A 144179-nucleotide genomic window follows, 5' to 3' on the forward strand; every position below is an offset into this window, starting at 1 on the left:
TGAGGGCGGTGGTCGTGGAACAAACGTGTTGTGTACGTCGCTATGAACAGACGCGGCGCGTAGACCACCACTCTTTAAGCCTATATGAATCGAGGCGAGAAAACTAAATTTATTTTGATAATGAATGGAAATGACATAATTTCTGAAAAAGCTAAATATATTAAATGCAACTTTTCTTCAAGGCAGCAATATCAAATCGTTATATAAAGAGAGCAAGTTATTTCTTTAACTTTTATTATGTGTTATATTATAATTATGTATTATTTCGTGTGTTCGTTTTTTATCCTTATTATGTTCTTGTTATGTAACTTTAATGACTTACTGCTGATCTCTCCCGACGACAGTGTTGTCACAAATAAACTCTCGTCTTTCAAACTTTAGCAGCTGTTTAATGAACGTTGTGCGAACATTCTGATAGGAAAATCATCAAGTCAATATTGTATTTTCCAAAAGAGGACCCGGACCTCTGGGACCCTCTTTACCCCATAGATCAGCCACTGGGAACGCTGGTACGCCAATCTATTCCAACTTGTGAGGGCGTCCTATCGTGCATCGGAAGTACCCTCACAAAACACATATAATACGAAACACTGAATTTGAACCTGTTAAACCATACATGAAATGGTTTATACAAATCTTCATCAAAATATTATTACTTTGAATTACACAAGGTAAGTGTGTCTCTTTGTGCACACGATCTCCGACGTACAGTGCAATCGTTTTCAATCCGCCATTGATTTCGAGATTATTCACGGCAACGAAACGTCGACATCATTCCAATACAAATACCGGTTTATATAATTATTCATGCCACATGCCTGTGCAATGTCTTCCTCGTGACAACTGGAATGAAATAAAAGATCTATTCTTTTCAGACAGTTATATTTGATATTGGTTGTACAGATGCAGATCTCACAGTGCATTTGGTTTTATCATTTCAGGTAAAAACCACTATTCACGATTTGTCACTATGATGTTACTGATGTTGATCTGCGCCTTGTTGCCAGTGGTAGCCATGGCAGCGGTTTCTGACGAGGGCTGTGGTACAAACAAGGCATGTTTCAAATCACCAGAAGGATGTACGTTGGGCACGGATTGTACATTTTTCCTATCATACGTTAATAACGCTGACATGTCTGCAGTAGATTTTGGGATTATGGCTGATAGATCTGGTACCAGTGGCAGTGGATGGGTCGCTGTGGGATTCTCGACTGACACATCTATGGTAAATATCAACTGCTACAATCGTTTTAACTGAGATATAACTTTCAAGTGTTATTTTTCCAATTCTTTTTGAAATCAGACTTTAAAGGGCGGTGGTCTTCGCGCTGCGCATATGCGACATTTGTGTTGATGAACATTGATTTTCCCATAATCCAGTGCGCTCTTCTAATGGAAATCACAAGTACTAGTATATGAGGTTTGACCCGGGCGCGACGTGCACTAATTACCGCCGGTGACACCTTCGATACCTTCCAATCACCTCAAAATACCTCATTAAAGCTTGGTAGCGTCCCAGTTTATACTCGTTGATTTCCGCAACAGACGAAGTCGCCATGTTTGTTTATATGGGACCCATATATATCGCGCATGCGTGGCGCGACGACCACTGCCCTTTACATGTAACTGCGATATAGCTCGGCGAACTGTGTTGATCTCCTTGTTTATCAGAACATGTGTGTAGACATAGTCAAGGCCCTTTCTCGTCATATCGAGTAACGTGCTAAATGTTATTCCAACAGGGAGACGACAGTGTTGTGATGTGTGTAAAACCAGCTAGCGGAGAGGGCGCTGTTAAAACCGCCTTCAATACTGGTCATTCCAATTCTCTGACTGGCACAGTGAGTATTCTGGTAATCACTCGAATATTTTCACAGCAACTGGAATATGTAAATTTGAATTACTCTAATACTGCTTTATTGCTTCATATTTCAGGATGGCCTTAGTAACGGCGTAGTAACAGTTACTAACAACATTTTGGAGTGTAGCTTCACACGTGACTACTCCATTGACGGCAATGTCAACTTCTATGACATAGAAAGTACATCGTATTACTTTTTAATTGGAACAGGTCCAATGGCGTCAGGTAAAATAAAGTTATGAATGTCTGTAGTAAACTATTCGTTTCCGAAAAACTCAACGGCTGCTTAAAAGATCAAGTGCCTCCTTGTCCAGTTCTGGCAGGGTATGAGCCAATCAACCATGCACCATATATATGTTTTCTCCCGTATACAAGAGCGTCTAGTGTTGACATTAATTATATAATTAAATTGCCTTCAGTGTACTGATGCATAGGAGGACGGATGTACATACACAATTACTGTATGATCGCTCATTCTTAGTAACAGTGATTTAGTGCATTTACTCACGGTTACTAGTTGAACTTCTTATAGTAACCGTGTTTTACTGTATGATTATGGGAATGCGTACATGGAACGATAAAACTAAAGATATCATGTATACCATTAATAATGAATCATAACTTACTTAACTTGAAAATGAACAAGTTCATCCAAAGTTTACCACACCTTCAACACAAGCATCATTGATTTGACGCATACCAAACATTAACTTTTAAAGCGGAGGAGTCGTCACCTGCGCATGCGTCAGATGACCATAGCGTGCCATGAGCCTTTGAGTTTTTAGCCTGTGTTGTTATCGTCGTTTGGGACTAAATTCCAGCGCGTGCGCAGGTGACGACCCTCCCGCTTTAACATTTTAGTTTTAACCATGCCATTATTCCGCCAATGACCGCGTGCAAAAATCAACAGGGCATATTCATCAACGTTCTTTTAATCGCTGGGCCCTGGACTGGTGAAAAAACACATACCTACCACCACATGAAAAAAAACAAAAAAAAAACACACGATATGTCTTATATGCCTCATGCAGTTTATGAAATATCGAACTATTTCGATTTGTTCTTGTTCTTATTTGTTAAATTACATTAACAGATACTCCATCATATCACGAGAACAAGCCATTCGTCAGTAACGTCAAACTGGACATTACAAGTAAAGATGAAATCTTGAGCAGTGATGATGGTTCTAACTCAGAGAACAACAGCGTCGCTAAAATGTCAGGTATAGTATGAGTCGTGGTATCAATGTGTACGCTTGATTCCCGATCGGAGGATTGACTTTTCTTTTTGTCACCCATCCAAATGTCGCTCGAATACAAGAATTGAATGACTCGTATTTCTTTTTTTATTTCAGCTGCTGACCTGGTAATTTCTCTTTGTGGGCTGTTGGTGGCGCTGTTCCATTGAGACGTTCCGTTGTATATACTAGTATCCTGATAAGACTGGTTGGGGGGGGGGGGGGTCACGTCTACGATGTTTACGTAAACTGCATTACCTGAATGTCACGTGATCAATATACTTCATGCATTAATTATTTCAATTTCAGAAATATTTTTTTGACGATGTTAATATTCATAATTTAAATATGCGATCACTTCGGCATTTTACCTTATTATATATGAGTGCAGTTAGTTAGTTTATTCGTTTTTTGTCATGATAGATTTCGATTAGTTGGTTATATGTAAATAATTTATGTAATCACCACACGATCATTATCAAGCTGGTACCAAGAAAAAATATTAATGTGATGCCCTTAAATAATCGATATCGGAACTGAATCATTATAATGACGTTTACTTTGCTGTGTTAACATTTTTACTACCTTATACTAAAATATGTTAGAGCATATTTAGAGCAGTAACATTTCCCACTTAAAATACTTCACGAATATTCCCTTTTGGGATATATTTTTGGTATATGTTGGTTCTTAGATATTTCAGCTTCGTCGTCATGTACTTCATTTAGTAATTCGAACTTCCCAGATTGCGTAAAAACGGAGAGTTTACTCATTTCGACACCGAGGAGCGGCCGCTTAGGTATGTGCTCTGTAACTCGCAGCACATGAACCTAAAAACGTTAGGTAATTAAACAAAATGACATTGTACTAAAAAAGTAGCTATCGCCGGGAAAATTCAATTTTTTTTCAGTAACATACCGTAAATCAACAATAACATAACCATGCTTTTAACTTTCGGCGTTATTTTGAATTTTCCCCGATACCACCGTGGACGTACGTCCACGATACCACAGACAACTAGAACATGTAAACCTTATTATAGAAATTCGTTCGCCATGCAAGACAATAAAAACAAATTTATTTGCACTGAAGTACGTTCAAGGTCTTCACTTTCTCATTGCATAAACACTGTTTTGACCCTCGCTTACTAAAAGTAAAATATTTTGGGGTCTCAGTCACCGTAGCTATCGCCGCGGTGAGTAGTCTCTCACCTCTTGATTAAATTATTATTATTAAATTTAAATTCACATGCCTAATTTTGGTTTCCGGGCGCCTCTAATAAATAAGCTATATTACCGCTGGGTCGAATTAATGAAATATCACCCCAAAAATGGATAATTCGGCGAAAATCTGTTTTTTCTTCTATTTTTTTACCTCGACCTTTTCCGCTCGGAAGCCATTCACGCCATTGGTTGGTTGTTTTCTAAGCGCTGTACGAGGCGCGGAATGTAAATTTATTATTTTGTGTATACTAGAAGAAAACGTGCTAATAATTCAAAATTACGTACGTATTGGAGGCCGTGGCGTGTGTGTTTTAAAATGATGTGTGCATTTTAAAAAATCATGTGTGTATATTAAATGGCGTGGGTGTTTTAAAAAACGTGTGTTTTAAAAATGACGCCTGAATTAAAAATGATGTGTGTCTTAAAATGACGTGTGTGTTTTACAATTACGTGTATTTAAAAAAACGTGTATAAAAGGACATGTGTATTTTAAAAATAATGTGTGTTTAAAAACATAACGTGTGTGTAAAAACGATGCGTGTGTTTAAAAACGACGTGTGTGTTTTTAAAAATGGCGTGTGTTTAAAAACAACGTGCGTGTTAAAAAAATGACGTGTGTGTTTTTAAAAATGGCGTGTGTTTAAAAATGACGTGTGTGTTTAAAAATGACGTGTGTGTTTTTAAAAATGGCGTGTGTGAGGTCGAATGAAAATTTCGTGTGTGTAAAAGGAAAAAAAACGCGTGCATTAACTTATTTACGCCTGTGGGGGCGCTGTTTTGAATAGATTTTTTTTCGTGTGTGTGTGCAAAAAAACGCGTGCGTTAACTCTTTTACGCCTGTGGGGGCGCTATTTGAGAGATTTAATTCGTTTGTGTGTTAAAAAAATCGCGTGCATTAACTAACATATTCACGCCTGTGGAGGCGTCCTCTCAAGTGGTAGCCATTTTCGTTTGTGAATTTCTATAACGTCAATAAGGAAAATAAAATTTCTATAACGTCAATAAGGAAATAAAAAGGAACTTGTCCAGCACGAACGTTTTATTCATTTTGCCCTATAAATTTACCGACACTGTGTATACCTCAGAGACCTGGTGATTTATTCGTGTGGTTGGTTGCTGAAGACAATGCGTGGGCGTCTGGTACAATGGGGCAGAACAAAGTACTCATACTGGTCTCACAGGCGCTCGGAACGTTTCTTGGATGACCTAAAGTAGGGTCGGCATAGTTAATCAGTCGCCGGTACATTCGCCTACTACTCATATGATAACACAATGTAGGAAAGCGTTCACACCATGACACCGAAATTGTCCGAAAATAACACGATTTTCAAAATTGTATTTCGAAACTTCACACAACTAAAGCATGATATCGGTAGAAACAATCGATCGACTGTTTTTATATGAGTGGTAGGTTATTAGTACGTTTTCTTCTAGTATACAAAAAATAATAAATTTACATTCCGCGCCTCGTATGCTGGGGTGAATCATTAATATCACCAAATAAACATGGAAGATCGGGCGAACATTTGAAACGTTCGTTGTGATATTGTATTATATTGCGTTTTTGTTGTGATATTAATTGCGTCCCTCAATTTTGTTTCAAAGACTGCAGTTGCACAGAGATAACAATAACGTTGAAAAGTTCGTCGTAGAATTCGCGTGCAGTAAGTTACGTTTTCAGAGTCCCTCAAATTTGTTTTGGACCTATATTGCCACACAGGAGTGATTTGCAGCACTTGTTCCCGGGAATCTTTAAATCAAATACTAGTAATACAAAAAACGGTGTCGCTATCCAATTTTCAAACTGCATTTATTTTCGCTGTAACTTTACATTTACGAGACATTTATTTATCTCCCCCAAGAAAGTTTCCCATTTTCTGCCTAAGGATGTTTTAACAAAAGAAATAAATAGATACATTGTAGGTAACAAAAATTACAACATATTTCACTAGCATGAATTTTATATGGACCCGAAAACTAGCACCAGAGTGAAATAGTCTCTGACCTCCTTGGTTATTATCACCGATTTTTTTCGCCGGAGTGATTCGCATCGCAAATTTTGGTTTCCCGGGCGACTCTAAATAAAAATACATGTAGTCTATCTAACCGCTGGAAAGAAAAGCGGTTTTTGGCCTCGACCTTTTTTCGCACGAAAGTACAAGAGCGATAAGACTCGATTTTCAAAGACAATTGGACGACTTCTTTGTATGCCTAGAAACATAGGAACGTTGTTATTTTGGTGGATATAGAACATGCTCTGTTCCAATATAGGATTTTGATATACCAATCGAACAATTTTAATGGTTTCCTACTAGAACATCTTCTGTATAAATAAGCCTCTACTCCCCAAAATTTGACAGTAGCAGTAGCCCAATATGGACTTCCTATTCAGTCTTTGATTGTGTCAATAATGATTTTCACGTTGACGTATGTAAAGACACACTCGAACTTGACAATATTCACTCTCAGACCACTAAGCAAATATATGGAAATACCAGTTACATCATTAATGAAGACTGGTGACTCTTATTCTGGCCGGGATAGCTGTATTTAGTGTTCATTTCTATGCAATTGTGATTCTCAATTTCTACGTGTAAAATCATACCACTGGTGTGGACGGCGACAGATTGATTTGATTCTGTAGCTCTCTGACGTTTTTTTGGTCGCATTTCGTATATACCAGTCAGACACTGATAAGTACACGGTCCGGGACATATTCAACATGGAACTGAATGCCGGTCGTTTCGGCCCGGACGTTTCGGTCAAGCGTTTCGACATGCGCGGACGTTTCGGCCTGTGGCTTTCTTCTGTAAAATAAACGATCTTCAGTATTTGAAATTAGCGTTACAAGTAATGTTGTCGACATAAGTAAAGCCATACAGAAATATATCCCAATCAGATCAAGCAACGTGTTGCCACATGTATTGTTAATATACGTAATGGGCATAATAGGACATAATGATTTCTTTCATTGTGAAATTTACATCTAGCGTTATATGTTTTGACATCAGTTATTTCATAAAAATAAGTGTTGGCATTATAGGTGTGTTTGAAGATATTCGGTTTATTCTGGAGTGGAAAAAAATGATTTGTTGGCCAGTGGAAGAAACACATTGAGTGACATGCCATTTTACATCGGCATTTAGATATCCATTGTTTTTTTAATTGTATATATATATACTTGGTTTTAAATTTTCATTGCGCGTCGGTCGATACTCCCGCTGTATTGTCTTTGTGCATACTTTGAGGTATCCTTGTAATAACCTCTTATTATTATCGGAAATATTTACAGAAATATTTACTATAACACATAGTCTATTGCGTGATATCGGCATTCAGTTGTTTGCATTAAATACATAGTCACTCTGTGGCTAAGATCATTGGCCGAAACATCCTGAGCCGAAACGTCCATCCACCGTCAACATGGAACTCTCAATAGCAGATAGGACCTGAAGATGGCGTCACCTTACAGCATTAAATTCACATTATGATTTTATGTTTCCGAATAATCAGATATTCATCCTGGAGAACGCAGTATACAAGGACTGGAAACTGCACAGTGTAGTCAACCCAGTAAGCAAAAGATACTATACTATGTATACTATGTATACATGAAAATGTAAAAAACAAAAAAACACGAAAAAACCTGTAACTGCCACGGGCAAGATGACAATCCCAAATATTGCTAAACCGTCAGTTTTAAAACATTCTCAACAAGTTTCTGCCACCTACCGCGAAAGCCACTCATCGCGAAGCTACTAGTTATAATGTCATTAAAACCTACTCAACTCATTGATTCGGTTAGTCATTCAATCTTTTAGTCACGCACCCGGCACCCTCCCACCCGCGGCCGTTCAATCAAACCCACTCTTCCACGTTTTTCTTCTTGATTAATCCATGGAGGTATAAATAGTTTGTTTATATCTCTACGATTAATCTAACCGTTCATCCTATTCACTCACCCCTCTAAACAAGCAACCTTTCCGAGAAGGAAATATACGACCACTCTAGTTTCACGAGTCACGGCTCTAGTTCCTTGTACGTCTAAGTATCATGCCGATCACGACATGGTAAATATCGCCAATGACGACTATTGCGGAAATATAGCCTTAAAATCAAAGATATGGGATAATACTAGGATACTATATGGGCGTCACGATACCAACAATTATGTTTGCAATATGAAGCTCTGAATTACCGTAATTTCATCGTCTCGTGACTAAGGTGAAACACATTTTCACTATTTTTGCGAGTAAATAGATATAGAATATGAAGTAGCCACAAACGTTACGACATAAACTCGCTAGAGTATTATTTTTTTCAATGTAAAACATTTTTTTGGCAAGACATGCGAGATGAACATAATTTCGAATAAATCAGCATCGCTTCTTTAAAAATCGTATTCACAAACGTACGGACGTATTATATATGACAAAATGTACTTATTGTTACGGACTATGATATAAAATTAAGGTACAAATTTGTTAAAATGACAATATAAGGCCGCATATATGGTGTAATATTTTAGAGAGACGGCGTAGACCAAACTGAAATTTGCACATGCGCACTAGTCATGTCTACTTCCATGGTCTATTTATAGACAGCGCGAATCTACCCATTTAGACCAAACCTTCTGTATATGTATATATATGTTATGGTTACGATAGTAACCAATGACAACCAAAACAAAACAAAACAAAACAAAATAAAGATTGTTTAAAGACTGAAACAAATGCTGTTAATATTAATATATTGAATCATTGAAGAACTGTATAATAATAGCCCTTCATTCATGTTTACGCGGTGAGGTTGAACAAGGCACGAACTTCACAATTTACAACTTGTGAGACTGTTATACGTCATCAATGGATCAGGGCCAAGTATACACTGACATATACTATGCATTGCCACCATGAACGTTGTATTGCTTATAAATAGTATATGCAAGGACACGGTGAAGGTGAATGTAACCGTGGCAACTGGTCAATGGATGTATACAATGCCGACAGCAATGTTTCATAGCGAGCTACAATTGACCTCTCAGACATAAAACACGTTCTATTGTCCACAGCAAGCATCAAGGCCTTGGCACGGTTGCTGCAATTGTAACCCCAAACCATTGTTATAATCACTTTAATAAAGCATAAATAGTTTGTGGAATGAAACTGTACGGGAACGCTATCCTTTTTAATTGAAACGTGAATTCCAGGTCAACCTTGGAGGTCCATGCTTTAACAGATATAGTATAAATCGCCAGTGCCTAAATAAATAGAAACTAAACAATCTCATTTACGCAGAAGTATTAAAATAATTTATTTAATTGAAATAATAGATGTTCGCAATGAGTCAGCATGTGCGAAATACGCGTGACGATATATGCAAATTCGATATATGCAAATGAATTATGAGTCACAGAATCAATGTCAGTGACGCCATGTTGCCACACCCAGCATTAACCGTCAAAGCGGCGAAAGAAAATAACCTCACATGACATGCATGGTCTTACCGGTGGGTGCCACACCTATTCAAACAAACAGTTCAGATTTTCCTGATATACACACACTATACAGTGGATAATAATTACGATCGATACTAAATAACTTTCAGGTAACGCGAGATGTTTTAACAATAACACTTAGGCTGTATCACCCGTTATAACACGAAGTCCGGCTATCTTGTGAAACCGACTGTTGTCCCCCGTGTCCGTATAGTAACTAACACAAGCGTGACTGTACAATCAAATAAATACGTACAATCAGGTGATACAATCCAAAGGACTCCCGAATCAGGCAGAAGATACGCACGAAAGTTAAGGTGAGTTCTAGACTTCTAAGTTTGCTTGGATTTATAGTTTGAGCTGCATGTCTCTCTCGGGAGATACCGTGGTGTAAATCCCATATTTGCGTGACAGGCATTTTTTTCTGGAGGATGAGGCGGAGAGCGAGCTTTTGAAGCAGTTAAGTCTCACCAAGATTTCTTAACTGCATAAAATGTGAAGTAACAGCGATTATCATGAACAACTGTCCTGGCGAAATCCGTTAAACACATGGCGAGACATACTGAAGTAGTTCTATTTGTGATCAAATCGCATTTTCTCATTTAGTCTGGTTACTATATTAAACGCCATAAAACCCTTCACTTTTTATCTTTAATTGATATTGAAAAAAAGACGAACAAACGAGGCTGTGGTGTGGCCTTAAAACCAAAATGAAACTTTGCTTTACTAATGATCTTTTTCGCCCACGGCAAAGTACATACATATAGAGCTCTTTTTTAGTTTCTTACAGGGAATGTACGTAATGTGTTGTGAGTGTCTGCAAATCACGTTGTTAGTACAACCATGGAGCTAACAAAATATTTTAGCTCCATGGTACAACCCCTTGCTCGGGCCATGGTGAATCTATGTATTAGGGTTGCGACCAGACAGGGCCACGAGCACGCTCTATGGATATTATGAGGCGCTAGGCCAATACAAACGTTCAATTTAATGACGCCACGGAAAGGGCGTACATACTAACGTTTTGTCTTACACCGGGAATGACTCAAGGCAACAAATTCAAAGTATATTTAAAATACTTTCACCGGATCAATGTAAGACTAGCCTGTTTGTTTCATTGTAGTAAAGCATTGTCAACACGAACGCGTGTCAATATTTGAACAAAACAACACCAATTTACACATGATAGGACGCATGGCAAAAAATAACGCTTAGGGATTGGTCAGTTACTTCGGCCTAGGGGGGGTCGGCAGATTCCATTTTGCCAGCTGTAAATCTCAGTTGACCCACCCCCTATCAAATAAAAAAAAGTGGGTGACCCCCCCCCCCCACATTATATTTTAAAACTTAAAACATGCTGACCCCCCTAAAAAACAAAGAAACATTAACAGTTTTGGCTCTGACATGATTACAAAATGTATTATATGTGCATTGAAAATATCATGGTTTGCCATAATTTTGACATAATTTTTTAGCGTTTGCATTTAATAGACCTTAGGTGGGGAGGGGAAGCATAAAGCCAAAAAATGACTACAGAAAAGGCTGCAGGAAGGAGGGAAATCTATTCTGCTAAAGATAGTAAATAAAAGCAAAGCTGTGGAGTACTTACTCGATAATCGCCCTTATAAGATAGGAAAAGAGGATTTGAATCTAGGCGGTTTGAACTCTTTGAAAACTAAGTTGGATTTAAAATATCTTTCATATCTTATAGACCAGGAAAGCTTTACACCCGAAGCACAGTCTGTGCTTATGAAAACAAAGGAAACTTTGATTTTTGCTTAAATTTGTGTTGGATTTTGGTATTTTACAGAGCAAAATATGCATATTTAAAAGTTAAAAAAACAAAAAAACTATTTATTTATTTTTTCATCATTTATTTTAATTTAGATATCAGCATTTTCACAAATTTAACTTTTTTGATTTGCTGAACAAAAACTGTCACTGCTCTTTGTACTAATTGCTGTGTTGTCTTTCCGTCTCCTGTTATAATTGGATAAATCCAGTAAATATCTTATACAATAGTGACTTCAGACTTTAAATAAAATAATCTGATATCAGCAGCACATGGACTTGGGATGTGTTTAAAACTTAACTGTATAATTGGGGTTCTAGCCGCATTGCATAATCTGTTAGTTATTTGGCAACTTTAACCTCAAAATATTTAGCCTATAACATTTCTTGCATCAAAAAATTTATAGGCAATATAGGTAATAGTTATTATTAAGAACACATTTGTACGATTAACTTTTTTATCGTTTGTTCTGAAATAAAAATTTTAAAAATATATGCATGAGCGCGTGTGTGAATTCTGGAAAACATGATATCAAAAACAGGGTGACCCCCCCTATTCGCACAATCAAAAACAGGGTAACCCCCCTACTGATCCACCGACCCCCCCTAGGCCGAAGTAACTGACCAATCCCTTACTAGTATATAAATTCAAAACACACTACAGTACAGTGTCTGTTTATTATCACAAGTTTACTGGTGTAGTACGAAATTAGAGACGACTAAGAATACGTAGGGCTTAGGTGGTCTGTACAATTTATAAAACTTTATAAACACTTTTCCTGCTCGATCAGGTGACATTTCATTTCGTTTGACCCGACGAAAGATGTGTCATATGTTGCCTGACAACCAAATAACATCTGCTAAACAAATAAAACGACTTAAATCCGGGTCTTTCACATACTAGTATGACAATTTCATGTGCGAGACACCAGTAGGTGGGTAGACAACGTGTATTACATTTTTATGACAACGATGAACCCCCAAACATTCAACAATGTAACATAATATACATTCGAACAAGTAGCCACGAATTTGTAAGTAAGTAAATAACTTTATTGATTTCGTATCCTTATTGGGATCTTGAAAATAATACAATAAAGAATGTTGTTTAAATAAACAACAGCTAGCTAAAAAAAAGTATTTTAGCACGAAGCCGAGTAAAAAATTACATGATAACTAATATGTAATCGCTACTATGAATACGATTAGGCAGAACAGAACGAAGGCTATGATGGGCACACTTAGTAAGTACACTGTCCCATAAAGCACAAAGGCAATGTGCTGTGTAACGCCATATATATACAATTGTGTAAATCTGTCTGATAAAAAAAAATCAAAACGGGATTATGTGTGTGCTTTGCCTGCTCAATGGTTTCTCAGCTAGTGCTTCGATACACAGTTAGCTAACATTTGACCACTCTAAGGTCACAGAACACATATAATGTACATAATCGCAATTCTACAACAGAGAGAGAGAGACGACCTCTATGACTGCTATGAGGACACATGATACACACATTGGCATAATTACAGCTCCACAAAGAGGGACGACCTCTAAGAGGACACACGACCCATACATTGGCATAATTACAGCTCCACAAAGAGCCTGAGAGAGACGACCTCTATGAGGACACACGATATATATTCACACATTCACAGTTCCACAAAGAGAGCGACGACCTCTACCAGTACACAAATACATATATTGACATAATAATAGCTCCAGAGAGAGGTGACCTCTACCAGGACACACGATACACACATTGGCATAATAACAGCTCCACAAAGAGAGAGAAGACCTCTACCAGGACACAAATACATATATTGACATAATAACAGCTCCAGAAAGAGAGAGACGACCTCTACCAGGTCACACGCTACACACATTGTCGTAATTGCAGCTCCAAGGAGAGAGAGAGAGAGAACCTCAACCAGGACACAAATACATTTTATTACATGCCTTCATCCGCCCGCCAAACAAACACACACTTAAGAATATGAACATCCGGGGATTTTGTGTGGCGCCGCAATTCTCCGGTATTCTGAGTTAGCCACTCGGTACAGCGACGGACATCACGTTCGGTGGTTTTAACGGTACTTTGCCTTTGATGTGCTTTTATAAAACCGTCCACTTCGTCTGGTGCTTCATTTTCTGGTGCTGGTCCAAGAATTTCATCAAGTTGGCCCTGTCCTATCGACCGCAACCACTGCATAATATCCGTTTCGTCTGCTGCAGCCATTATCGTCTGCAGGTTGTTAAGGAAGCCGGTTAACAGGATGCGTAAACATATCCATCCGCAGTGCCAAACTTATCGATTAACGCGATTGTATGCAGAACTTTGTTACTACTGCTTATGAAAAATGTACATTTTTTATTTTTTTTGATCCCGAATATGGGCGTTAGTGCGCAGGGGGGTCATTTGCCCTCCTAACGTCGGGCAAATGATCACCTGCACTCGGGTACAAACGCCCATATTCGGGCAGTAATATATAATATTGGCATAGCAGCCCCACAGAGAGAGATAGGTCCTCTATCAGAACACACGATACATACATTGACATAATCACAGCTCCACAGAGAGAGAGAGAGGACCTCTACCAGGACACACGATACATACATTGACATAATCCAGGCCCGTAGTTTGGGGGGGGGGGTTCGGTCGAACCCCCTAAATTTTAAAAGTGAATAGATATATGATCGTAGATTAGAACATAATAAAACAAACAGTATTAATTAAAATAATTATCATTGTTTAAATCACTTGACTCCGTGAGGTAACTATCAGAGTAATTTAATGAGTAATGCATAGTAATGAGCATTTAGGTGGCAACGAGCTTTAAATGTCAATCGTGAAGTTATGCCGTCTCAGCTCAACAGCAGCCAACCAAAACAGGTTGTTATAAATAGGCAAGCTTTTATTCGGTTTTTCCGCGATGGTGTAATGAAGATCGCGTTCAAGCACCTGATGTTAAATATTAAAACAACATTGAAACAATAATGTAATGGTAGTCACTCTCTGAATGATGTGGTGGTCCTGAATAGGGCAGTTTGTCTTGTGCTAATGTTCGCTCAGTTAGTAAGTGCGGGGATCGAACGGGATTGACACGACAACACCACACTGTACTTTCCTAGTTTGGTTCATTAGTTTTGTATTCTTCAAGTTAATGATGGCATATATACTGTTTTGTTCCAAGTGTATCAGCCAAATGTAGTCAAATTATTGTATTAGTACGTGTGGCCTCTGTTATTGGACAATAGTGTACAGCTACGGGTTGAACAGATCATTAAAAAAAATGCCGAAGATTTATCATCACGAGTTGTATAGGTCGAAGAGCTTCTTGCAGCCAACAATTTACGCAACAGTGTTGCTTCAGCACTGAAACTATGCGATGAATCATAAATTGCAAACATATTTTTTTACACGTTTTTTTGATGTCTCAGAAAATTTACTATATTTTTAGTGGGTTCATAAAAGGAGTTGTAGTCATTGAAGTCTATTGAGACCGCTGCTAAACTGCCACTGTAAGCATATTTTTTACCGCCCTCTAAAACAGATTTAGCACTTAGCATTAATAGTTGTACAAACAATGTAGCGATGTTAGACGAATGTGGAAGGCTGCCATTGGTTATTTCAAGCGTTGTATCTCATATTGGTTAAAATTACTGAAACCCTGAAACATGTTATATCATGCTTAAACGATTAGACAAGACCGGCAGACTTGCTTGGGAAACCCACATAAAAATCTCTTGTTCAAATGTGGTTTTGGCACTGTCTGGTTTGAAAAACAAGTTGGAGATACTGCAAATTTCTAAGGGATATTTACTCAAAGAATAAAAAAAATAGTGGCATGCCTCAATTTCACAATCATCCAGGCTGTGTACTTTTGGAAAAATCAAAGTAGTATTATAACCTGGGAGATTTATTGGCAAGCATTTATAGACTAAAATATATACTGACGAGTTTTCGCTGTTTTGGCCATAAACATAATGTTGAATTAGGCAGACACACAACAATACAGTTAGATCAATAATTTTTTAGTTTTTGCAGTGATACGTTCGAATTTAGCATGGTAGAAAATGAAATTCACTTTGTTTTTATATGTCCATTTTATAATGATCTAAGGGCTGATCTTTTGTCAATAATATTATGCAATTATGCAAATACTGACAGCCTGGGCTTACTTCGTCGCTACACAAACTGCCACACCATATATCAACTAGCTCTATATCTTTTAAAAGTTTTCAAGCGACGAGATGAATATGAATTCAGCTTAACTTAGTACCATATGTTTACATGAATGTTGTATTGTGTTTAAAACGAGCTATACACTTTTGTACCCTTTAATTGTTGTACGATAGGCTGAGGTCCTTTACAGAAATAAAATCACATAATACATAATTGACTAATACTAAAATAAATAATTGTAGACAGATTTCGACATGAATTCGTGTCACTTTTATGTGCGCTAACATCTGTAAAATAGTTCAAAGATGTTATGTGAAGTATCTTACCAACGTAACACAAAGTAAACCAATTGAATTTAAAACCGATAATATAAAAATGTCTGTATCAGAGCTCAAAAACACTTTTTGAATATTATAAAATTCACACATTTCACATCAAATATATAATTGTTGTTTTCGAACCCTCTATTCAAAAGTGCTGACTACGGGCCTGTAATCACAGCTCCACACAGAGAGAGAGGACCTCTACCAGGACACACGATGCATACATTGGCATAATAACAGCTCCACAAAGAGAGAGACGACCTCTACCAGGACACACGCTACATATATTGACATAATAACAGCTCCAAAAAGACAGAGACGACCTCTACCAGGACACACAATACATATATTGACATAATAAGAGCTTCAAAAAGAGAGAGACGACCTCTACCAGGACACACGCTACATATATTGACATAATAACAGCTCCAAAAAGAGAGAGACGACCTCTACCAGGACACACAATACATATATTGACATAATAACAGCTCCAAAAAGAGAGAGACGACCTTTACCAGGACACACACTGCATATATTGACATAATAACAGCTCCAAAAAGAGAGAGACGACCTTTACCAGGGCACACAATACATATATTGACATAATAACAGTTCCAAAAAGAGAGAGACGACCTTTACCAGGACACACAATACATATATTGACATAATAACAGTTCCAAAAAGAGAGAGACGACCTCTACCAGGACACACAATACATATATTGACATAATAACAGCTCCAAAAAGAGAGAGACGACCTCTACCAGGACACACAATACATATATTGACATAATAACAGCTCCAAAAAGAGAGAGACGACCTCTACCAGGACACACAATACATATATTGACATAATAACAGCTCCAAAAAGAGAGAGACGACCTTTACCAAGACACACAATACATATATTGACATAATAACAGCTCCAAAAAGAGAGAGACGACCTCTACCAGGTCACACAATACATATATTGACATAATAACAGCTCCAAAAAGAGAGAGACGACCTTTACCAAGACACACAATACATATATTGACATAATAAGAGCTCCAAAAAGAGAGAGACGACCTCTACCAGGACACACAATACATATATTGACATAATAAGAGCTCCAAAAAGAGAGAGACGACCTCTACCAGGACACACAATACATATATTGACATAATAACAGCTCCACAAAGAGAGAGACGACCTCTACCAGGACACACACTACATATATTGACATAATAACAGCTCCAAAAAGAGAGAGACGACCTTTACCAGGACACACACTACATATTGCTATAATTACAGCTCTATGACAAGAGAGAAAACCTCTATGGAAGTATGTGTAGGTACCTCAAAAGCGCATCTGAGGGTGAGTTGGAGGCCACGCAGATGCCGCACGTGACAAGTCTGCGTGTAATACCGATTCTATTGTTTTACATATAATATGATAAAACAATCCATTAATCTAGCAGTAAATCGTACACAGTTTAAATTTGCTTATGACAAGTGCATTTATTAACAACAAATGAATAAATATAGAATTCGATACAAATCTTGCAACAGTTTTGAATTACTCTTTATAATACTCATGGTGAACTTTATTGGCCACTTAACCGTGAGCGGTAGATATCACTTTAATTTGCACTTCGAAGTGGTACAAAATTCAATAAAGGGATAAAATAGGTTTAGTCAGAAAAATACGACACCTATGAGGACGTACGAAACACATATTCACATAATCACTGCTCCACAAAAGACGACTTTTATGAGGTAACACAAAACAAATGTTCATATGCCCAAAAGAGAGACCTCCGCTATGAAGACACAAAATACATATATTCATATAATCACAACTCTTCAACAAGCAAAATAACCTGTACGAGAACACAGAATACAATCGCTAAGAAAAGACGCAATATGGGTATTCAATAATCACAGATCCTTTTTTTTATTTGTAGCATAATAAATCGTCCATAAAGTGTGACTATGAAGTTGATGTTGATCTTTATCCTGCTGCCAATGGCTGCCATGGCAGAGATCATGGACACGGGTTGCGAAAGTTCGAAGGCATGTTTCATGAAACCAGACGGGTGCACATTAGGCACTGATTGTACATATTTTATGTCATACGCCGACAATGGTGTAGATGGTGTAGACTTCGAAATATGGGCTGATTTGTCTTCTACTGGCGGTGTTGGATGGGCTGCTGTGGGAATCTCGACTGACACAGTTATGGTAAGACAATACTTATTACCAGAATTCTACTACCCGTATGCGCCTCTCTTTAAAATAATAGTCAAACCCATTCCTACCCATTATGTAAACCTCTCCTCATTACAACCAAACAAACAATTTTCCGCCTTAGACGTAGAGATTCCACTACCCAATAATTTCTTAAATTACCAGTATCTGCTTATATGTAACTCTCTATATCACTCTGTCCAATAGCTTCTAAAGTTACCGGTACCTGGTTGTATATATACCTCTACCTGATTACCAGCACCTATCTTTTCTAGATGAAACGTGCCAATACCTATTTTGAAATTTTCTGTTGAAAATTATCGCTCTATTTCATTGTTGCCATTTTGTTCGAGAATATCTGCCTGTTATTTTGCATTATTTCATATAATCATATCAGCCCCCATTTCACTGACGCTCAACATAGATCCTGCAGCACGAATCTACCAGTTTACACCATTTTCCTATCACCTTATTGTATTTTTTATGTAAAATCTATTCTTGAGTAGAGCTCTGTGTTTTGGGCGTCACATCAAATAAAGCTTTCTGGCAAGATCGAACGTGTGTAATTTAAATTTGAAAGCTGCACGTTCATTGTTGTGCAACTTATGTGATTTACTGCACACCTTTCAATATACCTCTTTAATCTAACAAAAGAATCATCTTTGATATGAGCTTCCTGCTTATTTACATGGACGACAATTCATATTTTTGTCAATACACAATATGAAGCAAACTAGCGTGTGTTTATGGTTACCCAGGGTAATGAGTGAATGAGTAACCCTGGTGAGCATTTAAATATTTAAATATATGTTGTCAATTTCATACAAAGGTTTCTATCTTCACAGGGAGACGATGGTGTTCTTATGTGTCGTAACCCTGACAATGACAATGCAGCGGATGTCACTAATTCCGTCAACGTTGGAGAATTGAACTCAATAACAGATACGGTGAGCACTACATAGGGCTGCATTTAAGTATTTCATCTAGTTGTGAGTGAGCAGTTAACAAACTTTGTCTTTCCTAAATTAAAATCATTTCAATGTAACGACTTAGATTCTATCTTCTTATAATGCATATCACACACACTTATTGATAAATTCCACTAAAGAAAAAAATCCCATCATTTTAAACTAAAGTAATACACTTATATGACAGCAGAACATTTTCTCAATATTTATGAGAAAAACTGTTGAACACAGAATGACGATTAAATATTTTGACTTTTAGTTTTAATACTTAGTCTTCAACTTGTTCTGAAGACAATTTAAACACAATTCCTGACATTTTAATTCATGAGTAGGATTCTACCGTACGTTGTTTGATAGAAAAAATAATTTATGCATCTTTTATTTATTTTAACTGTTTACAACTGACTAAGTGTTCTTAATCTCTACATGTCTGCTCGTTTCAAAATGTTCGCCGTTCAATGTGATTAGATTACTAAATCATAAAGCTAGGACTCTACATGTCATGGAACAGTTCTAAACAGAAAAGCGGAATAGGAAATACTTGATTTGATAAGTTGTGAGATCAATGTTGGATTAAATGTAAAAACAATTATATTATATCGCTATTACACATATTTGTATCTTTTTTTGTCAAGTTATAAATAACTGTAATTTCAATATGGGAACAGTACGGAATGACCCCCCCCTCAATAAAAAAAACGTCGTCAATGATACGTCGTACAGCGATGATTAGTTTAATTGTTTTGTTGTAGAGCGGCATAAGCAACGCATCTGTTAGCGTAGTGAGCCAAATGATGGAGTGCACCTTCACAAGTGTCTATACTATAGATGGAGAGACTACGAACTTTGATCTAGGAGGCGCTACATCATATTACCTCTTTATGGGTACCGGTGATATTACTTCAGGTAAGAAAAAGCCAAGCCAATAATTTGTATCATGACAACCAAACCACTTTCAATTTATCAGAAGCGATTATCTAATTGTTTTTTAACTTTCGATGTTGTACCTAAAACGAGATCACTGTAAACGCAATTAAATGTATATATTCAAGTTGTACGCTCGCTACTATTTTGAGCCTTACAGACTTGTCAAGTGGTAAAAAATGAAGCAGTTACTACGTTTGAAAGATATCCGTGTCAACGTTCTCTCGCCGATAAGAGCCGAAAATTGCCGAGCATTTCCGTACTTTGAACATCTTAGGGTGTCAAAGCGCACGCATGATTGTCTGATCAGCGATTTAGAAAATTAACTACACCATACATCATTATTACATTTAAGGAAACATTGAATTGTGTGGTTAGTTGAGTTCGGTGTCATAGAAACAGCAAAATATGAGAGATGTATTGTAGTTAAAGATGTCAGGTTTCGATCAGTGAGACTTATAAAACATCGTTTTTTTATCAAGTTACTTTAAAATTGACATGGCACTCGACAACATCACGCCGACAATGCAACTTTGATAAGTTAAACAATTTCCAGATTATATAAATGATAACATGGGAGGAAATCTTCCTCTTCGAATACAGTTTAATTTGGTACTTTGAAACAATTTATGTGTGAAAAATGTCACATGTAAGTTATTATCGAATACAGTTTTTCTATGTCTGAACCCAACTGAATTACTGTTTGGTACATCAACGATGTTCAGTAGTGTCTGGTACATCAAAGATCATGCTCATTACCGTCTAGCTTTATTATTAAAATATACACCACGCATTATTTAGCACAGAATTAGTAGTCATCGACATAAAATGTTGCAAAAGATTGAATTATACTTGATTAATTGTGAAAATTGCGGAATACGTTACGTAACATTCTGGATGCATTATTATTTGCTACTCGAATTCGATGAAAATCACATGAAATCTGACTATAAATGAAAAATTGGCCAATAATTTCAATCTTTATACATGTAAAACACAAACCCTAACAAGATTTTCTCGACATGGATGTATCATAGTCAGAAATCGGGTCGCTTGTTTAACCGTCAACGTATTTATCAACAACTAAATAATGCAATGCAAAGATTCAATCCACGCCGATGGCATTTGGTTTTAATAACAATAGGTTCATTGTATTATTATTGATTGGAAATGAATACGACCTTTCTACTCATATCCAGGCGTGGAGCTCGAACACAGTGTCATTCCCTGGGTATCCAGTGAGGTAGTTGACATCGGCAGTGTAAACAATTTGATTGCTACCGAGGGCGAATCTGATTCCCATGTCGATGATGGCGCCACAACTTCGATACCAGGTAAGTAACACATTCATTCATCATAATGCCATGAAATGTTTCATCGACAAAACGTCATATTATTTACTGTCACACAAAACTTTTAGCGTGAATGAGACTGGGCTTCAAGTCAGCATTATTATAATGGGAAGCAAGTAGAAAATTAAATCTAATTTGATATATAAATTGTCTTGTAATTATTAACATATGTACTTTATTTCATTCACAGCTGTAACATTGGTTCTTGCTGTATGCAGTCTTGTGATGGCGCTGTTTCACTAATTCCTCAAAGGAGACCACATACTGGCTACTCGTTCCGAACACAATAGTATACCATTCTCTGCACGAATGCTGTCTTTAGATTGCCTACTCTGTCTTTGTTAACTGTTACCACATGATACAATATAGTAATTCGACATACAACTCATATAAGTGCTCGTCGCTGACAAAAAACTTATAATGTACTTGTCTTAGAATAATGTGTCGGTCATATAACCATAAACAAACTCTTTTTTATGAGCTGTTCAATAATTCCATATGCGAACGCTTTTCGGATAACACAGGGAGTTGGAGTAAATTATGTGAATTGTTAGTAGTAAATCTGAAAAATTAAATTGTACCAGTCTTATCTTTTCTACTCATGGATATATTTCACGATTGTTTAATTGGGATTAGAAGTTGCGTAATGTCAACAATTGTAAACCGATGACGTAATGAATGTACCACCGCAAAGATCGCTTACATGAGTTCAGTTACATGAAATGAAGTAAAAAGTATGATTTTTTTTATTCCAACTCCCTGTGCATTTTCCGTACTTTCTATGTGTATATAATCATTAGCAAAATATTTTACAATCTTTTTATTTTCATAAAAAGATAATATGACCCATAATGCACCACGAGATATGGTCATCTTGGCGAAGACATTGCGTCAGACATTTGAAGATTGTCAGATTTGAATATTTGTCTAATGTGTAAATATTTGGGTTAATATTTTGTATAACACGTATTTTTGAAGGCATCGCCAGGAAAAACAGGGTATTCGTTGAAATATAAGTACGTGATATAATTTTCACGCTATAGGTAGATATTGTCGATATTTACGATATTGTTTTCATCACATCCATCATGTCGGAACAGTCATGTTCATGCATATCCTTAAATTTCATTATTACAGTATACTATGATGCGATAGCTCGATATGTGAATATATTACAATAACAGCTGTAAATTCTTCTGCATTTTGTATCAGTTTTTCGTCATTTTCTACAATAAATCAACATTTTTTAGGGAAAAAAAAACAATCAATGTGTCGTTTTTATAAATAACATCAGAAGTTTGTTACGATCAAGGAAGTCCATGTTGAAGAGGCACTACTAGTGTATGGTAATACGCATGAATTCAGTACGTATAATGAGTAGTGATACACGCATATCTTTGTGAGTGAAGCATCTGACTATTGGATAAATGATGTGAGAAAACCGAGCATCACGATATACCACGACGATGTGCCGAATACTGCCGACGACACTTCTTCCTTTGTGAAATGAAATGTTCCAAGAACAGCGTAATGATCTGATAAATCAGTTATGGTTTTATTTTCACCACATTCGTCATCATAAGGAAAGCGATATCCTGCGAAAAGATCAGTTCCATCCATGCATACAGGAAAAGCGTCACTGTCGGTGTACTTCACAGCTTCTTGTGACGACTTCGTTGGAATGAGATGCGCAAAGCTATATAAAACGTAGTCATTCCATTTCGACGTGCCAGTGCTAGGGGCGTTTATGTCATTGTTCACTCTGTCTATAGTAAACTTAATTTCTCCATGTATATCCGGAACCTCTGCTTCTAAAATAGCCAGAAGATCTGTCAACTCGTCTTCCCTCTCGTACAAATCAGTGCTAAAGTCTCCAGTATAAATTACTGGTTCGGAAAATGGGATACTTTGATTGATCATTAAGTTATGCATTTGCTGGACTTGCTTTCGTCTTACTTCGATGCCGCCATCATCTCGCTTCCCGGACTGTAGTTGAGTACCTAGCACGTGGTAGATCGCTGTCACACCGTCTACCGATTTCTCAATCTTTGCATAGATGGCCCCTTTAGCAGATAACATATCTTCTGAGGCGAACACGCGATCCTCGTATACCGTTTCTTCCCATTTTACAATCGGCCACCGCGAGGCAATAAAGACTCCACCATTTTCTGGCTGCGGGATAATAGGGGTGAAGTCACCCACCGTATCTGTGAAATACTTAAACCCATAGGAATCGAGAATTTGTCGAAAAGAAGCCCCATTTGTTGGAAAGCAGCCTCCAATAAATGCTTCATTGAACGAAATCACATCGACATCAGCGTGCTCACGGAATACTTCAGTCAGCATTCTACAAGTTCGTTCTCGCTGTCCGCTTTGGTAATACAAATACGCCAGTTCCCATACGTTATACGTTAATACCTTGAATTCATCAACTGGTGTTGACGATGATATACTTAATTGGGGTACAGCACATCGCACGTTTTTACCAGTATCAGTTTTGAAATGGCAATGGTCCCATATTTCGTAGTCCGCAGAACAAAGGTATTCCAAACCAAACATGTCACAGTACGCAGGAGTCAGTTCGCACTCGAGGGTGGCTCGACCTGAGAGCAATAATAACGCAAATAAATAAACGAAAATAATTACACAATTTATATCGCGACACACAGTATAAGTGTACTGTATGATGCACATTATATACACAAAATGATTTCTTACAGAAACAACGCCACTCATTCGTGAATATTCTATGGTAGATACACTTACCCAACCATACACTTGGTCTATCGTCATAGCACGCGTCTGTAAGATAACAAGAACATTTCAATGACGCATAAGGTGACATGCCTGCCACAGACATGCATTGGATGTTAATTGGCTGGTTCACGTGACTGAATGAACAAATGAAAGCCAAATTGTGTCTCTCCATCAACGCAAATATTTCCATCACTTTAAGAAGCATATTGAACTGTACAGGTATGATATAGAAAGGGCCACTGCGTTGCATACTTTTCAACAGCATCTAATGACATGTTAAAAGTTAAATGTCGCGTAATTGTGATCTTTAAAGTAACCGGGGTAGAGTTGTTAGAATAGTTGTGGTTTTTTTACGATTGCTCTCAGTTTCTAACAATAATGACGTAACTATAAACATCATTCATAGATTGTGTGATAATGATTTGGCACGTGAAGAAATTAACTTATCTAATCTGAGCATAACATTTATTAAACAATCACGGTATTTAGAGTACTTCATTTACCTGGTAAAGGTGATGGTGTCGGGTTCAATGTTGGTTGTCCAGGGTCTGTAAAATCGAAACGTCCTAATACGGCATAGTGATCTGACAGGTCAGTTATTGGCCACGACTCTCTGCAGAGTAATTCGTAGGGATACACGTGTCTAGACGTCAACACTGGGATACTACTCATGCATACTTCAAACGGTTCACTGTCTGTGTACTTAATAGACTGCTGACTGGCGTTGTTAGGGAGGAGATGCTGGTTGCTATAAATGACGTAATCAATCCACTTAGACCAGCTTGTCGAATTAAGATGGATGACATCATTGTTCTGATTATCATCAGTGATGTTTAAAGGCCCTACGGTGGGAGGCATATCGGCCTCTAGAATTTGTAGGACCTGATCCCATTGGTCAGGTGAAGTGTACATATCAGTATTGAGATCACCGCCATAAATGACAGGCTCGTTCAAGGGTATATTTTGTTTTACCATAAATGAATGCATTTCTTTGGCCTGTAAGGCACGTGCTTCTGCATATTTATCCCCCTCGTGTGCTTGTAAGTGAGTACCAAGGATATGATAGTCCATTGTCTCATCATCAACACTCTTTCGAATTTTTGCATAAGCAGCCCCTCTAGAAGAAAGTGTGTCTGGTGATGAACGCGTTCGATGTTTGTAGATCCACTCTTCTTCTTCAAGGATAGGCCACCGAGAAGAAATGAAGATGCCGCCATTTTCTGGCTGTTTAGAAATGTCTCTTGTATACTCGCCTATTCTCGTCGTGTGGTGGTTGAAGCCATACTGATTTAACATCTGAACTATTGAAATCCCGTCATCGGGGAAGCATCCACCCATGAAAATCTCATTCCAGATTATGACATCAATATCGCCATGGTGACGAAATATCTCTTGGGGGATACGACAGGTGCGCTCTCTTTGACCACTCTGATAATAAAGATAACGTAATTCCCAAATATTATATGCCAAGACATTGAGTGTAGTTGCTGGGGTAGGTTCCCAGATGTTCATGTGTGGTGACGCGCATAGCACATTTCTCGGGTCATCGGAGCCAGGTAAACCTGGACCAGACAAACAATCATCACCATCGTTGTAGTCAGCTTGACAGACAAAATCCAATCCAAACATGGCACAGTAGTCTGGTGTTAAATCACACTCAGATGTCGCATAACCTGAATGTATGTGATACATAACATAATATTAATATAACATACATAGAGGATATCACAATCGTGACGTCATTTTCATTTAGCAAGGAACAAATATAAACGACTACACGTGCTTAAGAAATCTGAATTTATGTAGGTTTACTAATTTGTGTATACCATTTGCAGCTTTCAGAGGTTAAAACACCAAGTACATTAGTTTTTTTTTTAATTAGGAAACATGGTTTTCTCTTGGAGTCATCTCTTTGTTTACATTTTCGGGGATATATTATAAACATAATTGCTAATTTTGAAGTCAAGACCGTCGTCAAAATATAATAAATACAAATACATTGTTTAGGGTTGCGGGTCCCAACGAGCCTCTATCTATTCCACAATTTCAGTTGCCCCTACGTTTATTATAACATGGATCCCTGTGTTTCGTCACCAGGACAACCACAGACAAAAAGGCATACTCAGCTGCAGACTGTCTGTGTACTAATACTATTATGTCTTGGAATATCTACTTACCTAACCATACCTGAGGTCTGTCATCCGTGCAGTTGTCTGAATGATAATACGTAATAATAAATAGGATATTAGAATTGCTATGTAGTTTTAATGCGACAATTTTATTTGTAAATACGTGTTTGAGATAAATCACCATGGACATCCCATTTTCATTTTCCTTTTACTGCGAGATCCCGCGTGATGAGTGACATAGAACGTAAAAATAGGACAAAAAGGTGAAAAGATAAATGCCAGTTTAACATACATCAACTTTACTACAGTGACCTACATACAAACTCTAAAATATAAGATAGTGAGTTAACATAAGATAGCAATGTTTCGAGACGAGATAGGAGCCTATTTCACCTGTAACGTATCATGCTACATACACACCCCACCACCATAGACGAAGACATACATACATACACGTATCAAGAAAATGTGAATTGATATCTCACTGACATTCTGTCAGTGTAAGGCCTGCTTATCGCAATTGAGATACAAACGGTTGAAAAGAGCTGGCTGGACTTTTTTGCTTTTGCAACAGAAACGAACAGTAGCACGCGACCCATAATTAAATGATCTATACCTAAGTACTCTTGTTCTCGTTAGTATGCGTTAGGGGACGCAGTTGGTTTGTGTATATGTCGGTTAAATACATACCTGCCAAACTCGCGTAAACTCGTAGAACAAGATGCCAGAATAGAACCGTGCTATATCTCTTCATTGTGTATTTCAGTGGAATAGGTATAAGTGTGGTGGGGGTCACAGAGACAGGTTGATTGCATTCAATGCGTTAACCAGATACCTAATGTGACATGACTAAGTTAATCATTATAGGTAGATAAGATACACATTTTCACTACAACACAGGAGTTGTACTGACAACACGTTTTGGCGATCGATCGACATATTAACTGTGTATTAACCGTTGTTTAATATTACAGAGAAGGAGCGGGAGAAGGAATGTTTTGTAAACGTGGTGGAATACTTTTATTGGGTGTTATCATTACAAACTTTCAAAGGATTTTATGTTCACATTAAACATATACGAACTTCGACTTTATCAATTTTTAACGATAAATTACATAAAAATAATCCTCATATTATCAACAAACAATGAAAGCATATATAAGTGAAAAATCTGCAGTTAGTGTCATGATGAATAATAAGTTGATTTTTGAAATTGTTGAAGAGATATTATTTACTGTATCTTTCAAACAATTTGGCAAAGGATTTTCCAGACTACTAGTATATTGAAAAATGTCATTGTTACAAATATGTCACTAAGTAACTTTTCTAATGTTCCTTTAAATCCGTCACTGTACTGTGTCCATGGTTATCGTCTGTTCATGATGCTATTTATATTTTTTCAAACATGTTCAAAACTCCCAATTAATGTCAAAAAAACTGTGAAAACCATACTACAGGTACTGCAACGATGATTCATTGTCGTTCCGTGGAGATACACACTAAAACACATATTTGATCATGATTAACTTATATTTAACCGCTTTGTGAAACGCCTTCATCAGATAATGAATGGTACTTACAATGGGTTCTAAATCGCAACCTTCCACAACCTCATGTATTTGTTATGACAGTTATGGTTAACCACAATTGCATGTGCACTACTGTGAAAGACACCAGTCGCCTTCTGACAAGTGAAATGTAACGAGAATAGTGCATATTGATATGGAAAATCAGTTATGTTTTATTTTCACCACATTCGTCATCATAAGTGAAACGACAAGTTCCATCCATAAATACGGAAACAGAATCACTGTCGGTGTACTTTACATTTTCATGTGATGACTTTGTTGGAATGAGATGCGCGTAGCGTAGCTGACACGCTCGATGCCGGATTTTTTTTTTGCTCTCTTTGTCGCCATCATCTCGCTATTGAGATTATAAGCACAGATAACAGGCCCGCACAGAGGCACATTTTGTGTTTTAATGAATGAACGAACGAACAAATGAATGAATGAATGGATTAATGAATGAATATATGAAGGAATGAATGTATGAATGTGTGTGAATCCCCTCTTTTTCGTCTCTGATAAACCACAGTTGAGATGATGTGTCGACGTCGCCATTTCCTGGTTGCATAATTGATAATTCTAAGAATTCAGTTGCTCTCGTACTTTTGGATCTTTCAGCCGCTTTTGATACTGTGAATCACAGGATTCTCATCGATAGGTTGAGATCAAATTTTGGTTTAAATGGTCTCATCATCAAATGGTTTGAGTCGTATTTGAGTAACCGCATTCAAAAAGTGAAAATTGGAAATGTATTTTCTGATATGACGTCTATATTAGTAACCGGTGTTCCACAAGGCTCCGTCTTAGGGCCATTATTGTTCTCAATGTACATGCGTCCATTGGGCGAGTTATTGCGACGTCACGGCGTAAAATATCATTTTTACGCCGATGACACACAGATTTATTTATCGGTTTCTGATGATGATCAAATTCGCGCCCGGGTGATACTTCAGACATGTATTCAAGATGTTAGCGATTGGATGTCTTGTAATTTCCTACTTTTGAATGTGTCGAAAACTGAATTTGTGTGCATGTCGTCTCGGAGATTCTCACAAGACTCGTGTCCTTTGTCTAGTATCGCAATTGGTGAAGAATTGGTTAGTGCTTCGTCAAGTGCTAGAAACTTAGGTGTCTTGTTTGATTCGCAGCTATCTATGGAAACACACATTTCTACTATTTGTAGATCTGGATATTCCCATCTAAGAAATATTAATCGTATTCGTAAATCATTATCCCAATCTGATACTGAAAAGTTGGTACATGCTTTCATATCTTCTCGCTTAGACAGCTGTAATTCATTATTGTCTGGTCTTCCTGTAACTAAGATAAAACCTCTTATTCGTGTACAAAATGCAGCAGCCCGCCTTGTCACTCGTGCTCGAAAATATGACCACATTTCAGACATTTTTATTAAACTTCATTGGTTACCAGTTGTACAAAGAATCAATTTCAAATTACTTTTACTAGTGTATAAATCTTTGTATGGTTTTGCCCCAAATTATCTATGTGAATTAATCGAATTTTATGTACCGAGTCGTAGTTTAAGATCTGAATCGAAGTTTCTTATTAAAACTCGTCAGATGTGTAGTAAAAAGTCCAAGGTGTTATACAAAGACCGTGCTTTTGAAAATTTAGGTCCTAAACTTTTTAATGAATTACCTCTGTCTGTTCGTTCTAGTCCTTCAGTAGACATTTTTAAATCCAGACTGAAAACGCACTTATTTAAATGTGCTTTTAATATTTGACTGATTGTTTATTGTATCAGCGCCTTTGATCTTCATATGTTGGAATTGTTGCGCTTAATTAAATAGAGCTATTATTATTATTATTATTATTATTATTATTATTGCATAGATGTATCCCTTGTTTACTCGCTTCTCCCCATCTGAATTATTGATATCCCGTCACCAAGAAAGCATTCACCCATGACAATCTCATTCCAAAATATAACATCACTATTGCCATAGTGACGAAAACTCTCTTTCAGAATATGATGAATCTACAAAAATAGCTCCGAGTAATTCATCATGTTTATTTACTAAATACTTGGTTAGTTACTAATCAGCATTTATTATTAGCTACTCACAAGATTGTCCCTGATTGGCTACACAACCCTAACGTCTAACAATCAGACCAATCAGAGAACAGCTAGTTTGTTGCCAAGTTTGTTTGACCTATAAAATTCTCTATTGTATATATGCTTAGACTCAAGTGGGTAGCGCAGGCGTCAAAATAATAAGGTCAAAAGGAAAAGACATGGATGTCGGTCTTTTTGAAAGGAAGCACGGTGTCATGTCCTTAAAAAATACTGCATGACGCGTTGCGACGATCAAAATATGGCGATAAACGAGAGAGCATGGATTTGTACTAGCTTCTGTATTGGATATAATTGCACAAGCCGATGTTATAACAGGACGCCGTGGTCGCCTCCGGGGTGACGTCACGGCGATCTTTCTGATTGGTTAGTAGTTCTCAAATTTATTTCCAGCACTATATTCATCATACATACTTTAGTTTCCATTGATGATGTGATCGTGTAAAGCATGCATACACATAGACAGCCAACAACAAGAAACCCTGCGATCCTACCTTTGTTAACAACTATTCGAGTACACCCTTAAACAATCCTAATATTTGCAATGAATCGTATCATCGAGTGTTCCACATTTTTTCAGCTGCTAGTTCAGTTTGAATGAACTTTAATAGTGACCCTCTGACCAGCTATAATAAGAGCCATCCATGATATCATAGATGTTGCTATTAACGATGAGATAAAGGTCTCAATTGTCGATGTACAACATAAAATGGCAATAACACTAAACTAATACCTAGTAGCATTTGACCCTATGCTGGGACTTAATATCCTCTACTCAAGTTCGTTTTAAATAAGTGTACCAAGCGGCATAAATGGCACACGATCGAAACAAACATTTTTTTATAAAATTACATGCTCGTCACCTAATAAATTTGTGATTTTGAATTAAACTGATAACCGATATAAAAAATGCGATCAAATTAAACCATAATAAACTGCAATCCTATATAGGGTTGTGTTTTTAGTGAATTGAATTCAAGGTACCGTATTACCTCCCTGGGCAAGCGCCCACCCCCTGTTTTCACAAAACTTACATGTTGGGGACATCCTCGGTTAAACGCCCAGGGTGATTTTTAGCCAAGAACGGGGTCAACAATAAAGTTTTATTTGTCAAAAACGAACGCGTTCGATTTATTTAAATAGTGTGTTTGTTACGGTAGTTCTCTTTTTGGAGTGTGTGGTGGCCCTGAAAAGGGCCGTTTTGTTTGTGTTTTTACGTAAAAACTCATTGGAACTTAACGACGTAAGATGAACCATGCAGCATGTGGCGCACACGTCCTAATTTCTCTTCATTCACGATGAATCCAATATTGCAATAATCCATACCTTGGTGAGTGGTTTGAAGCACTTAGCTTTGGTCTCAAAACGTAGTACTTCGCTGACTGTGAATCCCTAACGGGAGCACAGTCAGCTGGCATCGGTGTCGGTGGGTGTATATGATAAAGGGAAGTTGTGCAACTAAATTTGCCGAGTTCACAGTTTTTCGCCAATAAAAAAATAACTAAGGCAAAAACTCACGGTTTTTCAGCATTTTTGGAATAAAGAAATTATTCTCTATCAATAATCCGCCCAAAACAGGAACATTTCTACTAATTCTTGTGTTTTTTCGACGTTTTTTGAAAAACCTGCGATTAGGCTGCAAAAGTAGAACATTCCGGAGGGGGTGAAACGGAAGAGCCAAACTTAACGCGTAAAAATAGAACGCGTATTTTGACCTCTACGTGGTCAATGGCTGGACACGGATACGTTTGCGATCGTTGCCAACAAGCCCCAGCTATGGCATTACGGTCATGTGGATTATTTTTCTGTCGTTGAAGAAAAAAGCTCAAGTCCATTACGATAACCATAATGAGGCATGCCGACGATGGAAACTTGTTGCATCATAATTTTTTCATGCGTGTGGGTGCGTGAATAAGTCATATTAATGAGGACGACCAGAGTTTATTTTCAGTCTGTTTTTTATGTATCGCCATTTGGTAATAAATAAATCAGTAATAAAAGGTTTATTTGTTTCATAACCCTGTCTGCTATTCTTCAGAGAGAGAGAGAGAGAGAGAGAGAGAGAGAGAGAGAGAGAGAGAGAGAGAGAGAGAGAGAGAGAGAGAGAGAGAGAGAGAGAGAGAGAGTAAACATGTATATTTAGCGTAAAGTGAATAAAAAATAATGTTTAACAGATTAAATTACTTATGAATAGTTTGTGTTATTTGTTATCACGTTGGACAATTTCAGAAAAAAAAAACATACTAATAATTATTAATAATAAAATATTTGTAATGTCTGGTTACCCCAACATTCCTAATTATAAGTATGCTCGTATAATTTGTTTCAGTGTTCCAGCTTCAAAATTGTTTTTCCAATCATGTATACAATAGAAACCCGGGCCTATTTTGGCTTGCCAACGCTCACGCTGGCGAACAATGTAAAAAGAGAGACACTTGTTAAATGTGGTGACCAGTTTAGTATGATAGAAATCGTGTACAGTTTTCAAATAACCACAGTAGACAAAGTGAAGGGTCAAGACCGAATAAACAGTATTCCGGCGTTTCATAATAAATGCTTTCTATTAATAGTTGCACTTTAAAATAATGAGATATGTCTACGTCATAACCTCGTTAAAGTTATTAGCATATTATATATTGTGTACGCTGTGCGCATGCTTCGAGCCTTTTTGCGTAATTCCCAACGCATACGTCATCACAGTAAGGTTAATTGAAGTTACCTTTTCATGCAATGTAACGTTCAGCACTATCAACTAGGTTTGTCAATCAAACGTTACGTTCGTATTCGAAGCCCACACATAAGCGACGCTACCATACATATACACAAGCTAACAAGCCACACCACACTGCCGACATTGCAAAGGATTTGTATACACTCCCACCATGTCATACGCTGTACTATTCAATTACAATTCTGGTCCCCCATAACTATAGTTAGACACGTAACGTATTTTCTCTGCTTTAAACCGCGGGTCATGATATATAAAAGGAAAGATGGCCGCCAGTTTTCAGTATGCAAATAACACTCAAGCATGAAACATCGCTTCGGGTGCTCCGCAAAATTGATTTAACAGGCAATTGGCGTCTGACTGACGATTGATTTGGACAGATACAAAAAACAACAACCTTCGATACATATTGTGGGTGGTACAATCACTTTATAACACCATATACAAACATACACAACATTATTTGAAACACATCAAGCACGAATGTGTTTCGTCTGCCAACAGAGGTAGTTTGGGAAAACGAAAATGTTCCGATAACAGCGTAATGATTAGAGAGATCTGTTATTGTTTTATTCTCTCCACATCTTTCGTCATAAGGATATAAATGGCGGGAGAATAACGCAAATTCATCCATGCACACCGTGTATGGATCGTCGGTGTAATTGAAAGCTTGCATACTCGAATCGTCTGGATTTAAGTGCGCGTAACTGTACATGACATAGTCAATCCACTTTGATGTTTCGTTACTGGGACCTATGATATCATTATGCTGTTTGTCATTTGTGTATTTGAGAGGGCCGACTACAGGGGGTACGGTTGCCTCTAATACTTCCAGTATCTTAACCAGTTCATCTTGTTCTGTGTACATGTCTGTGTTGTAGTCCCCAGCATAGATGACTGGCTCGTTTTGGGGGATATCCTGAGACAGCATCAAATCATGCATTTGTTCAACTTGTGCGAGTCGTACTTCCGATCCGCCGTTACTTCTCTGGCCTGCCTGGAGATGGGTCCCCAGAACGTGATATTGCACCGTCTGTCCATCCACCGTTTTCTCAATCGCGGCATACATGGCACCTTTAGACGATAACATATCACTAGATATTATGACATAGTCCTCGTAAATGGTTTCTTCCCACGCTGTGATTGGCCAACGTGAGGCGATGAAGACACCGCCATTTTCTGGCTGTGGCAGCAACGAAGTGTTCTCACCAACTGTGCCAGTGAAATAACGAAAGCCGTAATATTTGAGAATATCGCGGAATGACGCGCCGTGCATGTGGAAGCATCCGCCCATGAACGCTTCATTGAAGACTATCACGTCGACGTCCCCGTTGTGTGTCATTATATTTGGCAGCATTCTGCACGTGCGTTCATATTGTCCAGTTTGGTAAATCAGATAACGCAGTCCCCATATATTGTAGTTCATGACCTTGAAGGTCAATAGCGGAGTGGGTTGTGTGACTGCTACCTCAGAGATGGCACACAACACATTTTGTCCAGTTCCCGATAACGAATAACATCTGTCCCAGACTTCAAAATCAGATGAGCATATAAACTCCATACCGAACATACGGCAATAATCAGGGGTAAGGTTGCATTCTGCTGTGACACGACCTGCAAATCGAACAGTCTCTATATATTTACGCCTGTACTATCAGCGCGTGCTATGAAATTCACTTCTAGCTAATTACACAAATAACTTATGCAAATATCGTCATTTGTAATATCCTATAGCTCCCTCTAGTGATAGAACGCTTCTGTGACGTAACCGATTGCCAATTTGGTTGTGTCGTCGATTGTCATTTAGAATAAAGTAAAATGTCTCAAAAACATAATTGATGAACCACTGCATAGAAGAGGTTTAGGGGCGCGATTTCTATTAGTATTAATATATATATAGTGTAACAGCGCATGTTCAAAACGCAAAGACTCATGGGTAGACGCTTGTTTGTAAACAATGACACGCTATGGCCATCTTACGCATGCGCAGGTGACGACTCCCCCGCTTTAATAATAGCTGCACAATCAAAAACATAATAGTACTCACCTAACCAAACACTTGGTCTATCACCAACAATGCATTCAGCTGAAAGAAGTGATGGAATTAATATTTGTAATCAATACATTACAAAGTTATAACATGTTTATGACAGACTTGTTTTCGGAAAAAATCACTATTTTTGTTACATCTTAAGGCTAAATAACGATTTATAGTGAAATGAAAATATGAATATATAGTACTCGAGAACTTTAAAATTGTTAGTAATTACTTTCATTGTACCTGGCAGCGTTGGAAATCCTGAGTCAGATGTCGGCATTACACTAGATGAGAAGTCTAATCTTCCTAATACAGCGTAGTGATCTGAAAAGTCGGTGATATTCTTAGAGCTCCTACACGAAGACTGGTATGGGTACGCATGCCCAGGCTGGAGTATCCTTCCATCCATGCATACCCAAAACGGTTGCTCGTCAACAAATTTGATGGCCTCCTGACTGGCGTTACTTGGCATAAGGTGGTCCTCACTATACAAGACATAATCGATCCACAAAGAAGGCGTGGTCAACCCTTCATCGAAGACGTCATTATGTTGATAATCGTAGGTAACATTTATAGGGCCGGTGATTTGAGGCATGCGGGCACGTAATATCTCCAGTATCTGTTCCCATCTGTCACCATAATAATCAGAGTTGAAATCACCAGCGTAAATAACAGGGTCGCTTTTCAGTATATTCTGCTCAAGCATAAATGCATGGATTTCTTTTGCTTGTAGGGCTCGAATCTCGTCGCCATCTTCGTTTTCTGTTGACTGCATGTGGGTTCCGAACACATGGTAGTACTTCGTTTCATCGTTTACAGATTTTTCTATTTTAGCGTACATGACACCCTTGGCGTTTAGAGCATCGGATGTTAATCGTAGGGCATTCCTGAACACGTGTTCCTGTTCTGCGACAATTGGCCACCGGGAAGCTATAAATACACCTCCATTCTCGAACCTTCCCATTGACGGGAGTTTTCCTACACCCAGTGTTTTGGTGTAGTACGGAAAACCATATTGCTCTAATATCTGGCGCATAGAGATGCCGTCCTGAGAAAAACAGCCACCCATGTGACCCTCGTTGAAAACTATTGCATCAACATCGCCATAATAACGAAATATATGTTGTGGGATGCGACAAGTGCGTTCAATCTGACCGTTCTGTTGTCCGATGAAGAGACGCAGTTCCCATATATTATAAGTTATAACATTTATTGTAGTAGCGGGAGTTGCTTGCCAAGTAGAACCACTCGGCGATGCACACAGAACATTCTGAAGTTCCGACAGAGGGAGTGGGCCAGGACGCCCGCCAGGTTCTTCCAAACACGAATCGCCATCTTTGTAAACATCGCTACAGACGTAATCTAGTGAAAACAGGTCGCAATACTCCTCAGACAGATCACACTCTGATGTCGCATATCCTAACAAGAAAATAATGATAACGTTAATTGATATTGAATATATATATATATTCAATCTCACACTTCTACACACACGCCGTTTTACTAGCAAACATAGAAGAAGCTTATCTTGAATATATAACGAAAATAGTACTGAGAGTTATATTTAGCCGTCATCAAAGAAAACCAACCGAGCCATACTTGTGGACGACTGTCTTCACAATCATCTGCAAATTAAAAATATCAACAAGTTAATGTTAATATTCGCAAGATGTACTAACTTGTATTTATAGTACATCGAACATCTATCATAATTTAAAACAGTAGCCCACCATATCACACATCTTATCAGATTACAAATTACAGGGTGAAATATAGCTGCTCCATACATGTCTAGGGTGGTCGAAATTGATCACATTTATATTTAAATCCAGTTGCTAAGAAACCGAGTATAACTATCAATGTACCGTACCTGAATGTGAGGCGTGAATGATGAACGCGGCGACAACGAAGATGGCGGTCTGGACACCGATGTTAGCCATGTTGACAGTCTTACATATCGTCCGTATCAATAATATAAATACGTATCTACACCAGGGGTCGGACTCAGTCTGTCGTACTATGCCCCTTCTGGGAGAAAGTTCGATAAACTTTTCCAAAGGTCACCACATTAATGATTATTGGATACAGTGACTGTACACATTTAAAGTTTACTTTTGAAACAAAAGGTCAATCAATGCATCTATAATAAGAGGTAGGAATATCATGCCCTGTCCATGCATTGAATATGTGATATATACTCATTTAACTCAAGGTCTAAGGGCATGTATATGTTATTCTTATCAAGATATCAGTAAAACTTTTCTACTAGGACGGGCTTTATAACTCACAAGTGTTAATGTCAATTAAGTTTGTTAACAACGTGATTAAACCACTTTCAAAAAAATGGCTTTCAATAAACGCGGTCATCTGTGATTAATAACATTAACATTTATATGTCATCTATTATTATCAAGTAATGAACCAAAAACACGATGATATCACCGACAAATACAGTCATGAGAAGTGCGGAGTTTCGTAGTTCACGTTTAATGCCGCAGAATGTTGAACAATTTAATATTCACACCGTGATATGCACGAGAAGAAAGAATTCAACCGAGTTGTTAGCGTGTAAAAAACACTTATATTTCAGTTACGTGTAAACCATTTTTTTTTTCAAAAGACACATGTAAATAGTTGAAAAAATGGCCTGAATTGTTCAACTTGAGATAAAACATTAGTTTGAATGTTGAATAAACAATCTGTGCAAACATAAGGAAATAATGTATACTACTATTAATACAATTCTGCTCGTCTATTCATCATTGACCGCAGTACATTCTGGCCATTTAAAGAATTAGGACGACGCCGATTATTTTGTGTTACAAATAAACACTATCATAATTGGAAGTGCATTATACACGTACTTATAGAACATTTACGAGTAATCGGTATTTGAAAACAAGTTGATGGAAAATTTTCTATTTAAAAAAAAAACGGTTTTCTTAACGTGAAAATCACGGATGGTTTGTTGTTAAAACGAATGGTATTTTAGGGAACATTGGACAGGGCTAGGTCACACACATTCTCATTGTATGTGTGTGCATTGACCTTGATCAATAACTTGTTATCGTTTATAACAGGACTGCACGTGGTAACGATCAACCAATGAGAACACGGCGTTTCAATAATGGCAGCGCATGGTAGCAAAATGCCCTACATAATACATGTAGTACATAACTGCTCAATAACAATGTCACCCTTTGCAAGTGTATGGTATTATAATTGCGATATGAAAAAAAAATGCTACTGGGATTGGACTAAACTGCATATATATTTACACAGTGCGTTGCCAAGGAGATTATCAATGCTGTCATACATTACAGATAGAGCACATCAATGTGTCAATCATCATTCGAAAAATAGTCATACATCGAAGACGGTAAACATAATTTGGATTTACCAGACAAACGTTGAGGAAATAATTCCAAAAATGCTTTTCATGTGATTCAGACGTTCTCTAAAAGCACGCTACTACACAAATCATACAACACCATCTGAAAGTTTTGATATAGACGATTACGGTAAGTGCATTTGCCGTATTAATGTGTCTAAGAAATTATTTTACGGCAAATTTCGTAAGTTAAAGAAACCTAAAGATGCGTTTACGTTTTGCAAAGCTTTCGGTTTCACACTCATCCCAGAGTGTTGTTTTTTTGTGAGCAGTGTACATTTCCTTCTTATGTCGTAGTTTCCAAATAACAGCCTTCAAACCTACACAGCAAAATCTCGACAGCACGTCCTTAGTTGTTCATCGCAGCAAAAACCAAAGGCAGATAAAGAAAAAAAAACAAAACAAAACACGAGACATCTGATACGAACGACTCGTGCAATTCACAGACCATTTGTGTGACTGAAAGTGCCACCCTATACGCCTATATCTAAGCTTTAGGATGCTATATAGTTTGTTAGCAGCATGCTTAGTAACTTTCAGAGAATGTTTAAAAACATAATTAATGTTTGGTGAGGTTACCATGCGACGTAGACAGCTTGTGTAAAGTACATAAATCATTGCTAACATGTTACATGATATAATGTGTACAACGAATGTTTTGGAGTATCTAGCCATACGATAAATTGATATATATGTTAATCATGTGTAATGTTCTTGAACTTGTAAAACATATTGAAAAGCAAAAAGTTATAATGTTTCCTCCAAATGAGTAGTAACTTTTATAAAATGCTAGTTGATTTATTGATTTTAGGTCAAAAATGCGTAAAGGAATATTAGGATCAAAATGTGGAATTTCGTAGCACCGTATATTGATGTTGATGACACGCCTTCTAAATAATCGAATCGACCCAAAACTGCGTAGTGATCTGACAGATCGGTAATTGTCTGGGTAATTTCACAATTACTTTGATATGGGTACACGTGAGAACCAAATAATCTGAGTTCGTGAATACAAACGGTAAACGGTTCTTCATCTACATATTTGATAGCTTCCTGAGTGGCAGCAACTGGCTCGCGATGGGAGATGCTGTACATCACGTAATCAAGCCAGTAACCCGGGACCCAATACTCGCTAACACCGCCAACATAGTCAACTGTGTGTATATCGTTGTAAACGCTGTCCGATGTGACGTTGATATACCCAATTCTGTCTGGTAATCGCGATTCGAGTACCTTGAGGGATGCTTCCAACCACTCGGACTCTGTGTAGAAATCGATGTTGAAGTCCCCACCATAGATAACAGGTTCCTCTGCTGGAATGTCTTGCTTCAACTTCAGTTGATGCATCTCGATTGTTTGGTTCAGTCTCACCTCGTCGCCATCATGGGAGGAACCCGACTGTAGATGTGTACCGAACACATGATAGATCATAGTTTCGCCATTCACGGTCTTTTCAATTTTAGCATAGACTGCACCTTTAGCTGCTATCGCATCAGCAGTAGGCCTAGCTTTGTTCTCGTACACTGTATCATCCCACTGAATTATCGGCCACCTCGAGGCTATAAAAACACCACCGTTTTCCATCGGCCAGGATAAATTAACCCCGACAGTGCCAGTGTAGTAAGGGAATCCATAATACTCCATAATTTGTCTGAAAGAAGCACCATGTCTTGGAAAGCAACCACCCATGAACGCTTCATTGAAGATTATCACGTCGATATCCCCGTGTTGAGAGAATATATGTGTTAACATTCTGCAAGTGCGTTCTATTTGTCCACACTGGTATACAAGATACCTTAACTCATAAATGTTGTAAGACATAACCTTGAACGTGGTGGCAGGTGTTGGGGCATAGACAGTCACACGCGGCACAGCACATAGTACGTTCTTCTCGGTGCTTATTTGCTTGTAGCATACATCCGAAACTTGGTAGTCGGCACTACAAACGTATTCCAGACCAAACATACTACAGTGTTCGGGCGTAAGATCACACTCACTCGTCGCAATCCCTGTGAAAAGAGCAGCGAAGCATTACTCAGCCTAGCACGGCTTTCTGAGCACAAATGAGTCAATCATATGTAGTTACGTAGTGACATTGCATCCATGAATATACAATATTGAACCAATCAGTACACACCTTCACTTTGCAGCATTGTTGTTTTGGTACACTGTTAGAAAATGCATACAACGTAAAGACCGAATATACGTGCACATATATAGTATCACTTACCTAGCCATACTTGTGGTCTGTCGTCTTTACACTCATCTGCAAAAAATAACTAAGAGAATAAATGACCATATCGACTCGGAGGAAATTCACGTCAGGAGGGTGTCGGAGGTTATCGTTCTAGTACTGATTTCACGTGTTTCAGATATGTATTGCCATGTATACATGTACAACTGACTCATTGCTCAGTCCATTTCTAGACACAGATACATATACACTATACCTCAGATTGTTTTATAGCTACGTTGTAAGAATCTGCGAGTTAGTGTCGATATGAATCTTTATGGGATGCTCAGTATCATTAAGGTCACAGTGGATGCAACTCATAATGCATTACGACATACGAAATAACTTTTGAATACATTTTTTTGTATTAAGTTATTAAATTCGAAATGCAAACCGCGTATTTTATGCATTATCTTGTTACACGCTGGTGTGTTTTTTCAATAGAAAACTAAACCTACCTGGAGGATTATAAGTCGGATTCGGGATTGGTTCAATAGGTGATGAGAAATCAAACGTTCCTAGCACTGCATAATGATCAGACATAATGATCTAGTACTGATTTCACGTGTTTCAGATATGTATTGCCATGTATACATGTACAACTGACTCATTGCTCAGTCCATTTCTAGACACAGATACATATACACTATATCTCAGATTGTTTTATAGCTACGTTGTAAGAATCTGCGAGTTAGTGTCGATATGAATCTTTATGGGATGCTCAGTATCATTAAGGTCACAGTGGATGCAACTCATAATGCATTACGACATACGAAATAACTTTTGAATACATTTTTTTGTATTAAGTTATTAAATTCGAAATGCAAACCGCGTATTTTATGCATTATCGTGTTACACGCTGGTGTGTTTTTTCAATAGAAAACTAAACCTACCTGGAGGATTATAAGTCGGATTCGGGATTGGTTCAATAGGTGATGAGAAATCAAACGTTCCTAGCACTGCATAATGATCAGACAGATCATTGATGTTCCAAGCATCGAGACATTCATCTTGGTAGGGATATCTATGTTGTCCTAGCGTGATTGGTAACACATTGTCAGAGGGTTGTATTGGCAAAGCTGCCATGCACACGGGAAACTTTTCATCCGCAAGAAACTTGACCGCCTCCTGGGTTGCATTACCGGGCATCAAATGTTGATTACTATATAAGACGTAATCTATCCATGTTCCACCAGTTGTTCTATCACTTTCCTTAATCACGTCATTGTTTTCGAAGTCTAACGTGACATTAATATCACCCACAATCTTTGGATCATCAGCTTCAATTATCGCCAAAATCTGATTCCACCGACCACCGGGGTCGTTCATTGGTGTATTCAGATCACCTGCGTATATAACAGGCTCGTCCCAGGGAATCTGCTGATCCTGCATAAACAGCTGCAGCTCTTTGGCCTGTAATATTCTTGTACTTTGGGCTTCATCAATGTCCGTGTATGTGGCTTGGAGATGAGTCCCAAAGACATGATATCTTTGACTTATCCCGTCTACATTTTTCTCAATTTCAGCGTAACTTACTCCTTTTGCTGAGAGCATGTCCACAGATGGGAGAAGCGTGTTTTTGTATATCCATTCAGATTCTCTTAAGATGGGCCATCGTGACGCCACAAAAACTCCCCCATTTTCCGCTTTCCTCGGAAAGGAACGCGTATCAACACCGACTGTTTTGGTGAAATATTTAAAACCATACTGATTCAACATGTTGCGAAATGAACAGTGCCTCCCACTCGGCACAGGGAGGGGGACCGGAACAGGAAGTTCAATCGGTAATTCAATCTCCGCAAAACAGCCTCCCATGAAAACTTCATTAAACACGATGATATCAACGTCACCATGCAGGTCGAAGATCGCCTGCGGGATGCGGCATGTTCTTTCATGTTGGCCCTTTTGATTAAATAGATAATGTAATTCCCACACATTATACGTCATCACTTTCAATGTCGATGCTTTGGTTGGTGTCCACATGGTTTTATTAGGAGAATGACAAAGAACATTCACACCTTTTCCAAAACAGCTGTGTAACCGACCGTAGTCTTTAGAGCATCCGAAAAGAAGACCAAACCTATGGCAGTAAGTTTCATCTAAGTCACATTCAGTAGTAGCATCACCTTAAGAGATAGATATTAAATTTCAATAAACCAGGAGAACTAACGATATTCCCAAATTCAGTCAGAACATTCATGTGTCAAAAAACTGAAAGGAAAGTATTTTGACTGATATTTAAGTGAACTAACTGACAAGGCGAACGCGCGCCTAGACGTTCACTGATTGGTGCATTATGCGTAAATTCAACAGTAGGCGTTTTCATATGATTAAAAATCAGACGGCATAGATCGGCGGGTACATTTCGGCGAAACGACCAAAATTTGATGTAGATATCCTGAACTTTTAGCCTTTATGTCATGTACAGTAAGCAGTGACAAGTTGGTGTCCATCTATTTGAACTGAGAGCAAACCGATGAACTTGTCACGTCTATACAATCTCTAAACATTGGATTTAACTTCGCGTTGCACTGTCTATGGGGTTGCCTTGACGCCAGGTAATCAGTAAAATCTTCCTGGTGCAGATAAGATAACGGTTCAAAAAAGATCGTGCAACACGATAAACATTATGACGCTCAAATAATGTTGACATGTGTTTTAACCTGAGTATTGCTTGCAAACGCCATTATATAGCGAGCACATACATACACTTCATACAATGAATCGACTCGTTAACGTTAACGAATACGACTGAACTTATTGACGAATGTTCCGTTACTCACCTAACCACACGTGTAGGATGTCTTCATTACACTCGTCTAAAACAAATCACATATCTTGTTAGTATATAAATGAATTGATAGTTAACCAGAGGTCAAGAGATCCACAGAGGCACGTTAAAGATTGATATACACTCAATAGTGTGTTTGTATCTCAATGTATCTAGGCGTAATGCAGTCAAGAAAAGCATATCCCCATTTCTCTCCGAAACCCGGCCGAGTATGTCAAATCAGTGTTTTCTCAAATCGAACCCACCTACACCCGTATTGGTGCCCTCAAATACGAAAACAACCATTGAGGGAGAAGAGACAGAAAAAAATGTCATTTATCAAATTACAGTTTCTTCAGTTTCGATCAATTTCCCGAGCACCACATGGCATTAGTTCAATTTCATGCCTGTATTGCGCAATAAGTACTCACCACATGTATGCATTCCCAGCGCACATACCACAACAAGACACGCGAGAACATTTGATAAATTAGCTTCCATTGTCATCGGATGTCCGTTGGCACTACTGTTGTCGAAGCATGTGTACAATGGTGAGGTTAACTTGAACGTCAACTTGAGATATGTTTATCTTGTGCAAACAAAACATGTGCTGCCGTCACGTGGTACTCATGAATAATCCAAATTATTATACATCTGTCACCGTAACGCCATAAGTTACAGCGTGCCGTAAATTTGTGATATTGTACCGGGTATTTTCATTCTACCACATTAGGAAACGCGAATACCAAATATGGAAGGATTACGCGCATAAGCGTCCTCTAATAATAATAAAAAAAAACATAGCTACCCCCTAGGTTTGACCACTGCGAGTCGGTCGATACTCCTCCTGTCTTTGCGCATACTTTGCAGTATCCTCGCAATAACGTCACAGCATGCAACCGAGTTAGGAAATGGCTACATTTCGTTCTCTCAACGATGTGTTCAATACTAAGAATATATTTTTTTTTTAAATATGGTTATTAATTGGTAAATAATTATCAGGGAAGTAATATGCCATTCAAGATTGTAAGTTTCTCGTGTAGAACCATTGTCATATTGTTATGGTCTAACTATGGCTAACAGCGACAATTCTGCCACATCAGGATACTAGTAGATTTTTTTTTAATATGAACCCTGATATATGTTGTGGATTTTCGTTTCTTTCTTTTAGGTATTTTATCGTCTTTGAATGTAACAGGTAATACGCACGTGTTTTGAATTTCTTTAATATGAGTCCCAATAATAATTTTATCGATTCAGTTTTTAAAACGGAATCTGTTCAACATATGAACTTATTCAAAATTCTGGAACTCGTAATAATATAAATTTTCACATCGAGTCACAGTTTGGTAAATTAGATGCCTAATAAGTGAAGTGTGAGTAATTGCATCGAAAATTACTTCGTCTACGAAACGCAGCATGAACATGTTCGAAAGAGTTACACAAAGTATTCTCTATTTTGAAAATGTGTGACAAAATTAGGTCATAAGAATTCTGTTTTGTTCACATCGGATGCACTGACATTGTAGTGCCTGATTCAAATAAAGTCAAAAGGAAAACAGTAGCGGCATGAATAATGTTTTCTGACTTTTTAGGATGTTACATTATGACTACAAGCGAAAAAAAGACGTATACAACGGAAATCCCGCAAAGTATGTTATTTGGGAAGTACGAGATCGAACCGTACTGTTTTTGTGCATATTCTAAAATAATATTTCAGTAAACTAGTACATTACAGGTGTTTGTTTGATGGATAGTTTTATATCTTAATAAATTAATGATGTCATACCATATTATCTATTTCAAAGAACAAGAATATGCAAGATTGAAAGATTTTATAAAGCGAAAATCACATATCAACGAAATGAATGACAATATTAAATTAAAATAAGATTAACATTATTTGTTGATTAATTAAAATTAGTTGACCAATAAGATTAACTTAATTAGATAATTAGGAATTTAATGTAGCTAGGAGTAGGTATGTATAGGGTAGAAATGAAAACGTCTAAATTATTGTGCAACTAACAAATGAAACATTAGGAATCAAAATAACATGGTCGACATTTTGCAAAACATCAGTATTTTGCTAATATTAATCATCATTAGGATTTAATTCAGTACGAATGTGAGTTTTCTTATCTTTATATGTCATGATATACATGTACATTGAAATTGACATCTAAAAATGTAAGGTTTCCATATATATGTACATTATGTTTTTACAAATCTAAAATTTCGAGCAACTCTACTACTGTAACAATGAATTTACTCACAGAGCTATGCAAACAATTATGAAAATAATAATGTTTGTGCATTGTATTAATACACTCCGCCCGTTTTGGGTAATTTGGTTGAAACACTATAACAGAAAAGGGGTAACCATGTTCGTTTAGATGTAGTACATTTTTGAACAAATATTTCTAAAATATAATGAATTTAAAAAATGTACATCTTTTTTTCTTCCACTATCAGATTACCAGATTTTTCATAGCAGAACAATTTGCATACTTGGCACAAATTTTCTGATAATATGTCCCAATGAATTATTTACTAGCACCAAAGTATCTTTAAATTTTAATTAAAAAACTAATGTGAATTAAACATTATGGGCTTTATTGAGTGAACCATGGGTATATGTACTCCCATTAAAAATAATTATTTAAAGACAACATTAAATACATTTTCATCACGGGCAAAATATACAGTTTCAAACAACAGTACTGAAAATTACATGGCATGTTTCATATTCTAATTTTGAACATTACTTATGTTTGTATTATGAAGAATAATATAACTCAACTAGACTCTATTCAGTCAGGTAGACGTGCGTGTGTACTTATTTGGTGCGGTGTTAGAACTCGTCATCTTGACATTGTAACATGTTGCACTAAGGTCAAACACAAGTTCAATACAATTCAATACCTGGTATGAACGATCATATGCCCATGGTGAGCGGTTCAAGGTCAATCAGGTTTATTTATAGAAAGCATCAGTCGTGTACACAGAGATAGAAGTATGTACACAGATTGCAGACGAGTATATTATCTTATTTACATACCTTGTATACAATACGGTATTTTGAATTCGGTTGACCTTGAACATGTTCAAGGTTAAGCACAATTAAGTTACGCTTTAAGAATGTAAAGGAAGCATCAGTTTTGTCAAAATCTCGTTTTGACATTGTGGTTCAATGTATATGCTCTCATTGATGGCCTGTGGGGTCGCTGTTGTGAGATAAAGGATAAGATGTTAGACTGAATTTGTATTTCACGCATACGGCACGCTGTAATTGCGTTACGATGACAGATGTATGATAATGTTTATTATGTACATAACATTTATTGCTTCCTACTATTATGAGTACAGGCACGTTAACAAACAACTCATCTCATTACTGTAATCAGATATTTCCCTCACGATGTCACATTAGCTAAGGGACGACGTCAAAAGATCGATGTCGGATAAAAAAACTTAATCCCTTTAGTTTTTTTCCAAACCCCCCTACCCCCCACTGAAACTTAATTGATAAATATTGGTCATGGCGTCAGACTACATTCACCATTAAATACAAATTGATAATCGGACAGTAGTATTGCATAGCAGTTGGTTGTCGGGTGGGTGTAAAAAATTTTACATTTGACGCACAGATGTACACTCGAACCAAACCATTTTTCTGTTTTTTTTTTCTTTTTCGGTTATTTCTGTCCATGATTGGATAGAAAAAAACGAACTACAAATATTCAAGATTTTTTTGACTTCATTAAAAAATAAAATCGTTTTTGTAAGATGGAAACTTTTTGAGGTCAAAACCCCACCCCCAAACTAAAGGAAATAAGTTTTTTATCCGACATCGATCTTTTGACGTCGTCCCTAACAGTTTAAAAAATTGCATGCAATTGGACATTGCCAAGCTGAACTTCTGAGGTGAAGCCTACCATAGACAGATAACTATATACGTTTTTGTCAGAATAAGATTTGTAAGGTATGGCTATGTTGTAAGGTAAAGTATGCCCTATTTGTTTGTATGCTGCCCTCTATATCTTGTCAGTGTATATGCTATGTACTTTCGTTTTGTGATTAAATCATGCAAGTAACACATTATAGGTAACACATTATCCAAATGGTAACACTTCTGATAAGTGTAGCAAAGTGTTTGCTGGAGAATGGCTAGATATAATGTGAGGATTTACTGCATTGTAATATCAAGAGCTGGTTTATTATTATTTACATGGGTCTAGGCGGGTTGGTACAATTCGGTTAATAAAATGTTTATCAAAACATGGCTGTCTCCTGGGTATGTATGTATGTATGGGTGTGTGCGCGTGTGTTGGTTCAAATAATTGTTTTCACTGGGAGACATAGATTACACAAATTATTTATTTGTTAGATTTTCAAGCCATGCAAGCAAGTACATGGAGTTATAATCTTCAGTCAAACCAGTTTTTTATTTTCATTGATACATTTGTTTTATTCATTGCATACCGACTGCGTATTTCTGCTCACTTTACCTAATGTTAAAGCGGGGGTGTCGTCACCTGCGCATGCGTCAGATGGCCACAGCGTGTCTTTGTTTACAAACAAGTTTCTACCCATGAGCCTTTGCGTTTTTAGCGTGTGTCGTTATCGTCATTTGGGACTCAATTTCTGCGCGTGCGCTGGTGACGACCCTCCCGCTTTAATACTGATATAATGATGCTGTTCTGTGTCTTCATTGGAAGATGTCAATTTCGTGATACCAAATTCATCAGACAGTGCTTTGAAAATTTAGTTATCTGACGTATTGCGAATATTATACCATTATCATATAATCTTACAAAAGACAAGACTAATTGTTTACGTGGGTCAGTGTGAGGAAAGTGACCTACATTTCTGATACAGCAAAGAGACAAACTAACATCGTAGCTGCCAGAACATCTTTTCTACGGTTAAAGTAAAACATTGTAATTATAAACCTATTGTTAGGCATGTGTATACAAAGCTTTAAAACTAATTCTTTCTTGCGAAAATCAAAAGATCAATAAAATCAACAGACGAAAAAAGAAATCTTAATTTTTTCTGGTAAAATATGTTTATCACCCAAGACAAGTTCAACATTCCGAGATTAAATTCCTTTTATAAATTATAAACTTATTGAATTTGCAATATATGTATTTATTTAATATTTGGCATAACAAATTATCAGTCAAAGAATAAACAAGTCGCTACTAATTAAGATGCAAACTAATATACATTCAATATAGAAAACACAGAAAATATAAGAGTAATCATAATGTTTGGCATAGTAAATGACATGGCTTCAACTAGAGGTGGGTCATCTACTGCGTATTCGAAACGACCAAGAACAGCGTAGTGATCCGAGAGGTCGGTAATTGTTTGATTTTGTCTGCATTTACTGCTGTACGGGTAAAAATGTACACCGAATGGTCTTACGTCGTCCATACACACGGTGAACGGGGTATCGGCGACGTATTTAACGGATTCCTGACTTGAAGTCACTGGAACGAGATGTGAATAACTGTAGACGACGTAGTCAATCCATGAACCGGGAACCCAGTCAGGGTCATCACCAACTTCAATGTCTCGAGGATCCGTCTTGATGTTGTTGTACTCATCATCGCTTGTTACGTTTATATATCCTACAGGTTCAGGCACAATTGACTCGAGGGCATCCAGCATACGCTTCAACCAATCTTGATCAGTATAGTAATCTGTATTGAAGTCACCCCCGTAGATCACAGCTTCGTCCGTCGGGACATTCTGTCTCAACATGAGTTCGTGCATTTCGATACTTTGGTTTAATCTCACTTCATCCCCACCTCGTGCACCGTCACCTGCATGCAGATGAGTCCCAAGTACGTGGTATTTTCTTGTTTTCCCATCTACAGTCTTCTCAATTTCTGCATAAATTGCCCCTTTCGCAGACATCCAGTCATCTGTAAGTACAATGGTGTTTTCATAAACTCTTTTATCCCAATGAAGAATGGGCCATCGGGACGCAATAAAAACGCCTCCATTCTCAGGTGGTTTAGAAAGGGTTTCCCCCACTGTACCAGTATAATAGCTAAATCCATAGTATTCCATGATCTGACGGAAAGAAGCGCCATGCTGTGGAAAGCAGCCTCCCATGAAAGCTTCATTAAATATGATAGCATCAACGTCGCCATGTCGAGTGAATATCTGAGTGAGTATTCTACACGTACGTTCCCGTTGTCCACTCTGATAATACAGTAATCTTAGTTCATAAACGTTGTATGCCAGGGTTTTAAATGTGGTGGCTGGAGTTGGTTCAGACAATGTAATTTCGGGGACAGCACACAAGACATTCTTAGCAGTACTGAAGTAACACTTGTCCCATACTTGGAAGTCAGCACTACACACATACTCTAGACCAAACATTCCACAGTAATCCGGTGTAAGTAGGTCACATTCGAAGGTTGCTCTACCTAAAAAAAAATAAACAAAGAAATAGAAAAGTATTTACAACTTTGTTGATATAATATGATATTGAATGCTATTAACAATAATTTAATTTCAGTGACTGGCACACGAAGCTTAGGGTAAAACAAGGAATGTCCTTACCAAGCCAAACCTGTGGTCTATCATCGATGCATTCATCTGTGAAGATAATACATATTATATATTAAAAGAATTTTGTTTTATACGCACAAGAGTGATATGATGCACATTTCAAATTTTTGTAAATGATGATGATGATGATCGTAAACCACAATTTAAAGGAATTATTCATGAATTGAGAATAAGTGTGTACATTTATCACGAAAAACGAAACACGCATACTTTGTACGTCTATTTTGAATTGTATAATATACATGATGACCATATATATCATAGGCACCAGAAAACAATCCTAATATTAAAAAAGAAAAGTTTTACAATAGTGTTGTAAATGCAAGGTAATCACCTGGAAGAGGGGCAGCTGTTGCAATTGTATCTGGTTGGATCGGAGATGAGAAGTCGAATGTTCCCAGTACGGCGTAATGATCTGACAAGTCCGTTATGTTCCACCAGTCAAGACACTCGTCTTGGTACGGATATCTATGTTGGCCTCCTTCAATTGGAATGATTCCATCCGGGTCCTCCACTCGTTGTATTGGCAAGGCACGCATACAGACAGGGAATGGTTCATCTGCAACGAACTTGATAGCTTCTTGAGTTGCAGAGTTAGGCATGATGTGTTGATTACTGTAGAGAACATAATCGATCCATTTACCGCCGGTTTGAGTTTCATCTTCTCCCCTGACGTCATTATTCTCATAGTCGTATGTTATATTGAGATCACCCACAATTTCTGGCATATCTGCTTCCAGGATTCTCAGCATTTGATCCCAGCGAATATTTGCATCATTTAATTCCGTATTCAAGTCACCGGCATAGATGACTGGCTCGTCTTTGGGGATGTTTTGTCTTTCCATTAAGAGATGCATTTCCTTGGCTTGAGATGCCCGTACAACATCTCCAGAATTCCCGAACCCCGCTTGAAGATGGGTACCAAGGATATGGTATGTGCGAGTGTCTGATTCAATGGTCTTCTCGATTTTAGCATAAACAGCTCCTTTTGCTGATAGCATGTCTGGAGACGGCATCCTTGTGTGTTTATAAATGGTTTCATCTGCAATAATAATCGGCCACCGAGATGCGATGAAAACACCACCATTTTCAAGTCTTGGAATGACTCGTCTAGACTCTTGACCCAAAATATCGGTAAAGTATTCAAATCCATACTGGGTTAACATTTGTTGAAATGAACATTGCCCTCCATCGCGTTGAAATAGAGGAGGTCCAGGTAGAGATATTTCCAATGGGAAATAATTTTGCGTGAAGCAACCACCCATAAAAGCCTCGTTGAATACAATTACGTCCACGTCACCATAAAGTTCGAATATCTTCTGAGGAATACGGCAAGTTCGCTCATATTGTCCACTTTGATAATACAGATAACGGAGCTCCCATATATTATAAGCAAGAACCTTCAGTGTAGTGACAGGTGTTGGATCCCATAGGCTCATTTGAGGTGATACACAAAGCACGTTGTTCCCCGCATCACATGTGTGCAAACGACCATACTCGGCCTCACATTCAAAGTCTAACCCAAACAAATCACAGTATGACGCAGTGAGATCGCACTCGGAAGTAGTATCACCTAATAACAGAGAAGGCTTTAATCTTATTAAGAGTTCTGAAATATATCATTATAGTTTGTATAGATTAAATTGTAATATGTTCTTAAAAAACAAGGACATAACAGAGTAATGTATTAACTGCCAAAATAAACACTACTCACCCAACCAAACGTACGGTGTTTCAGTAGGAGTTTCACAGTCATCTGTGAATAAATAATGATACTTGACTGCAATATAAATAACTATGATAGAGTACCACCAGCTGCCTATGATGCAGTGGTCCTTATGACTGTATTTACTTGGCATGTATTACTGTCATTGGATGGTACGTCTGATTGTCACTGCATGGTACGTCTGATTGTCACTGCATGGTACGTCTGACTGTCATTGAATGGTACGTCTGACTGTCACTGCATGGTACGTCTGACTGCCATTGAATGGTACGTCTGACTGTCACTGCATGGTACGTCTGACTATCATTGAATGGTACGTCTGACTGTCACTGCATGGTACTCACGAATTTCTTCTTAGCATGTATTCCTGTCATAGGATGGTATTTCTGACTGTCATTGCATAGTAATTATGACTATTCCGCTCGGCTTGATTCACCGTCAGTAATTGGCATGACTGCATGTCGTTGCATGGCACATATGTCTGACACTGCTTAGCATGTCTTACTGTCTTTGAATGGCACGTCATACTGTCATTGACTCATATTCACGAATGTCATTGCTTAGCATGTGTTACTGACGTTGCATGGTACTCGTGAATGACTTTGCTTGGCATTTACTGGTGTCGTTGCTTGGTATTTGTAAGTAGAACTGCTTAGCATATAGTACTGTCATTGAATGGTTCGTCTGACTCATGAAAATCTTTGACTGGCATATATTACTACAAGTGTGACTGTCATAGCATAGTATATTTGACTGTCAATATATGATAATTGTGACTGTATTGGCATCTATCACTGTCATTGTCTAATATAATTATCTATTATAATAATCTATCTTTGCTCAGCATGTCGGTTGAATAGCAAGTAGGAACGATCGAACGAAAGCCCCCGACACACCTGCCGCTAATTTCACCTGTGTTCCAACTACTCAGCAAAAAGCATATAACTTTGTTCATTCTAAATCAGTCCGCCCTCTAAACGTTCAGTACCCAATTAAAGTTATTAATAGAACATTATGTCACTTCAGGGGTTGGCTTGCACGGTGACCCCGAGAGGTCACATACCGAATTCTATATGTCAAGATAACAGTTACACGTTACATTTGGTTACACACTCGCTTTAAACTACCATTTACATAAAATCTGCTGACGCGATATACTAGTTTATAAAACGATGCCCCTGACTCTCGACAGCACAGGTATTGTCGGTAACCATCAAAATAATCTGTCATACTACTATCAAATGTGTATATTCAACAACTTCAAAGCAAGACCTCTTTCTAATATTTTTGCTGTCAAAAAGTTAATATGTTAACGTGTTTATAGAGGTTGTTGGCCAAGGAATTCAATAAAGCATTGGCTTTCCAGTGGGGAATATTTGTGATGCTCTGCTGAATCATGTTTTACTCACACGAGGCAAAATGTCTTCAGAAAAAAGGTATATAGTGTAAAACATGTTGAAATAGCTATATGCTATTTTAGCGTATTTTACTCAATACAGGTTTTAACAGAATCTTAATTTAACTAAAGTACCAGCAATTTCATTGTGTGAATTGACTTTATGTTAAATTAGCGACATCTTGAATTAGCGAAATTACGGATTAGCTAAATTAGCTAAAATAACATGCTAGCGAAAAAGACATGTTTACAATAGATGCTGTACATTCCATCAACAACCCTCCCATCTATAATTATTTTTTTTACAATATATCAACCTGAACTTGAAATAAAAAAAAAAAAACTGTAGAATCAGGTTCTTAATTAATATCTTGAATCGGTCTCTAAGGTGACCTTTCTATTAGACTGTAAGACAAAAGAGATGACTTTGATTTTATAACCACCAATTTCCCCCATCGTTGTAGGTATAACCCTACTGTATACAATTCCTAGATATGATGATTTTGAGAAACGTCTCAGACATCTCTCTTCCATGCTGATAAGTCAAGGAAAATTTCAACATCATTCAAGCGTTTCTATGGCAGATATCAGATACTGATGACACAATTCGACAGATTACCCAGGCAGATGATATTTTATTGTTTGACATCATTTGTACTATGTAGAAGGTCCCTTAAGGTAGAAACCTAGTCATAATTTTTGACAAAATTGGTCATAAATCGCATGACATGTTCATTAGTTTATTGTGTACAAGCATGAAGCTAATGAAATACAATGAAATAGGATTATTTTGTGTGTTACAGTTAAGCTTTTTGAGAAACATGTTCTAAAATTTCTTGAAAATTGCTATTTTTAGAACAATTCCATATAACACAATGTTAAAGAAAAATTGCCTTTTTGACACTTTTTAAACAATTCAGAACAACAAAAAGTACTCCATCATTAACAATATATGATTTTTACAGCATAGGTCCCCATGCTAGATTGGGAGATATTGCATAATATCCCCGCCATAGAAACCTGTGATAAAAGTGTAAATAGTGTCAAAATGGCGAGTTTCCACTAAAATACAACCATCAATTTCTCGAAAAAAAGGCTGGTGACTCCAAACTTGTTTTAGGTCAAAATTCTTATATTGCCTTAGAGTACAGTTTCTTGCAAAATGAATAAATTCTGGGTATTTTAATTTATGAGTATGCCTTTTAATGAATCAAATTGATATATGACGGGTATTACTGGCACGGCAGGATATAATCACTCTTTTGCAAAGTCTGATATCACTTCTTGGCCTTAATCTTGAGTTCAATATATTATTTTGTGTACATTAATTGTTGCGAATGCTCCGATACTTATCATTTCCTCTCGTGTAGAACATTAGTTGCTGTACTACTTTAAACATCGGCTTGTGTATAAATGTAAATATACTTTGCCAATGAATATAAGTCAATTGTACTTTGTTGAAATCCCTATACCACTATGTATTTCAGATTAATGAACAGGTATGTCAGTGCTTTTCTTATATGTGGTACTTATGACTGTCATTTCCTTTCGCGTATCAACGTAGTTGTAAGGTTCGTATTTGTTTTCATGCACGTGTTATTGTCGGTGTCATCATCTGGCGTGTTTTATCTATAGGCGATGCACACCTCAGACAATTTTCCAAGGGTGTATTACCAATGTGTTGGTATACAAAAACTGATTGGCTATTAATAGAATATATGTGGGTCATATAGCTGATATGGCCAATCACATCACTTGGAGGGCACAGTAGCATCGTGTGGTGTTCGTATCTCAGATGAATATTCAACTACTAGCGGCTTACGTCACAAATAGATCACGTGGACAATTTAGATGAAAAATCGGTGAATGTACAAAATTGGATGGTAGATCGGGAATAAGATAGGGTAAACATAATACAATTTTAACTTAACCTCTATTTTCATATAAATTTGACAGCGTGTGGCAAGAAAAATCAATCTGCCATTATCATGTTACTTTGTATTTGGACAATTCAATAGCTGCATGGTATACAATGTACAGAGTTGTACAGCTTTGGTGGTTTGATAGAAATATAAAGTAAGAATCCTGTTTTCCAGTGTACTCACTACACTGTGTTTATCAAAACAGCGAGAGGAGACAAATGAGACATCAGTGACATTTTTTGGTGAGAACATCACTTGTTTCTTTAAAAAACGATGAGTGAAATGCACATCGAAAATTGGGGGGTCATCTAGTAATTAGTCTGTGCGTTGAAATTCTGGTATTTATGTAATGAATATGATACAAACGTAACAGATTCGATACTTACCGCAAGAAGAAATAACAACTAAGTAGGTTAGGATCGACAAACGAAAGACATTCCGCAGATCCATGATAAAACAGTTGATCGCTGGAGAGGTGAGTCGCTTATATACAATATCAAGAAGATCAGGAGTATGGTCACGTGACTGGTACATTTGACTCCCGAACTTTGACTTCCTCTATCGCATTGTAAAAAAAAAATAAGTGCAGATTTGTCAAACGATTTGTTTTCTTAACACGGACTGATGTTAGAAATATAATGCGTTACCCCGGCGCTATACGTCTTTTTATTTTATTGTGACCAATACTATATAAAGAACATGAACTTGGTAAAGCATATCAATCAGCAAAAGACTGATGTAACATCCCCAGTAGCATCATGCAATACCGGCGATGGGCGATGAAATCAATCATTTCAATAAATATGGGTATGCGTTTTTCATTTTGTTCACTAGCGATATAAATAGTAAGATTATTAGTGCGTTACGTTATCTAGCCAGTATCAATCTTACAACTGTGTGATGGATCGATGTCCGACAAGACAATGTATACGGTTCCTGATAATAACGCCAGGAACACTCGAATGTCTCCATGTCAACCTTAGCTCATGTGTACGTATCTACAGCGAAAGGTTTGAACTACTAGATTAGCTGATCCCCCGCCCTACAATCACATACTCTGTCCACAGGTTAGTGGGTCAATACAAAGTATCATTTATGTTGACCTGGAAGTTATATATAGCGGGGAATGCATCACAAAGGATATGTACTAGAATTGACCATCTCTGTTATTTTTTTATCAAAACTTTAAATTAGTACAAAATGAGTGTAAACCTACGTCATACAATCGAACTACCAATAGTTGACGTCAGTTTGGAAGCGTTTCACGGATAGCTTTAGTACATGCGTGGGTCAATAAATCAGTGTAATGTGACGATAGTGTATACATTCAGATGTACCCCATATCAGGGTTGACGAACTATCAAAGAGTTCACTTCACTGTGTCCTCTAGATTAGGCATTTTTGAAAATCGTTCAGCAATTGTTAAATAAACAGCAGTCGCAATTGAAGCATTTTCAAGTGGTAAAAATGTGCATCTTAGAGACTCTCAACTGACTCATTAGTCATGCTGTATAGCTTATACTAAGCAGATACACAGCCGACATCGCGTCAATGCTGTGAATAAATATCGGCAAACATTTTATTGTGCTGCAATTCAAATTGAACATTTCCATAAAGTCTCTTTCTAGATTACATCTATTTCTGATACTGGCTGACATTACATTATTTATTTCGCTCACGTTGATATCTAAGTTGTCATTGCAAGACGGTGTGTGTGGAAACAAAGTATAAACTGAGGGACTTTATCACGAATAAGGATGGTACACTATTTTTCCCTGCGAACTGAATGTAATATGAGCCCCATTTTCAGTACTTTTCATAATAATATGTACGATAATATTATCTTTCATTAACAATGTTCTTTTTTTGTTTAGAGTGTCGAACGTGATTTTTTGATCATGAAACTGAAAATTGTTATAAGGTCAAATTTTGTTAATTTAACAATCACAACTTATATAAAACTTAAGTCAGGATCAACGTTGTCAAGATATACACGCACACATAAATAAACCCACGTAGACAGTAGTGATTAGGATTTAAGCAGGAGAGTAGGTTTTATTCTTAGAATTACCAAAATAAAAAAAGCTCTAAATAGCTAGCTATCGTCGACTTGATGGAAATTCACCCACAAATTCAGTTTATCACTTATTTCACACAGTAGGTCAAAAACCACAATGTCTACGAATATTTCCATGCTGGAGCATTAATGCAAGTAACACATCACATGTAACTTAGATTATATGGTAGATTATACGATTCAAGGCGTACCACATTACATTCTTTCATAGCTATGACAATTTAGTTGTTCCGTCCAGTCGCATCTACAGTTTTCGATGAACGAATTTCAAAACAAAGCGTGCCTACTCGACACACTTTTGGGATAAACGTGTCACATAATGATTTCTAAAACACGTGTCGAAACGGTTTGGGTTTGACACGGTATTGTATTTGTAACTTAATCCAAGGTAACTATAATACTGTAATACGTTATCTGCAATAGTTTTTCAACTAGTACATTTCAATGTAATTACAGTATATGAATAACTTGACCTTGACATGACCTACTCTGTTGCATTTTCAAAAAAACTTGTTATAAAGCGGTTGGAGCTTACTGCGCTCACCTGAACGTTTTGGTGATAAAACACAACACAGGAAGATAAATTATGGCCGTGTTATATCAGGCAATTCATAAAGCAATTTATCGAGCAAAGCAAGAGACAACGCAGTTGTCTTATGCGTTGCCGTGTGTGTACGATTTAATAGCGTTGTCCATCACCACAGTCAGTTGTTTCGTGTGCATGGTTAGTCTCGTTGCCAGTTGCAAACGTTGACCTTTCCACATACTCGAAACAGAGAAGCAGACATCGGACATCGAGTTACTAAAACATCGAGTTACAAAAATGACCACTCCCATATTTCAGAAACCACGCCCACGTCATAACTCGATCGTCAATTAGCAGTTAGCAGGAACTTCGAGTTACGGGTGACCTATGTTTTTGTTGAACGTCCACATTTAGTAACTCGAACTTTAATTAACAGTTAACCGAGCTTCGAGTTACGGACATCATATAATTTTGAGTTCTGTTTACTGTTAATTGAAAATCGAGTTACAATTTGGAAGCGATTTCGCAAAAGTGGGCGTGGTTTCGGCAATATGGGCGTTTGTAACTCTATGTCCGTAACTCGAGCAAATCAGCATCTCCTCGAAACAACGTTCAAATCTATTTTAATTTTCGTTTAGTTACAGTTGGAATCTTCATGGGTTCAAGTTGCATTTGACCAATCTCATAGATGTAGCCACATAGATGGCCTCGGGTGTCACGGTGTTTTCACCTTTCTATTCCATTTGATGTTTCCCGTTATTCTCTTGTTTATATGGTAAAATAAACTGTAAATGAATCTATACTATCATCGGGCTACCAGAATATCAGCATCTTGCAAATCGAAAACTTCAATTGTTTGAGTATGCGTGCATGTGAAAAACAAGTTGGTAAAATTGGCCGATACATATACATGTACTCACAAACACAAACAGTAGTATGCTGTTATTATATACAAGACAACGCAGGAATATTGTGACAACTAGAGAAGGATATTCTACTTCTGCGTAATCGACGCGATTGAGAACAGCGTTGTGATCAAAGTCTGTATTTTTGCCAACATCTATTGCTAAGGTTACCGGTATCTACCAAGCAATTCGATTTTCTCCATGTACAAAGTGAATTGGGGTACTTTTTTTTTGGTGATTGGAAGGTATCGAAGGCGCCGCCAGCGGTATTTGGTGCAAGTTACGCCAGGGGAAGAACTCGCACTCGTGATATAATTGGAAGAGCGCATTGTCTTGTAGAGAAATCAATGTTTATCAACACAAATGCGCACATGCGTGGCGCGACGACCACCGCCATATCACTAAAATGACTATGAATAACCGTACAGGCTCAACACGTTTTCAAAATTAAAAAAATAACATATTCCATTCACCATAAAAATAAAAATCACAAAATACATCCTTATATCGAAACGTGAATTACAACCAAAACAGCTTAGATATTGACAGGTCGTTACTGATTGAGATGCTAACTAGGATACAGTCAATATCGAAATCACAGGCAATATAAGAGTAATCATAATGCTTGGCATAGTAATGGACATTGCTTCAACTGGAGGTGGGTCATCAACTGGAGTTGGATCATCCACTGCGTATTCGAAATGACCAAGGACAGCATAGTGATCTGAGAGATCTGTAATTGTTTGGTTTTCCCCACATCTACTGCTGTACGGGTACCGATGTCTACCAAACAATTCTACGTTTTCCATACACACGGTGAACGGGGTATCAGCGACGTATTTAACAGATTCCTGACTTGAAGTCACTGGAACGAGATGTGAGTAACTGTAGACGACGTAGTCAATCCATGAACCGGGAACCCAGTCAGGGTCATCACCAACTTCGATGTCTCGAGGATCCGTCTTGATGTTGTTGTACACATCATCACTTGTTACATTTATATATCCTACAGGTTCAGGCACAATTGACTCGAGGGCATCCAGCATACGCTGCAACCAATCTTGATCAGTATAGTAATCTGTGTTGAAGTCACCCCCGTAGATCACAGCTTCGTCCGTCGAGACGTTCTGTCTCAACATGAGTTTGTGCATTTCGATACTTTGGTTTAATCTCACTTCATCCCCACCTCGTGCACCGTCACCTGCATGCAGATGAGTCCCAAGTACGTGGTATTTTCTTGTTTTCCCATCTACAGTCTTCTCAATTTCTGCATAAATTGCCCCTTTTGCAGACAGCCAATCGTCTGTCAGTACGATGGTGTTTTCATAAACCCTTTCATCCCAATGAAGAATGGGCCATCGGGACGCAATGAAGACACCACCATTCTCAGGTGGAAGAATCAGGTCAATGCCGACAGTACCAGTGAAATAGCTAAAGCCATAGTATTCCATAATCTGACGGAAAGAAGCGCCATGCTGGGGAAAGCAGCCTCCCATGAAAGCTTCATTATAGATGATAGCATCAACGTCGCCATGTCGAGTGAATATCTGAGTGAGTATTCTACAGGTACGCTCCCGTTGTCCACTCTGCCATACTAAATAACGCAGTTCAAACACGTTGTATGCTAGGGTTTTAAATGTGGTGGCCGGAGTTGGTTCAGACAATGTAATTTCTGGGACCGCACACAAGACATTCTTAGCAGTACTGAAGTAACACTTGTCCCATACTTCATAGTCTGCGCTGCACACATACTCTAGACCAAACATTTCACAGTAATCTGGCGTCAGTAAGTCGCATTCATTAGTTGCTCTACCTAAGATATAGAGAACAAATCTTGTAAACAACAGTGAATGATAGGTATTTTATCTCAACATTTACAATTTAGCGGAAAATCTCCTGTAATGAAAACAGGTTAAATGTGACTAGCAACTTACCCAGCCACACTTGAGGTCTATCGTCCTTACATTCATCTATGTATTAGAAATACGAATAACATAATAGGTTAGTCATTAGTAATAAAAAGCATTTTCAGGTGAATAAGTTTGGGAGATGTGATAAGGGTGTGTTCTAATCAATATCTTATTAGTTACCTATTTTGTTAGATGCTGTTTAGAAAATATTGCAATAACTAATGAATATTTTGTCAATAAATTATTAGATAAAGTAAACAATGAGTATAACTAGAAGTGTACACACATCTATTAATAATTACGTTGTATGTTACATTAAGGAACATAACAGTGCCTTAGAGAATACCAAAGCAAGAATTTAGATATAATTACCTGGAAGCGGTGTATCCGTTGCTTTTGGCTCTGGTTGTGTTGGAGAGGAGTAGTCGAACCTCCCCATCACTGCATAATGATCCGACAAATCTGTGATGTTCCAAGAATCAAGACACTCATCTTGGTATGAATACCTATGTTGACCTACTTCAATGGGAATAGGAATGATTCCATCAGGGTCCTCCACTCGTTGAATTGGCAAGGCACGCATACAGGCAGGGAATGGTTCATCAGCAACAAACTTGATAGATTCTTGAGTTGCAGAGTTAGGCATAATGTGTTGATTACTGTAGATAACATAGTCAATCCATGAACCACCGGTTTGAGTTCCACCTTCTCCCCTGACATCATTATTCTCATAGTCGTAAGTCACATTTAGTCGACCAATTATTTCTGGCATGTCTGCTCCCAAGATTTCCAGTATCTGACGCCACCGATCACGAGAGGTGTGTAAGTCGGTGTTGAAATCACCAGCATAGATGACAGGTTCCTGCTCAGGAATCTCCTGACGTTCCATCAGGAGTTGCATTTCTTTGGCTTGGAAAGCTCGTATAGTATCTCCTACTTCTTGGAATCCGGCTTGAAGATGAGTGCCAAAGACATGATATGCCCGAGTGACCGAGTCTACAGTCTTCTCGATTTTCGCGTAAACAACGCCCTTTGCTGAGAGCATATTTGCGGAAGGTCGCATGGTCTGTTCAAAAATATGTTCATCTGTTCTTTTAATTGGCCATCGAGATGCAATGAAAATACCGCCGTTTTCAAGTTTGGGTACTTCTCTGGTATACTGACCAGAGGTTTCGGTAAAATGTTCAAATCCATACTGAGTTAACATTTGTCGAAATGAACATTCTCCCCCATCACGAAGTTCAATATCAAAAGGGAGAGGATTTTGTATTGGCAGATAATTTTGAGTAAAACAGCCGCCCATGAAAGCCTCCTGAAAGACAATCACGTCTACATCCCCGTAAAGCTCAAATATTTTTTGCGGGATACGACAAGTTCGTTCATGTTGACCACTTTGAGTATATAGATACCTCATCTCCCATACGTTATAGGAAAGAACCTTAAGTGTAGTTGCATGGGTCGCATTCCATACGGACAGCGGTGGCGATAGACAAAGCACGTTTTTATTGCCTTTTCCATCACATCTATGGGGTACAAAAGACGGATAATCCTCGTCACATTCAAAATCTAATCCAAACAAATCACAGTATGCCGATGTGAAGTTGCACTCCGAAGTGGAATCACCTGAAATAGAAGAAGATTTTTGAAAATACACTATTAATTATATTTATATTATAATATCAGTTTGTATCAAATTTAAATTACTAATTTGCATATCCCCACTACTGTTGTTTTTCATGAGGTGGTGTATATGTGTTGTAAGAATTTATTGTTTTTGTTTTTCATTTCCCTTTGATGTAGTCGGAATATTTAACTGCCGCGGTTAAACGTTAGTATCATCGAGGGAATGCCGACAACAATAAATGGCACTTTCATCACAATTTCTATAAATGTAACATTCACCACCATTCAATTAATTATTAACTACTCACCCAACCAAACGTGTGGTGTATCACCTGGATCACAATCGTCGCGGCCTGGTTCTGTAATTAGAATACGATTTTTTTTAATGTGTGGTACAGGTATAATAGCACAAACAATCAAAATTCACCTTATATCATGCATCCAGCGTTTAAAGAACTATTCAAATTGCGCGGCAAAGAATGGAAAAAAAACGATATTATTCTCCCCATGCACAAAACGGCGATATGTTGACAAGTCGCGCCTTCAGTTGCCTAGTCTAGCCAATATTTCCTCTGTGTATTACGCGTTGCATAGCGCGTTGCCTCATAAATGTACTTGTGTAACACGACCTTTAACCTCGCTATTCTTTTTGATGTTTGCCGCAGTTGCCTGTCCCTGTATTCTCTCGTTTATATGGTAAAATAAACTGTAAATGAATCTATACCATCCTCGAGGTACCCGAATATCAGCATCTTGCAAAACACAATTTAAAGTGAGTTTGATATACATAACAACATGCGTGGTATCATTCTTTGTTTTTACAATCAAAATCTGGTTCAAATCTCGCATCTATTTACTCGTTAAATACGGAATTATTTTATTATCTGGACTGTACAGTGTCTTTTGTTATCACTACGCACGTTAACTACTCGGTCACGGTGTTCTAACTACTGTCTATGAACAACGATTGACACATGTATACATGTTGTGTGCTTAGTTTCTTTCTGGTGTTTCAAGAAAAAATACATCAGTTTATGGAATAGGAAAGTTGAACAGTACTAAATACTGCATCACATTCCCATAACTCTGTATCCATACCCTAGGCATGCCATTGATCGCGCTCATGGCGAATACTAAACAGACAAATTTATTCTATTTGTATCTAATTTATCATTTTCCAAATAATTTCATGGCAATATAATTAGCCTCGGTCAGCTAGAATTTGTGAACACATCTATTTTCGACGGATATGGCGAAATCTGCTGCGAACATCCACATCGCTGAAACTATTTACCACGTAAAGAAGTATCAAAAATATCAATCTCGCGATATCTCGCTGTTTTACTCATAATTTTGGTGTTTTGACTCGTCTCACGCAAATTTAGTGACCAGCGTTGCCTGGTAACTATCTAATAATGGCTTGAACAAGATCAGGAGTGTGTCCGGCATGGCCAGAGCCTAGACCTGCTTGCAGTCTGTTGCGATTCCGATGAAAAAATTCTGAAAAATACATATAAATTTGGTGGTAAACGAGGGGTGAATCGCAACAGACTGCAAGCAAGTCTAGGCCCGATCCGTGCATACGCATTGGAATCAAGTATTTTATTGCCTCCTTTCATTGACGTTTCATGGCGTCCCAGGAGTCGACATCGTTCACAATTTCGCGTAATTTCCGACTTGACCAAGAGGTATTCCCTCCGACAGCGAATTGTCAGGATGAAGAACTACTGCGATAGTTTGACAGCTCGACTGAAAATAGGAAATTGGTATATGAAATTATGCGATACAAACACTGTCACCACCATTAACGGAAGACGTTCAGGTGAAGATACTCAAGAATCTGTTGAAATATACTGAAGATAATTCACAGAGAAGTGGTCAATACCGTCACCAGCCATGTTGTTCTCAAACGACAGAATCACTGAGTGGTTGTAGGCGCTGTTTAAGTACGGCCCTTCGGCTTCCTAACCGTATAAATGCAGAAAATATACTCCCTTTTTATTTAGTGGAAGGAGCAATAGTCAGCTCCGGTAAATTGCTGTCGTGTAAACCTGGCAATATTATATCATTTTTTATATTGATTTAAATAATAACTACTTATTCGACCTGTAAGTGTTTTTTTAAAACAATAAACGGAAACATCGTTAATTTTCATCAGCGCATTTGAAAGATGTCAATTGAATTCATTTAGCATAATGAGTGTGATACAAAAGAATTAATATTTTGCGTTTGTTAATTAAATAAATAAACACAAATGATTGAACGTGGCTAACCGCGAAATCTAATTAATTGGGGGTAATGTTTTACCAAACCCATGCAGCTAGTAAACATATCACGCCACTCGAACATTAATAATTAATTGAAATGTTGTAAATATCTCATTTGAATGAACAAATCGCTCATTTGTATGTGTTTTAAATACGCAACATAGAGACATACGCGAGCATACATACTTACACAAGCAAATTACGTACGTTTTTAACCGATTTCTGTTTGCATTCAAAAGAGGTAGGATACCCTTGATTCTACAGCATAAATTACAACTACTGTACTACTTCTAGTTTGGAGACTATTACTAATACTTATAAGGTGACAAATCACTTAATGACAGCTGAAACACACTTAACCGATGACGATATTTCTGTTTGCGAAAACTAAGTTGCATTCGAGTTAGTTGATACCAATATAGCCATCGCAAGTTTCAACATTTGAACGAAAACAAGTTTACGTTGTATGTTGACGAGCCATGGTTCCGTATGCCTTTTCAATTTTGCCAAACGACACTGCCAACTTTAAAATGAACAGTATATGAGAAAAACAATCTATACCACATCACGTAGCTACGCTCAGCTCCGTTAGACAAGTTAACTTGATATTTATGTTCCTTTGATCAATGCAGCTATATTGAATCGTTAAATGTTATTACTTACGTCCATGAGAAATGACAACCAAACTTATTAGAATCGTCAAACATAAGCCATTCTTCAGATCCATGTTGAAACCCGTCTCGCTCACGACAGATACCGCACGATTATAGGTATGATTGTGTAAGCCCCACCAACACCGCACATTCACGCGAAATAAACCACGTGACACGTATAACTGAGAGACATCGCATACTTTTGAGGTAGATGGCACAGAGACAAATTTAACTATATAGCCAAATTAATAATAATAAATTATAATAAATCTTCTTCGTCTACACAGTTTAATGTATGAAGAGATTCCCCAAGTTATCATGTCGTCCTTTATAAATGCGTCAGTCAGTAATATTAATAGTTCGTTCTTAAGTTCGCAGCAATAAAAATACCACCGTTGACCAGGGAATGCGACAGATGTAACCGCCACTACATTACCTGGTTGCATACTAGTAGTATTCGGGTTATCTGTCCTTTTGGAATAAAGTTCAGGGAGGAGTAGAAGCAATATGATATCCCTCTGGTTAAATGCTCTCTTTGTCATTGTGATGGCATCTCCTGGAGTCTATGAAAACCTTTACAGGTTTTACCCATGACTAGCGGAAGTGAAGTGGGTGTGTATGTGGTTAGTTTGAGCCGAATTGTTTTTTCTCTAGCCGAAGGAAAAGTTTCTTTCTGGGATGACCTCATTTGATGATATTCATTTGAATATCTGATTGAGTGAGTGAAATCATATGAATCGCACGTGTATGTGATCTATTTGTAAATGAGAAACGTTGGGAGTGAGTCTTAGAAAGCAAAACTCTCTGGTGAAGTAATATGGAAGAACAAGTGAGTAGATGAGATGTGTGAGTGTGTGACGAATTGCATGTGTACGTAAAGTGTGGCAATGTGAAAAGATGCGATGACTATATGGGCCATGGGTCAACATCCGAGTCCCATTCATGAGATATGTCAAAAGTAATCGATTGAAAGGTATTCAGGTGTGATATGTTAACCCAGGCACTGTATTTTAAATCGTCACAAATCGAGTTTCTGACGGGTAAGATGATAGAATAATTTAACTGTTCATCAACTATTTTATAATCTGTAGATTTGTTCAGTAAATGGAAACACCACGAACAAATAACCAATATTCCCGAATTACGGAAATGTTGACCACGCGAAGATCGATTCATCGGAGATGAAAATAAGTTGTTTATACACCTAGTCTGCCTACAACCCTACTACGTTACGACCAGCGTCCTTTAAATTGTCACACAGTCACAACGATGGGAAGATTGGCACACATCCCAGTCACAGTAGTTCTGAATATGGTCGAAATATGACTATTATATCTACTATCCACTGTCAGAATTTGCATTTTCGTGTTGCATTTATTTGCACAAGCGTAAAACAAAGTATAATTTTTTCCATTTTTTATAATTCTTCTGCCTTGTGATATCCTCAATCAAACAAAAGTTGTTAAGTTGATGTATCTGACAACCGCAACTATGCCAACTTACCAAATTCAGAGACTATTATTATCAAATTAAAAATATTAAAATATTTTTAATTTGAAAATAATTAATAATAATAATAATAATAATAATAATAATAATAATAATAATAATAATAATAATAATAATAATAATAATAATAATAAAAATCACAAAATACTTCCTTATGTCGAAACTTAAATTACAAACAGAACGGCTTAGATATCGACAGTTAATATAGAAAGCATAGACAATGTAAGAGTAATCATCATGCTTGGCATAGTAATGGACATTGCTTCAACTAGAGGTGGATCATCAACTGGAGGTGGGTCATCAACTGGAGTTGGATCTACCGCTGCGTAATCGAAACGGCCAAGAACAGCGTAGTGATCCGAGAGATCGGTAATTGTTTGGTTTTCCCTGCAATCACTACTGTATGGGTAAATATGTCTATCGAACAGTCTTTCTTTATCCATACACACAGTGAACGGGGTATTGGCGACGTATTTAACGGATTCCTGACTTGAAGTCACTGGAACTATATGTGAGTAACTGTAAACGACGTAATCGACCCATTTTCCTGGAACCCAGTCAGGGTCATCACCAACTTCGATATCCCGGGGATCCTCCTCGATGTTTTTGTATACATTGTCAGTTGTTACGTTTATGTACCCAATGGTTTCCGGTAACCCTGACTCAAGGGTTCGAAGCATAGCGTCCAGCCATTTTTTTTCTGTATAGTAGTCAGTGTTCAAGTCACCACCGTAAATCACCGCTTCATCTTTTGAAATATTCTGTTTCATCATGAGTTTGTGCATTTCCATACTCTGCTTTAACCTTACTTCATATCCACCCCGTTCCTCGTCCCCTGCATGCAGATGTGTTCCAAGCACATGATACTTCCTGGTTAGATCATCCACCGTCTTCTCAATTTCTGCATATACCGCTCCTTTAGCAGACAGCCAGTCATCTGTCAGTAAGATGGTATTTTCATAAACCCTTTCTTCCCAATAAAGAATGGGCCACCGCGAAGCGATGAAGACACCACCATTTTCAGGTGGGCGTTTTAAGTCTACCCCTATAGTACCAGTAAAATACCTAAATCCATAATATTCCATAATCTGACGAAAGGAAGCACCATGGTTTGGAAAACATCCCCCCATGTAAGCTTCATTATAGATGATAGCATCAACGTCGCCATGTCGAGTAAATATCTGAGTGAGTATTCTACAGGTACGTTCCCGTTGTCCACTCTGATAATACAGTAATCTTAGCTCATATATATTGTATGCCAGGGTTTTAAATGTGGTGGCTGGAGTTGGTTCAGACAATGTAATTTCGGGGACAGCACACAAGACATTCTTAGCAGTACTGAAGTAACACTTGTCCCATACTTGGAAGTCAGCACTGCACGCATACTCTAGACCAAACATTTCACAGTAATCCGGTGTAAGTAGGTCACATTCGAAGGTTGCTCTACCTAAAAAATAAATACGAACGTATTTACAACTTTGTTGATATGATATTGAATGCTATCAACATTAATTCAATTTCAGTGACTGGCACAAGAAGATTAGAATAAAACATGGAATGTCCTTACCAAGCCAAACCTGTGGCCTATCATCGATACATTCATCTGTGAAGATAAAAATATTATAGATTAAAGAAAAAAACAATATCACATTTACGCACTCGAGTGATTTGATGATTTTTTTTCAAATTTATGTGAATGGGTGATCCTAAACCATAATTTGAATGGATTTTTCATGAATTGAGTATTGATCCTTCGAGTACTTTCAGCAAAACGAAATTTATGAACATTATGGGGTTATATTTCCACCAAGATATTTTCATATTATAATAGAAATTGGAGACCAGAGAACTCAGGAGATTAAATGCATCTTCAATATTATATGACATATCCCAACAGTTTAAATTATTTTGTAATGTTCAATGTCATACGTGTATCACAAATTCAAAATGCTAACATTTGTAAATGTGATTTAATTACCTGGAAGAGGGGCATCTGTTGCAATTATATCTGGTTGAATTGGAGAAGAGAAATTAAATGTCCCCAGTACGGCGTAATGATCAGACAAATCCGTGATGTTCCACCAGTCAAGACACTCGTCTTGGTATGGATATCTATGTTGGCCTCCTTCAATTGGAATGATTCCATCAGGGTCCTCCACTCGTTGTATTGGCAAGGCACGCATACAGACAGGGAATGGTTCATCTGCAACGAACTTGATAGCTTCTTGAGTTGCAGAGTTAGGCATGATGTGTTGATTACTGTAGATAACATAATCGATCCATTTACCGCCGGTTTGGATTCCACCTTCACCCCTGACGTCATTATTCTCATAGTCGTATGTTATATTGAGATCACCCACAATTTCTGGCATATCTGCTTCCAGGATCCGTAGCATCTGATCCCAACGTATATTTGCATCATTTAATTCCGTATTCAAGTCACCGGCATAGATGACAGGTTCGTCTTTGGGGATGTTTTGTCTTTCCATTAAGAGATGCATTTCCTTGGCTTGAGATGCCCGTACAACATCTCCAGAATTCCCGAACCCGGCTTGAAGATGAGTACCAAGGATATGGTATGTGCGAGTGTCTGATTCAATGGTCTTCTCGATTTTAGCATAAACAGCTCCTTTTGCTGATAGCATGTCTGGAGACGGCGTCCTGGCGTGTTTATAAATGGTTTCGTCTGCAATAATAATCGGCCACCGAGATGCGATGAAAACACCTCCATTTTCAAGTCTCGAAATAAGTCGTCTAGATTCTTGACCCAGAATATCGGTAAAGTATTCAAATCCATACTGGGTTAACATTTGTTGGAATAAACATTGTCCTCCATCGCGTTGAAATAGAGGAGGTCCAGGTAGAGGTATTTCCAAGGGGAAATAATTCTGCGTGAAGCAACCACCCATAATACAATTAAAATACAATTACGTCCACGTCACCATAAAGTTCGAATATCTTCTGAGGAATACGGCAAGTTCGCTCATATTGTCCATTTTGATAATACAGATAACGGAGCTCCCATATATTATAAGCAAGAACCTTCAGTGTAGTGGCAGGTGTTGGATCCCATAGGCTCATTTGAGGTGATACACAAAGCACGTTGTTCCCCGCATCACATGTGTGCAAACGACCATAGTCGGCCTCACACTCAAAATCTAACCCGAATAAATCACAGTATGACGGAGTTAGGTCGCACTCAGAAGTAGAATCACCTGAAACAGAATAAATATTGTTTTCATCCGCACATGTTTTTCAACGTGATAGGCTTCTTTGCGGAGATACACTAAAGTCATAATCGTTCGAAATACGGGTTAGAGTATATTTATAATATACGTCCGTAATACATAGTCAAATCCTGTACCACAGTATCGCTTTTCTAACTGGCTGCATTAATTTGTAATATGCCAAATTACCAGGTACAATATGTCTTTGTACCTAAATCGATAGGCTAACAATAAACTCAATATAGACAATTCAGCAAAATTGGCATAATTAGTTGAAATAACGCACCACCATGTAATTTGAGTTATTAGTTATTATTATTATTATTTGTATTGGTGGGACTCCAGTGAATTTCGTATAAAAATGATTTGGTTCAAACCCAAAACTTATATAGACTGGCCAAAGATATCTCACTACTAAATATGAGATAAACAAACATTTTTTATTTTGTTATTTGTTTTTCAGAAACTTTCAGAAAAGTCCCAAATGTCACTAATCAGTATTCACAAATCACTATTAGATTCTCTACTGTGAGTGTGATCATGTGTTTTCCCTCACAATGTTTTTAATTTCAAATTACATTTTCCGTTGTAAACAATTGTGAACAATATTTTAGGCAAGAGTATCAGTTGGCAATAGTGTTTTCTATTCTTGCTGCCCCTGGTTACAAGAATGGTATATTAAAGCGAACCTAAATGCGGCCTTAATTTATAGTTGTGTATATTCTAAACTGTATTCGAAATAATATTGCAGTGGTTTAATTTTGTTTTAATTATAACTGTAGCTTGGATAGGCATTTGAAGTGCTTGCAATTAAACACCTGGAGGCCATTCATGGAGGGGAATAAATAACGAACGAACATATTTAACATCCGGGTACTTTTCAAAGCTATGACGTTTTAGTATCTGATCGCATTCGTATACGCCATTGTATATAGCCGTTCATGCTGCCAAGCACTGTGTGCTACTAGTATAAACTCAACTTTTATATGCACATTGTGCTTTTTAAAACTTGGGTTAGAGCCTTATGCGTTTGAACCACAGTATTCTGAGAGTGGAAGCCCAATTGCGTTAAAGTACCGTACTTCCCCGATCGTAAGCCCCTCCCGAGTATGAAGCCCATCCCTACATTATTACTTGGTATTTACCGAGTTGAGAGCATTCACGATTACAAGCCCAGAGTGTTTTTACTGGGCGTCGACAATATTCTTTAAAATATGCGTGTAAAAGGTGTGTTTCATTTCTTAATAATCGTGATTGGCATGGTAGTTTGGTTCATGCTTTTAGTTTTATGAGAAAAGTCGCATTAATTTCAGAGTGCATGGCGAACGTATACAACGTGGTTCGCCGCGGCATCCTTTCTATTCTGTCATTTACTCAGGATGAACCCCGATGTTGCAATTCTGGAGTAATCCCTATTTCATCGAGTAGTAGCTTTCGAAAAGCCAAAAGTGTGATCGTTATGTCGTGTACCTGGTTATTGGGCATCGTTTACTTTGAGACTATCATGAAAGGCCTAGGGTTTCATTGAACGATGAGACATGTTGGCGACCGAGAAAGGTGTTTAAATTCTTCCTCCACACTCAGTTTACCCACGGTTACTATTAACCGTCATTTATATTTCGGAAATTGCGAATCGCCAGTTTTTAGGGAAAAAAATCTTTTTTTTCGTTGCAATCAGTGCTACAGATCGCATTTTAACATTGCGGTAATTCACTTCCGCATTGCGTTAAAAAATCATCGTCAATAATTGGAAAATTTCATCATTACGACACATCATTTTGATTGGTTAATGATAGACATGACCTGTTATGTTAAAGGAAGTTGTTCCAGGTCAAATCGTGCTGAAAAACCTCATGGTGGAAAATTGCTTTGCGTTGAGAGTTTTCCCACAGACCCTACCCATTATTTCACCGTAAATTCAGGCGGTATGTAAATCGTACTGTAATAAAATGTGTGTGTTTTTTTATGAACATGTTTGTTTCTTCATTGTAAGTGTCGTTCAAATCAATGACGCATTTTTTTTTCCAAAATAAGTATTATTTTCCTGAGCCCGGCGTGGTGAACGAATAATTTTTTTGGATAATTTTTCGTTGTTTGCAAGATGGTTACAGTGTTTAACCCCAAAACAAAATCATTTTTTCTGAGTTGGTCCTCGAGTACAAGCTCATCCCTTAATTTCCCCTTACGTTATGATCAGGGAAGTACGGTATACTGTGAAGATTCAGATTCAGATCAGTCCAGTGTGAGAGTATATCGTCGACGATGCCCCTTGTTCGGATGATAGTTTTATTTCAAATTACACGGAAGTCTGTGAACAATCTGCTTGGTGTTCCTGTGACACTTGTCCTATGATTTGCCAGTGCAGCCCCGTGAATACATGGACGAAAATATTTCCACCACCACCCTACGAACTCAAGATTGCATACTCCAGCATCCATACTTTGAATAATTTGCACGCCGCACAGTGCAGTACTGGAAACAGCATTTATTAGACAGTTAGACAAAAAACAAAACAAAATGCCTGTCTCGATCAATCGCACATCCATAATGTTTGTATGTCGATACGCTTGTAAATAATATTAACGTAAAAGTCGAAACAACCTAGACTAGAAGTCAATTCACCAGTCCAGCCAATTATGGCTCCCTAAGTTGCTTATATTTAATCAGATACTATTTTGTTACCTTACCTGTTTATACCTCATGAGGGCGTTTTTGTATGGCAAGATGGCGCAAACAGAAGTCCTTCGCAGGTTTATGGAGTCTCATATTTAAATTATCATAACTCTGAAGATAATCATTTTTTATTTTATTTTTCAAATTTATAATCAATATACATAACTTGATAAATACAAACACCAAAATAGGCTCTATTTAGTTCCCCTTTAAATTGAAATGCAGAAGTCTGTAAGATAAATAGTTTGAAGTTATGCATAGATTTTGCTCAGAATTATGCCAGCCGTTAAGTTAAATACTACTCACCTAACCATACATGTGGTTTATCACCTGGGTCACATCCATTCTCTGGTTCTGTAATCAGAATAATTGGTGTGGTACTTAACGTTGTGTTGCGTTGAGATAAGTGGTTATTACATCAGTAATACAGAAACTGCACAAATGTCTAAGTAAATGTAAATCATAATCGTCCTAAACTAGATTGTCAGTTCTGTATTATAATACCAAACAATTGTAGAAATAGTAGACTACGAAAATGCTAATAACTTTCTTCAATTGATTAATGATTTTATTTCAAAATCATATACCCATGTACAATGAGCGCCGGTAAATTAAACGGTTGAACAAATTAACCATCGGCGTAACACACCATGGTCAAATACTCCTGCCACAACTCGGAGACTTGCTGTCAATTACGCAATAAAATTATATGAGATGTTCACATGTACCCGGAATACAATTTGTAATCGATATTCTGTATTCTTCGGTCTGTCTTCTAATTTTAAATTTGACGAAAACTGGCAAAGTTACTCATTTGACGTTTAACTTGTACGTCATTGCAATGCGCATACTTGGCATTATAAGACTTAAAATTAATATATTCGGTCTAATCATCATGCTAGATGATATCACATGTCAGCATTTAACTATGTCATCGAACATAGGTACCCGCATACATTAAATAGAGAAATGTGGTTCTTAGTGTGAATGAACCAGTATTTTGTGCTTCCCCATTGAGTGACAGACTAAACCCAGTGTACGGTTTGATCCGCAGTTAAGTGGTCAGTGCGACATTTGCATCGGGGATCAACTGACCATAGGCATGTATAAGCACCCTATCGATGGCTAACGTAATACCTATATTCGATGAATTATGTGACGTATATTTCAAATTTATTGTTAAATAAAAAACAGTGTCAATACTTACGGCCATAAGAAGTAACAAACAAACTTGTCAGAATCGTCAAACATAAGCGTCCCTTAGAAGCCATGCTCTGAAGATTATTTGTGAGTGAGCTAGCAACACCGATCATTCAAACTCACACTAGATAAACGTGTGACATTATCGAAAGCTAGGAGATAACACAATAAGTGTAGGTGTGACGATCTAAAATAATTACCCTATCACCTAGCTGTACACGCTCAGATAACAAACAGACGGGTCACGGTGATTAACATATCTATCGATAATACTAATTGTTCGTTCATTGTTTGTAGTGTCATCGCCAATGTATTAGGTTATCTGGCTGTATATCGTTTGGTTCTTTTATTGCTGTGTTACCTGCTGTGTATGCGCGTATTGGAATAGTGTTCGATGAGAAGTAGGGGTCGGAGGATTGTGCAAAGGATTGAGGGAGGGGAGAAGAGGGAGGGAGTCAGGGAGGGAGTGATCAATCAATCAATCAATATATACCAACAAACGTTAACCTATAGAGGGCGTTTTAAACCGACCTTTGTCAAGAGAGCGAGTTACCTTCCAAATTTTAGTTTTCCTTGCGCCTCTGCGTATTTTACCACTAATGCAACTAATGTTGTGGGTGATTGGGCAAAACATTGTCATTTCTTTTCTCTGGGAAACACCCCAAATTTGATGGAGGATTGATCCAAATAAAGTCTTCATTTCCGAGCTTCCTTGACCGTGAACATATCAATATTTACGTTTCTGTACGCGATGACGTATACTCACAAACTAGACACAGATTATATTATCAGCGTAGCAAGCAATATATGTGAATGGAAACACAATTTTCAGGACCCAATCAATGGAGAACTGTACTCAGATGACCTTTCGATGTAATATGTGGGCATGGAGTTCAAATATTTTGAGTCAGAATAAAATTGCAGTTCGTCCAGCACTGTGTAAGTGTGTTGCTGACGGTCGACAACTGCTTATCTTCGAGATAGACACAGATCTGTAATCATATCTGTCAAGACTCATAGTCTGTTGTGTCTGAGAACGTATTTAAAAATATTTTGACAATGATCACGGTGAAGACAGTGGCCGTGTTGGTATGTACTATAATAGCAAGTATGATATTGTCACAGTAATTGTTTTTGACCAGAAGAATGATCTCTAATTTAGAAGAAAACGTATGGTAATTATCATCTTATTATTTTTTCATTATTAAAAATCCAGCAAATACATTATATGGTATCATAAAGGCCTTAAACCAAGAGTGCGAACAAATACACCCCGATTTTGGATTATAGTTGTATTTGGGTAATGCTAATTGGTCCGACTTTGAAATTCCACCCCTATACACTACTATGTTTTTTGAAGTAAAATAATATAATTTGTTACGTATGTCACTTCGCAATACATTCTTTAACTGAAACGATCATGTCTGAATTAATTCATATATGTGTAGAAAAGCAACACGTATACCAATCATATGGCAGTCTTAGTTAAAAGTGTGTAGCCAATTATATAAAACATTATTCTCACACATTCACTTTTAAATTATAAAATATTAGTTATTCAAAGTAATTAGCCATGTAACTGTGGCATTTAATTTAAGCCTTTTTAACCCTAACCCTATGGGTGCTCACTCACTTGTTGTAAAGGTTAAATGATATATAAGTGTACAATACAATTTCAAAATTCAGATTTCAAAATTCAGAGAAAATATGATATTCCATTCATCATAATAATAAAAATCCACAAAAAACATCCTTATGTCGAAACGTAACTTACAAACAGAACAGCTTAGATATTGACATTCAATATAGAAAGCACAGACAATGTAAGAGTAATCACAATGCTTGGCGTAGTAATGGACATTGCTTCAACTGGAGGTGGGTCATCAACTGGAGTTGGATCTACCGCTGCGTAATCGAAACGGCCAAGAACAGCATAGTGATCCGAGAGATCCGTAATTGTTTGGGTTTCTCCGCAATTACTACTGTATGGGTAAATATGTCTACCAAATAGTTTTACATCGTCCATGCACACGGTGAACGGGGTATCGGCGACGTATTTAACAGATTCTTGACTTGAAGTCACTGGAACGAGATGTGAATGACTGTAGACGACGAAGTCAATCCATGAACCGGGAACCCAGTCAGGGTCATCACCAACTTCAATGTCCTCAGGATCCCTGTGGATGTCGTTGTACTGCTTATCACTTGTCACATTGATGTATCCCATGCGTTCCGGTAAAGTTGATTCAAGGGCAACCAGCATACGTTGCAACCACTCCTGATCCGTATAGTAATCTGTGTTGAAGTCACCCCCATAGATCACAGCTTCATCCATAGAAACATTCTGTCTCAACATGAGTTTGTGCATTTCGATACTCTGGTTTAATCTCACTTCATCCCCACCGCGGTTACCGTCACCTGCATGCAGATGTGTGCCAAGTACGTGGTATTTTCTTGTTTCCCCATCTACAGTCTTCTCAATTTCTGCATAAATTGCTCCCTTCGCAGACATCCAGTCATCTGTCAGTACGATGGTGTTTTCATAAACCCTTTCGTCCCAGCGAAGAATGGGCCATCGCGACGCAATGAAGACACCGCCATTTTCAGGTGGAAGAATCAGGCCAACTCCGACAGTTCCAGTGAAATACCTAAATCCATAATATTCCATGATCTGACGGAAAGAAGCGCCATGCTGGGGAAAGCAGCCTCCCATGAAAGCTTCGTTAAATATAATAGCATCAAGGTCGCCATGTCGAGTGAATATCTGAGTGAGTATTCTACAGGTACGTTCCCGTTGTCCACTCTGCCATATTAAATAACGCAGTTCATATACGTTGTATGCCAGGGTTTTAAATGTGGTGGCCGGAGTTGGTTCAGACAATGTCATTTCTGGGACAGCACACAAGACATTCTTAGCAGTACTGAAGTAACACTTGTCCCATACTTCATAGTCTGCGCTGCACACATACTCTAGACCAAACATTTCACAGTAATCTGGCGTCAGTAAGTCGCATTCATCGGTTGCTTTACCTGATAAATGTAAGAATAATACTTATTGTATCAGTTGTTGAATCACGAATAACATAATCTTGTTAGACTCATTTTAAAATAAAGTGATATAGGCTTATAATTGCTTACCCAGCCATACACTTGGCCTGTCCTCGATACACTCAGCTGTAAAAGACAATTGCTACATTAGAAACATACACTTCAAGGGTGGGGGGCGTCGCGCCGCTTATGCGTGAGATATTGGTCCCATTATATTAACAAAGATGACGACTTTGACTTTTGCGCAGATCGACGCGGTCGAAACAGACACTACCGAGGTTTGATAATGTAATTTCTGTTTTGATTTGTAGGCATCGAATGACTGGTACATCGGGACCGGATCAAAACAGGCATTTATGTTTGCGATTGACAGATTGCGGCGAAAATCTCACAAAATTTGCATATGCAAGACGCGACGACCATAATGTTTGAAAACAGTTTTGCCTATACTTATTGCAAATTTGTCACTATAAATTTTTTTATTGTTAAGTTTTGCAAATATAATGAATATTATTTACCATTGGCCAAAGGTTTAGATCAACATTTATTATAAATATGGAAAAGTTTATGATGTGACAAATGTTACATAAATAATGTTGATGTTCATGATGATGATGATGATGATACAGTGTGTTTGTTAAATTTTAGATATTGATTTGCGTTTCTGGGGAAAAGGATTTGTATTTGCATTTGTATAGCCCAGTACTTTACTTATAAGAAATCACTAAATTTAAATATGTCTTCAATTAATTGCGATACGCGTTTGACCTGCATATGAATATGTATATATGTGAAAATCTACAATGATGGGCGAAGCTCGAGCGAACCATAGGACCTTATCTAATCAGACCTCCATGCGTAATTTAGTAGAAACAGTCAACTGTTCCATATTCATGTATTGATGGCATTATTATTAACCCGAACACCATGTTTACTAAGGATACTATTACCGACGTGATGTGTATCCGAGTTACGACTAGATAGGGGGCGCACCGAGACACCAGACGTCATATCAACAAATGATGACTGTGTATCCTGGTGTTAGATACCTAATCAATCAATCAATGAATAAATAAATAAATAAATAAATAAATAAATAAATAAATAAATAAATAAATAAATAAATAAATAAATAAATAAATAAATAAAGAAATAAAGAAAGAAAGAAAGAAAGAAAGAAAGAAAGAAAGAAAGAAAGAAAGAAAGAAAGAAAGAAAGAAAGAAAGAAAGAAAGAAAGAAAGAAAGAAAGAAAGAAAGAAAGAAAGAAAGAAATAAATAAAGAAATAAATAAATAAATAAATAAAGCATGCAATCAAGCCTAGCACATTACAAGCAAATGATGGATATGAATGGGGTGTTATATTTGAACATAAAGTATAATTATAAATATATTTATTGCGAATACCAGGTATAGGAGCCTCTGTTGCCCGCGGTTCTGGTTGGATCGGAGATGAGAAGTCGAATGTTCCAAGTACGGCGTAATGATCCGACAAATCCGTGATGTCCCACCAGTCAAGACACTCGTCTTGGTACGGATATCTATGTTGACCTACTTCCAGTGGTAGAGGGATTAAGCCGTCATCAGGATCCACTAATTGAATTGGCAGGGCACGCATACAGACAGGGAATGGTTCATCTGCAACGAACTTGATAGCTTCTTGAGTTGCAGAGTTAGGCATGATGTGTTGATTACTGTAGATAACATAATCGATCCATTTACCGCCAGTTTGAGTCCCACCTTCACCCCTGACATCATTATTCTCATAGTCGTATGTTATATTGAGATCACCAACAATTTCTGGCATATCTGCTTCCAGTATTTGTAGCATTTGATCCCAACGTCCATCAGATCCATGTAAGTCAGTGTTCAAGTCACCGGCATAGATAACAGGCTCGTCTTCGGGAATATGCTGACTTTCCATGAAGAGTTGCATTTCCTTCGCCTGTAATGCCCGTACACTGTTTCCAGCTTCCCCGAACGAGGCCTGGAGGTGGGTACCAATGACGTGGTATCTTCTAGTGACTGATTCAACATTTTTTTCAATATTGGCATAAACCGCTCCTTTTGACGAAACCATATCTGGAGATGGTCGCACGGTATTACCAAAAATGACTTCATTTGTACTGTTAATTGGCCATCGAGATGCAATGAAAACACCGCCGTTTTCTATTTTTGGCAGCAGTTGTCGCGTATCCTGCCCTAGGGTGTTGGTGAAGTATTGAAACCCATATTGAGTCAACATTTGCCTGAAAGAGCATCCTCCAAGTCGAAGAGGGATAGGCTGAGGGATTATAGGTATATCAATTGGAATTTCAATGGGTAAATGCTGCTCAGAAAAGCAGCCGCCCATGAAAGCCTCGTTGAAGACAATCACGTCTACATCATTATACAGCTCAAATATCTTCTGAGGAATACGGCAAGTTCTCTCATATTGTCCACTTTGATAATACAGATAACGGAGCTTCCATACGTTGTAGGCTAGAACCTTCAGTGTAGTGGCACTTGTCGGACTCGATGATACGGACAGTGGCGGTGATACACAGAGCACGTTTTTATCGCCCTTTTCATCACATTTATGAGGTAGGGGAACAAGTGGTATTGGTATTCGGGACTCGTAATCCGCATCGCATTTAAAGTCTAATCCAAACATATCACAGTACGACTCAGTGAGATTGCACTCTGACGTGGAATCACCTGCAATCAAATAAAAAATGCATGTGATCAAACATTCGGCATATTACAAACAGATTAGACGTTTTATAGATAGCAGATCATCTTTATACTATTCATCCAACCAGAAATGCTTAGCGTCTCTGAGTTATAGTGTAATTGGTTGATTTTACATTACCCACATCAATAATCTCACAGAATAAACATTTAAACATTTTATTTCGCTTGATTTCAAATGTCCATGAGTGATGATTATTATTAACCTTTTATGAATACTGTTTTGTATTAATGTCCTAACACTGATTTTTATAGAAAATATACAAATTTGTCTTTTGCATATACTTTCGTTCCAAACAAATGTTTTGTGCCAGATAAAAAAACACATGAAGTATCTAATATCAATAATTACGTGACACGTACAAAAGATTGTGATTGTGAATGACTCACCTAACCAAACATGTGGCGTATCTTCTGGATCACAGCTGTCACCGAATAATACTGTATAAAGAGAAATATATGTACATGAATTATTTGTTCACATCATATCAGTGTTACAGTTAACTATCCTAGTGTCCTAGTGTACTGACACATGTCAGTATCGTTACAGTTAAGTGTCCTGCTGCACTGACACATGTCAGTATCGTTACAGTTAAATATCCTAGTGCACTGACACATGTCAGTATCGTCATAGTTAAGTGTCGTGTTGTACTGACAAATGTCAGTATCGTTACAGTTAAGTGTCCTGTTGTACTGACACATGTCAGTATCGTTACAGTTAAATATCCTAGTGCACTGACACATGTCAGTATCGTTACAGTTAAGTGTTCTAGTGTACTGACACATGTCAGTATCGTTACAGTTAAGTGTCCTAGAGTACTGACACATGTCAGTATCGTTACAGTTAAATATCCTAGTGCACTGACACATTTCAGTATCTTTACAGTTAAATATCCTAGTGCACTGACACATGTCAGTATCGTTATAGTTAAGTGTCGTGTTGTACTGACAAATGTCAGTATCGTTACAGTTAAGTGTCCTGTTGTACTGACACATGTCAGTATCGTTACAGTTAAGTGTTCTAGTGTACTGACACATGTCAGTATCGTTACAGTTAAGTGTTCTGTTGTACTGACTAACATATGTCAGTTTCGTTACGGTTAAGTGTCCTAGTGTACTGACACATGTCAGTACCGTTACAGTTAAATATCCTAGTCCACTGACACATGTCAGTATCGTTACAGTTAAGTGTCCTGTTGTACTGACACATGTCATTATCGTTACAGTTAAATATCATAGTGCACTGACACATGTCAGTATCGTCATAGGTAAGTGTCCTAGTGTACTGACACATGTCAGTATCGTTACAGTTAAGTGTCCTAGTGTACTGTCACATATCAGTATCGTTACAGTTAAGTGTCCTAGTGTACTGACACATGTCATTATCGTAATAGTTAAGTTTCGTGTTGTAATGACACATGTCAATATTGTTACAGTTAAGTGTCATAGTGTACTGACACATGTCATTACCGTAATAGTTAAGTTTCGTGTTGTACTGACACATGTCAGTATCGTTACAGTTAAGTGTCATAGTGTACTGACACATGTCAGTATCGTTACAGTTAAGTGTCATAGTGTACTGACACATGTCAGTATCGTTACAGTTAAGTGTTCTGTTGTACTGACACATGTCAGTATCGTTACAGTTAAGTGTTCTAGTGTACTGACACATGTCAGTATCGTTACAGTTAAGTGTCCTGTTGTACTGACTGACACATGTCAGTTTCGTTACGGTTAAGTGTCCTAGTGTACTGACACATGTCAGTACCAATACAGTTAAATATCCTAGTCCACTGACACATGTCAGTATCGTTACAGTTAAGTGTCCTAGTGTACTGACACATGTCAGTATCGTTACAGTTAAGTGTTCTAGTGTACTGACACATGTCAGTATCATTACAGTTAAGTGTCCTGTTGTACTGACACATGTCAGTATCGTTACAGTTAAGTGTTCTAGTGTACTGACACATGTCAGTATCGTTACGGTTAAGTGTCCTAGTGTACTGACACATGTCATTATCGTAATAGTTAAGTTTCGTGTTGTACTGACACATGTCAGTATCGTTACAGTTAAGTGTCATAGTGTACTGACACATGTCAGTATCGTAATAGTTATGTTTCGTGTTGTACTGACACATGTCAATATTGTTACAGTTAGGTGTCGTGTTGTACTGACACATGTCAGTATCGTTACAGTTAAGATTACTAGTGTACTGACACATGTCAGTATCGTTACAGTTGAGCGTCCTAGTGTACTGACACATGTCAGTGTCGCTACAGTTAGGTGTCCCGTTATACTGACACATGTCAGTGTCGTTACAGTTAAGTGTCCTAGTGTACTGACACATGTCAGTATCGTTACGGTTAAGTGTCCTGTTGTACTGACACAAGTCAGTATCGTTACAGTTAAGTGTCCTGTTGTACTGACACATGTCAGTATCGTTACAGTTAAGTGTCCCAGTGTACTGACACATGTCAATATCATTACAGTTAAGTATCCTGTTGTACTGACATATGTCAGTATCGTTACAGTTAAGTGTCCTGTTGTACTGACATATGTCAGTATCGTTACAGTTAAGTGTCCTGTTGTACTGACATATGTCAGTATCGTTACAGTTAAGTGTCCTAGTGTACTGACACATGTCAGTATCATTACAGTTAAGTGTTCTAGTGTACTGACACCTGTCAGTGTCGTTACAGTTAAGTGTTCTAGTGTACTGACACATGTCAGTATCGTTACAGTTAGGTGTCCTGTTGTACTGACATTTGTCAGTATTGTTACAGTTAGGTGCCCTGTTATACTGACACATGTCAGTATCGTTACAGTTAGGTGTCCTGTTGTACTGCCACATGTCATCATCCAGTTAGGTGTCCTAGTCGACTGACACATTGTAAACATCATTACAATTAGGTATCTCAGTGTACTGACACGTAGTAAACATCGTTAAAGCTAGGTGTATAAGTGTACTAAAACATGTCAGCATCATTACAGTTAGAGATTCTAGCGTACTGACACATCGTAACAGCTAGGTCTTCTAGTGTAATGACACATGACAGCATCGTCACAGCTAGATGTATTAGTGTCACATGTCAATATCATTATGGCTTTATTGCCAGTGTATACGGGGCATAGACATTGTATAAATAATGCGTAGTTCGAGTAAATACCATAATTACTGATGTTGTTCGTTCGTGAAGCATTTGTTTTTCCGGGGCGCTATAAGATGTACGGTAAAATGTCAATTGGATAGAAGAGCTTCGTGAGGTTCACAACATTCTACTCTTGGCCATTTAGAATTATAAACCTACGAGAAATCGTACAATGACCACCGACTTATACTAGAAAAAAAAAGGAAAATTTTGAAAATCAACAAATCTTCTTAAATGCAAAAACTACTAAAGGATAACCGTGCTGATAGATGAGTGTACATCTCGGCTCTGTCTTAAAAATGTATTTGTGAAACGGATTATACCCATAACATTTTACACAGTTGGGTGTATTATATCACTAATTTTGAACGATACTTTAATCTAAGAAAATGCATCGTGTCATTAATTATTGTATACAAATGTTCAAATATCCCTGTCATTATTTTGTTTAGGTTAATGCAAAGACTACTGCGCATGCGTCTGACAACTGAAACAACCAATAAATAAGCAGAAACAGATTTGTTGGTGTGTCATCTCTACGTATTTAACATGTACAGGTCACACATTACTCTGTATTGTATTTGTTATACTTTATTATATGGCATTCTCAATTTTGACGGACTAGCGGAAGAAAATACCGACATTCCGCCGATTTGTCACGTCAGAATGTACAAACACAAACAAATTGTGTTTAGTGGACAAATAGTACAACTTTGGAGACAAACACATCTCAAAAACGTATAAAAAAGAAACAAAACAAATATCATAGTAATATGTTGATAGAAAAGTATAGGAATTTTGTGGAGATCATATTTGGGTGGAAGCAATTGTGATTATGAAATGAAATGTGCCGAAATGAGTGACAGCAGTGACTATAGCATTTCCCATCATGCTCTGCGGACCTTTTACATTGTTTATCGTTATTTAAACAATCTCTTGTAGATAATTATTACTGCTTTACTCTGTAATGTCTCCTTCTGTTACATATGCTGGTGCATGAACTAGTAATGCAAGTATTTTTGTCAGAGATTGGTTACTGAATGCTGGCCGGGTGAGGACTGGGAAGCAATGATTACACTGTTTACTATCACGCAGATATGAACATTATTTAGACGGAGTTGAGCACTGTCAACAATTCACTATGAAAATATTGACAAATTACTTACTTTTCTAATTGAACACCTAGTTATGTGCATACTATTCAATGAGAAGCTACCCTAATCATCAGTGATACATGTTACAATTGAAATCCTCCCAATTCTACTCAGAATATTTTCGTTTCACGGCGACGAATACTCATCTTCGGCCATGTTACATTCATTATCAAGATTGATTTTAAAGATTACGTTACATCTGATAAGATTCGATCATGGGGGATTAACCATTGCGATTTGTCCATAAGAAAGTGTACATAGTCGGCAATAACTATTCGCGAACATGATATTGGTGTACGCACGCATTGCATTACGTACATTTTGGTAACATGGCTAAGACATCATGGAAGTCTCGTCATGATGCCACTTACTCATTTTTGTGATTTAAACGATGGTTTATTCCAACAATGCAGCAGCATTGTGATATATTGGTACGTATGGCTAAATGCAAGACGATCACATAATGGGGGAAAACTGGAGACGGTAAAACGCCTTCGAATCTATCTATGCTAGTATTTCGTGTATGTCAATGTACATGTTTAAATATGTTTTAGTACTCACGACCACAAGAAGCGACAACAAAGCTGACGAGAATTGCCACACGGAAGATGCTTTTCGGATCCATGCTGAAACAATGTTAATCCTGTGAAAGATTAAAAACAAAGTGTACCCCCCACCAATAGGAATATAGATATATATATATCACGCGATAGGCAGAATGTCATATATCACGTGACCATGATATATGTAATATTTTGACATCTATTTGAACAGTTTAAGCAACTACTTAGCGAAGTAAGCTTCACTAAAGTCGGGAAAATATACAACTTGCTGTTAGTCAGAAATGATAATATTGTGGTGCTTTCATCTACAGGCCGCTGTTCCTGAAATCTGGCGAAATTGGAAATCTGACGAGTACGCCATTTTTTTCTTTCATGTCATTTTCATATTATGTCTATAGATGTCATTTCCCGTAAATATGTTTTCTGGTTAAAACGTTTTTCGACATGTAATTTTATTTTTTGCTTACTGACCACAGAATATATGAGACATGTCATCATGCCTTAGCGTGTAAGTCTGTGTTCATTGATCCTCAGTGGAGATAACATGATAGTGTCAGCGAGATGTACAAATTGAGATCACGCCATGTGGCGTTATCTGTCTTGTCAGTTGCGCATGAGTGTGGACAATGGAAGACTGTTATGACAATGCTTACATGTACAGAGTGTGTAATGGTGCCTGGATTGTGACGTCATGTATATCTATGGTAACAGTACATAGTTTCCACATTCTTTACGATGAGCTGACACTTCTCATTTGAAAATTACGAATAACTTTCACTGGCGAAGTAGCTACCGTGACGTGGAAATGATTGGAGCAATTAAATAGGTGCTTTTTGAAAAACAGTGTCTTGCGGAATACTTCTTCGGTTATATAAGTGATTCATCAGTTGTAATATTGACAGTTTTATACATCAAATAACGGACATCGAACTAACACCAACCCACGTTACAACCACTTTCCCTAATATAAAGGAGAATGTCGCCATGGCGCGTCATGTTCGATATTAGTATGGTCTCAGCGCGGTCTCATTTTTTATGAATATTTATAAATTTCAATGGCAGTTGAATCAAATCAGCGCGCGCAGAGCGTATCCTTGTAATTTGAAAACGTTCCATTTTAGTTCAGTTTGAATCATGAAATTTTATAAATATTAATAAAGATGTACTTTTGTAAAATACACGAAAATCGACCACGCACGCAGGTTTCAAGGAGAGTGTCACAATCACAGCCAGCTGGCGTACAAGTGATAATCCAAAAAAAGCGATTACTTTACCCATATTTACTATATTGGGGCAGCCATCTTGAATATGACTTTGAAACTAAATGAAGAGTTGAGAAACGCATTTTTTTTAGATTCCTACAATTCAGGAAAAAAATACCAAACTTTCACAGCTAAACGATGTGATGGTTCTCGAGTTGAAAAGTTCACTTTGAAAGAGCATTCAACATTTTGTTCGGTATTCGCGACTGATATTGGATATTTGTACAATAAATGTGGTATCTTACCACCAACTAATATACATAAAGAGGGCCTAATAAAATAGACAAACAGACAGTAAAGCACCTGCTCGTTGGCCGCGACCGATTTGCCTAGCTAAGGTCGATGCGACCGTACACTATAGTTCTATATCTTTGTAACATATATATCATGATGATGTATGATGAACCTGGCGTGCAAGGCGACGAAAATACTGGTTCTAACATCTTAGAAATCCTTTGACTAGCAGTTTGCTATTTCACGAATTTCCCGTTTAACAGTACTAAACTAAAGTACTGAGATACACCTGTCGATAACGCAAAATGCGGCAAAATCGTATAAAACGGCGTCATTGAGTCCGTCCTTTGCCTTCATCGTAACCTATATTTGCTATGAAGGGTGATGAAACGGGACAGGAGATAGCGTGATGTTTGTGTCTCTTTAGCCTACTTGAACATTGGTTCCATGCAATCGAAGCCAAACTTTGTATACGTGCATGTTCATCATATCTTGGTCATCGCACTTTTCTCGTGCCTCGTTTGTTTGTGACTGTCAAAAATAGCGTTTGTCTATATAGGGCTTGTAAACAGGGGAATATTCCTGTTTGGCGTTTTTACTGCATTACAGTAGAAGCTACGGTTTGTGGCACTGTTCGTCTAACGTCAAACTGTTATCATAGATAGTAGTAATTAAAGTATTTAAACTTGACCGAGTTTGTTAGTCTGACAAAAACTCCACTAATAATACAGTTGTGTAGTAGACGCGATCGCAATGAACCACGCATATTCATTAGAAAGCAAATATTACCAAAATTAATGCGTCACAGTTATCGTATTGCGCCATACTTCCCATGGGTCCCATGTCACGTATAAAACGCATGCAAAAACGCATGGTACATTTGCACGAAATTCGTACTCATGTCGGACCATTATCATTTCGCGAAAGTATTCGGAAATTGTTTCCGGCGTAGTGGATCCTACATGGTTTTGTACACCTGCATATTACATCGGGACACGAGATCGGGGCTTGTTTTCGAAGAAGGGTCGGCAAACCACGGAACGCTGTAGCAATCAAGTACACTTGTTTCATTGCCGGCCCAGGGATCAGTGATTGCCTGAGTGCTATCAGATAGTTGTGTGTATCATCCCGTGTTTAGATGATGGGGTGCAAACTGGTACACAATAGCATGTTTTTATGATCTATTGAAATGTGGCCGGCGCAATGACCTGTGCTTTGATAAACACTTTGATCTGTGACGTGACGTTATCATTACTACACGTAATCACTCGCCAGTCTAAAAATAGAGAGAAATAACAATCGGTGTTGTGTTATTATCTGAATGGAATCACGGTCCAAGGACAGCAGTCAGCTAATATGGTACGATGGCCCGAGTGAATACAAGCAAATACCAGGGATTTGTGGTTCATGGTTTGTGCGTATTTAAAAAAAAGATGCATATGGGTCCACACAGTACCCACTCACTTGGCTCATGTCGAAATCACTCCCCCATTCGTTTATCTTAACCATGGCTGACGAAACCCAATTTCTGCACATGTGTCTGATGCCACTGTTATTGGTACTCAGATACTTACTTACTTCTGGATCATTATATATTTTATTGAATAATTTAATAGTTTTTTTTTTTTTGCGTATGAAATATGCGCCATTTGAGTTATGGAGGAACCAGAATTGTAATTGCATATTACAGCTACGACATGGTGGGAGTGTGTACAAATCCTTTGCAATTTCGGCAGTCGTTTGGTTGTAGTGGCTCGTTAGCTTGTATATATATATCTGGCTGATGTCGCTTATGCGTGGGCTTCGAATACAAACACAACGTTCATTGCATGAAACGTAAATTTCAATAGACCTCACTGTGATGACGCATGCGTTATGTGATAAGCAAAAAAGACCCGAAGAGTGCGCAGTGCGTAATGTGCTAATAACTTTAAACAAATTATGACGTAGACATATCTAATGAATAAAGTGCAATTATTAATAGAAACACAGTCCCTCTAGAGGGACTGGGAGAGAAAGCTTTGATTTGGTCTTGACACCTCACTCTGTCTATGATTGTGGTTATTTTGAGACTGTACACTCTTTCTATCATACTAAAATGGTCACGAAATTTAACAAGTGTTTCTGCTTATTTACACTGATGCCGGCGTGAGCGTTGGCAAGCCTACTAATTAGGTTTCTGTATACAGCGCCACCAGTGGTTGTTCCCGGCTCCATGCGTCGAGGGCAGTATTTCATTTCCACACACACCAGTTCTCGGCAAGCACTGAGTTGGGTCTAGGTTCTCTACTGTATATAACAGAGGTCGTTGTTTTCGGCGCTTGCCAACTCGATCCCGATGCTCTGCCTTCGGTCTTCCGAAATCTGAGACTAGAGACTACTAGTATACGACTTTATACATGGTTAATACTACAAGTGCCTCTGATTGTATGGGCATTCCAACCACCTGTGGAATCTGTTACAGAACGAATACATAACAAGTACTAGTATATGCTAATTTGCGAAATGCATATAATTTTCCGACCCAATATTCTCGACTGCACTTCAACTATGCAAATACTCGATTTTGATGACGTCATATACATGTACTTACTTTTAAAATTTTGGTAGCTATAAAACAAAGACGTTATAGTTGTAGTTATAAAATAAAAACTGTAGTTATACAACAAAAACTGTAGTTATACAACAAAAACTGTAGTTATACAACAAAAACAGTAGTTATACAACAAATACTGTAGTTATACAACAAAAACTGTAGTTATACAACAAATACTGTAGTTATACAACAAATACTGTAGTTATACAACAAAAACTGTAGTTATACAACAAATACTGCAGTTATACAACAAATACTGTAGTTATACAACAAATAATGTAGCTACACAACAAATACTGCAGTTATACAACAAAAACTGTAGTTATACAACAAATACTGCAGTTATACAACAAAAACTGTAGTTATACAACAAAAACAGTAGTTATACAACAAATACTGCAGTTATAAAACAGAACTGTAGTTATACAACGAAAACTATTTATATAAAAAAAATGGCAGTTATGTACAACAACGACCCATATTTATACAACAGACTTTCAGTATCGTAGTTATACAACAACAATTGTAGTTATACAACAAATACTCGTAGATATACAACGCAAAACAATTCACAAAAAAGTACTCCCAATGCAGACGGACGTTATTTACTTCAAATTATCAAATTCAAGAATCAAGTCTATAACCTAAAGACAAAATCTTAGACAAATTATTTGACTTATTTTTATCACGCCTGCGATGAACCACGATAAACCGCGACTTTGTCCGATGAAAGTGTCTGGCCCCGTTGTCCATCGCGGCAGCAACTAATCTGCATACTAGTATATACTAATGATTGAATGCATTATGTAAGCCTAAGTATGTTGTTGGCAGAATTGCATATTATGCGCAGCACCATGAGTCCGTATTCCGACCCTTGCCTGTATCAAGTCAACGTGGTACTGCAAGGTTAGACACTATGCCGGTCAGAGTTATGTGAGTGTCCCAGTCTCACGTCGGATAAACTTGTATTGCAACTTGAATACTTATATTGTCCTTGTCATATGTTATAGCAAGGAGCTAAATAGTTACACCATGTTGTACCTCCAAGGTCAATAATCTTCGTTTTTTTTAAGTCTGCCTTTTGTATATATTGTTTGTATCTATGTAATACTAAATGAACGAACACTAATTCATAATACTAGCATAAGTATTCTAAAATTGTACTCTACTCATTCGGTGCAACAATATTCATTTTAAGTTTAAAGCACGGTGGTCGTCGCGCTGTGCATGTGTGACATTGAATTTCCCACAATCCAATGCGCTCTTTAAATGGAAATCACGAGTATGAGATTTGAACGCCGCCCAGCTTGTACTGAATACCACCAGCGACTCCTTCGATATCTTCCAATCACCTAAAATTACCTAATTAAAGCTTGGAAACGTCTCAGTTTGTACTCGTTGATCTGCGCAACGGTCAAAGTCGCCATCTTTGTTTATATGAGACCCATATACATGTATTTCGCGCATGCGTGGCGTGACGACTACCGACCTTTAACAAATGTAAGGCATGGCTGTTTACCGGTCACCATGATCATGATGGCGTTGAGAAGAGTACATCACATAATAACTAGAGATGTATCCAAATCTAATCTGTCTCTTGACGTTTCAAATAAGTGTAGCAAACTGCCAACAAAACTAACAGCAGCACAAGTACTGCAAGAAGGACGTAAAATCCAATAATGACGGTTAAAGACGTATAATACACAACCGGGTGGCAGTAAAATCGTGCATTCCAGAACGTTTCTTCAAACTCAATAAATGTCCGCAATTCAAACACCCACTGATTAGCCGCTATATACCAGCCGAGGAGGAATATTATCAACATAAATGCGACTGCACAACATGTCTGTGGTGACGTCATATCATTGTCCGAATCACCACCGGAAGTTCCTTCAATTTCATGCTTACGAATTCGGCATAAGTTCCACATTACGCCCATCATTATTAGTAATCCAACAGTGCCGGAAACACTCAGATATAGCGGTAGTAAGGGTTCCGCCGGACACTGGCCTGAGTACCGCACTCCTGCAATGTAATTACATGTTTTTGGCTGAGACACTTACCAGAGATGGTGGCAAACAGTAATATTCAACAGAGTAGATTATTCCTTTGGTATAGTTTATATTATGGTGGATATGCTTAATATTAAGGAGAAAGAGACGCATTTAACCCTGGGAATTTGACTTCAATATTCAATTTGCTGACATCACTACTTATTCTATGATTGGATGATTGATTGACAGCGATGTCATTAAAAACAATTTGAACTTCTGAATAACAAATAAATAAATGGCACTATTAACATTATGCTTATTTTTTTTATTCTAAAATGAAGGTTGAACAAAAAAACAACATTAATTACTTGAGCACATAACGAAAGGGAAACTGTTTTAACCTTCATGCCAGCGGGAAACTTGGTGTTAGTCACTAAATATCGTAATGGAAATTTCCGAATCTAAAGTTACTTGATACTTTGACGGTTTATATATTCAAACAATAGGCTTTCTGTTGTGGGAAAAAACAAGGGGTAGCCATACATGTTTCTATAGAAGCAGCCCGTCCCTAATATCATCACTATTTCCCAACGCAGTGACAGAAGCTGAGGCATTTTGTGAATTTGGAAAACGCTCTAATTCCGAAAGTTCGCGCTAGAAAATTCAGCAAATTCTAAGTTCACGTTTTCACACTATCATCACCGTGAGTCCTGAAACAAACTGAGCAGATAATATGCAAATCAGTGTCAGTCTACTACGCAATTGAGATGGTACACTGTTGGTACATCATTGCGGCTGATCTGCACTGGCTCGAAAGATGAATTCTGATTGGCTAAAAAAACAAAAAAACTTGTGGCGTTGAATGCACGTTCATTGTCAGTATTGTTATGCAAATTCAAACTAGCTAATCATTTACAACCTTCCGAGCCAGTACAGATTAGCCCCATCATTGATTGAAACAACTGCAGCAGCAACGGACTTAACTTTGGTAAAGCGCCCTCATTGTGAGCAACGCGGGAACTATATGTTCACGCGGTTTTAGTAGTTAAAGCGGGGAGTTGTCACCTGCGCATGCGTCAGATGGCCATAGCGTGTCAGTTTACAAACAAGCGTCTACCCATGAGCCTTTGCGTTTTTAGCTTGCGTTGTTATCGCTGTTTGGGACTCAATTCCGCGAGTGCACAGGTGACGACTCCTCCGCTTTAAAGTTTCGATCACGAATTATGGCACGAGAACGAAGATATAATAACCACTTACCAATAAAAAACATGGCAGCTGGAATAGCAGTACATGAACCAATCAGAATTAGAAAAGGCACTGCCAGAGAGAAAGAAAATATGTCACGTGATTATACTGACATTGTGCATAATTGAATACTGTAGTATTACGGTGGCGTTATACTATCTTTGTGATAAATACTACAATTGTCACTGGCTCCATTAGAATTTAATCTTATTTCTGATTTGTCGATTTATGGCCTGAATCTTAGCATTTTAATATATAGAAATGAGGGCGCGTAACAAGCTTTTCAAAGTTCTTTGTGAAATGTAATAATACTGTGTAGCGGTAATTAGATAGGAATCATCCGAGAACAGTCAGTAACAATAAGTCAGCTACAGCTCGATCATCCGGCTCTTCGTCCAACATGACCCACAGAGGGCGCTATACCCAGATAACAGTATGGTGTACCGTTTTCCGTGAATCTAATATACACGTAATTGGTAATGAAAACGACAAATGAAGACAGTATCGCTAACAATGTATACTCATTCTCAGTTTCTTTTGGAACATGTTCAATATATGACATAAAAACAGTTCTCCTGTCATTGTATGGCTTGACAAAGTTGTTTGTTGTTGTTTTTTGTGGTGGGACAATCATTTCAAAAATTAATGTTTGAATTGTAGATGCCATTACAGACATATTTGCTCAAAAAGGGAATCCTTGTAGCGTCACATATATATAGCTTTCCTGGAAATTAAACGTGCATGCAAAAACACCATGGATCTACAAACAAAGGATCCATTATGGGTGCACTTTATACTGACGACTACTAACCCATCGATTAAGGGGCGCTTTGTCAGTCATGTGATACTATAACTCACGTTTTCCTGCTGCAGTTGACCAAAAATAGTGACAAAAATCTGCCGAACTGTCGATCTCCTTCTGGGCTTCTTTAATATCCTCGAGAACCATGATAGTGATAAATTATGTTAATTTTCGCCAGGGTGTGGTAATTACAGGACAACACAATTACACGTGACTGTCCTTCACAGAAATTAATGTCCTATTTAAAAATAAATAAATAGAAGCGTTGTCATTTTGGCTGAACTGTAAGAAAAACTGTATTGTAAATATGCATCCCATACTCCTTTAATATTCTAAAAACACCAAAGCTTGGCACTTTAAAGAATTACCATTATTTATGCAGGGGTGGTCAACATTACATTGCCGGCTGCTTGTTTATTTCAGAGAGTCCTTCATTACAGCCTTACGACATTATAAACAATACTAAACATGTTTTTCCGCACTCAAATAAATGGTTGTTCTCAGCCTCACAAGAAGAAATGGTTATATGGCTTTAATTTATTTTACCACAGACCTAATAAAATATAAAGACGCCTAAAACTCCATACATTTTGTTTCCCCCAGCAATTGATCAAGCTGAACGCACTCAATAGCATCGGTTATTAATATTATGAAAATAATTGAACAACGAGTATGCTTCCAACATGGCGGGGGTGAAATAATTATACATGTTGTGTAGCTATATATTATTAGAATTACTGGCATGATGGGAAAATACTAGCATCAATCATCTCACAGCTGCGATTAGCACTGCTCAACTATGTTGACTGCTCTGTCAAATTTGTTATAAAAAATAACAATATAATATCTTAGACTGAGTAACTATAAATTCATCTTTCACTCGTGATCAGTTTCAGTCACAATATTATAAACTTATAAATTGCATACTAATATCCGAGTAGTATTTATTTACGATATTAGTTTTAGACTTGTTTCATATTTTATTGAATAGCTTTTCTTTTAATTATAAGTCATTTGGTCAAAAGTAAAGAAACTATATATTATGATCTAATTGACTTGATAACTTGGCGAACCACGTGTGAATAAACCATGTGTTCTTACCATTCAACATTCGATAATTTACACTTCGCCATTCAATGCAGCTACCCTCAATCGTCTTCAATGTCTGTATTATATTCCCGGCTGTCTTGTCACTTCACATCAGTCAATCAATAAAATGCATAATTTTGGCAGTTTTCAATAAAATCTATAACGTTCAAAAATAGAAATATAGTATCAATGGGGTTATCAGGAACACAATTTGAAGACTCTGCAACGCACACTTACATGAGTGCAAACAACACTGCAAAATAATTATATAATATAATGATGAGCCACAAATGATGAATGTGATCACGTGACCTCGATCAGGATGATGCTTCAAACCAGCACAACACAGCAGCTATTAATACATGACAAAAGAAACAATGCCGACACAAAACATATTAATTTACAAAAGATGTACAGTGTGGAGTCATTCCCATTCAAGCTCGTGTGCCGTACATTGCGGGATACCGCTAGACAACAAATACTACCACGATATTTAGTACAAATTGAACTCAGTGTGTTAGTAAATGAAAAGTTTTTACTTTGTATACGTGAGGGATTGGTGGATTGGTGATAGAGCCGGACCGTAACGGACATCCTCCGAGTCCGGTTTTCTCTTGACAGTAAATGTTATACCAATTTTAATTCTGCAATGATACACGGTATTTATTTAATTAAATTTCTCAATATCATTTTTTTGTAATTGACATTAATATGTGCTATTGCGAAATTATTCGGGCATATGTATATCCGGTATTTATATCGCTATTTAGTAACAGATACAAGTACAGAGCATGCCACGAGTGTGAATGCACTAACTTTATAAGATAACGTTCAGGAAATTAAATTAAATAAAATCGTGACATATTCTTACTGTAGAATCCAATACATATTGTGGAGAACACGACTGGAAACCCGAAAGAAAACGAATCTTTAGACCCACGTATCTGTTGGACACCATTCATGTCAGACAAGTATTCATTAATTCACCGTGACTAATTAGGCTGATTGAAATTTATCTTCTAATTAATCGGCCACTGTTAAAGAAATATGTTATAAACTGTGAGAATCAAATAAGTTAAGACTAAATATGAATATTTTAGTGCACCACAGAACGTCTACTATAGTATGGTAATCCCGATGTTGTAGCCCTGTGTGCTCCATATCTGCAAGTGACACTGCCACCGTCTTCGCCCGTGCCTGCAATTGACGCAGCCGACGTCTTCGCTACATGCCTGCAAGTTACAATGATGACGTCTTCGCGACGTGTCTGCAAAGAGGGGAGGCAAGTGGGGTAGCTGGTACAGTTTTACGGGAAATAAAAATGGCTTTTTACAATTTACAAGGAAAAAAAGACGTTTTTATAGTTTACAGTGAAAATTGAATTTTGCAGTGAATTGTGTCATCTGGTCGTTTTACAGTTTCGAAAATGAAATTTCCCTTGATTATTCTTTACGACGTTTTTTATTTGGATGTAAATTCTTGTACGTACCGAGAAAAATATTTGCCTGTGATTACAGAATTACGGAATTTATTTTTTCAATTTACGTTGTACGAACAAAAAATATTGTAATTACGTTGAACGAAAATAACCCTTATCCCCCCCCTTGCAAATTATAATGATGACGTCTTCGTGACGTGTCTGCAAGTGACGCTGCTGGAATCTTCGATCCATACCTGGTTCCATGCCTACGTGGGGCGCTGCTGGCGGCTTCGATCCATGCCTGGTTCCACGCCTACACAGGGCGCTGCTGGCGTCCTCGATTCGTGACTCGAGTGACGATAATTCACAACTCCACGCATGATATTTTCAATCGCCCAAACGGAACATGGTGTAACATAAATATGACTAATCCGGGGGAACGAATATGAATTAATTAGGGCAAATTAACCGGAGAAGCCAAAAGCATTGACAGCATGCACATAGATTAGTACCGTCTGGCATTTAATTATTCAAAAAAAAACCAAAATATATGTATATCATCGACATGTATTTATATAAATACACCTGGCGCTCTGGGGACGAGTGATTAACGCTGCTGTGCCGTGGAGATGAGCGTGACATGAGTGACGTATATATTTCATGACCTATGTATAACCACTCTACCATGTCATGGTAATCATACACGTACTGCGCTTAATTTAACTGTTATTAAAGACGAATCAATATGATAGTCACACAGAATGATTTACTAATGCGTACGCACATATCACATACTCCTAGTATATCCAAGCCTAGTTTTCCGAAGCGGCGGGGGGTGGGGGCTTTGTGCGGCAACTTGAATTAGTAACTGATATGGTATACTCTAGTGTCGACGATAAAAAACGTTTATGGCAGGTGGAAATGTTGACCACATGCGGCGAGACTGAGATTATGCAACTATATACGTATGTGTTAAGATAGTGACACGTGACTATTAATGAAATTAGATAAAAAAATAAACTAACCGAGTATTCTGTGGTCTTTGCGTTTGTGTAGCGGCCTACGCCCCATTCACCACCGTCGACATAGTATCATGATTGGGTCTTGGGGAATTCGGTCCCCTTCGCTGCAATTTGATTGTTGGCTATGTTTGATTGTCGTTCCAACGAGTATGTGTGCCATTGTTATTGGAGTGTCGACAGATGGAGTGAAAACAAGTCGGTTGGCCTAAGTAACGGGTTCAGGCAATGGGTGTAACGTAGTTTCGATTACTCGACAGCGGCATTATCATCACAAATGGGCAAACGCGAAGTGAAAATGAACAAAAATATATCATGCCGTTGTTTGACCAACAATGCATTGCGTGAAACAAATAAGCAGTGCACAAGCCTCATTCGGTGACAACCAAGATCGAGTTACGCGATGCCTGGGGACCGAATTATAAACGTCAAAGATGCAAATTGGCTTCCTAATAGCGGAACCATTCATACAATGTTTACTTATTTTTGTTTGTGAGCAGTTCGTGTCATTGGGTCGTTTTTACTCTACTTATTTTCGGACGTTTTGCTGTCTAGGTATTAGTGCGTTATATCGCCAACTTATTTGCCTTGGGGCGTGCGTCTGTGGGCCACTCGACGCGTATGGCTAAAATACTAACCACAGCTAGGATAACGTCGTAACACAAACCAGCTGTGTGTCAGAATTTCATAACCCTATATATTTCAGATAAGATTTATTGTATATTACAACGTGCTGTGGTGAAAATATCGCGAACTAAACAAAGATGAATTATCAAACTGTTGTCTGCCAAATACTGTACATTGCATGGATGCCCACAACACTGCATATATATCTCTTAAACAGAACGCGCACATCGATTTCAATTAATACAAATTATTATAGTTTCGATTTGCATACTATCATCGAAACAACAGTTTCGAGGATTGCCACGCATTGTAATACACGCATACATTGTTAGATTCACTGGCACGCATTGTATTCATTTAATGATGTATCCGTGCAGACAGAAATAGAAGTAGGAACAATGTAGCAAACTGAAATTACTATGTATAATTTACTACAATAAAATCGAGCCTGTTCTGTCTGGTTAATTGTTTAGGGGATGCTATCCTTCTTAACTCATCGCCATAAAATAAAAATAAAAACGTTGTTCTACCTTTGAACGTACGCTCCTTCTACCTCCAAAACAACCAACAATTGCTAACATTGTGTGATGTATTAAATGTGAAATTTATTGATATAAAATGAATTATTTTCACAATCGAAGCGAGTGTATAATGATGTAACGATGAACATACGCACTGCAACAGGAAGTTATTATCCTTTCTCAAATGTCTAGAAACACTATTTTGCTGTGCGCTTGTTAACTTACTTCGCGGTCCTTCAAACAACAATCCAGAATGCATCGCCGTGCAGTGCTCACGTTTTATGGATTTATCTATATGATGGTATTAATAAAACATCCTGTCCAACATCTTCATATATAAATAGATAGACGCGTTTTGATATATGTTTGTATGTATAATGTTCTTGTATAATGATATTATATCTGGGTGCACTGCCTGGAGTCTGTATAATGATGCTGGTATTCCGTAAGGAAGTGGGGGTATATTAAGTAGCTTGCAATGGAGATTACCCTCACAGGTGGTTGTTTTCTATGTAGTTATTTACACGTGGAATATGGCATTGTACGTTGTTTTTACTAAATGTACAACCATATAATCATTACGAGAACGCAAAACAGGTACACCTCAAAGTCAAGTTCGAGAATTAAGGAGAGAGGGGGAAAGATTTTATTAATTTCCAATGCTTTCCTTACGCACTGACGATGAACCTGATCGCTAAGTCATCTTGCTAAGATGAAACGAGTTCCCTTGAAATGTAACGGTCTCTAAGAATAGATAGAAGAACAGCGAACTAGACTTTGATGATAATAAAAACGAGCCAGATTATGTAAAGTTCGTGACCCCAAAACAATCATCGGTCATTTTGTAACAATTTGGTGATTATCCAAGATATTGCCTGGTAATAATATACAAAAACTGATACTAATATCAACTGTCATAACTGTAAATTTATCTTTTTAATCATTTTTATCGACGAGAGAGTGCCACGGCTAGAACATGATCAAGTGGGAGTAATCAGCGCATGCAATGGTGAGTGATGACGAATAACGCTCCCTATTTAAACCGCAAAACTCGAGTTCCTGAAGTGTGTTGAATGACTTCCAAGTGTTCATTGTTTGGCGTTGTTCGAGGGCAACAGTCATCGCTATCGAACTTGTTTAGCGGCCACTAAAATGGATCAATGCAAACCCGGCAATGTCACAAAGTCAGTATTCTCCCTCAAAATTAATGAACACCACAAATCACCTACTTATTCAGTTTGTGCATGGACGTACTGATATGGTAGTACGTCCATGGTTCGATGACTACCGACGGTAGCACTATGAGGATACATTGCAGTTGAACAAGTGGGTGGACGGTGCATGCATGTGTGTGTGTGTGTTGCAAAACAATATGTGGTGATCGAGTTATGCTGAACACATTTCGGTTAAAATCGGCACAGAAGTGATTGTTGCACCGGGCACATCATCGGCAGGTTCTTAGTTCAAAACGTAACCGAGACTGGCTCCTGTCCTATATTTGTGTGGTCATATTGAATGGCCGAGGTCCATTCACTAAATGGCTCGACTTTGGGGATTTGCGCATATGGACAGCGAGCCTTGTTAACCCCATCCTGGATAGCGTATTAAATTGTCGTAATGCTATTACCATGCATGGGACAATGTAACATAGTACCATGTATGTATCGTCACTGCTTTCAATTTGCACAAAACAGGAGAAACAACACTGACTTCCAATGCTCAACACTGTCATCTGGTATGCAAATGTATTTAAATAAAATAACAATAACATATTTAGTTACGACTCTATATCAAATGAATCACGCGTGATGATGATGATAACGCAATGAAAATAACAACAACAACAATATAAATACAAGTACCTGAATGCACGGAGCGGAAACCGCTGATCTTAGTTGTAGTATCTGGCATGAAATGTAACCGCACATAATACTGTCATCGCCACGTGTGTTATTTTCATTGCAGCTGTCTCCACATCCCAGGGGGAGAACGAGTATCACATCACCGTCACCACGTCCACGATGGATAGCACCTAAAAGCCTCATAGGTCACCCACTGTTCGCTGCAGCTATTTATATCTCAGCTCAGTTTAGAACTCAGGAAAAAAATCAACCCGGTCATATCAACATAAGGCGTGGTGGATACGTCGATCCCTTGTCGATGTTTTGCAAAATTAATTCCTATCAAGACACACAATCATAAAGGCTTTTTATTTTTTTTTATTATAATTTAAAATATTTAAATATATAGATTGAATTGCAATTGGAGGAACTAGTATTGTAGTTACTATTATCTTAACATTGGATTTATTAGCTTTTTCCACCTGCCACTAACATCCCTGATTATTACAGCCACTATAAGCGAACGTATGGATCAAAGGAGTGTCGTGGTATTACCTATTATTTCTGTACCAGTATTTAGATTCGATCATTTTGCACGGTTGGAAGATTAACCATGCACATTAGACAAAACGCGTCGCTTCCACAATTTACAAAGTCACGATTCGACTAACAAGTCTACCACCAATATTGACAAGAAATTAAATATTTGTTTCTGTTGTCACATACATCGGCCGGCGTATGTAAGTTTTTTTCCATCCAGCCCGCGTTGTCTGGAGGGTGGGGTGGGTTGGTTGGAGGGAGCTCCTCCACTACTACTATCATTCAGTTTTAGAATACTATCGACTATATTAAAGTATTACCCATTTGACCATCCAAATAGTGTTCTGATTGAACAAAGCAATCTCCTAACACTCTATAGCGACTGAACATTCACACCTAGTAGATATTTAATTTATAAGAATATTGTAAATCATCTAGGTGTTTTTATGGCCTCATCTTTTATTTGTGGGTCACATTGTTTGGCGGGTGCTCGCAAGGTTATTCTGATTATTGTTCAGGTAACCATTATAATATAGGCAATTATCAGTCGCGAATTTAGAGGGGCGCAGGGGGCACATGTCCCCTCTAAACTAATGGCCAATCATAGTACACATATATCCCACAGTGCAGCGCGGCAATGGCGCCTTTGCGCCCCCTCAGACCGAATATCCATCATCTGCCCTTCAATATATTAGTTTATGTTAAAAAAGTGAAAATGTGTCTTTTTGAATTCGCTAACATTGTCCCTGATACAATGACCTAATCAGGTGAACGTTCGCCACCTCCATTATAAAAATGCGTCGAATTCGAAATGCTTCCCCCCGCTATACACAACACATTATTGTTTTAATGAAATGCACGCGCGCGACGACTGCTATTTCTTAGATCAATGTTAGAAGGACAAATGTTCTCATTAGCGAAGGCACAAACTCCTATATTCTGGCTGCAATACTTGTAATACATGCCCCTTAGATGATTATGCATGAATTATACATGAATTATCCAAAACAGTCATCCATATTACCGCTTATCTAAACTTGAACCTGATTAGTTTGAATACGCCACCATATTGAACGAGCGTTTCTCACAGAGCAACATTCTCTAAAAGTTGCGACGGTCAATTCACGCTTAACTGGTCGACAAAATATCGGTATCCCGGATGTTCATATTATAAACGATGTATCTAATCTGTGTGAAAGTGGGAACACGTAATAGAGAGCACAGGACTGCATCAAACATGAAATAGAATAACAACAGGAGTAATAAACAACGTATTACATGCTAGAGCCGTTTGTCATTATTGTACATTTTTATTTACAGTCCATTCATTCGTCCCAGAATTCCTTTCGATGAACGTGACGATACGATATATACGTTACGTTATTTTACGTTACGTTATATTACGGTACGCTATATACAACACGATATATTACACTGAATGCGATACGTTACGTAATTTGGTTTCGATTCGATACCAAAGATGACGTCACTTAGTATAACTTTATCAATTTCAAGGTTATTCAACCTCTTGAATATAGTTGCTGTGATTTTTTTGAAATTGATTACAGTAATATCTTAACGTTCTTGTCAACCATTTCCAAAAGCAAGTCAACCCCTTTCAAGTGTGTACGGAAGCAGAGGATACACACACGAAGATAGTAAACATCGCGTAGACGTGTGGAAGCCAGCGCCACTCTGCCGTTCCGCATCAGATTGTCCAGTAATTGTTTATTGAATTTCTCGGTGTCGTTTGAAGCTCTGGCATAACGGAATACAACTACAGATAATTCGGGATATGGTCCTAACTAGAAATCGCCTCGTTCTGTAAATAAAATAAATAAATAAATAAATCTAACTGCTTAGTTTTTTTTTGAAGAACAACCCTCCCTAAAAATAACCGTTAACTACAGACAGTCAACTTTTACGTTACTTTGAAAGTAACAATCCCTACAAATACACTCATATATTGTCATTACCTGCTAGTTGTTCATGGAAGTAACGTGCTAACAATATTTTTTTCCGTCAATGCATCTCTGAATGGTGCGAGTCCAAATAGCTTCAATGGCATCCACACCCGCACTCCTCTAAAATGATGAAAAATAGTGTTTGTCAGTTGAATACAAAGATGTGAACACTAGAGGGCGCACACCTCGAGAATACGAGAAACAGTCACGGTAATGGGCGCACTTGCCGTATGCAATGATAACCAGTGAGCGTTGGAGGGCGTACTTGTAACTATATGAAGTTGACACAACGTCGTGTCTTACGTTGCAAAATGTATGTTATAACCGTAGGTGACATTGAAATGCTTATATTACCTGAAATGGCGACTGAGTTCGAATGATAGATGACATGGCGATGGTTCATCCTCACGTTCATCTTTAAAGGAATCTTCGAGGTAGAAAGCTGGACGGTTCAAAGCGTTGCTGTACTTCAACTTGCTACCCTGCCTCACTATGACGCAACCACATCCATACGGAATGAATAAACCTATGTGTAAAATTGAGTCATGCGCATCAAAAAAAACATGAGGACAATTTATCTCTGAGACGATGTTGTTGCGTGGATACCATCCCGAACCACGCAATGCAGATGAATCTTCGATAAATTACATCATAATGGCGAACGGTTATTATCATTATCAATATCCCTATCAGCATGAAACTCAAAATAGCAATGGAGCATCTACATGTCAACATAATTTTCCATAGTATTCGCCCACCATGTCGATAACTAAAATTTGAAGAATAGACTGAATTGTAATTCAAACGTATTTTTATGTGGATCAACTGCCAGCGAATCGCATCTTTCAATACCCCGGAACCTTGGTTTAGCCTCGTTGAACATAATAAAAAATCCACCGTAACAAGCATCGACATGCATCCATAAGCTGTGTTGTCTTGCTATGGACGCAATTTCATTCAATGGATCGATGGATCCCAGATCCGTTGTACCAGCAGTGGCATACACCAGAAAAGGTATAAGGCCATTCTGAAACAAAAATTAGGAAATAATGTCATATGGTTGACCAATTCAGTTTTGCTCATTGCCATTTCAGTTGCGACATGAATAAACGTGAAATTCACTACTATTATGTGATATTTAGCACAAGCAACAACACTTAACTTTTACTTGGGTTGCCAAAAGTGTAAACAACGTGTTGCGAATATTTTTTTTTTAGTTTTATCAACATGTTCTGTTTAGTGCACGACTTTAAGCTCCCACGAGAGAATACGTCATATCTCCCCTTTATTAGAATAAAACATTCTATTACATCTAAAAAAGACAGTAGTGTGAGTTGATTTTGTCCTTTATTTCACCATGTTGTTGTTTCATATGAGCGTGCATAAAAATGAATAAGTATCTACATTAACATGAAAACAATTGACATGTAGAGGCAGAGCCGAGTTTTTACTCGAAACATGCAAACAGGATTGCAGTCATTGCAGTCTCTGTTGATTTGTTCTCTCTTGCGCCCTCTGGTGTCAGGACTTGGATATGTATATAATGGCAGAGGGCACAACTCCAGTCGTGTCGACATTATTATTGTCAGAATTAACGAAGATCGATGAATTATATAATCACCTAAAATTTTTGAAAACTGTGTTTTCCCTTGCGACGTGGGTAGACTTACGTTTACATCTTTTTCTATCATTATTTTGAGTTCTTCTGCATTCATTTTGTATGTACTTTTATCGGTTGGCACAGTGCGACGTACTGCCTCTCGCATTCCGATTGTGTTTAAGGTTTTCTCCACACAATAGTGAGATATCTGAGTCATGTAAACAACGCACCTGTCAATTATTAACAGAGAATATGATAACGTAATTAAAAGCAAAATACATCATGATCTCAACACCAGCAAACGGGGAACCATTCGTAACTAAATAAAAAACAAAGTAAATTCCACCCACGTACACAGAGGACGCTTTGATTACATACCTGCTGAAATCAGCGGCTTTCACGTTTTTACTGTCTCTTGCAGTTGCCAAGGCAAGAATAGTTGACGCGGAACCACCGGAAGTGAGGTTACCCACGAAGCCTTCTGGGAAGCCAAATGTTCGTCCAATCCAGTTGATGACCATATTCTCTAGACACACACTGCCGGGACTGGCGTGAAAGACCGCTGTTAATGAATAAACGAATCATTTTTAAATTGGGTTCTCCGTCAAAATTAGAGATTGTGCAAATCTGAATGGTATCACTGGAAATAATCGATGAGAAATTGAACAATCTCTAGTTGTCTTCTCCGTTTTAACTAAACAATGTTATATAAAGTTATATTTATTTCTAATAATTATGATATGATTGATAATTTAGAATATGTTAACATTTCATAAATACTAGGATAAACTATTGATGAATAATGTACCTGATATTTTTATTGTTACACTGATAAGTATGTTGAAGGTATAAACATGTTTATGTCTACACGACAGATAGTTCTACTGTTTAATTACTATTATATTCAAATACGATTACATAACTGCATGTGGGATTGAATAGCCGAATGAATTAGTTGTCACTAAAATTTAAATATCAATTAAAAAAATCTTTCTTTCGTTAGCATGGGTATATTTATAATGTGTATAATTACCAGTTTACTTACCAGAATATGGGTTAACGACATCAGCAAGGTAGTCGCCCAGCGCCGAGGGAAATACGCCGCCACTATTAACGTATGCCATATGTCCACCATGCGATTCTACCAGCCCACATCGTTCAACGTTCTCCTCAAATAGCTGTAGTAGATCCTCTGTAACCAAAGACATTAGACATTTAAAATCTTACACAGCGATACATATTGTATGGGCGTGTTTCCTGCGAGTGTATGTCCACTGGATTCGAAATCTCGAAACTTCGTTCCAATTTAAAGCGGGGGAGTCGTCACCTACGCATGCGTCAGGTGGCCATCGCGTGTCATTGTTTACAAACAAGCGTCTACCCATAAGCCTTTGCGTTCTTAGCGTGTGATGTTATCATCGCCTGTGACTCAATTCCCGCGCGTGCGCAAGTAACGACCCTCCCCCTTTAACTAGACATTTCAGAGAATCAGACGATGATTTACTGCAACTTGTTTAAGTGGTAGACCTAGTTTCATGCTTCAAATCATGTATTCTGAAATGAGATTCATCAAACGTGTTGAGAATTTCCAACAAATCGTACATTAGAATAACATGTATATGAATAACTATAAATACTTAAAACAAAAGCAGTTTGTATCTCCAGCCGAATCTATTATTAAAGGGTGGTAGTCGTCGTGCTGCGTCCTGTTCGATATGGGACTCATAGCGACGTATACAACGCGTGTAAAATACATTGCTTGTTTACATGAAATTTGAACACGCGCTACGCGACGACCGCCGCGCTTCAATAGTAAGTGAGCTGCGATGCTCAACTTTGTAGCTCAGACTCATATGGTACGCATCATACTATTTGATAGTACTTATATATTGTCAAATAAGAAAAGGTTTTGCAAAACGTATGATAGTAAAGTTCATATTTGCAGTTTTATACATATACTCTCCAGTCAGTATACCCTTTCCTTCTTTGTTATTTGTACGATATGCCTGTGAATGGTTATCCTCCAATCCTGTTCAGTATGATCCACTACCTGGTGCACCCATTTCTGTCTCTGTTCAAAGCCAGGGTCCAGGGCTCTGCAGGACGTTTCGATACTTCTAATTTTAGATAGCATAGTATTTGTGTAATTGTAATGGTTCTCATTCACGAACTAAAACGCGCCTTTTGTCAACTTGAAGTTGACTTCTTCTGAAACGACATATAAACTTCGAATTAGCTGCTTGTCATTATTAGGGAATAGGTCACATGACAATTTGATATTTCAATGCGGAGTGTTGTTTGCTTGTAGTAAATTTCCGTTGTAACGGTACATGTATTTATAATAATAAAATAAAGGAGTAGTAGAGTTCGAATTAGAAGCAAATGACGAATTATTGACAGGTAATATTCATTTGACGCTGACAGTTGTCGATCTGTGGATAAAATGCTGAGTTAGAAAATAATAGATAAAGTTATTTGACATGAATGTATACTGATAGAAGTACCGTGCTTAAAGAGACAGTTGTCGGATACTTGGCGACATTCTTCCTAATCAGATGGAATTGAAGCATGGCGGTAAATATTATTTTACTGTGTGGGAAGCACAGTTATTAAGACGAACAACCCTTCCCACCAGTTTCATGATGATATATGCCATACTGTAAATTCAAAAGCACACACATGATAGTTTGTTTCTCTTCATACTAAAGTCTTTAAATGATAAACGGTAATCAAAGTATGATTCGGTTAAATGAACAGCTATAGGTTAAATTCCTTATATAAGTTTAGTTCACAAGAATTGTATCAAACTGAAAAAAAGTTAAATTTTACTATGCAACAAATACTATATGCTGGTTGTATGGCACTGTACATGTAGTATCGCGAATGACTAAAATTCAAAAATGTTAGTGATTAATTGGCATACACTCACTCTTACCCGGGAATCACGTCGCCTGCACCAACCGCAGGGAGATAACACGTCAATAAATTAAACCGCAAATAAACATGGGCTTTATATACCACACGCGTCTCTAACCCAACATGACCCCCTAGCCTGTTTGCATATATCATTAATTGATATTGTGTACGGTGGTATTCGCCGTGAAATAATGAGGGTACCACCGCCTATTATTAGTTTATGCATACAAGTTCAATCAGAATTGCTACGAGAGACCTTTTCCACACTATAACAATAGAAGGACATGACCGGTCACAAATTACTTAATGAGAAACATTAGTATGTATCTGTTATGAATGACGTCATCGTCTTTTGATTTCACTGATGTCGAACGCAATGATTTCTGGCATAATTATCCTCTAATAAGATCATGTTCCATTTCGCACCTCAGAGATTTACAGAGATACAGAGCAGACTTCAAGGGTGACAGTAAATGGACCATTTAACAATAACAAGATGACAAACAAACGTTCAAAAAAGGAGTACAAACACAGTCAATCAAACATGCGCTTAGCAGAGAATTAGATTCATTTTACAACTATTTCTGTAGGTGTCAATAACACCAGAATGGTGTAAAATGTTTAATATAATGATATAGATTCGAAAATCGCAGCTGCCATGGCCAATATTCAAATGCGATGTCCATTCACGTATCTCAGCATTCCTATGTATTCCCCCATATTCTCGTAGTATGTTGTATAATCCAGCAATATAAATATCACCTGCTCCTCATTTGTGAGGATAATTACTCTGATATAGAATATTTGAACGCATACTACGGTTGTGTTGTAATGTACAGAATTGGGGAAAGATAATATAATGTACTTACCACAGACAAAATTACACTATTAGAAATATTATGGTATTTTCTGCAAATACTGTTGAGAATAATAATACTTTTTACCAATAGATATTGTAGATATTTAATGAAATAATGATAATTTGAGAAAAGTCATATTTTATTCCAGAAACTAAAATTTTAAAAACAAGTCCTGAAATAAATAAATGTCAAGTACACAATTGTTTTGCTAAGAAACCAATTGACACAATTTAAGTTTCGACAACTTGGTGTTGAACTTGCCCATATGAGCCGGACTCGCCGCTATTATCAGACAGCGTTGTGTTTAGCACTTTTTATGCACACATGTCGCAGTTCATGTCTTTTTGATCAGTTTCGACATACTTTGCAGTAAAGAATACGAAAATAATGGGATTTTGATTGTACAATTTAACATCAACGCTTCCGTTGAAATGTATTTATTATCATGGTTTAATATTGATTATACTAATATCACGGAAGACTAGTGATGATCGCCCCCTTGATTAAATTTGGAAAACACCACGCAAAAAACTAACGCGAAAACAAGTGTCATGGCGTATCGTAAACAAGTGTCACGGCGTAACGAATGCGTTTTTCCTGGCTCCGATCACAGCGTACGCATAGACAATGGTAATATCTATTGGAGATAAGATATAATAATACTATATCAACTGACAGCCGGGGCAAAGGTCCCAAGAGCTTATCGAATTTGCGGAAAGATACATAATCGTTCAAATGCCCATGTATTATTATAATTGTAACAAATTTTACAAAGTAAGACCAAGACCAACTCGATCTAGCATATGTTTAGGATAAAAAATGAATATTAATAAAATCAATATATTTAGCTCCAGTTACAATACATGTACAACATACCCAAAACACATATCCAAAATGTTTTTTAACCCAAATATTTGTTTCTAATAACGAGTTGCCATGTGTGACCACGCCCTTGTTTTGATGATGAACACATTAAAATGTATAATTTTACACAATGTTAAACTTTTATCACAATTTTAACAATTCAAGTTGCCGGATTAAATACGAATATTTGCCGATTAACTGGGAATTATAAATATGTCTATTTAGAGAAATTAATCTGGTACTTGCAATATTAGTGTATATATGAACAGGAAGTGTGTTTTTTTTATCTCAAGAATATATTAAAGTACCAAAGAACAATTAAAAATAGACCCCCCCTCTCGCATCGGAATTACGCATTAATATAATATAATATTCAAGTTGTTTTCACCCACAAAGGATTATGATTGGAGCTGCAAAGGTACACCTTAGTATTTGGATTATGTTTCGGATATACAGTTTATTTCGTGCAATGCATCCTGGGGAAATATATGACAATATATTATGTATCTTCTGAGGCATTGCGAAAAAAGGAATGATTCTGTATTTTGATTCCGCACACAACACCAATGCTGCTTAAAGAGTGTACACACTACAAAAAGGATGTTTTTATAATGTTATTTACGACCAAGTTTCAATAAAAGGGTAGATTGGGAAAATACGAGAAAGGATGAATCAAAATAATCTACGTGTTTTGCGCAATAAAGAGATGAATCATGATCAGCAAAGAAGCAACACATCGATGGAAAGGTGGGAGGTGCTATGTGTATATATAGGTGCATTTACGTTATAAATATCAGGACCGGTATCCCGGCACATACACACGGAATTCTGACTAGACCCATCGTTACAAACAAAGTAAATTTACCGAATTGTAGTCTCATCGATCCCGAGATCGAGTTGTCAAAAATATTTTGGTACCAAAACTTAGAATTTTCTTTTTTATTATTATGAATTATTATGGATATTATTATAGTAATAAAACGCCATTGGCTATAGTAAATATTCGTGAAATTATCGCAAATAAAATCGGGAATGGAATCAAATCTTTATCACGGAAAGTGATACATACGGTCGGTATGAAATAGATTACCTGTGTTGAACTATGAATAGTAATAATGTAAACAATGAAATACTACACTTATAATTGTTATGATATATTTACATTTAATAATACACATAATATCGAGAACGTAATAACAAGATCGCGTAATAATATAATTTTTCATAAATATACTTATTTTACATTTCAAATTAGAAGATATACATAAAATTGAACAGTAGTCAGTAATTCGCTGAATACTGTCGATGAAAAAACACATACTTTTTAAGCCTATATTTCCCATAAAAGTAAATATTTATATGAATAATGTATTTTGAAATAAAGATATATTTGACAAACATATAGTCAGAATCATTTATCATCAGATATCATTCAAAAAACAGAATCAATATAATAACTGGGAGTAAGCTGAAAGTGATTCAGGCAAAAAATACATTTAAACACATGCGTTAATACAACGTAAAGTATCATTTGTAATGCATTCATAGATTAAATATGTATCATATCCAAATATTTCATCGCTTTTATGATTAATTTTCTTTGTAAATATAATTCGGGTGTTTTGACAACAATGATGTCATCATCTAAATTTATAACTCAACTATGATAATTGTTGTGATTCCCAGGGTTTTTTAGAAACTGATTTCAGATAAGTCTCAACGTTCTTGTTAACCATTTCCAGAAGCAAGTCAACCTCTTTCAAGTGTGTACGGAAGCAGAGGATACACACGCGAAGATAGTAAACACCGCGTAGGCGTGTGGAAGCCAGCGCCACTCTGCCATCCCTCATCAGACTGTCCAGTAATTGTTCATTGAATTTCTCGGTGTCGTTTGGAGCTTTGGCATAACGGAATACTACTACTGATAATTCTGGATATGGTCCTAACTGGAAGTCATCTCGTTCTGTAAATTAAATAAATAAATCGAACTGCTTAGTTCCACCCTAAAAAATGTCCGTTAACTACAGACACTCAGCTTTTACGTTACTTTGAAAGTAACAATCTCTACAAATACACTCAGAACATATAATGTCATTACCTGCTAGTTGTTCATAAAAGTAACGTGCTAACAATATTTTTTCCGTTAATGCATCTCTGAATGGTGCGAGTCCAAATAGCTTCAATGGCATCCACACCCGTACTCCTCTAAAATGATGGAAAATATTGTTTATCATTTGAAAAAAATACGTGAACTTAATTAAGAGAGCGCACACCGCAAAAAATTGTCGTGATGGTAGGCGCACTTGCCGTATGCGTTGACTCAACGTCGTTTGTTACAAAATGTATGTTAAATGCATATATTATATTCATTATGACATTGAAATGCTTATATTACCTGAAATGGCGACTGAGTTCGAATGATAGATGACATGGCGATGGTTCATCCTCACGTTCATCTTTAAAGGAATCTTGGACGTAGGGGGCTGGACGATTCAAAGCGTTGCTGTATTTCAACTTGCTACCCTGCCTTACTATTACGCAACCACATCCATACGGAATGAATAAACCTATATGTAAAATTGAGTCATGCGCATTACAAAAAAACTACATGAGGACAATTTATTTCCGCTTAAAGTCTGAGACGATGTTGTTGCGTGGATACCTTCCCAAACCACGCAATGCAGATGAATATTCCGGTCGATAAATTACATCATAATGGCGAACGGTTATTATCATTATCAATATCCCTATCAGCATGAAACTCAAAATAGCAATGGAGCATCTACATGTCAACATAATTTTCCATAGTATTCGCCCACCATGCCGATAAATAAAAATTTAAAGAATAGACGTACTTTTATGCGGATCAACTGCCAGTGAATCGCATCTTTCAATACCTCGGAAACTTGGTTTAGCCTCGTTGGACATAATAAAAAATCCACCGTAACAAGCATCGACATGCATCCATAAGCTGTGCTGTCTTGCTATGGACGCAATTTCATTCAATGGATCGATGGAGCCAAGATCCGTGGTACCAGCAGTGGCATACACCAGAAAAGGTATAAGGTCATTCTGAAACAAAAAATAGGAAATACTGTCATATGGTTATATTTCCCTTATTGCCATTTCAGTTGCGAAAAAAAAAATGAACGTGAAAGTGACCACTGTTACACATATCTTTTACTTGGTGGACCCAAAGTATAAACAACGTGTTGAGGATAAAAAGTAATGTGCGTTTCAGTTTTATTAACAATTTCTGTGATGTGCGATGACGTGATCATAGTGCACGTCTAGAAGCTCCACGTGATAATACGTCATACCTCACATTTATTAGAATAAGACAACATACTACAACTAAACTAGGTAGTTGTGTGATTTTTTTAGAATATTAGTGCGTTATCCTGTTATTACTAATAATTAACATTGAAACAGGTAACACGTAGGCGGCAGAACTTGAATATGTAACTATCGGCAGAGGGCGTCGTAACAACGTTATTATTGTAAGAATTAACGAAGATTGATGAAGTATATAATCACCCACAACTGTGTTTTCCCTTGCGGCGTTAGTAGACTTACGTTTTTATCTTTTTCTATCATTATTTTGAGTTCTTCTGCATTCATTTTGTATGTACTTTTATCGGTTGGTACAGTGCGACGTACTGCTTCTCGCATTCCGATTGTGTTTAAGGCTTTCTCCACACAGTAGTGAGATATCTGAGTCATGTAAACCACGCACCTGTCAATTATTAACCGAGAATATGATAACGTAATTGAAGGCAAAATACAACAATCGTAACACCAGCAAGCTGGGAATCATACGTAACTAAAAAACATAACAAGAACAAAGTAAATTCCACCAACATACACAGAGGACGTTTTAGTTACATACCTGCTGAAATCGACGGCTTTCACGTTTTTACTGTCTCTTGCAGTTGCTAAGGCAAGAATAGTTGACGCGGAACCACCGGAAGTGAGGTTACCCGCGAAGCCTTCTGGGAAGCCAAATGTTCGTCCAATCCAGTTGATGACCATATTCTCTAGACGCACACTGCCGGGATTGGCGTGAAAGACCGCTGTTAATGAATAAACGAATCATTTTTAAATTGGGTTCTCCGTCAAAATTAGAAATTATGCAAACTTGAATAATGTCAATGCAAATAATCGATGAGAAATTGAACAACACTTAGTTGTCTTCTCTGTTTTAACTAAACAATGGTATATAAAGTTATATTTATTTCTAATAATTATGATATGATTGATAATTCAGAATATGTTAACATTTCATACAATACTAGGATAAACTATTGATGAATAATGTACCTGATATTTTTATTGTTACACTGATAAGTATGTTGGGTAATGTATAAACATGTTTATGTCTACATGACAGATAGTTCTACTGTTTAATTACTATTATATCCAAATACGATTACATAACTGCATGTGGGATTGAATAGCCGAATGAATTAGTTATCACTAAAACTCAAATATCAATTACAAAAATATTTCTTTCGTTAGCACACAGGGAGCCCAGGAACTATGATCAACTGTACGCACTCCCTATGAGCGGGGGGGGGGGTATCGGCTGGTATCTAGTGTAAGAAATAGACTAGGGATGAAGGCTCCAGCCAGCTCACATTTTTTAAACTCGAAAAAATAGACGAAAAGAATAAAAAATAAAATCTAAAAAAAATACCAGGTTGAATAATATTAGTTGCTCCTTCGAATTTCGCCAAAGCCTTACCTACATTTTATTTTTCATTCTTTTCGTCTATTTTTTGAGTTTAAAAAATGTGAGCTGGCTGGAGTCTTCATCCCTTGTCTATTTATTACACTAGCTACTAGCCGATACCCCCCCCCCCCGCTCATAGGGAGTGCGTACAGTTGATCATGGTTCCTGGGCTCCCTGTGGTTAGCATGGATATTTTAATAATGTGCATAACTACCAGTTTACTTACCAGAGAACGGGTTAATGGCATCAGCAAGGTAGTCGCCCAGCGCCGAGGGAAACAAACCGCCACTATTAACGTATGCCATATGTCCACCATGTGATTCTACCAGACCACATCGTTCAATGTTCTCCTCAAATAGCTGTAGTAGATCCTCTGTAACCAAGGACATTAGACTATTTTGGTATTTGCCACTATTTTGGAACCGTGTCAATAATGAGCGGCCCTGGAGATGGCAGTAAAGGCTTTTGAATACTACTAATGAGCAAGCGGACAATAACTACTTCGACAATAAAGACCGCCACTAGTAACCAATGAATACTCACACCTTGTTTGGACATGGATGGATGGATTGCAAAATATCAACGTTTAGTATGTAAATGAAATAAATGGAATGTGTTTTCAAATTTAATGTTTCTTGAAAATGGATTTGATGACAAAAAATCTTTAACAGTAAAATTGCACATAAATTATACTTCACTATAGGAATAGTACCAAAATAGTAGCACATATAATTTAATTGTCTGGAACTGCTATACTCCACTATAACAATGTTACCAAAGTAGTAGCACATATAATTTAGTTGTTGGGAACTGCTATAATTCGCAATAGGGATGGTACAAAAATAGTAGCACATATAATTTAGTTGTCTGGAACTGCTTTACTTTAATATAGGGATGGTACCAAAAAAAGTGGCACATAAAATTTAGTTGTCTGGAACTGCTTTACTTCACTATAGGGATGGTACCAAAATAGTGGCACATATAATTTAGTTGTCTGGAACTGCTTTACTTTAATATAGGGATGGTACCAAAATAGTGGCACATATAATTTAGTTGTCGAGAACTGCTATAATAAACTATGGGGATGGTACCAAAATAGTGGCACATATAATTTAGTTGTCTGGAACTGCTATACTTCACTATAGGGATGGTACCAAAATAGTAGCACATATAATTTAGTTGTCTGGAACTGCTTTACTTCACTATAGGGAGGATACCAAAATAGTGGCACATATAATTTAGTTGTCTGGAACTGCTTTACTTCACTATAGGGATGGTACCAAAATAGTGGCACATATAATTTAGTTGTCTGGAACTGCTTTACTTCACTATAGGGAGGATACCAAAATAGTGGCACATATAATTTAGTTGTCTGGAACTGCTTTACTTCACTATAGGGATGGTACCAAAATAGTGGCACATATAATTTAGTTGTCTGGAACTGCTTTACTTCACTATAGGGATGGTACCAAAATAGTGGCACATATAATTTAGTTGTCTGGAACTGCTTTACTTCACTATAGGGAGGATACCAAAATAGTGGCACATATAATTTAGTTGTCTGGAACTGCTTTACTTCACTATAGGGATGGTACCAAAATAGTGGCACATATAATTTAGTTGTCTGGAACTGCTTTACTTCACTATAGGGATGGTACCAAAATAGTGGCACATATAATTTAGTTGTCTGGAACTGCTTTACTTCACTATAGGGAGGATACCAAAATAGTGGCACATATAATTTAGTTGTCTGGAACTGCTTTACTTCACTATAGGGATGGTACCAAAATAGTGGCACATATAATTTAGTTGTCTGGAACTGCTTTACTTCACTATAGGGAGGATACCAAAATAGTGGCACATATAATTTAGTTGTCTGGAACTGCTTTACTTCACTATAGGGATGGTACCAAAATAGTGGCACATATAATTTAGTTGTCTGGAACTGCTTTACTTCACTATAGGGATGGTACCAAAATAGTGGCACATATAATTTCGTTGTCGGGAACTGCTTTACTTCACTATAGGGATGGTACTAAAATCGTAGCACATATCATTTAGTTGTCGGGGACTGCTATACTACACTATAGGGATGGTACCAAAATAGTGGCACATACAAATTAGTTGTCTGGAACTGCTTTACTTCACTATAGGGATGGTACCAAAATAGTGGCAAATTTAATTCAGTTGTCGGGAACTGCTATACTTCACTATAGGGATGGTACCAAAATCGTGGCACATATAATTTCGTTGTCGGGAACTGCTTTACTTCACTATAGGGATGGTACTAAAATCGTAGCACATATCATTTAGTTGTCGGGGACTGCTATACTACACTATAGGGATGGTACCAAAATAGTGGCACATATGATTTAGTTGTCTGGAACTGCTATACTACACTATAGGGATGGGACCAAAATAGTGGCACATACAAATTAGTTGTCTGGAACTGTTTTACTGCACTATAGGGATGGTACCAAAATAGTGGCACATATAATTTAGTTGTCTGGAACTGTTATACTACACTATAGGGATGGTACCAAAATAGTGGCACATATAATTTAGTTGTCAGAAACTGCTATACTTCACTATGGAATTGGTACCAAAATAGTATTATTCTGTTGTCGGGATCTGTTATTATTCGATATAGGATTGGTACAACAATAGTGGCATGTGTTATTCTGTTGTTGGGATCTGTCATTATTCGATATAGGATTGGTACAAAAATAGTGGCATGTGTTATTCTGTTGTTGGGATCTGTCATTATTCGATATAGGATTGGTACAAAAATAGTGGCATGTAATATTCTGTTGTCGAGATCTGTTATTATAAGTCGATATTGGATTGATACAAAAATAGTGGCATGTATTATTCTGTTGTCGGGATCTGTTATTATTCGATATAAGTTTGGTACAAAAATAGTGGCATGTATTATTCTGTTGTCGGGATCTGTTATTATTCGATATAGGATTGGTACAAAATAGTGGCATGTATTATTCTGTTGTCGGGATCTGTTATTATTCGATATACGATTGGTACAAAATAGGGGCATGTATTATTCTGTTGTCGGGATCTGTTATTATTCGATATAGGATTGGTACAAAATAGTGGCATGTATTATTCTGTTGTCGGGATCTGTTATTATTCGATATAGGATTGGTACAAAATAGTGGCATGTATTATTCTGTTGTCGGGATCTGTTATTATTCGATATACGATTGGTACAAAATAGTGGCATGTATTATTCTGTTGTCGGGATCTGTTATTATTCGATATAGGATTGGTACAAAATAGTGGCATGTATTATTCTGTTGTCGGGATCTGTTATTATTCGATATAGGATTGGTACAAAATAGTGGCATGCATTATTATTCTGTTGTCGGGATCTGTTATTATTCGATATAGGATTGGTACAAAATAGTGGCATGTATTATTCTGTTGTCGGTATCTGTCATTATTCGATATAGGATTGGTACAAAATAGTGGCATGTATTATTCTGTTGTCGGGATCTGTTATTATTCGATATAGGATTGGTACAAAATAGTGGCATGTATTATTATTCTGTTGTCGGGATCTGTTATTATTCGATATAGGATTGGTACAAAATAGTGGCATGTATTATTCTGTTGTCGGTATCTGTCATTATTCGATATAGGATTGGTACAAAAATAGTGGCATGTGTTATTCTGTTGTTGGGATCTGTCATTATTCGATATAGGATTGGTACAAAAATAGTGGCATGTAATATTCTGTTGTCGAGATCTGTTATTATAAGTCGATATTGGATTGATACAGAAATAGTGACATGTATTATTCTGTTGTCGGGATCTGTTATTATTCGATATAGGATTGGTACAAAATAGTGGCATGTATTATTCTGTCGTCGGTATCTGTCATTATTCGATATAGGATTGGTACAAAATAGTGGCATGTATTATTCTGTTGTCGGGATCTGTTATTATTCGATATAGGATTGGTACAAAATAGTGGCATGTATTATTATTCTGTTGTCGGGATCTGTTATTATTCGATATAGGATTGGTACAAAATAGTGGCATGTATTATTCTGTTGTCGGTATCTGTCATTATTCGATATAGGATTGGTACAAAAATAGTGGCATGTGTTATTCTGTTGTTGGGATCTGTCATTATTCGATATAGGATTGGTACAAAAATAGTGGCATGTAATATTCTGTTGTCGAGATCTGTTATTATAAGTCGATATTGGATTGATACAGAAATAGTGACATGTATTATTCTGTTGTCGGGATCTGTTATTATTCGATATAAGTTTGGTACAAAAATAGTGGCATGTATTATTCTGTTGTCGGGATCTGTTATTATTTGATATAGGATTGGTACAAAATAGTGGCATGTATTATTCTGTTGTCGGGATCTGTTATTATTCGATATACGATTGGTACAAAATAGTGGCATGTATTATTCTGTTGTCGGGATCTGTTATTATTCGATATAGGATTGGTACAAAATAGTGGCATGTATTATTCTGTTGTCGGGATCTGTTATTATTCGATATAGGATTGGTACAAAAATAGTGGCATGTATTATTCTGTTGTCGAGATCTGTTATTATTCGATATAGGATTGGTACAAAAATAGTGGCATGTATTATTCTGTTGTCGAGATCTGTTATTATTCGATATAGGATTGGTATAAAAATAGTGGCATGTATTATTCTGTTGTCGGGATCTGTTATTATTCCATATAGGATTGGTACAAAAATAGTGGCATGTATTATTCTGTTGTCGAGATCTGTTATTATTCGATATATGATTGGTACAAAATAGTGGCATGTATTATTCTGTTGTCGAGATTTGTTATTATTCGATATAGGATTGGTACAAAAATAGTGGCATGTATTATTCTGTTGTCGGGATCTGTTATTATTCGATATAGGATTGGTACAAAAATAGTGGCATGTATTATTCTGTTGTCGGGATCTGTTATTATTCGATATAGGATTGGTACAAAATAGTGGCATGTATTATTCTGTTGTCGAGATCTGTTATTATTCGATATAGGATTGGTACAAAAATAGTGGCATGTATTATTCTGTTGTCGGGATCTGTTATTATTCGATATAGGATTGGTACAAAAATAGTGGCATGTATCACCGATGTATTATTCTCATCAGGATCTGTTATTAATCAATATACGAAAGGTGCCAACATAGGAGTGTGCATTCTTGTGTTGTCACATGACCCCCCAACAATTCATAATTTCCTCTCTTAATGTACTGTTTGTTCATTGCATTATTAGATTCCCGGGGAATTATTCGAAATTTTGCATAGTGAAGCCATACCTACCTTGCCAAAACAAATGTATTATATGTATGTTCAATGAGTACAAACTATACCCTAGTGGTGGGTGAACTGCGGGAGTTCAAGCCCATTAGTAACCCTCAAGTAAATCCCAAAATGGGGAAAGGGGTGCAGGTAAATAATTATCTATTCAAAATTACAGGCACATATATGAACATATAAACTGAAACACAAGATTGTAATATGCAACACGGTATTGCGCGTTGTGTTGGCCACACAGTTTCTAACCCCTGCCAGGTGGGCTTCCGTTCTATTTCCCACTCTTTATCTCCTCCACCAGCTGGCTAGTTTGCGGGATTTGTCCACCCATGTTTTGTGATATATGCTAATACAGTTGTGTTGTCGCAATTGAGGGGAACTGTTCTATTCTTTACTTCATCTAGAAATCAATCTAGTGCCCTCCCAACCTATTAAGTATGTTTATGTGGAACTATGCTGTGCTACTCCTCATTCTATTTTCAAGGCGTCCATGACCAGTGTTATAGCCGGAGTTGATGGAGCAATCTGTTATATCCGTCTTATGTTGGTTAAGTCCATCCACTCGAGGGCAGTCAAGCTTTGTGAGGTCCATGATATTTCTCATGTAGCGACCCACACAACTGGAGTGTGTGTACCTGGACGAGCATACCCTTGATAGCTGTTTGAGGCACAAGGCCTCTCATAGATGAAGCCATTTCCACAAAGCTCATTAATTGTCTGAGCTGTGCAGATGTGCTTGCATGCAAAAAGTGTGGCTGCCGGGTCTCTCAACCTGAAACACTCCCAGAATACAATCCCAGAAATACTAAAGGTGGGATATGATTGTTTGAAGGATGTGTGCTAAAATAACTGATCTTGCATCAACCAGATATTGATAGAATGGATTCACATTGTTGGCCTGCTGTGCAGCCACAAAACTGGCACTGCCATTAATTTTGGAAAAAAACCTGTGAGGCTACAATGGGCAAACATCTTGAATCAACTGTATGAGATTGAGGGAAATCCCCTGATGTACACAACAGTGTACCTCTGCTGGGGTCATAATCATGAAATGCTCTTAGAGAATATACTGATTCAGTTGTCTTGGATCTATATTGTTCACCAAAAATATGGGAGAATAACACAGAAAAGTCAAGCACTGCTGCCATTTGCAAATCATTCTATCACTTCCTGGAAAATCATGTCTACCATTACACTTGGCAGAGCCATTGACCCTGGTGATGTAGTCAACTGAAGCTTTCTGGCTAACTTGATCTTGTAGCTGTGCTTGACTACTGAAAGGTCCCACAGGGTCATTGTGATAGTTAGCCAGTTTGCTACTATAACCGAACAATTTAATGCCACAGGAAGTAAGGGTTGGGAAACAAAATGAATCCTTTAATTCATACCACTGAAAACACATGACCCCAACCACATCCACCTCAATGATCATTTCCTTGGTTGCTATGATTGTTCCTGCATTCCCCTCGACCAGACTGTCATTATTGGGCATTCTGACCCTATGAATGCAGTGTTCTCCCCAGGGGGTTTTAGCGTATCGGTCCTGATACGCTATAATGTATGCCGATACGCTATCATCCTGGCCGATATCCTATCCCATACGCTATTGTGGACAGCCCAATCTTTTGTTTCACTATTGTTCAACGCCCACGCCTCGAAAACAAAGGTACTTTTAGCGGTGATAGACACCTTAGCGATCGACTGCAGTAGGCACTCAGGAAGTCGGCAATGTTAAAAAGACAACTAAAGTGTGACACCGCTCACGGTCTCACACCTCTTGTCACCAACAAAAGAGAGTCCACTAGACACTCAGTGGACACTTAGTAAGCGATAATGCTTTTTCCAATACGTCGCGACACTTCTACCATATAAAAGTCCATCAAAATCACGTTGAAATTCATTGCTGATCCTGATTACAACACGTAACCATGTCTCTTCGAAACATCCCAGTCAAAAAGAATTTGCTGTCGTGGTTTAGACCCGACCAACCCAATACAACGCCGATCACGTCTGATGTACCCCCCCCCCCGTCGTCTGCGTATTGTCTAGCGAGCGGGAAGTTCACGTACCTTCACCGTCTAGAAAGAGACCTGCCACGGACCCGTTAAAATCGAAAGATTCGAAGAAAAGAAAGGCCGGATTTGACCCACGATGGAAAGAAGCCAACCCATGGTTGAAAGTAACGTCAGATGGAAAGGGTAAGTACTTGTTTTTAATCTTATTCACGCCAAAATCCCGTACCAAAATACTCCACATCAATTTAGTGACTTGCTTAAGTGGTCTTGTATAAGGCAGCCCTGGCTCGTGAACCTCACTCCACAGGAATTCCGTTCAGATGTATAGAAACAATGATTCCGGTGTTCGAAGATGGGCGATTTTCACTTTCTGCATTATTATTTGTTGAAAAAAGTTTAGAAAGACTTTATGCACAGAATACTTGCATGTGATCCACGATTTTAGCGACATGCGCATTTGAATCGTGACCTCGACCGCCATGTTTGTTTTGATAAAATTTGAGGACGGATGACGATCGTTTGTGTAACCGGCATTACTCTCGTTTCTGACACATTTCTGTCCTGTATTTTTTACTTAATATAGGCATGCTGTGTGATTATTGTGGTAAATTTAATTTATCATCGGATAAAGGTTCAAGTGTATGGAATTCCGTACCATGTACAAACATAACAAAGCAAGGAGTTGACAAACACTCAAAGTCCGAGATGCACAAGAGAGCGATATCAATTTTCCAAGAATCGAAGGAAAACAGAGTCGTCGATGCGTTTGTCACACAGCAGAACTACAATCGCCAAGCCGTTGAAACTGCATTCCGAGCTGGTTGGCAAAGAATGAGGTGGCCCATACTACGAAATATAAATCACTACTGGAATTGATGCAACTATCTGGCTGTTCGTTTCTCTCTCATCTTAATCAGGTATTTATAATTTTCATTGTATTTTGTTTTGCAACTTTTAGCAAAATTTCTAAAAAAAAAACACCATGCATGTGATTTATTTATTTGGGGTTTTAGAAAATTATGATTTATTTTGTATGGTTTGCGAACCATTGAACTACAAGGGGTTTGTAGTTCCATATACAAACTTACCTTAGTATTTTGATTAAATGTGTACTTTTTTAAAATAATTATATAAACATTTTTGGTATTTTTTTTAGGGTAACAATGCCAATTATCACTCTGAGCGAATGTTACAAGAAATATTAGCAACTATTGCTGGTGATATTAGTGATGTCATATTCTTAGAAATACAGAGAAGTCCAGTGTTCAGCATCATGATGGATGACTACTGACATTGCCATTATGAATCAGCTAATATCAGACATAAAATATATCAAGTTCACTGGAGAAACATGTGAAGTAAGTAGACTGTTTCAATCCTGCCAACCAATTTTTGAATTTGTTTTCAAATCTGTTTGTTCTTTCTATTAGTTTGCTACATTGAATATTTTCTTTTCTCTTCATTATCAGGTAAAAACTGCCTTTGTTAATATGTATGATCTTGCTGATGGAACAGCTGTCTCAATTACCAAGAGCACTGAAGATTTATTTGAGAAAAAGTCCATATCTTTCAATAGCTGTGCAGGATTGGGATCTGATGGAGCTGCTGTAATGGTGGGGAAAAGAAATGGGGTGCGTAAATGTATTTTTGTTTGTCATCAGAACTAACCATTGTCAGATTACTAAAATTGTTAAATCAGAGCTCTTAAACATGATTGGTAATTCTTTTACTTATAGGTGGCAGCCAAGTTGAGAGAAAAAAACCCCAGCAATGATCAACATGCATTGTATTGCACACAGACTGGCCCTGGCATCTTCACAAGCAGTCAATAATATTCCATATTTAAAGAAGTTTAGCAGCATACTGCAGCAGTTGTTTATCACAACTCACCTGTGAGAATGACTGGACTACATGAAATTCAGGCAAGTGCACATTCCATTATCAATTATTGCTCTATACAACATAGTATGTGTCTATAGTCATTCAATTATATTTAATATTAATTTTATTTATTTTTGTATCTTTTACAGAAAATACTTGGAGATCCTCAGCTAAAACTGAAGGAAGCCAAAGAAGTGCGATGGCTATCACATCAACGTGCAGTGTCAACCTTGAAGAGATGTTTACCAGCAGTTATCATGAGTTTGGAAAGAGAGGGGTCAGAGCGACATGATGCTACAGCAGCCGGCTTGGCATCTTTCTTGAAGAAATACAAGTTTGTAGCCACTCTGTATATGCTGTGTGATATATTGCCACACCTGACCAGATTATCACTACTCTTTCAGGTAAGTATTTTATTTCCTCTGTAAACCAACAAAGTCTTTCTTGGTGGCTACTCTCACTTGCCCAATTGCAATGAACAATTTAGAATTAATATAACAAGTTTCCTCTCTTATTTATTTTCAGCGTGGGAATGTTGACCTTTCATTGATTGACCCTGTTGTATCAAGTACAATAACAACAATCAGGCATTTGGCATATCATGAAGGTGACAATATTAAACATCTTGATGCAAATGGATATGATGAAGCATTATTAGAGCATATTACTCTACCTACTGAAGTTGCAAAGACAGAATTCAAAACCCAGGTAAGTGTAAACATGATCTTGCACACTCCCATGTTTTTAGTCTGTTGTAATTACTAAAACTTAAATTACAGTTTTTCTTTCATTCTTTTTTCTAGATATACTATAAATATATAGACAGTGTGACATTAAATCTTGAGGAAAGATTCCCAGATATAAAGTTAGTTAGCAGTTTCACAGTGTTTGATCCCAGTTTCATCACAACTAGTCATGAGGATGTTATGGAAGATGCCGGTCAGAAAGAGAAACTGGAGGTTAGTATAAATATATTTCATTATCATTGTTGACAGTTGTAGATATTTGGTGTTGCAAAACTGGTGATATGTTTCAAAGTGCTTAATTTGTTTAAATACATTTTATTTTTATAGATACTGTGTGAACATTATTCTCTTGATGAAGAAGTGGTTTTCTCTGAGTGGGATTTATTCAAAGAAACAATGATGAGGAATAAGAACAAGCCATATCATGACATCCTCAAGATGCTCACTTCAGTCTACAAGGAATTGTTTCCCAACTTAAGCAAGATGGCAGCTGTTGCAATGGTTCTCCCAGTATCAACTGTAGGTAAGTATCAACTGTATACTTATTACACTCAACCAACCAGTTACATAATAGCTTCCTGGATCAGGCTGCATGAACTATTTATAACATGTTTCTTTCTTCCTAATTTCAGATTGTGAAAGAGGTTTCTCCACAATGGCACGAGTGAAGACAGAATCCAGAAACAGGTTATCAGAAAAGGTTTTGAACTGGCTGATGATGATCAAGGTAGAGGGTCCACCTATTTCTCAGTTCAACTTCACCAAAGTTGTAGAGAAATGGGCCAATGTGAAGACCAGACGAATCTCAATTATTTAGGATCAGACAGTTTAACTGATCAATTCTATAATTGTAGTGCTATATGTCTGCAGCTTATACACTACCTGTAAATATTTCTGCAGTGGTAAAGAATAAACGCTTTTTATTTGAATTTTTGCATGGTGTGTTTTGTTATATACTCTGTAATCACCAACAATTTGCTAACTTATGCAAATTTATTCATCTTATTGTTATGCTAATTTATGCAAATTAGCCGATATCCTATGAAAAATTTCTGGGGAGAACACTGGAATGAGATTACTGTTCGTGTGTATCTGTCTTTAGTTTACCATATTTAGAACACATATTATATTAGTGCATCTATGCCTAGCATCATTGGTTCTGGCAGTATGGTTGACTGCTGCATCTGTTGAGGCCCTCTTAATGGCAAGCTACTTAGGCAGCACTGGTCCAAACTAGTTCCTTATACTTGGTCCCATTGAATTAAAATAGTTTTGCATGCCCCTGTTCAGTGAATATCTCCATAAATACAACATTCTGGGTGATCAGCAAATTCTTGTATTGTCCATTGGGTGCCGGCTTAAAGCCAGAAACTGCAGCAGCACTTGGTAAATCAGAAAAATATAATGCAACTAATGTGGAAATTAAAATTTCTTTAACACCGTGCCCAAGGTTAGACATTCTTCCTTGCAAAAGAATGGTACATCTGGGCCCATCAACAGTACTGGATCACATGGTACAGGGTCTCCTTTACAATCTGGTTTGTCACCAGAAATACAGTACTGATGTTCCCACTTGTAATCTAATGGTGCTTTGACATGGTGTGGAATTTGCAACCCTATCTAATATCCCTGCCCTCTGCTTGACGAATGAATCAACAGCAGGTGGCAGTGGTATAACAGTGGATCTACACTGAGGTTATTGTACCACCTCAGTCACCTCATATACTTATCTATCCCAAGAATATTTCTATTTGGGCTACATTTTTTGAGTAGACTTGACACATCAGAAAATATAGAACTAAACTAAAGGGCACTGGACCCCACACAGATCTATTTTATTGTCATATTGGATGATCCCATGTTTATACTAAGTTTGAAACAATCCCATACACACGACCAAGATCTGGTTTCAGAACGATAGAAATATCTAATTGTTTTTCCAGCACAATGTATATACCTGTATATACATATTGATATATACCGGTATATCACAAGATGTATGATGTACAAACTATATTATTTGCCAAATTAAAGAATCCAACACTGCAATTTCTAATATTATAGAACTTCCCATAGTACTGAGCAATTTAATATATAGCATGCTTGACAATAAACAATGCACCATCTTACTTATCATCTCACTCATTTGAGTTCAAATATTATAATTGTTGACAATATCCATAATGCTGACATGATCACATGCTTTACTACAGAGTGACCAACACTGACAAGGGCACAGAAGAGAAACGTTATTTCTAGATTAAGTATAAATTTATAATCACAATATAATTCTTGTTGTTATACTGAATTGTACCTTTGTAATACAGTTTTATAATATTTTTGTTATTATCATTATAACAAAATACACCATAGAGTCACGAAATAATCAGAAAACTGAAAAAGTGGTAATACAATTACTAACAAGTCATTGTCAATGACACGTCCCCGTTCCGTTCATATTTGAGTGACATATACATTCAAAGCAGATCATGACCGAAATCTCAGACCACTTTCACCTGCATATGTACAACACATTGTACTAAATCTGAACAAAATCCATCCATGCATAACTGAGATCCGGGTCCGGAATGGTGAAAATGCATTTTCGGCCTTAAAGCGGCCGCCGTTTGGCTATCGTTAATGAGATCATGAAACAAATGCACATACATATTTATGACATGATGTACCTTGTGTGTGTGAAGTTTGATCAATCCAGGCATGTCTCAGATACGGATCCAGAACTGAATTCTTCAAAACAAACTGGCCGCCAGTCGGCCATTTCAAACCCGATCCAAAAAAATAAATGACGTGTATCAAGGTCCTATTATGTTTAATGTATGTACCAAATTTGAACAAAATCCGTCCATGCATAACAGAGATCCGGGTCCGGAATGGTAAAAATGTGCGATTTTGATGCATTTCGGCCTTAAAATGACTACTATTCGGCTATCGGATCATGAAAAATATGCATGTGCACATGTCCCATATAATGTGTGATGTATGAGTGAAGTTTGAACTTAATCGGTCAATGCATGTTCGAGATACAGGTGATCACGGACGCACGCACGGATGCACGGACGCACACAGGGCAAAACATAAGTCCCCGTTTTCGGACTACATCCGAACGGGGACTAAAAAGTCATAAATCATTGTTACGGGTACTGAAGCCATTGATACCATATACTTTCATTTCTCTGTATAGTATTTCTAAGTTTCCTACAATAATAAAAAAAAAATTGTTAAAATATCTATCAAAATACAAAGCTAGTATGTTATGCTAATTTATCCCAGTACAGGGCTTGAGGGTTATCGGTAACAAGTCTTCCATTAGTAGTTAGTGTAGTGAGTCAGGTCAGGGAATTAATAATAATACCGGTAATACCCAGTCCTAATTATAGATAAAAAATGACTCATTGGTCATTAGTGCAGTGAGTCAGGTCAGGTTCTCTGGGATTAATAAAACCCAGTCCTCATTAACAAATGTCTGAACAGAGCCTCAGGGATTAATAATACTCAGTATTAGTATAAGTAACAGAAGTTTGATTTGTACATGAAGTTAGTGCAGTGAGTCAGGTCAGGTTCCCTGGGTATAGTAATGCCCAGTCCTTGATATAGGTAACAAAAGTCCCATTGCTAGTTAGTGCAGCGAGTCAGGTTAGGTTCACTGGGATTAATAATACCCAGTCCTGGTTAGAGATAACAAATGACCCATTGGTAGTTAGTGCACTGAGTCAAGTCAAGTCCTCTGGAACTAATATACCCAGTCCTAGTTATAGGTAACCTGTGTCCCATTAGTCATCAGTGCAATGATTCTGGCAAGGGTCTCAGGATTAATACATGTAAAACCCAGTTCTAGTTATAAACAACAAATGTCTCATTGTTTATTAGTGCAGTGATTCATGTCAGGGCCTCAAGATTAATAAAATCCAGTCCAAGTTCAGTGTTCTCCCCAGACCCCATGTCAAGCGTCAAGCATTGTGGGTAATTTGCATAACACTTTCAAATTTGCATAATTTTCCATTGAACACTGTGATACAATAACTGTGTTAGTATAAAATTAGTTAACAATCTATCTACAATTAATTAAAGACGAGACAGTCTGATATTTTATATCATTTTACTCCATTGTATTTTATGTATTTATCAAGTCAAATAAAGTTTGAAATAGAACCACAATACAAGCAGTCTGTTAGCAAGGCACATTTCAATTAAAGAACTGAGGATATCATATAAGAAAATGAACAATCGGACTTGCTGTTTAAACAAGAATTCAAAAATATCATTTTTTACTAAAAATTACAAAAATATTCATCAAATTAGATAATTGAAGATATCATCATGAAATGAACAAATCTGAGGGAGGTTTACCTGAGGTACCTATATGTATAGTATCAAAGCAATCAGACTTGCGGTTTTTAACAAGAAGTTAAAAATATCACTTTTTACCAAAAATCACAAAAATATTCACTAAACTTAGAGAATTTAAGATATCATCATGAAATGAACAAATCTGAGAGAGATCCACATGTAGTACCTATATATGTAATATCAAAGCAATCGGACTAGCGGTTTTTAACAAGAAGTCGAAAATATCACTTTTTACCAAAAATGACAAAAATATACCACCAAAATTAGAGAATGAAAGATATCATCACGAACTGAACAAATCTGAGAGAGGTCCACATGTAGCACCTACATATGTATATATGTAATATCAAAGCAATTGGACTTGCGGTTTTTAACAAGAAGAAGAAAATATCACTTTTTACCAAAAATGACAAAAATATTCACCAAAAATAGAAAATCGGAGGTTTTGACACTATGTTATGCACCATTCCACCACTAATGCCTAGCTGTGCCGACTTTGTCGACAGCGGAGCAAAAAAACAATGGAAATAGTTAATAGTCAGTCAGTAAATATATTGTTATCCATGGAGATAACTGCTTATCATTATTCTGTGTACAACAAGTACAGTCAGTTTTAGTGCCCATGTCACTGTCAGTTCATGTGACGTTAGGGGAACATTTTTTGTTGTTGTGAGATTGCGAGTTGTCAAAATAGAATGAAAATAATATATTAATACTGACAAAATTTCAAACTAAAGTCAACGATTTTTCATTGATCAATACCTTATGTGTACCGTTACGATCACCCTAACCTTGTCAGTTGAACCGTAACATTCTTGCATTGAACAAATTTAGAATGTTTTGTTAATTAAAATCAGGTTTTTTTCTTGAAAAAAATTGCAAAAGGGAGCACTGCAATTCAGCGGCACCACCAAGTGGGGGAGATGGGGTTCTCCCTATCAGGGTGTGGAGTTTTTGATAATTCTAAGTTAAAATGGAGCATTCTATGGCTTCCTTATGGCCAAAATTACTGTCAGACAGATCAAAGTTGAAGACTGTAGCCACTTGCGATCCCTTGTCATTCAGAATTTTGTGGTTGCCAGAAAATCTGCTCCCTAGGGTAAGGGGCACATGGCCATGGCATGAGGGCGATGCGCCCCTGTTTCTTGTTTAAAACAATCCCTGAAAATGATTCATTGGCGATTATCTTAGAACCACTAATAAACAGACTGGCAACCCGGGTATTTATTTCGATCTAACGTGTGTCTCAGGTTAATGTTTTAATCTTATAAAGAACTGGGGTTGATAATAAAAAATGTCCACAAAGTCATGCGATAACATACGACTTTGTGAGCAACTATGGTGTTTCAACAGGAAGTGATGTAAAAGGTCAGACCGAAGTTTCATATTATATCTTACATGTTGCCCTGATGTATCATATTTTCAAGGTTTTTTTAATACATGATCGGCGAAATACAGCAACATAATACCAGCTCTGTTGTAGACATGGTGACGTCAACTATCCTAGAAAAATCTACTAACTATCAGAAAAAATGTTACGGTAAAAGTCGTTAATTTTTCTTTATTATACATTCAAGAACATTACTATGATGGTTTATACATTCAAATAATCATTACTTTCCTAAAATATGGCCAATTTTGGCTATAAAATATATTTTTTGGCAACTCAACTCATTAAAACTCAATGTGTGTGCCATTCGACAAAATTTGGCAAAGCTTGAGCCACCAGCGTAGCTGAGACACACATTCGTTGAGGATTACCTGTACTAGTAGGCAGATTGACACCTCTAAACAATAGTGTTGCCAGTCAGTTTATTTCTTTGGCGATCTCGCCTGCAGTTGAATAATTTTTGCTTCGATTTATGTACAGTTTTATTTTCAATGGGACTTAATTTCACTTGTTTTGTTTTTTAAATTAAAGCAAAAACTGCAAATAACAGCAGTGTGCCAAATCAGTATATCTTTCGGACATATGCAGCATTTGTGATTTGTGAGACTTGTTTTGTCACATTGTTGCTGTTACGTGAAATGGGCAAATTATTAATATTCTAGTTTTGATTTGGATTTAGAGGGGCCACACCCTTGAATAAACTTATCACAGGGTCACACCACTGTACCATGACGCTTTAGACGTCTGGGGGAGCGCACTGTTGTTATAAATGTAGGTAACAAATGTCCAATTAGTTGTTAGTGCAGTGAGTCAGGTTAGGTTCTAGGGGAATAAAAATACCTTATTATTAGTTTTATAGTTAGTGCAGTGAGTCGGGTCAGGTCCTCAGCGATTAATAATACCTAGTCCTATCGGTCACTGGTAGCATAGTGGTTGTCGCATCAGACTCATGATTTGTAAACCCAAGTTCAAATCCTACTTAGGCTGAACATCGACCCCTACCCTGGGTGAGTGAGTGTGCCAAGACTCAATGGAAAGGCCAATTCCACTGGCCAAGATTTATTCACTAACGAATGCGACTTTGGGGGAACCTTGATTAAGGTCCGCAGGTGCTTGTGTTCGAGCGAGCCTGGTTGACGCCAGGATAGCGCATTAAATTACCATTTGACAGAGAGATGGCCACACAGCCCTGCCATTTAGTCCCAAACTTGAATGTCTTCTGTAGCAAAAATGCACTATGTGTCAGCACTTGCAATTTGCAGATAAAAGAAGTCAGGAGAGACAACAGTGACATTCAATGTACGGGACTGCCGCCTGGCACAAAAAAATAATAATAATAATACCTAGTCCTAATTATGAGTAACAAATGGCTTATTGGTTGTTAGTGCAGTGAGTCAGGTTAGGTTCTAAGAGAATAATTATACCTTATTATTTGTTTCATAGTTAAGGCAGTGATGGAAAGAAATGTGTTAACTACATATTTGATTTTGCAAAAAGTTGTGAGATAGATAATTGAACTGTAGAGGGCATTGGGGGGGGGGGGGGCTCACATGTTTTTTTATAGAGCCCAATGTTAAAATAAGCTTTTTACATATCCTGTTTTCAAGCAACGTGCAAGTTATTTTTAAAAAAAATTATGGTTATATTGTTCAGTTCAATTTTCAATTCCACAATTCTTTGCGAAATCCAATATGGAGTTAACACATTTCTTCTGTATATGAAGCCATTGTCCCATTGATCATCATTTCAGTGAGTCAGGCCAAGGTAGTTAGATACAAATAGATTGAATGGTAAACTTTTGATTTTCAAAGGATTTTTTTAGTAATATTATTTATTCATTATGGTACACGTATAAATGATAGTATACACTTGCGTAAATGACAAAGGTGTGTCAATAGTCAATAAAACAGCCTAGGCAATAGTATAGTCAATTAGAAAAGACATACAATTTTATTATTAATCTCATTATACACTTGTTATTAATATCACTAATAACAACCATTCATGGTTATTTCAATCTTTGTATTACATTTTAATTTGTTTAATAAGTTTTACAATACAAAAAAACATCTCTATTATTGATGCAATGTAGATATAAATGTAGCTCCAGAATGTGAGTAACCACTTGGAATTCGTACTGATTTTGGGACGCCATCAATTCACAGAAATGCTTTCCTAATTTCATTTCTAAATACTTGCTTTGATAGATAAATGTTTAAAATATATTATACAAATTGTCAATCTCATCATGTTATAGAGAAAAAAATATGATAAAATAAGAAAGTGACTGATATGTTTTATACAAGAATACCATTCAGGTTATGGATATAAATTACTAACATCAAGACCTCATTAATTACTGTATATCTTGCGTATTAAAACATTTTAATTTCAAGAAAATAAATAGCTGCTAAAATATGGATTTTCCAGAATGGATGCTACAACTTGACAATACGAGCGAATTCTGGAAAGTCGTGATATACGGAATATTTTACAGAAATGCATCTCAAATGGAAGAAACACAAAACGGAAAATAGCATTCAAGCTGGACATGTATTATACATGTCTATAAATTACTGTTTTGGGAAATCGATGCACTAACACATTCGAAATTAGAAATGATGAACATAACATGATGATGTGATAGAATCAAATGGACGACTCGTCATATACTTACCTATCAGCTTCGCCGAACAGTTTTGATGCACTAATACCATTTCAATCGGCGGCGGATATGCTATGCAATTGATTTTTATAAGTACGACAGTTGAATTGAGCTACGTGATATGGCTGATAGTACAGCTGATTGTAATACCCCTTAAGTTAGCGTCCCCGTGTTTGCGTCAAAAAAATGACAATTCGGTCGGAAAAGATGCGCAAGCAAAGAAAACTGAAATTAAACATAACAAATTACTTCAAATTATACACAAACTGTCCAGAATTATTCAGAATTATGAGATTTATTGATTTGTGAAGAAACATAATAATAAAAAGCAAGAGAACGTTGGTTTTAATTTTCGCGATACCAATATAGTGGCAAATACCAAAATAGTGGCTTAACAGGCGTGTTTCGTGCGATTGTATGTTAACTGGTTTTGAAATCTCGAAACTTTGTTCCAATTTAAAGCGGGGAAGTCGTCAAATACGCATGCATCAGGTGGCCATTGTTTATAAACAAGCGTCTATCCATGAGCCTTTGCGTTCTTAGCGCGTGATGTTATCGTCGCTTGGGACTCAATTGCCGCGCGTGCGCAGGTGACGACCCTCCCGCTTTAACTAGACATTTCAGAAAACGAACGATGATTTACTGCCACTTTTTTTAAGTGGTAGACCTAGTCATGTATCCTGAAATGTAATTCATCAAACGTGTTGAGAATTTCCAACGAGCTGCGTCACATCATACTATTGGACAGTATTTGATATATTGTCAAATAATAAAAGGTTTTACAAAACGTAAGATAGTAATGTTCATATTTGCAGCTTTATATATATATATATATATATATATATATATATATATATATATATATATATATATATATATATATATTTCTAGTGAATAGTTGGTGTGTATGTAAGCGTGGGAACGATAGCATGTGAAACACTTACCCATGGGAGTGGGATTGTCATTGATCGGACTCTCCAATATACCCTTTCCTTCTTTGCTATTTGTATGATATGCCTGTGAATGGTCATCCTTCAATCCTGTGATAAAATGTTCAGTATGATCCACTACCTGGTGCACCCATTTCTGTCTCTGTTCAAATCCAGGGTCCAGGTCTCTGCAGGACGCTTCGAGACTTCGAATTTTAGATAGCATAGTATTTGTGTAATTGTAATGGTTCTCATTCACGAACTAAAACGCGCCTTTTGTCAACTTGAAGATGCACTTCCTCTGAAACAACATATAAACTTCGAATTAGCTGCTTGTCATTATTGGGGAAAAGGCACAAGAACAGGTCACATGACAATTTGATATTTCAACGCGGAGTGTTGTTTGCTTGTAGTAAATTTCCGTTGTAACGGTACATGTGTTTATAACAATAAAATAAAGGAGTAGTAGAGTTCGAATTAGAAGCAAATGACGAATTATTGACAGGTAATATTCATTTGACGCTGACTGTTGTCGATCTGTGGATAAAATGCTGAGTTAGGAAATAATAGATAAAGTTATTTGACATGAATGTATACTGATAGAAGTACCGTGCTTAAAGAGACAGTTGTCGGATACTTGGCGACATTCTTCCTAATCAGATGGAATTGAAGCATGGCGTGTGGAGTGTGTGGGAACGCACAGTTATTAAGACGGACACCCATTCCCACCACTGGCTTTACAGATACTGCAGTAATCAACGTGTTCGGTCAAATGAACAGCTGTAGGTTATATTACTGATATAAGTTTTAGTTCACTTGGAATAATTTGCCGTACAAGAATTGTATCAAACTGAAAAAAAGTTTAATTTTATAATATAACAATTCAAATACTATATGCCGGTTGTATGGCACTGTACATGTAGTATCGCGAATGACTAAAGTTCAAAAAGGTTAGTGATTAATAGGCAAACATTCACTCTTACCCGGGAATCGCGACGCCTGTACCAACCGCAGGTAGATAACACGTCGATAAATTAAACCGCAAATAAACATGGGCTTTATATACCACACGCGTCTCTAACCCAACATGACCCCCTAGCCTGTTTGCATATATCATTAATTGATATTGTGTACGGTGGTATTCGCCGTGAAATAATGAGGGTACTACTGGCTATTAATATTTTATGCGTACAAGTTCAATCAGAAATGCTACGAGAGACCTTTTACACACTATAACAATAGAAGGACGTGACCGGTCACTAATTACTTAATGAGAAACATTAGTATGTATCTGTTATGAATGACGTCATCGTCTATTGATGTCGAACGCGATGATTTCTGGCAGAATTATCCTCCATTGAGTTCGTGTTCCATTTCACGCGTCAGAGATTTACAGAGATACAGAGCAGACTTTAAGGGTGACGGTAAAGGAAAGATTTAGAGCCACCGTGACCAATCAACAATAACAAGATGACAAACAAACGGTTAAAAAAACTATTGAATTATTATGGTTATTATTATAGTAATAAAATGCCATTGGCTATAGAAAATATTCGTGAAATTATCGCAAATGAAATCGGGAATGGAATTAAGTCTTTATTAGGGAAAGTGATGCATACTGCTGGTATGAAATAGATTAACAGTATCGATATCATTTATCATCATCAGATATCATTCAAAAAACAGAATCAATATAATAACTGGGAGTAAGCTGAAAGTGATTCAGGCAAAAAAATACATTTAAACACATGCGTGAATACAACGTAAAGTATCATTTGTAATGCATTCATAGATTAAATATATATCATATCCAAATATTTCATCGCTTTTATGATTCATTATCTTTGTAAATATAATTCGGGTGTTTTGACAACAATGATGTCATCATCTAAATTTATAATTCAACTATGATAATTGTTGTGATTCCCAGGGTTTTTTAGAAACTGATTTCAGATATGTCTCAACGTTCTTGTCAACCATTTCCAGAAGAAAGTCAACCTCTTTCAAGTGTGTACGGAAGCAGAGGATACACACACGAAGATAGTAAACACCGCGTAGGCGTGTGGAAGCCAGCGCCACTCTGCCGTCCTTCATCAGACTGTCCAGTAATTGTTCATTGAATTTCTCGGTGTCGTTTGGAGCTTTGGCATAACGGAATACTACTACTGATAATTCAGGATATGGTCCTAACTGGAAGTCACCTCGTTCTGTAAATTAGAAAAATAAATCGAACTGCTTAGTTTGTGTTTGAAGGACAACCCGCCCTAAAAAACAACCGTTAACTACAGACAGTCAACTTTTACTTTACTTTGAAAGTAACAATCTTTACAAATACACTCAGGACATATAATGCCATTACCTGCTAGTTGTTCATGGAAGTAACGTGCTAACAATATCTTTTCCGTTAATGCATCTCTGAATGGTGCGAGTCCAAATAGCTTCAATGGCATCCACACCCGTACTCCTCTAAATGATGAAAAATATTGTTTATCATTTGAACAAAATACGTGAAGTCAATTAAGAGAGCGCACACGGCAAAAAATTGTCGGGACGGTGGGCGCACTTGCCGTATGCGTTGACCCAACGCCGTTTTTTACAAAATGTATGTTAAATGTATATATTATATTCATTATGACATTGAAATGCTTATATTACCTGAAATGTCGACTGAGTTCGAATGATAGATGACATGGCGATGGTTCATCCTCACGTTCATCTTTAAAGAAATCTTCGAGGTAGAAAGCTGGACGGTTCAAAGCGTTGCTATATTTCAACTTGCTACCCTGCCTTACTATGACGCAACCACATCCATACGGAATGAATAAACCTATGTGTAAAATTGAGTCATGCGCATTAAAAAAAAAACATGAGGACAATTTATTTCCGCTTAAAGTCTGAGACGATATTGTTGCGTGGATACCATACCGAACCACGCAATGCAGATGAATCTTCGATAAATTACATTATAATGGCGAACGGTTATTATCATCATCAATATCCCTATCAGCATGAAACTCAAAATAGCAATGGAGCATCTACATGTCAACATAATTTTCCATATTATTCGCCCACCATGTCGATAAATAAAAATTTAAAGAATAGACGTACTTTTATGCGGATCAACTGCCAGCGAATCGCATCTTTCAATACCTCGGAACCTTGGTTTAGCCTCATTGGACATAATAAAAAATCCACCGTAACAAGCATCGACATGCATCCATAAGCTGTGCTGTCTTGCTATGGACGCAATTTCATTCAATGGATCGATGGAGCCAAGATCCGTGGTACCAGCAGTGGCATACACCAGAAAAGGTATAAGGCCATTCTGAAACAAAAAATAGGAAATACTGTCATATGGTTATATTTCCCTTATTGCCATTTCAGTTGCGAACAAAAAAATGAACGTGAAAGTGACCACTGTTACACATATATTTTACTTGGTGGACCCAAAGTATAAACAACGTGTTGAGGATAAAAAGTAATGTGCGTTTCAGTTTTATCAACAATTTCTGTGATGTGCGATGACGATGAAGTGCACGTCTAGAAGCTCCACATGATAATACGTCATACCTCACATTTATTAGAATAAGACAACATACTATAACTAAACTAGGTAGTTGTGTGATTTTTTTTAAAATATTAGTGCGTTATCCTGTTATTACTAATAATTAACATTAAAATAAGTAACTATCGGCAGAGGGCGTTGTAACGACGTTATTATTGTCAGAATTAACGAAGATTGATGAAGTATATAATCACCCACAACTGTGTTTTCCCTTGCGGCGTGGGTAGACTTACGTTTTTATCTTTTTCTATCATTATTTTGAGTTCTTCTGCATTCATTTTGTATGTACTTGTATCGGTTGGTACAGTGCGACGTACTGCTTCTCGCATTCCGATTGTATTTAAGGCTTTCTCCACACAGTAGTGAGCTATCTGAGTCATGTAAACCACGCACCTGTCAATTATAAACAGAGAATATGATAACGTAATTAAACACCAGCAAGCAGGGAACCATTCACAACTGAATAAAAAACGAAGTAAATTCCACCCACGTACACAGAGGGCGTGATTGATACATACCTGCTGAAATCGACGGCTTTCACGTTTTTACTGTCTCTTGCAGTTGCCAAGGCAAGAATAGTTGACGCGGAACCACCGGAAGTGAGGTTACCCGCGAAGCCTTCTGGGAAGCCAAATGTTCGTCCAATCCAGTTGATGACCATATTCTCTAGACACACACTGCCGGGACTGGCGTGAAAGACCGCTGTTAATGAATAAACGAATCATTTTTAAATTGGGTTCTCCGTCAAAATTAGAGATTGGGCAAACCTGAATAATGTCAATGCAAATAATCGATGAGAAATTGAACAACATTTAGTTGTCTTCTCCGTTTTAACTAAAGAATGTTATATCACAGTCCCTTTATCACTTATAAAGTTATATTTATTTCTAATAATTATGATATGATTGATAATTTAGAATATGTTAACATTTCATACTATACTAGGATAAACTATTGATGAATAATGTACCTGATATTTTTATTGTTACACTGATAAGTATGTTGGGTAAGTTATAAACATGTTTATGTCTACACGACAGATAGTTCTGTTAAATTACTATCTACTTACCAGAGTACGGGCTAACGACAGCGGCAAGGTAGTCGCCCAGCGCCGAGGGAAACACGCCGCCACTATTAACGTATGCCATATGTCCACCATGTGAATTTACCAGACCACATCGTTCAATGTTCTCTTCAAATAGTTGTAGTAGATCCTCTGTAACCAAGGACATTAGGAATTTGAAATCTGACACTGCAATATACTATTATATGGGCGTGTTTTGTGCGAGTGTATGTCCACTGGTTTTGAAATAGCGAAACTTAGTTCCAATTTAAAGGGAGGGAGTCGTCACTTGGCCATTCGGCGTGTCATTGTTTACAAACAAGCGCCTACCTATGAGCCTTTGCGTTCTTAGCGTGTGTTGTTATCATCGCTTGGGACTCAATTCCCGCGCGTGCGCAGGTGACGACTGTTACCGGTAAGCCACTATTTTGGTATTTGCTATTATTTTGGTGCCGTGTCAATAATGAGCAGCCTAGGGGGTGCAAGTAAAGCCCATTTAATACTACTAATGAGCAAGCGGACAATAACTACTTTCGACAATAAAGACCGCCATTAGTAACCAAAATTACTTGCAGCTTAGGTGGATTGTAAAATAACAACGCTTGGCATGAGGATAACATAAATTAAACATGTGTTCAAAATTAAAAGTTTCTTGAAGATTGGATTTGATGACAAAAAATGACACAAATTATAATTCACTATATGAATAGTACCAAAATAGTAGCACATATAATTTAGTTGTCGGGGACTGTTATACTTCACTATGAGCATGGTACCAACATAGTAGCATGTATTATTCTGTTGTCGAGATCTGTTATTATTCGATATGGGATTGGTACAAAAATAGTAGCATGTATTATTCTGTTGTGGGGATCTGTTATTCGATATAAGATTGGTACCAAAATAGTAGCATGTATTATCCGGTTGTTGGGATCTATTATTATTAGATATAAGATTGGTACCAAAATAGTAGCATGTATTATTCTGTTGTCGTGATCTATTATTATTCGATATGGGATTGGTACAAAAATAGTAGCATGTATTATCCTGTTGTCGAGATCTGTTATTATTCGATATGGGATTGGTACAAAAATAGTAGCATGTATTATCCTGTTGTCGAGATCTGTTATTATTCGATATAGGATTGGTACAAAAATAGTAGCATGTATTATTCTGTTGTCGTGATCTATTATTATTCGATATGGGATTGGTACAAAAATAGTAGCATGTATTATTTCGTTGTCGAGATCTGTTATTATTCGATATAGGATGGGTACAAAAATAGTAGCATGTATTATTTTGTTGTCAGGATCTGTTATTAATCAATATACGAAAGGTGCCAACATAGGATCGTGCATTATTTTTTGTCACATGCCCCCCCCCCAACAATTCACAATTTTCTTTGTTAATGTACTGACTGATCATTGCCTTATCATATTCCCGGAGAGTAATTTGAAATGTTGCACAGTGAAGCCATACCTACCTTGCCAAAACCAATGTATTGTATGTATGTTAAATCATGAATGGGTAGAGTACAAATTATACCCTGGTGGTGGGTGAACTGCGGGAGTTCAAGCCCAAGTGACCAAGTAAATCCCAAAATAGGGAATGGGGGTGCAGATAAATAATTATCTATTTAAAATTACAGGCACATATATGAACATATAAACTGAAGCACAAGATTGAAATGTGCAACACGGCATTGCGCGCTGTGTTGGCCACACTGTTTCTAACCCCTGCCAGGCGATGGGCTTCAGCTCTATTACCCACTCTATATCTCCTCCACTAGCTGGCTAGTTTGTGGGATTTGTCCTCTCATGTTATGTGATATATGCTAATACAGTTGTGTTGTCACAATGGATGAGAACTGTTTTATTCTGTAATCTTCTAGAAAGCAATCTTGTGCCCTTTCAACATATTAGCTACGTTTATGTGGGGCTGAGCTTTCCAAGGGAACCACTTCTAATTCTAATTTCAAGGCGTCCATGACCAGTGTTATAGTCCGAGTTGATGGAGAAATCTGTTATCTCCGTCTTAAGTTGGTCAAGTCCATCCACTTGAGGGCAGTAAAGATTTGTGGGGGGGGGCATGATATTTGTTTCTCATGTGGCGACCCACACAACTGGGGTGTGTTTACCTGGACAGGCATACCCGGGGTCAGTTGATACATAGCTGGGTAGGGAGGTGCGCCTGAGGGCAAACTATATACCCATATTTATACCAAAGTACCGTTTCTCTCATCACTGTTTATTCCAAATAAAACAGTTACCGCATTTGCTCTATTAGAAGAGCATCTCCAATAAAAGTACATGAAAGCCAACAGTTGCATTGTATATTGATTTATTAAAATATGTATTTTGACCATAGAAAAACTTCTGTCACTTACATAAGAGCATATTATTAACACGATGTTCAGGTTATTTAGTTTTTTTTTTTAATTTTTATATAATATTAAAACAGTACAAATACAAAATAACATAACACGGTCACCATAAAAATTAGGATGAAAAAACAAAACAAAACAATAATTTAGAGTAACTCCATTGAATCAAACAGTGGGTCCCATATACTTTTGAATCCATGTAGAGAATTGTCACCCTTCCCTCGTCCGCAACACACACAATACCTGGCTAGCTACCTGAAAGGGACTGGCAAGGGGAGGGGGTGAACAGAAATTTGTTAAAACCGTTTTAACCTCAGGGGTGTCTGTATGTGTATCTTTGTTGGTTTCTATGGTAACCAGACAGCACAGCCGCTTCACAAAGGTGATATCCACAGACATGTAGTAAAACAAATATAATCATAAGTCAATCTCATAAACAATTTAATTACATCGATGGTTATCTGCATGCACTATTATTACATGACATAAAAAATAACACGAACAAGTATGTTGCTATACAACCTCAATGTACACACTCACTGTAACTGGCTTAACAATATAAAAACTAGCTTAAACCCTCACTAACAGTAATTTGCACTACCAACCACACTAACAGGTTGTCATCTCCCTAGGCAAAATACAACGTCAACTCTTACTAACTAACTAACTAAAAGTATGTATGCTCTGACCACTGTTATCTCGCTATACAAACTACAACAGCTGTCAATCGCACAAGTCAAATGGTCAACTACTGTACAGCTCAGGATACAATCATGAAAACAAGTATTAATATTAAGATGCAAAACAACATAAACATTGCATCACAATACTTGTAGAAACAATCTATAAACTCCAAGTGTGGTGTTCTAACAACAAATTCGTAGACTGGTTAAAGCACACATTCCATGAAAGAAATACACTGCTATCAAAAACTGGGAAATGCCTATCACTATATACATGAAAAACTATACTCTGTACAGTAAAAGTACATAGAAAAACATCCACAACGCAAATACATCAAAAGGGACAAAGTATAAATTTACACAAACAAAACCAACGACCGTGTATATAATGAGATATGTCACAACAAACAATCTTGCCATTCAATAATCGCCATGCGTTCACTCGTCTATCATGGGTTACTATGGCAACGCTTCTCGAAAAGCCGCCAAATAGGTCGCCACAAAGTATCCAACTTTACAGGCCACAAATCTTCCTAACACTAATAAAATGACAAGTCAACAGTCAAGTAAAAACGAAATGCCCTAACTAAAATTTAGTCGGCTGCAAATCAAAACAAGTGATGGCAGATGTCAATTCGCACTCACACAAACTCTATCACACATGTGTAAGCCTAAATACTGATAGTTCAAGTCATGAAGTAAGGGAAAACAACTTTAAGAGTCAATAAAATGTTTTGTACTTTAAGAGTCAATTCCCCAACTCAAGAACTGCGATAAATGCCACGCTTACCCGACCTTCAATGAACTGGTGCAACTCGACGTATCCGCGAATGTCGATAGCCTTGACGTTGCAATCGATGCACACAATTCAAGGTAGACAATATCACACGTCCCGACGACAATTCCACTTCAATGTTGATACACTTTCTGACGACAATTCTTCACCAACACTGTCAACATCAGCACACAGCATTCTCACACACAGCGCTTGTGACACCTCTCATTAATAAAATACAGACGCAACTATATCTGTATAAATCACTTTTGTCACTAAAACCTTAGGTGTGACAGAATCTTTCTGTATGGCCTTGGAATATTCAATATTAAAGGTTAAAATCAAAGTATTTGTCCATGCCTGTATACTTGGCTGCACCTGTTTCCATTTACACCGTATAATATACAATTTCGTAAAAAGTACCAGAAAGTTTAACTGGGAGAGGTGATTTCTGTTTGAATTTAAAGATATGCCCAATATTATATCTTTCTGAGAAAATTTTATGTAAATATTGCCGTTTACCTCTAAATTATTTTCTACCTGTGTCCAAAGCTCAAGCACATGGGGGCATTCACAAAATAAATGATGACATCTTTCTACAAACAAACCACAAAAAGAACATCTTTCATCCTCTACCAAATTTCTTAAATGCAAGTATCTGAAATTGAACATTTCTCAATGATACATCGTCCGTAGTTTTATATGGCAGAATGAAAATATCTTGAAATTCTTCAGTTTGCAAAGAAAAGAACTCGCTCCACTTTTTTTACAGCAGTAAGTGGTTTTGTTTTTAGTCTTAATTGACGAATGTAGTAACTATAAATAGTTTTAGATATTTTCTTATTGCTACTGGAAATATAACAGACATCCGTCTTGCATGATGTCTGTTTATTTTATTTTATTTTTATTTTCCAATTTTGAGGGATTGTAGTAATTAAAGATTGATATTGAAGAAACTTTGGAGTAATCCATTTTTGGCTAAATACATTCAATGAAATAATATTTTTACTTTCATCCAATAAATCCCCAATTACATCAATTCCTTTGTGATGCCAATTCTTATACATTACAGTGTTATTTCCTACCAATAGGATTATCACTCAATACTGTATGTCTAATATTTGTTCTTCCCCCATACGCTTGAGCAAGTGATGTTTAAATTTTAGTTGTTAGTTGTTTCCATGTATAAAAGTCATCACTGAGTAGTTTATAAATCCAGGATGATTTCATAGATTTCATAAATGATAATAAATGGGTCAATTTCAAGCAACCATCCTTGTATTCTAGGCACATTCTATTTCTATTAATTTTATTATAATTAGAGTTCCAAATAAAATTCTAAATAATTTTTTCCAGGTCTTTGATGATATTAGCCGGCATGTTTGGAAGAACTCCCAACAAATGAACCAGTTTTGAAATTGCTAATGTTTTTCACCACTGTAACTTTTTCTAGGAGTGTCAAGTGTCTCTTTTCCCATGACTTAAACAACTTTTTAATATCATTGATAGCGGGAATATAATTAAGGTCACACAGTAGATTTAGATTCACATCAAATGTGACCCCCAGTACTTGAAAAGGATTGTCATAATTAGGGCGAAGTCCTGAACAAATATAAAACTTATCTAAGGTATTGAGCACTTCCCTCAGGGACCATTCAATTCCATCTAAAAATAAAAAGGCATCATCTGCATACTGCCCAAGCAAATATTATTTTTTTAACAGGGTAATCTCTTTTACTTTTTCGTTATTTCTAAGGTAGATTACTAAAGTTTCAATGGCAAGAATAAATAGGTACATGTATTGTGACAATGGGTCACCTTGTCTGACTTCCCTGTGAACTTGAACAAAATCAGTCAAATTTCCATTATTAATTACACAGCTGGTAACAGGGGGGAGTTGCATGACACGATTGGTTGAAATGCTCGTCTCATTTGCATAAATTAATATGCATGAGCAATGAAAAACTCGTCTTTTCAGTAAAATTGTGCCAAAATGCTTTCCGATAGCATACATGTTAGTTCTAAATTGATTGATTCTATCGTTACGAGCTGAAAAAATAATCGGAAAAATGATGTAAAGTTAATTTTTGAGACACATTTTCGATCAGACTCCAGCTAACTATTGAAAGTAAACACAGGTTTTCTCTTTACCATGATCATAGCAAGTTATGAAATTCATGGAGAATGCAGAGGCACGTTTATATTTCACTCTAGTACTATTGCTCAAAATTGCTCAAAATGTTTTCGGTGACTTTTATCAGTGACAAGTTACCTAATTAGTATGCATTTAAATGAACCACAGTGTGTGTGCATGCGCAGTTTGAAATGGAACAGATTTGAACGCAATAAAATCACGCGTAGAACTCGGGCTCCAGCAAGAAATTGTGGCGTCAAACTGGTTGTTGGTTGAATTGTTTTGAAATAGACATAATTTTGGAGCCTTATTTGTCTATGAAATGTTTCTAAGTTTTGTTGAGGATTATTCTGTAAAGGAATGGCTGAAAAATTATTTTATCTGTTCGTAAACGGGACGTTGTTGCTTGACGATGGGCTACGGACGACTGACGTCGAAACGTTCCATTCAGATCAGATGGCGCCCTCTCGTGCCAATCACCCCCCCCCCCCCCCCGGCTGGTAACATAGTGGATACCAATTTACGGAAAGTTGGCCCGAAATTAAAACTGATCATTGCTTTTTGAATGAAATCCCATTCTAGGCTATCAAAAGCCCTTTCGAAGTCTAAGAGAAGTAACATGCCGGGTATGTTTTGTTGGTTTGCAAGAAACAGCACATCATAAATTAGTCTGGTATTATCACTGATGCTTCTGCCTTTCATAAATCCCTTTTGGTTCTCATTAATAATTGATGGTAATATTAATTTCATTCTATTTGCCAAACACGCTGAGCCAATCTTATAATCAGTGTTCAATAAAGTTATCCGATGCCAGTTTTTCAAAAAGAATCTGTTCGTGTTTGGTTTAGGCAGACAAGTTATAATGGCCCGTTTCTGTGTTGTACTTAATTCTTCCTTTTCATAAGATTCATTTAGACTCATTAAAAGGTAAGGTGAAATATCTCTCCAAAAGAATTTGTAAAATTCACCGGGGAAACCGTCTGAACCAGGTGTTTTTCCATTGACCATATTGTTAAAGCATTGGCACATTCTTGTATTGTAAGCTTTCCCTCAAACAAATGTCTTTCCTCCGTTGATAAGTTTGGTATATTTGTTTTTAGAAATGAAAAAAAATTCGATCAGAAATATCCCCGACCGTTTGTTTGGCAGATTTATATAAGTTTTTGTAAAATTGTTTCATTTCTTTAAAAATATTTCCTTGATCTAAAATTTCTGAACCATCTGAAATATCTCTCCAAAAGAATTTGTAAAATTCACCGGGGAAACCGTCTGAACCAGGTGTTTTTCCATTGACCATATTTTTAAAGCATTGGCACATTCTTGTATTGTAAGCTTTCCCTCAAACAAATGTCTTTCCTCCGTTGATAAGTTTGGTATATTTGTTTTTAGAAATGAAAAAAAATTCGATCAGAAATATCCCCGACCGTTTGTTTGGCAGATTTATATAAGTTTTTGTAAAATTGTTTCATTTCTTTCAAAATATTTCCTTGATCTAAAATTTCTGAACCATCTTCTTTAACCAGTTTTCCAATCGTTTTATTTACATACTGTCTTTTTTCCAGTGCACAAAAATATTTAGACGGTTTCTCCCCATAAAGAGAGTCATTTACCTTTGACCTTATCATAGCGCCCTTCAACACTTGAGAGCGCATTTGTTCCAGTTCGGACTGTTTATTTTCCAGTTCTATCAGTTGTTCCTTTTGAATGTTTTTATTAATTTGTTGTATTTTATGGTCAATTTCCTGTTCCAATAAATATTGTTTTTTATTATTTTCTCGTTACCTATGACTGGAATACATTATAGTTTTGCCTCTAATATTTATTATATAAGCTCGACAAATAACTGGCTGGAAATAGGAAACTTCTCCGTATCTGGAACTTTCATCAATTGGACTGTTATCCACCTTATAATCATTTTCCGTTTCCTCTATTGTTTTTTTTTTTTTGATAATATTAATGTATTCTTTATCCCTAAGAAGGTCTACA

The 144179-nt window shown here is 37.2% G+C and overlaps 7 protein-coding genes and 1 pseudogene across 8 annotated transcripts; 2 read left to right on the top strand and 6 right to left on the bottom strand.

Annotated features, from left to right (window-relative positions):
- Positions 1 to 9979: 9979 nt before the first annotated feature.
- Positions 9980 to 22855, top strand: LOC100372328 (ferric reductase 1-like). The gene is made up of 6 exons (XM_006818892.3): positions 9980 to 10135; positions 18065 to 18341; positions 19193 to 19294; positions 20068 to 20221; positions 21439 to 21573; positions 21782 to 22855. Exons 2-6 carry the CDS (start codon positions 18093 to 18095, stop codon positions 21832 to 21834), a joined length of 693 nt encoding a protein of 230 aa, XP_006818955.1. The 5' UTR covers positions 9980 to 10135; positions 18065 to 18092; the 3' UTR covers positions 21835 to 22855.
- Positions 13879 to 27231, bottom strand: LOC144355896 (uncharacterized). The gene is made up of 6 exons (XM_085498312.1): positions 27168 to 27231; positions 26526 to 26561; positions 24852 to 26021; positions 24358 to 24393; positions 23057 to 24194; positions 13879 to 13957 (listed from the first exon to the last, which is right to left on the bottom strand). The coding sequence occupies exons 1-6, from the start codon at positions 27229 to 27231 to the stop codon at positions 13879 to 13881; spliced, it is 2523 nt and encodes an 840-aa protein (XP_085354438.1).
- A 6046-nt stretch (positions 27232 to 33277) lies between these two features.
- Positions 33278 to 36846, bottom strand: LOC102807973 (uncharacterized). The gene is made up of 5 exons (XM_006818896.3): positions 36777 to 36846; positions 36496 to 36531; positions 35150 to 36325; positions 34916 to 34954; positions 33278 to 34482 (listed from the first exon to the last, which is right to left on the bottom strand). Exons 1-5 carry the CDS (start codon positions 36844 to 36846, stop codon positions 33293 to 33295), a joined length of 2511 nt encoding a protein of 836 aa, XP_006818959.3. The 3' UTR covers positions 33278 to 33292.
- Positions 36847 to 39091: 2245 nt separating this feature from the next.
- On the bottom strand, positions 39092 to 51750 carry LOC102808101 (uncharacterized). Its single transcript, XM_085498313.1, has 8 exons — positions 51606 to 51750; positions 50226 to 51500; positions 49883 to 49918; positions 48605 to 49746; positions 43314 to 43344; positions 41424 to 42656; positions 40528 to 40563; positions 39092 to 40306 (listed from the first exon to the last, which is right to left on the bottom strand). Exons 1-8 carry the CDS (start codon positions 51748 to 51750, stop codon positions 39105 to 39107), a joined length of 5100 nt encoding a protein of 1699 aa, XP_085354439.1. The 3' UTR covers positions 39092 to 39104.
- A 7131-nt stretch (positions 51751 to 58881) lies between these two features.
- On the bottom strand, positions 58882 to 63874 carry LOC146747188 (uncharacterized). Its single transcript, XM_085498314.1, has 5 exons — positions 63862 to 63874; positions 62285 to 62335; positions 60726 to 61976; positions 60378 to 60413; positions 58882 to 60256 (listed from the first exon to the last, which is right to left on the bottom strand). Exons 1-5 carry the CDS (start codon positions 63872 to 63874, stop codon positions 59016 to 59018), a joined length of 2592 nt encoding a protein of 863 aa, XP_085354440.1. The 3' UTR covers positions 58882 to 59015.
- Positions 63875 to 64573: 699 nt separating this feature from the next.
- Positions 64574 to 80813, bottom strand: LOC144355897 (uncharacterized). The gene is given in 12 exon segments (XM_085498315.1): positions 64574 to 64630; positions 66732 to 67852; positions 67973 to 68008; positions 68384 to 69232; positions 69290 to 69324; positions 69326 to 69620; positions 72612 to 72659; positions 75348 to 76535; positions 76644 to 76679; positions 77960 to 79249; positions 79673 to 79723; positions 80753 to 80813. Coding segments are annotated over 12 exon segments (5067 nt in total).
- Positions 80814 to 88134: 7321 nt separating this feature from the next.
- On the bottom strand, positions 88135 to 98983 carry LOC146747189 (transmembrane protein 272-like). Of its 2 annotated transcripts, XM_085498542.1 has the most exons (5): positions 98821 to 98983; positions 93384 to 93528; positions 92339 to 92520; positions 91493 to 91552; positions 88135 to 90266 (listed from the first exon to the last, which is right to left on the bottom strand). In XM_085498542.1, exons 3-5 carry the CDS (start codon positions 92427 to 92429, stop codon positions 89827 to 89829), a joined length of 591 nt encoding a protein of 196 aa, XP_085354668.1. In that variant the 5' UTR covers positions 92430 to 92520; positions 93384 to 93528; positions 98821 to 98983; the 3' UTR covers positions 88135 to 89826. The 2 variants fall into 2 exon arrangements, with proteins under 2 accessions (XP_085354668.1, XP_085354669.1); XM_085498543.1 differs by lacking the exon at positions 98821 to 98983 and having other exon boundaries at positions 93384 to 93601.
- Positions 98984 to 119152: 20169 nt separating this feature from the next.
- On the top strand, positions 119153 to 123055 carry LOC102804958 (zinc finger protein 862-like; annotated as a pseudogene).
- The last annotated feature ends 21124 nt before the right edge of the window (positions 123056 to 144179 follow it).

Source organism: Saccoglossus kowalevskii, chromosome 4, assembly GCF_978046115.1.
Source record: "Saccoglossus kowalevskii chromosome 4, keSacKowa6.1, whole genome shotgun sequence".
Taxonomy (NCBI): Eukaryota; Metazoa; Hemichordata; class Enteropneusta; family Harrimaniidae; genus Saccoglossus; species Saccoglossus kowalevskii.

Coding starts and splice junctions, on each gene's coding strand:
- LOC144355896 (XM_085498312.1), bottom strand. CDS start 27,231: ATGAAGAGATATAGCACGGTTCTATTCTGGCATCTTGTTCTACGAGTT. Junction 26,562..27,167: donor AGTTTACGCGAGTTTGGCAG/GTATGTATTTAA, acceptor ATTATCATTCAG/ACAACTGCACGGATGACAGA. Junction 13,958..23,056: donor TCGGCAGTATTCGGCACATC/GTCGTGGTATAT, acceptor TTTCATAAGCAG/TAGTAACAAAGTTCTGCATA.
- LOC146747188 (XM_085498314.1), bottom strand. Junction 60,414..60,725: donor AACGGATACACCGCTTCCAG/GTAATTATATCT, acceptor TCTAATACATAG/ATGAATGTAAGGACGATAGA. Junction 60,257..60,377: donor TAGACCTCAAGTGTGGCTGG/GTAAGTTGCTAG, acceptor TCTATATCTTAG/GTAGAGCAACTAATGAATGC.
- LOC102808101 (XM_085498313.1), bottom strand. CDS start 51,750: ATGCCAAGTAAATACAGTCATAAGGACCACTGCATCATAGGCAGCTGG. Junction 42,657..43,313: donor CATCCTACACGTGTGGTTAG/GTGAGTAACGGA, acceptor CTATCTCTTAAG/GTGATGCTACTACTGAATGT. Junction 40,564..41,423: donor TCCGACTTATAATCCTCCAG/GTAGGTTTAGTT, acceptor TATTTTTTGCAG/ATGAGTGTAAAGACGACAGA.
- LOC146747189 (XM_085498542.1), bottom strand. CDS start 92,429: ATGGTTCTCGAGGATATTAAAGAAGCCCAGAAGGAGATCGACAGTTCG. Junction 91,553..92,338: donor GTCAACTGCAGCAGGAAAAC/GTGAGTTATAGT, acceptor TCTCTCTGGCAG/TGCCTTTTCTAATTCTGATT. Junction 90,267..91,492: donor AGCTGCCATGTTTTTTATTG/GTAAGTGGTTAT, acceptor ATTACATTGCAG/GAGTGCGGTACTCAGGCCAG.
- LOC100372328 (XM_006818892.3), top strand. CDS start 18,093: ATGAAGTTGATGTTGATCTTTATCCTGCTGCCAATGGCTGCCATGGCA. Junction 19,295..20,067: donor TGAACTCAATAACAGATACG/GTGAGCACTACA, acceptor GTTTTGTTGTAG/AGCGGCATAAGCAACGCATC. Junction 21,574..21,781: donor CGCCACAACTTCGATACCAG/GTAAGTAACACA, acceptor TTTCATTCACAG/CTGTAACATTGGTTCTTGCT.
- LOC102807973 (XM_006818896.3), bottom strand. CDS start 36,846: ATGGCTAACATCGGTGTCCAGACCGCCATCTTCGTTGTCGCCGCGTTC. Junction 36,532..36,776: donor CATTCACGCCTCACATTCAG/GTACGGTACATT, acceptor TTTAATTTGCAG/ATGATTGTGAAGACAGTCGT. Junction 34,483..34,915: donor TAGACCAAGTGTTTGGTTAG/GTGAGTACTATT, acceptor TTCGATTTGCAG/GTCGTGTCACAGCAGAATGC.